This window comes from Budorcas taxicolor, chromosome 25 (genome assembly GCF_023091745.1).
Source record: "Budorcas taxicolor isolate Tak-1 chromosome 25, Takin1.1, whole genome shotgun sequence".
NCBI lineage: Eukaryota > Metazoa > Chordata > Mammalia > Artiodactyla > Bovidae > Budorcas > Budorcas taxicolor.
Window position 1 is genome coordinate 45,997,441 of NC_068934.1, and position 119,643 is coordinate 46,117,083.

The 119,643-nt window shown below is 57.9% G+C and overlaps 14 protein-coding genes across 19 annotated transcripts; 6 read left to right on the forward strand and 8 right to left on the reverse strand.

Moving 5' to 3' along the window:
• Positions 1-344: 344 nt before the first annotated feature.
• On the forward strand, positions 345-6,327 carry RAD9A (RAD9 checkpoint clamp component A). Of its 3 annotated transcripts, none has more exons than XM_052661607.1 (11): positions 345-483; positions 566-636; positions 1,109-1,237; positions 1,691-1,805; positions 1,893-1,992; positions 3,372-3,481; positions 3,598-3,707; positions 3,789-3,853; positions 3,945-4,085; positions 4,857-5,073; positions 5,375-6,327. In XM_052661607.1, exons 1-11 carry the CDS (start codon positions 450-452, stop codon positions 5,468-5,470), a joined length of 1,188 nt encoding a protein of 395 aa, XP_052517567.1. In that variant the 5' UTR covers positions 345-449; the 3' UTR covers positions 5,471-6,327. The 3 variants fall into 3 exon arrangements, with proteins under 3 accessions (XP_052517567.1, XP_052517566.1, XP_052517568.1); XM_052661608.1 differs by having other exon boundaries at positions 467-483; positions 566-649; XM_052661606.1 differs by having other exon boundaries at positions 3,598-3,853.
• Positions 6,091-9,563, reverse strand: PPP1CA (protein phosphatase 1 catalytic subunit alpha). Its single transcript, XM_052661609.1, has 7 exons — positions 9,421-9,563; positions 8,763-8,894; positions 8,386-8,616; positions 7,650-7,754; positions 6,842-7,065; positions 6,627-6,761; positions 6,091-6,546 (listed from the first exon to the last, which is right to left on the reverse strand). Exons 1-7 carry the CDS (start codon positions 9,473-9,475, stop codon positions 6,436-6,438), a joined length of 993 nt encoding a protein of 330 aa, XP_052517569.1. The 5' UTR covers positions 9,476-9,563; the 3' UTR covers positions 6,091-6,435.
• A 1,146-nt stretch (positions 9,564-10,709) lies between these two features.
• On the forward strand, positions 10,710-16,057 carry TBC1D10C (TBC1 domain family member 10C). The gene is made up of 9 exons (XM_052662284.1): positions 10,710-11,014; positions 11,730-11,829; positions 12,040-12,147; positions 12,234-12,340; positions 12,540-12,654; positions 13,359-13,424; positions 13,510-13,699; positions 15,234-15,388; positions 15,671-16,057. The coding sequence occupies exons 1-9, from the start codon at positions 10,710-10,712 to the stop codon at positions 16,016-16,018; spliced, it is 1,494 nt and encodes a 497-aa protein (XP_052518244.1). The 3' UTR covers positions 16,019-16,057.
• Positions 16,058-22,860: 6,803 nt separating this feature from the next.
• Positions 22,861-31,736, forward strand: CARNS1 (carnosine synthase 1). Of its 2 annotated transcripts, XM_052661880.1 has the most exons (10): positions 22,861-22,913; positions 23,353-23,390; positions 24,662-24,935; positions 25,715-25,804; positions 26,064-26,551; positions 26,784-26,958; positions 27,044-27,129; positions 27,843-28,074; positions 28,184-28,464; positions 29,507-31,736. In XM_052661880.1, exons 2-10 carry the CDS (start codon positions 23,388-23,390, stop codon positions 30,731-30,733), a joined length of 2,856 nt encoding a protein of 951 aa, XP_052517840.1. In that variant the 5' UTR covers positions 22,861-22,913; positions 23,353-23,387; the 3' UTR covers positions 30,734-31,736. The 2 variants fall into 2 exon arrangements, with proteins under 2 accessions (XP_052517840.1, XP_052517841.1); XM_052661881.1 differs by lacking the exon at positions 24,662-24,935 and having other exon boundaries at positions 22,873-22,913.
• A 1,447-nt stretch (positions 31,737-33,183) lies between these two features.
• On the forward strand, positions 33,184-39,344 carry RPS6KB2 (ribosomal protein S6 kinase B2). 2 transcript variants are annotated; one of them, XM_052661651.1, is made up of 15 exons: positions 33,184-33,323; positions 33,669-33,709; positions 33,813-33,933; positions 34,349-34,417; positions 35,348-35,495; positions 36,548-36,605; positions 36,700-36,800; positions 36,877-36,967; positions 37,052-37,142; positions 37,258-37,365; positions 38,028-38,090; positions 38,225-38,302; positions 38,395-38,502; positions 38,599-38,711; positions 38,945-39,344. In XM_052661651.1, the coding sequence occupies exons 1-15, from the start codon at positions 33,246-33,248 to the stop codon at positions 39,132-39,134; spliced, it is 1,458 nt and encodes a 485-aa protein (XP_052517611.1). In that variant the 5' UTR covers positions 33,184-33,245; the 3' UTR covers positions 39,135-39,344. The 2 variants fall into 2 exon arrangements, with proteins under 2 accessions (XP_052517611.1, XP_052517612.1); XM_052661652.1 differs by lacking the exons at positions 36,548-36,605; positions 36,700-36,800.
• Positions 39,345-39,499: 155 nt separating this feature from the next.
• PTPRCAP (protein tyrosine phosphatase receptor type C associated protein) lies at positions 39,500-41,697 on the reverse strand. The gene is made up of 2 exons (XM_052662380.1): positions 41,654-41,697; positions 39,500-40,294 (listed from the first exon to the last, which is right to left on the reverse strand). The coding sequence occupies exons 1-2, from the start codon at positions 41,654-41,656 to the stop codon at positions 39,689-39,691; spliced, it is 609 nt and encodes a 202-aa protein (XP_052518340.1). The 5' UTR covers positions 41,657-41,697; the 3' UTR covers positions 39,500-39,688.
• Positions 41,698-42,175: 478 nt separating this feature from the next.
• CORO1B (coronin 1B) lies at positions 42,176-47,514 on the reverse strand. Its single transcript, XM_052661849.1, has 11 exons — positions 47,459-47,514; positions 46,478-46,677; positions 45,950-46,072; positions 45,696-45,825; positions 45,371-45,552; positions 45,159-45,278; positions 44,377-44,481; positions 44,147-44,292; positions 43,833-43,890; positions 42,751-43,029; positions 42,176-42,595 (listed from the first exon to the last, which is right to left on the reverse strand). Exons 2-11 carry the CDS (start codon positions 46,673-46,675, stop codon positions 42,470-42,472), a joined length of 1,467 nt encoding a protein of 488 aa, XP_052517809.1. The 5' UTR covers positions 46,676-46,677; positions 47,459-47,514; the 3' UTR covers positions 42,176-42,469.
• A 4,834-nt stretch (positions 47,515-52,348) lies between these two features.
• Positions 52,349-53,797, reverse strand: GPR152 (G protein-coupled receptor 152). Its single transcript, XM_052662561.1, has one exon. It carries the CDS (start codon positions 53,795-53,797, stop codon positions 52,349-52,351), a length of 1,449 nt encoding a protein of 482 aa, XP_052518521.1.
• A 1,991-nt stretch (positions 53,798-55,788) lies between these two features.
• CABP4 (calcium binding protein 4) lies at positions 55,789-58,896 on the forward strand. The gene is made up of 6 exons (XM_052662351.1): positions 55,789-56,166; positions 56,550-56,580; positions 56,669-56,812; positions 58,179-58,288; positions 58,609-58,756; positions 58,868-58,896. Exons 1-6 carry the CDS (start codon positions 55,789-55,791, stop codon positions 58,894-58,896), a joined length of 840 nt encoding a protein of 279 aa, XP_052518311.1.
• Positions 58,897-64,879: 5,983 nt separating this feature from the next.
• TMEM134 (transmembrane protein 134) lies at positions 64,880-69,835 on the reverse strand. Of its 2 annotated transcripts, XM_052662187.1 has the most exons (7): positions 69,621-69,835; positions 68,638-68,702; positions 68,120-68,209; positions 67,885-67,961; positions 65,658-65,702; positions 65,398-65,451; positions 64,880-65,280 (listed from the first exon to the last, which is right to left on the reverse strand). In XM_052662187.1, exons 1-7 carry the CDS (start codon positions 69,792-69,794, stop codon positions 65,198-65,200), a joined length of 588 nt encoding a protein of 195 aa, XP_052518147.1. In that variant the 5' UTR covers positions 69,795-69,835; the 3' UTR covers positions 64,880-65,197. The 2 variants fall into 2 exon arrangements, with proteins under 2 accessions (XP_052518147.1, XP_052518148.1); XM_052662188.1 differs by lacking the exon at positions 68,120-68,209.
• A 9,316-nt stretch (positions 69,836-79,151) lies between these two features.
• Positions 79,152-85,317, forward strand: AIP (aryl hydrocarbon receptor interacting protein). The gene is made up of 6 exons (XM_052661960.1): positions 79,152-79,360; positions 82,219-82,398; positions 83,715-83,903; positions 84,277-84,453; positions 84,556-84,697; positions 85,001-85,317. The coding sequence occupies exons 1-6, from the start codon at positions 79,262-79,264 to the stop codon at positions 85,204-85,206; spliced, it is 993 nt and encodes a 330-aa protein (XP_052517920.1). The 5' UTR covers positions 79,152-79,261; the 3' UTR covers positions 85,207-85,317.
• Positions 85,318-85,939: 622 nt separating this feature from the next.
• Positions 85,940-99,433, reverse strand: PITPNM1 (phosphatidylinositol transfer protein membrane associated 1). Its single transcript, XM_052661726.1, has 25 exons — positions 99,285-99,433; positions 98,255-98,373; positions 96,592-96,806; positions 96,385-96,506; positions 95,958-96,182; positions 93,964-94,290; positions 93,778-93,873; positions 93,589-93,696; positions 93,059-93,160; positions 92,826-92,887; positions 92,475-92,731; positions 91,952-92,141; positions 91,742-91,849; positions 91,340-91,497; positions 91,050-91,255; positions 90,411-90,581; positions 89,606-89,770; positions 89,200-89,348; positions 88,933-89,043; positions 88,391-88,507; positions 87,997-88,145; positions 87,745-87,894; positions 87,469-87,652; positions 87,038-87,166; positions 85,940-86,411 (listed from the first exon to the last, which is right to left on the reverse strand). Exons 2-25 carry the CDS (start codon positions 98,330-98,332, stop codon positions 86,148-86,150), a joined length of 3,843 nt encoding a protein of 1,280 aa, XP_052517686.1. The 5' UTR covers positions 98,333-98,373; positions 99,285-99,433; the 3' UTR covers positions 85,940-86,147.
• Positions 99,434-100,793: 1,360 nt separating this feature from the next.
• On the reverse strand, positions 100,794-103,044 carry CDK2AP2 (cyclin dependent kinase 2 associated protein 2). The gene is made up of 4 exons (XM_052662047.1): positions 102,416-103,044; positions 102,003-102,103; positions 101,782-101,914; positions 100,794-101,279 (listed from the first exon to the last, which is right to left on the reverse strand). The coding sequence occupies exons 1-4, from the start codon at positions 102,495-102,497 to the stop codon at positions 101,212-101,214; spliced, it is 384 nt and encodes a 127-aa protein (XP_052518007.1). The 5' UTR covers positions 102,498-103,044; the 3' UTR covers positions 100,794-101,211.
• Positions 103,045-109,172: 6,128 nt separating this feature from the next.
• CABP2 (calcium binding protein 2) lies at positions 109,173-113,637 on the reverse strand. Its single transcript, XM_052662294.1, has 7 exons — positions 113,581-113,637; positions 112,911-113,099; positions 112,327-112,357; positions 111,361-111,495; positions 110,573-110,682; positions 110,325-110,472; positions 109,173-109,198 (listed from the first exon to the last, which is right to left on the reverse strand). The coding sequence occupies exons 1-7, from the start codon at positions 113,635-113,637 to the stop codon at positions 109,173-109,175; spliced, it is 696 nt and encodes a 231-aa protein (XP_052518254.1).
• Between the last annotated feature and the right edge of the window lie 6,006 nt (positions 113,638-119,643).

Genomic DNA, 119,643 nt, shown 5'->3' on the forward strand with positions numbered 1-119,643 from the left:
ATCCGTACTAAATTAGTGACCCGGGCCGGGCCCGCCCGCACATCTCCGGATTCCGAGCTCACTGTTCGCTCCCCAACACCCTCTGGGCGTCTCGCGTTCGGGTGAGGGGCCGCGGTGGGGCCGGCTGCCCGCCGTGCTTCCCAGGGGCACTCGAGGGCCGAGAGTGGGCCTGGACCGCACGGAGGAACCCGGCGCTCCCAGGTCACGTGACAGGGCCCGCCCAGGGCGCAGCCTCCGTCACGTGACGGCGCAGCCGGCGAGCGTCTTTCTCACGTGACGGAGCTGCCGGCTTGCGGCCCAATCAGGGGGCGGGGGCGGGGCTGCCGGGGGCGGTGCGCGGGAAGGGAACCCCAACCGCCCGGAGCCGCGGGAGAGACCCGGAGCGGATCGTTGAGCTGGGGTCCGGCCCAAAGCCCCCCGCCCGCCCCATCCCGGTCACTGGGGGCAGCATGAAGTGTCTTGTCACGGGCAGCAACGTGAAGGGTGAGTCGGGGCCGGCCGGGGGCTGGAACCAAGTGGGATGGCCCGAGGCGCCCGCAAACCGCTGTCTCTCTCCTCCCTGCAGTGCTCGGCAAGGCCGTCCACTCCCTGTCCCGCATCGGGGACGAACTCTACCTGGAGCCCCTGGAAGACGGGGTGAGGAGACCGGGTATGGGGGAATGGCGTGAAAGTCCCAACAGGGAGCCCCGATCGGGGCTCGAGTCTCGCCCCCATCAGGCAGGGTGCCCGGTGGGCACGTTTGCTGAGTTTAACAGGGGCCTCCCCTGTTGCTGGGGTGTCCCTTTGGGCCCTGTCATCTTCCCAGGCCGGTGTCTGAATCGAGAGCCCTTGCCCTCTCTAAAGTGCCCGGTGGTGAATGGGGGTGATTAGGTAAAAGGCGTGGGTGCTGAAGGCTGGGTCGCGCCCTTGCTGTGGAAACGGCGGCGCTGAGGCCCACTCGGGACTCGGGGAAGGCTTCATGGAGGACACCCCTGATGACTGAAAGGAAAGGGCGGGCTTCTGCAGGTGATTGGGGCAAGTGCCAAGTGCCTGGGCAAAAGCTGGCTTGAGGGCTAGGCCCAGCACTGCTGAGTGACCACATCTTTCTCCCCACTTTTCCTGGCCCCAGCTCTCCCTCCGGACCGTGAACTCCTCCCGCTCGGCCTACGCCTGCTTCCTCTTTGCCCCCCTCTTCTTCCAGCAGTACCAGGCTGCCACCCCTGGGCAGGACCAGCTGCGCTGTAAGATCCTGATGAAGGTGAGGTGGATCCCTCAGCAGTGGCAGGACACCCCCCCCCCCCCCAGGAACCCCTCCTGGCAGTGCAGTTTGCTCTGGAGCACAGAGCAGGTGCCTGCAGGAGGAGAGATGTATACTGGAGCAGTCCGGTGCAGAACGCAGAGCCTGGCCGAGTAGAGACATCCATGGGGGTAACGGGCCATATGGAGAGGGTAGCTGAATCTGCCAGGAACCTGCAGGGAGTAAATGACTCTCAGGTTGGTCCTTGAAAGATACGCAGGTCTTTTGAAGGCATTCCAGACCAGGATAAGAGCACGAATGAAGGCCTGGAAGGGTGCAGATATCTGCATGTGTGAGGGGTCCTTTCCTGGTGTGACAGTGCTGAGCCCATGATGGGCCAGAGCCCAAGGGGACTGGACATGAGAGCCAGTTGGCGGAGGCGCAGTGCTGAGCGGATGTGTTTCCCTCGCCTAGTCCTTCCTGTCTGTCTTCCGCTCGCTGGCAATGCTGGAAAAGACTGTGGAGAAATGCTGCATTTCCCTGAATGACAGGAGCAGCCGCCTGGTAGTTCAGCTGCACTGCAAATATGGTGAGTGAGCAGCTGGCTGATCCAGGGGTCCTTGCGGTGTGGGATTAGAGGTTGGTGAGCCCACTGAGACCCTGTCTGCCCATCCAGGGGTGAGGAAGACTCACAACCTGTCCTTCCAGGACTGCGAGTCCCTGCAGGCCATCTTCGACCCAGCCTTGTGTCCCCATGTGCTCCGTGCCCCAGCCAGGTGAGCACGCCCCTGGTTGCACGCTGAGCCCTAGGCTTTTCTCTTCCTTCTTTCAGCCTCAGGAGTCAGTTTAAGGAGGCACCTCCTCCGTTTTTCCTGCAGGGTATCTGTGAACCTCAAAGCGTTCATCCAACCCAGTTTGCTTTCAGGGCCTTGCCTGGCCCTTTAAGGGCAGAGGCTGGAGTGAGGAGGGGCCAGATGCTCCCTTATCCTATGTTCCTCTCTGTCTCCTGAGTCTGTATTCTCCACCTCAAAGTCTGACTTGGCTTTCTGACCACTCAGCCCCACTCTGACTCCTCTTTCAAAGAACAGGTCTCCGGCTTGCCCTCACGTCTCCTCTGGCCTTTGAAGGTCCATTAATTTTTGTGGCTCTGGGACTTGTGACCTTTCTCTGACCTGGTCATCCTTCTGGGATGAGTCCCATTCAAGGGCAGCCTCTCTTCCTACCTGGCTGGGTTCTATCCCTGAGGGGTTCTCAGGCCACGGCTGGACAGGGAGGTCACGGTCCTGGAGGGCTGCCTGAATAATCAGCTATAGAAGAGGAGCCATTCTGGGCAGTCACAGGGGCCGTGCGGGACCTGGGAGATGGGGAGCCCAGCAGACGCCAAGGTCCCTAGAGAAGACCAGAGAGGCTTGGGTCCCCTCCCACCTGCCCACGTGCAGGGTGCGCCTTGCACTCAAGTAACCCAAGGTCTCACGTTTCTTTGCTTTTGGTAGCCACAGGACCTGGTAACTTGAAGGTCCCTTTGAGCCCTGACTTTGTTTTTCTGAGTTTTGTTGAAATAGCACTACCCAGGATCCCTATGGGTAGAGAAAGAATCAATCCGTGGTCTGGGTTTTGAGAATTTTTCTTTCTTTTAAAACGAGTGATTGTTTCTCTTTATCTTATGGACAATTTCAAATTCATATAAAAGCAGATGATAACCAGCTTCTGTCCCAGTTGTCTTGAGGCAAATTCCAGGTATTATTTCACCTGAAACTAGTTACTAGCCTGTCTCTACTAGACAGGGACCTGAGGACTCTTTGTAAGGCGGTGTTCATGCGGACAATGTGGGTCTGGTCTCCCAATCCTGGATGGGCAGGTGCCACCTGCCTGGTTTGGTTCAGCACAAACCGCCTGAACTTCCTGCTGCCTTCTGTGGGCCTGTTCTTGTCTGCCTCCATCTCTTGCAAGAGGACTGCTCTCCTACAACATCCTGGGAACCTTGGGTGAGGCAGAGACTGTGTCCTGCTGCCCCCGTGCTCCACCCTGGGGCCATGCTAGGCCTGGCCTGGTTCTCTTTGGACGTTGGTGTGCCTCGCTGTCCCGCCTCCGGTTCTCTGAGAGCAAGCCACTGGGCGGGACCGAGCCTCGGGTGAGATACTATGCCCCCTCACAGGGTCCTGGTGGAGGCTGTTCTGCCTTTCCCCCCTGCGCTGGCTGAAGTGACGCTGGGCATCGGCCGTGGCCGCAGGGTCATCCTGCGTAGCTACCAAGAGGAGGAGGCAGGTGAGGGGACCGATGGGGCTTGGGGCAGAGAGCAGAGACTGGGTGGGGAGGGTGCAGAGAGCAGAGACAGGCTGGCTGGGGCAGAGCCCAGCTTCCTCCTGTCGCTGCCCCCCAAGACAGCGCCATCAAAGCCATGGTGACAGAGATGAGCATCGGAGAGGAGGATTTCCAGCAGTTGCAGGCCCAGGAAGGGGTGGCCATCACTTTCTGCCTCAAGGAATTCCGGGTGAGGTTCCTGCCGTGCGCTCACTGCCCCGTCCACCTCTCCTCCCTGCCCAGCCTCCATGCTCTGCTTCTCCCTTCCCAGGGGCTCCTGAGCTTTGCAGAGTCAGCCAACTTGTCCCTCAGCATTCACTTTGATGCCCCGGGAAGGTAAGGTCCAGCCTTGGGATAGGGAGGGGAGGGCTCTGGGGTGCCAAAAGCCAAAGGGCCTTGACCACGCCTTGACCTGTCACCTGCCCAGGCCAGCCATCTTTGCCATCGAGGACTCTCTGCTGGACGGCCACTTTGTCCTGGCCACACTCTCAGAGCTGGACTCGCACCCCCAGACCCTGCATGCCCAAGAGGAGCTCCAGCGGCCAGAGCCCCAGCTTCAGGCTCACAGGTGAGAGCTCCGCCCGCCCACCCCCCTTCTCACCCTGTGCACCCAGGCTGCAGCCCCCCGCTTCGAGTCTGCAGCCCCCCGCTTCTAGTCTGCAGCCCCCACCCCGTGCGCCTCCCATCTCCACTTCCTGTTGAGCCCCAGCCCCTACAGTGCTCACTGCTTCCAGTCCTGCAGGCTGAGCCTAACCAGTCAGCTGTACTCAGAGATCCCCCAACCCAGGGAAGTGTCCCCAAGGTCGGGCTGGCTTCCTTCTCTGGCTGAGGCCTCCTCCCAAGCCAAGGAGGGAAAAGGGCTGCCGAGAGGCAGGGGGCTGCCTGGGATGGGGAAAGCAGGTGGCTGAAAGGGCAGGTGGGTTGGGGAGGATGGGCCCAGCATAGTTTAAGTGGAGGAAGTTTGGCCTGGCCCTCTGCCCAGCATGTCCCTGGGCCCCAGCGCTCTCCAGTTCCTGTCCCCTGGGAATGTGGGGGCTTGGGCCCCAGGTGGCCCAGCTCACTGGACTTGCTGCTCCCCTCCCCCAGCCGAGCTGAAGCGGCCCCCAGTATGCCTCCCTCAGGCCTCTACCTGAACTCTGATGAAAGGATTCTCGGGTCGACCCCCTCCCGGAAGGGGCCACTTAAAACACCGCCCCCCATCCTTTCCCCTCCCACCAAATCAGGAAGTAATAAAACCAAGAGGTCACTAATGGTTACTAGGCTCCTGCAGGCCCTGGCTGAGCCCTCCAGGTGGGGGCCCTAACTGTGTCCCCACCGCTGATACCGTGTCTGCCTGTAGCACGCCCCACGTAGACCTGGATGACTTTGCTGTCGATGACATGGACTCTTACATGATCGCCATGGAAACCACCATGGGCAGTGAGGGCTCTCGGGCACTGCCCTCCATCTCCCTTTCACCTGGCCTCCAGCGCCCCTGTAGCTCCAGCCTCCACTCAGAGGAGGAAGATGATGACACGGAGCCCAGCACAGTGCCTGGGACTCCCCCACCTAAGAAGGTAGGGGCGAGAGGCGGAGGGGCTTCCCTGGTGGCTCCGATGGAAAGACTCTGTCAGCCACGTGGGAGACCTGGGTTTACTCCCTGGGTGGGGAAGATCCCCTGGAGGAGGGCATGGCAACCCACTCCAGGATTCTGGCCTGGAGAATCCCCATGGACAGAGAGAAGCCTGGTGGGCTACAGTCCATGCGGTTGCAAAGTCAGACACCACAAGCGACTAAGCAGGAGGCAGAGGCTGGGATGAGAGGCGGAGGGCGGGAGCAGCCTCCAAACTCACCAGGCTTCCTCTGTTCTCTCGCCAGTTCCGCTCGCTGTTCTTTGGCTCCATCCTGGCCCCTGCACACTCTCCCCAGGGCCCCAGCCCTGTGCTGGCTGAAGACAGTGAGGGCGAAGGCTAAGCCGAGCCGAGAAGGGGCCCAATGAAGCCCCACCCCACCCCTCTCCCAAGGCCAGCCAGGGCAGGTCCGCTCTCCTCCTTGGTGGGTGGTACAGGTGCGCCCTGCTGGAGCTTAGCTGACTGGTCCTGCCACCTCCCCCAGGGCCTTGACTGGCCTGGGTCTTGTTGTTTCCCTTCAACCCTCAAATCATTCATTCAACCCTCAATCTATCATGTCTGTTCCCAGTCTCGGTGCTGAGCTGCCCTCTGCAGGGAGTTCCCTCACCTCTTAATCCAGTTCTGTGGCCAGAACTGGAGGACTGCCTTCTCTAAGCCCACCTCCCTAAGAAAGAAAGAAATCATTGTAGGGCTTCTGCCCCTGCTGATCCACCTTCTGCCAATCATGAACTGTCCCTCCCTCAAATCCTGAGCGCACCACTGGGATCCCCTGTGACTGGCACACACTGTTTGCTTGCTTTCCCTGAACTCTCTGGCCCTGGCTTGGAAATTCCAAGAGCCCCTGTGGACCTGGGCACGTGGCTGGGGTTTTCCTGGCTGGGGCCCGAAGCCCAGCAAGCCTCCCAAGTGGCTCTGGGCGGAAGGGTTGCCAGACCCAGTGTTTGGGACAAGGGAGACAGGCTATGGCAAGAATCCAGCTTTGACCTTTATTCAAGAGACCAGATGGGTTGCCCCAGGATCCGGCTGCCAGCCCTGAGGCCAAGCAAGGCTGGAGATCCCCAATCTGGCCCTGCTTTGCCCTGAGCTGCAGCCTTAGCCCCAGGATCCTGCCTGCAGCCGCTGTAGGTACAAGCGGGAAGAGCCCTGGGGGACTGGATGCTGCTATTGATTCATAAAAAAAAAGAGAAAAATACACCAAGCCTCCACGTTCCCCGTGATGGGTGGGCCTGGGGGGCCAGCATGAGCCCCCTGTAGCCACGTGATTTCTGTACAATCCACCATCTGGGGCAGAGGGCGGGCACACGGAGGCTATTTCTTGGCTTTGGCGGAGTTGCGGGGTGGGGTAATGGGCCGGCCTCCAGGGTTCAGGCCACTGAACTGCCCGTATTTCCCCTTGTTCTTGTCAGCGGGCTTGAGGATCTAGAAGAGAAAAATTGGTCAGGCTCAAGGGGTCAAGCCATAAGCCCCTGGGGCCTGCCTGCCCCCGGCCCGACCCCCACCTGGAAGGAGCACATGAGCGTCTCGTCCACGCTCATCATGGCACCTGCATTGTCAAACTCGCCGCAGTAGTTGGGGGCTGAGAAAAGTGTCACCAGCTGCCGCTTGGCAAAGAACTCATAGCCGTCTTCTACTACCTGGACGAGGGTGGAGGCGGTTAGTTCAGCAGGAGCTGGCTGCCAGCCCTGCTCTAACCCAGATGGGGCTGCCAGCCCACCTGGTGTGCCCGGCAGATGAGGTCCAGGTCATGCTTGTGCAGGAACTTGGCCACCACCTCAGCTCCAAAGGTAAAGGAGACGCCGCGGTCATTCTCGCCCCAGCCCTGCACGTCCTTGTCAGGGTCAGACCACAGCAGGTCACAGAGCAGGCCCTGGTCAGGCACATCTGTGGGCCGCATGATGCGCCGGATCTGCTCCATGGACTGTAGGTCTGGGGACAGGCCTGGAGGGTACAGGGGGCAGGTCACCTCCAGGCAGCCTTTGCCAATCAGCCTCTGCCCCCCACCTCTCCAGGATTCCTGGGAGCCTACAAAGGCAGAACTCATCACCTTCTGCCTCTTCCAAGTCCCTGTCCCTTCAAGGAGCACAGAGCTCCCTGGAGGAAGTGTTATCGCTCAGTCGTGTCCGACTCTTTGCAACCCCATGGACTGTCCAGGCAAGAAAGCTGGAGTGAGTAGCCATTCCTTTCTTCAGGGGATCGTCCCAACCCAGGGATCAAACCTGGGTCTCCCGCATTGCAGGCAGATTCTTTACCATCTGAGCCACTAGGGAAGCCCTGGAGAAAGGGGACAAGCAAACTCCACGCAAGAAGGTGAGGCCATGACACAACAGTGGGTGCAGCCTAATGCTGCAGCGCAGGGGGACTTCATGGAAGAAGTACTACCCATACCAGGACTCCAGGGAGAGCTGTTCCTGGCGACTGGGAACACATCTTCCAGCTGACGCTTCTGTCCCAAGGTCCCCAGAGGTGCTCACCCTGGGAGGCTCATCCTGCTCAAGCATTCACACGCCCAGAGCTGTGCTCACCTCCATGGCAACAGAAGATCTTCTCGTCCACGATGGCAGCGATGGGCAGGCAGTTGAAGCAATCAGTGAAGGTCTTCCACAGTTTGATGTTGTAGCGTCTCTTGCCTGCCCAGGGGGAAGGAGACAGCTCACCAGAGGGCCTCTCTGCTCCACCCTCAGCCCAAGTCTCCAGGCCTTCCAGGACACATTGTGTGTTGTTCAGACACAGCTAGGAGAGAATGGAAGGCAAAAAAGGAAACCGAACCCCCGCCCCCTACCCCTACTACCCCACTGCCTCCCAGACAGAATTCTAAAGCAGCCGAGTCCACAGGAACCCCAGAGTTCCACTTCTGGCACGACCTCAAGGTTGGCATCCACCCCCAGCACAAGAGCAGGGCCAGGTCGAGACAGGGTCTGGTTCATCTTGGCTTCTGTCTAACAGAGTCCAGTCCCAACAGGCATCCTAAGTGCTTAAGTATCGGATGCGCTGGAGGGGAGTGTCGGCAGGTGAGGCCCTGCCTTAGAATCCTGGCAGCCCTTCAGTCAGCAGCCACTGGCTAGGTCCCTCCTGAGTGCCAGGATCTGCTCTAGGAGGGTAGGGGAGGGTGGCATGGGCTGGTGCTACCTTCACGGCACTCAGCTTAGCAGGTGTTTGTCAGACGCTGACACCCCAGCCACCAGGTCAACACGAGGGTCACACTGAATGGCAAGGAGAGCCCTTTAGGACCAGGGCAGCCCAGATGCTCTGCCCACTCACACTCATCATAGAAGCCGTAGATGCGGTTGATACTGGCACACTCGTGGTTCCCACGGAGCAGGAAGAAGTTCTCCGGGTACTTGATCTTATAGGCCAGCAGCAGGCAGATGGTCTCCAAAGACTGCTTGCCCCTGTCCACGTAGTCCCCCAGGAACAGGTAGTTACTCTCTGGAGGGAAGCCGCCGTACTCAAACAGCCGCAGAAGATCATAGTACTGGCCGTGAATGTCACCTGTGACCCAGGGAACCAGGTCAGCACTAGGGCCAGCCTAAACGTGAACCCAGGGTCAGGGTTGGGCCCAAGGGAGGAGGAACTTGGGAGGGGTGGGGGGCAAGGCCGCTTTCAGGAGGCCACAGGGACCTGGGCTGGGGGCTCACCGCAGATCTTGAGGGGTGCCTCCAGCTCCAGAAGAATGGGCTGGCTCAGGAAAATCTCCCGGGATTTGAGGCACAGACCACGGATCTCGTTCTCCGTCAGCTGTACATTCTTTCCAGGCCTGGAGCCCTGCACTGGGGGCGGAAAGAGGCGTCAGGACCCTGGTTCCTCAGGCAAGAAGAGGGTGAATGTCACTGGTGGCCCCAAAGGCACTTCTGGGTAGGGGCTCCTGGGCCTCCCGGCCCCGCCTTGCCCAGGGGCAGCTGTTGCTGCTGAGCCTCCTGGGACCCCCAACTGCCCTCAAGGCGCTCGCGAGGGGACTGCTGTGCGCAGAGGCCATCCAAAACCTCAGCACAGAACCCCTTCCTGGGGGACTAGGCTTCTCGGGTTTCTCCTTCAGCCAAGAGCCCAGGCCAATCCTTGCGCGCCCACCCCCCCGCCAACCCCGGTTCTGCTCTGGCAAGGGGAGCAACCCCAGACCTCCCAGCGCGCCACGACTGGGGTGGGGTGGGGGGACGATGTGGCCACGGGACCTCGCGGTCCGTCCCCGCCCAGTCAAAGCTGGCCCTGGGAGGGGCAGGTCCACCCGCGCGCCACTTCCGGGCCGGGCAGGGGACCAGGGCGCGGCGGGCGCCCACCTCCCTCGCCTCCCCGGCCAACCTTCCAGCAGGCGTCCGATTATAGAGTCCAGGTTGAGCTTCTCGCTGTCGGACATGGCGGCGCCGCCGCTCTGGCCCAGCACCTCCGGGCCCTATCCTGCCTCCCGCCCTCCCGCGGCCTCCTTCCGGCCTGGTGCTCCTTCCGCCCGCCCGGGCCCGCCCCGGCCCGCCGCCCCGCCTCGCCGCCCCGCCTCCTCTGCCGCCAGCCCCGCCCCGCCGCACCCGGCCCCGCCCCGGCCCGCCCGGTCGCCCGCCGCCCCTGCGCTCTAGCGCCTCCACTGGACGCCAGGCCCGGGGCCCGCGGCGGCTCGGGAGGCGGGGCTCGGGCTGACCTGGTTGCGGGGGCGGAGCCTACACTGGGGGCGGGGCTTCACGGGGCGAGGTCGACTCTAGTTCCGCCCTTGAGGAGTTACCCACCCTTGCACCGAGGATGTGCGGCCGGAAGTAGTGTGAAGTTGTTTTTCTCTTTCAAGGGCCCAATAGTCCTTCCCATTTCTGTCCCGGGCTGGAAGGTGGTGTGACCTCATTGATATCTCATTGGATCTCCCCAGAGAGTGCAGATTAAGTCCACGAAGTGCAGGAAAGGAAACAGGTTCAAAGATAGCAAGGGTTGGCTTCAGACTGACGGAGGAGCTCTCACCTCTAGGGTCCCTGTGGCCTGCGGGCGGCTGAGCAGACCCAGACCCCTGTCGCTGAACGCCGAGCTCATTTTGGTTCCCCTGTCCGTGGCGCATGCTACACCATTACTACTATTTTTTAATGTCTCGTCCTTGTGTTTTGAGTAGCGCAGTAATGACTTACTGTTTGACTTGTCGAAAGCATTAACAAAAGAAGTCACGTTAAATAAAGTGTAATACTCACTGGAACCCTGAATTGAGTATTTTATTTGCCAGTGACCTCACATCTGGAGGCAGCATGGCCTCTCTACCTCTGACAGGCCCTGGCCGCATCACACCCAGCACAAGAACCCAGGCCTGCACCCACCTAGCCCACCGGGGTGGTGGGAGGAGCCCATGGCCCAGGGCCACTGGGGCAGGCCGGAAGAGCGCTGGAGAGGAAGGGGTAACCCCCCCCACCACGCACTTGGGAGGGGCCCTCAGCGGGTTGCTGAAGCTGTGGCTGAGGAGGAAGTGAGAGGAGGAGGTGAGGTGCAGCAGGGAGGTAAGCTGGCCCCCTTGGGACAGGGGCTGGGCCTGGGTCTCCGGTAGGGGGCCTGGCCTTTCTGCCCCTCTGGGCCTGTGCCCCACCCCCACCCCACAAGAGGAGAGGGGACCAGAGGGGTGTGGTGCGATGCCCTGCAATCTGTCCTCTTTGACCAGGCGGGCAGGTCCTGGGGCTGAGGCCTGGCTGCAGAGGCGCCCCGGCCCCGGCTGGCCAGGAGCCCACGCTCACACTGGCTGTGCCCACATCTTGCAGCCTGCCGCACGGGGGGTCGGTGGCACCATGGCCCAGGCCCTGGGCGAGGACCTGGTGCAGCCCAGTGAGCTGCAGGATGACTCCAGCTCCTTGGGGTCCGACTCAGAGCTGAGTGGGCCTGGCCCGTATCGCCAGGCTGACCGCTACGGCTTCATTGGGGGCAGCGCAGCAGAGCCGGGGTAAGTGGAGAAGGGATGAGGGGGGTACGGGGTGCTGGGCCTAATGGTGGAGGCTGAGAGCTGAATTCTAGAGTGAGGCCCAACCTCGAGGGTCCTGGAAGGGTCTGGGGACTCAGCTAGCATCACCTGTTCTCGGGTTCTAGATGGAATCTTAAGGTTAGCAGGGCTGTGGGGAGTGGGTCCCTGTGTGTCTCTTCCTCCCAGTCTCTGAGGGTTCCCAGAGGGGCTGAACCTGCTTCTCTGTTCAATCTGGCCCAGGAATCCCAAGATCATAGAACCCACACTTCTTCCCCTACCAGTCCCCCTCTTCCCCAGGTGCTGACAGGAAGACGAGTTCGGAGATAGATAGGGAGGTCACACCGCCATCAGAGGCAGAATCAGGCTCAGAGAAGACTCCTGGTTTCTAGCTCTTGGGCTCTGTCTACTCAGCTTCCCCGAAGAGTTGTCTGTGTCCCCATCCTGGGGGACAGTCTACCAGCCCCTCCCCCAACACACACCTACACACCCTCTTCAGTATCTCCTGCTTCCGCCCACATCGGAGCCACATCCTTTCCTGTCCCCATGACAACCGCTGGCAACTCCTGGGTGACAGGTCACTCCCCACCCCAGAGATTCCCAGAGATCTCCAGGGCCAAGGGTTGGGCTCACCCAGGTGGTGGGAAAGGCCGTGGATGTGGCCATCCTATGTCTGGACATCTGTGCCGTGTGCCCCCAGGCCGGGTCACCCTCCTGCAGACCTCATCCGCCAGCGGGAGATGAAGTGGGTGGAGATGACTTCACACTGGGAGAAAACCATGTCTCGGCGGTACAAGAAGGTGAGGGGAGAGTGGCCCCACACGGGCCCCCTTGGCTTGCCCCCCTTTACCTGGCAAAATTCAGCCTCCTGTGTCCCAGCACCTCCTGGCTTCACTCCCTGCTCCTCGCTGAGACTCTTGCCCGATGGCAGATTGTGCCTGAGGCCTGCTGAGAGAGGCAGGGGTATCTGGCACAACTGGCCTAACGGGGTGCCCTGGCCTCACCCGCAGGTAAAGATGCAGTGCCGGAAAGGCATCCCCTCAGCCCTGCGGGCCCGGTGTTGGCCCCTTCTGTGCGGGGCTCACGTGTGTCAGAAGAACAGCCCCGGCACTTACCAGGTGAAGGGAACCTCAGGGGTCCCGGCCCCCTCCCCTAGCCCTTCACCCCTCTGGGCCTTCACCTCCACCTTCTTGCCCACATGCAGAACCTGGCTGAGGCCCCGGGAGACCCACAGTGGATGGAAACCATCGGCAGGGACCTGCACCGCCAGTTCCCTCTGCATGAGATGTTTGTGTCGCCCCAGGGTCACGGGTACGAGGGCGGGGATGCCCAGGAACCCCTAGCCCCCAAACCCCCAGGCACTTTGGCCGAGTCCTCGACCCTGGGTTTATGTCTTTGCATCTCAGAGGACCCAGCAAGGCCCCTGAGGGGCCGAGGCCTGGGCAGGGGCTGCCAGAGGGTGCGGGAGGGATGCCCGGAGGACTGGCCCTGATGGGGTCTTCTGGCACAGGCAGCAGGGCCTCCTGCAGGTCCTGAAGGCCTACACCCTGTACCGGCCGGAGCAGGGCTACTGCCAGGCCCAGGGCCCTGTGGCCGCCGTGCTGCTCATGCACCTGCCCCCGGAGGTGAGTGCCCGCAGCCCTGCGGCAGGGGCCCCAGACCCGGATGCCCACCCCCAGGAACTCTGACTTCAGTTACCTGAGACCCTGGACCCCCAACGCTAGTGACCTAAGGACCAAGGCATCCTGTGCCCTGGACCGTGACCGCCCTCCCATCCTCTGGAGCCCTGGCCTCCGGGACCTAGGATCCTCAAGTCCCACGCAAACCTGTCCTAGTGAGCCAGGGCCTCATGCCTGCCAATCTCAGTAACCGTCAAGCCCAATGACCTTGATTCCAGGAACATCGAACCCTGACCCCTGACCTTTGGCCCAATGATCTAAAAGTCTGGATGGTATCACCTTGACCTTATGACCCCTGATTCTGAACCCTGTGACCATGATCCCTGACCCCAATGACCCCAAGAACCGAAGACTTGAACTTTGGGACCTCCGCTGCCTTGACCAGTGAGCCCCCACCCTGCGACCCTCAAATTCAGCCCTCTGAGCCCTGTGATTGCCGACCCCTACACCCCTTGGTAGGCCTCTTTCTAGGCAACGGGAAGCTTTTAGGTAAGACCCACCCCCTGCCCCAACCCCACCGGCAGCACTGAGACCAGGCTCCTGGCTCTAGAGTCACCCCAGATGTTGTCTAGGCCCTCCCCTGTTGCCCCCCTTCCCCCACCCTGCGGTCCCCTCTGCGGCGGGCACTCAAGGCCTGTGCCCACCCCCAGGAGGCCTTCTGGTGCCTGGTCCAGATCTGCGAGGTTTACCTTCCCGGCTACTACGGGCCCCACATGGTGAGAGGCAGGGACGGGGGGAGGGCTGGGTGGGGGTGGGCGCCTGGGGACACCAGCCACCCGGTGCTGATGGGCGTGGCCACAGGAGGCTGTGCGGCTGGACGCTGAGGTGTTCACGGCCCTGCTGCGACGGCTGCTCCCGCGCGTGCACAAGCATCTGCAGAAGGTGGGCGTCGGGCCCCTGCTCTACCTGCCGGAGTGGTTCCTGTGCCTCTTTGCCCGCTCCCTGCCCTTCCCCACGGTGCTGCGTGTCTGGGACGCTTTTCTTAGCGAGGGTGAGTGAGGGGCCGACCAGGTGGGCGGGGGCAGGAGGGGGTGCCTGGTGGGCAGGGAAGGTGGAGGTGCCAGCTTCGCTCTGCCCCACCGCCACTGCCCACCCTGATCTGGGGCCTGGGTGCTGGGGTGTGCTGAGGGTAGTCGCTGTTAGCCACGTATCACCAGTGGGAGGAACAGCAGCCCCTGCCACAATCAGTGAGATCACCACAGGGAGGGCACAGCATCCACGTGGGGGGAGGGCTGGAGTCAGGGAGGCTTCCCCAAGGTGGATGGGGCAGGAGCTGGAGAGACCACAGCAGTGGCACAGCTTGGGGACTGGGCACGGTGGGGGCACGGCAGATGGAGCCCCCGGGCCCTCATTGCGAGCCCTCAGAGGCCAGGCGCAGCTCTGGGAGCCAAGGCCACTTGAGTAAGTGAGACCTACATTCTGGTGGGGGTGGGGATGGGAGGCGGTGGTACCAAATTAACAAGATATTTATAGATTGTTTTAAGTTCCATGAAGAAAATAAAACAAAGGACATACCAGAGTGTAGGGGAATGGCAGGAGAGGGCTGTTTAAGTACGCTGGCGGCCACTCCTTGGAAGAGGCAGATACGTGGAGCCGGGTGGACAAGGAGAGGCAGGCAGGGCCCTATCTGCAGGGTCCCAGCCACGGATGACTTGAGGGGTGCGGGCATGGGGAGAGGTGCCAGGCCAAGAGCGGGGGGCAGTCGGGGCAAAGCTGAGCTGGAGTCTGGATCTCTGGGGCCCTGCCTGGGTACCCCCATCAGTGGCACAGCTGCTTTCTGTTCTATGCGGATTGTCCAGCAGTTGCGTGGTAGAAATCCACCAGTACATCTACTGAGCACCCGCTGTATGCCCAGTTGGCTTCAGAGTGGGTTAGCATTCTAACCACGGATGTCCAAGTCACTGTCTGCTTGTCTTCCCCTGCACTCGGGCCTCGAGGGTGGGACAGGCAGGGCCCCGTGGAGGTGCCCTTGCCCGTTGATAACGGTGACGACCTTAGTAGTCCTGTTGTCTCTTTACGCGGCACAGTGGTCACCAGGCCTCACTGGTCCCCCGACTGCCTTTCTCAGCAGACCTGAGGCTGCCAGGGAGGGGCTCTGAGGCTGCAGGAGCAGGCCAAAGTCACGTGCGTGTGCGTGCCTGCATGTGTATGCACACGTGTGCCCTGTGCTCTTAGCTAAGGGGTGAGGAGTTCTGGCTTGAATCTTTCTAGAATCAGAAGCTCACAGATCTGAGCTAGAAAGGCTGTCTTGTCACCACCCAGCCCTTCACTGGATGGGGCGAGGAGCTGAGGCCCAGAATGAGAAGGCCCGTGTGAGGCTGTCAGTAGCCCTTGGCTCCTGGCAGGCTGTGCTGCCCATGAGCATCAGTGGCTGCTGGGACCCGCTGGCTGGTGCCCCTAGATGGCCGACCCGCTCTCAGTCCAGGCAGCAGAGCTGCAGGAGGGTGGAAGGAGTCTGGCCAAGGACAGGTTCGGGCCCGGGCTGAGAGCTGGCCCCACACTGAGTGAGCCCCACCGGCCTGCAGGTGTGAAGGTGCTGTTCCGCGTGGGGCTGACCCTGGTGCGCCTGGCGCTGGGCACCACTGAACAGCGCCTGGCCTGCCCGGGGCTCCTGGAGACGCTCGGCGCCCTTCGATCCATCCCCCCTGCCCAGTTGCAAGAAGAGGTCTTCATGCCCCAGGTGGGTGCCCCTTGCGCGCCCCCTGCAGTGGCCCAGCAGCCCCCTGCACAGCTGGGGAAACTGAGGCCTGGAGGAGTAGTCACAGTAAGCACGGGGCTCCATTCTTGTCCTCTGAGCAGCAGAGAAGGTGGAAACCCCAGGCCTCAAGTGCCTTTTAGTCTGCCTCTTTGTCTGTCAGGCCCTCAGCCCTCAGCCACTTCCTGGGGCTGTGTGCTGCCCGCCCTGCGGGGATCTCATCATTTCCTGCCCTCCCCCAGGCTCAGTATCAACTGCTCCCTGCAGGTGCATGGCGTGGCCCTGTCCGAACAGGACCTGCAGCGGGAGATCAAGGCCCAGCTGGCCCAGCTGCCCGCATCAGCATCCGAGCCACCCCCGAGGCCGCAGGCCCGCCTGCCGGGGGCCCCAGCCATCTTTGAGGCCCAGCAGCTGGCAGGAACCCGGGGGAGCCCCCGGCCCGAGGTGCCTCGCATCGTGGTACAGCCCCCAGAGGAGCCCCGGCCGCCCCGGCGCAAGCCCCAGACCCGAGGCAAGACTTTCCACGGGCTGCTGACCCGGTCCAGGGGCCCCCCTATCGAGAGCCCCGCCAGGTCCCATAGAAGCTCCACCTCCTTCCTGGACACCCGATTCTGAGGGTAGGTCCCACTTCTGAGGGTACCACGGACTCAGGGTCCCCCAATCCCAACTGCCTGAACAGTGGATGCCAGCCTTGAAGTGGGCACCGCACTTTACAGCTGGGGTTGGATGCCTCATTCCTTTCCCATGGACTGCCTCAGGCCTGAGGAGGACGGAAGGGTGCAGAGTGGGGTTTGGGGGACCCAGGCCATCCCCCACCCACAGGGCTGCCCCAGTGCCTGGGCCCTTGCATGCATCAAGCTTGCACTGGAGGAATGTGCAAGAAAGGGCATGGGCTGGGCCACAGGGACCCCAAAAGGCTCATGAGGGCCCTGGAATAAAGTCTGAACAGAAGCCTGCATGGGGTCAGATCAATGCCCTCTACCCGAAACCTTCCACCAGCTGCCCCCTCCTGTTACGGCCCCGCCCCTCCTAGTCCCGCCCCAGCTCCCCAGGGCACACGGAGGCTGCCCGTTGGGTGCTGGAAGGTGTTTACCAGCTACAGGGACCAATGGCAAGCTGCAGCACCCAGCCTCTTGGGGCCAGGTGAGGCTCCTGTGCCTGGGGGAGGGGGGCTCCCCCAGTGGACGCTGGGCCCACATGTGGGACTCTGTCTCCTCTTCTGCTCCCTCCCCTTGCTGATTTCAGGAGCACCCCCAGCAGTGGGAGCACTCTATCCCAAGTCTGCCCCCCCACCCCACCCCGGGTCCTAGTCCCGTCCTCAGAGAGAGCCGGCTGAGAACAAAGGCCTAGTGTGCCTGGACAAAGGAGAAAGGCCCCGCCGGCCCTTGCCCCCTCCTGAAACCCCAGCCGCACCCCCTGGGGACTGCCACCATGGAAACCCCCTCCCACGCTTGCTAATTGCCCCCGTGGGTGCCCGAGGTGCCTGGGACAGGAGCCATTGCCAGGACAACGGGGCTGTTTCCGAGGCAGGCTCATGTCCCTGCAGGGCCGTCTCAGTGCTCCGCCTCCTTGGGTGCCCTCCCCTGAGGGTGGAGGGTGGAGGGTGGGGGCATGGTCGGAGTTCCCGGAGAAAGTGACTGTAGTCTTGTTTAAATGGTGGAGTGTTCCATCCGCCCTTCTCAATGGCTGTGCTGGAACACGTTGGCACCCTCAGACCCCTGATTCCAAATGGGCTGGTGACAAGTCCACGGCCGCAGGAAGACACTCACTCTGTGTTGTTATTGTTGTTCAGTTGCTAAGTCGTGTCGGACTCTGCAACCCAACCCTGTGACTGCAGCACGCCAGGCCTCCCTGTCCTTCACCATCTCCCGGAGTTTGCTCAAGCTCATGTCCATTGAGTCAGTGATGCCATCCAACCATCTCATCCTCTGTCGTCCCCTTCTCCTCCTGCCTTCAGTTTTTTCCCAGCGTCAGGATCTATATATACTTTCCTCCTTTTAATATTTATTTATTTGGCGGGATCAGGTCTTACTTGCAGTACAAGGGATCTCTAGTTGCAACATGTGGGATCTAGTTTCCTGACCGGGGATCAAGCCTGGGCCCTCAGCATTGGGAGCGCAGGGCCTTAGCCGCTGGGCCCACAGGGAAGTCTCTGAGTATATACTCTTACGGCGCTTACTATGTGACTGGCCCAGTCCTGGGTCCAGGGGCTGACCATCCCACTTTCAAGGAGCCTTTGGTCTGGAGGAGGGACTCACGTGGAGGTCCAGACACAGAGCTAAAGTTTGCCTGTGGAAACTGAGTTTGCCAGGAGGAGAGGCAGTTGGGCCCGAGCTTTGCTGCCTATGGCAACCCACTCCAGTATTCTTGCCTGGAAAATCCCATGGACAGAGATGCCTGGTGGGTTACAGTCCAGGGGGTCACAAAGAGTCAGATACAACTGAGCAACTAACTTTCTTTCTTTTGCTGCCTATGGCAGACCCTAGGCTCACCCCGCTCCCGCAGTCAGCCACCATGAACCTGGCCGCCCTCCGGGGGTGCTCTCTCCCCTCCTGTTCCCGCCCACTCCCCCAGTTTCACTCCAGCCCTGATTCTGAGTGTGGGGCAGCAGCTGGGCCCCTGTGAGTTAAAGAAAAATTTCTGAGCCCCTCTTCCCTCCCAAGCCCCCACCAGGGTGCTCAGTCCCTCCAGTTGTGTCCGACTCTTTGGACCCTTTCTGACTTCATGGACTGTGGCCCACCAGACTCCTCCGTCCATGGGATTCTCCAGGCAGCGATACTGGAGTGGGTTGCCATGCCCTCCTCCAGGGGGTCTTCCTGACCCAGGGATCGAACCCGCATCTCCGATGTCTCCTGCAGTGGCAGGTGGGTTCTTTACCACTAGCGCCACCTGGGAAGCACCCCACCAGGGTACTTGAAGCTTAATAATAATGCCCTCCCCTGCAGTTCACAGACCACTTTCTCAGCCCCACCATCCACCCACACACCCTGTCTCTGCAGGTGGCACTGAGAGCCTCTGTAGAGAAAGGGGGACCCGGCCAGGTTGAGTGTCCAGCCCAGAATCACAGAGAGAGGCAGGGCCGGCTAGACCGTGCCTTAGGCTTAGAGCCAGAGTCTGATGGACTCTCAGGCAGGGAAGCAGGCAGGTGGGGGCCTGCAGGGAGTTTCTGGGGTCCGCCCTGAACTCCCTGCCTCCCGCCACTCAGCTCTTCTGCCGAGAGGTTAGGGGAGCAGGAATAGCAGCCTTGGTCCCGGGCTGAGAACCCACCCTGAGGCTGGAGGGGAGGCCACGAGGCATTCCCACAGATCCAGACCCTGGCAAGGCGGTCTCCAGCAGGGCCCCTCGAGCTGGGGCTGAGTCACGGCCTTATCTACTCAGAGAAGCATTTTCTGGGCAGTCCTTCTGCAGGTCCTGTTATCAACCTGGGAAGACTGGGCCAAGGGGTCAGGCCAGAAGAGGACCACTCCCTCCTTGTGTGAACACTTTACACACGCTGTTCCCACAGGGCTGCGTTACCCTTATGGCACCCGGGTGCCAGTTAGGAAAAGATGTCCCCCCTTCAGGTATATGCAGCCCTTCAGGACCGCAGGGAAGTGACCACTAAGCAGAGCAACTTTGTGCAGTGAGCCATCTGCACAACCGCATGCAGCCCCAGTTCCCTACACCCCTGCCCGGAAAGGGGCTCCAAGAAGGTCCCCTGCCTTCTCGGGACCCACCCGAGAGCACTCAGCCTGTGGGAAGCAAAGCTGGGCTGGCATCAGCCCAGGGGACAGGGACAGGAATGTGGGGGCAAGCAAAGAAGTGGAAAGGCAGACGGACCTCTCGTGGTTGGGGGGACATGGTCTCATCTCGACCGCCACCCACCCCAAACGTCCCCCTATTCCCACACTGTCCAGAGGTCAAGCTTGGACTTCCTGTAAAGTCCTGCTCAGTGTGGAGTCCTGTCCCCAGGCCACAGAAGCAGAGCCCAGAACAAAGGTCACCTCTGAAGCTGACTTGGGCCCCTTTGTAGCCATTCCCAAAAGCGCCCCTGATCATCGCTAAGAAGCTTCCTGACTCCTAATTTGGCAAAGATGCCCACTCCAGTAAACACCCTATGATGCCCCAACCTAACACCCACCTTCCGGCAGGAATTTTCTTTGTCTTGAGGCTATAAAAATTGGCTATTAACCCACAAAACCTGTCGGCGTTCTCTGCTCTGTCAGGAGGTCGGCCCACTGCGCTCAGAGTGCCCACTTTCTCTCTGCTCTTTGTTCTTAATAGACTCACTCCCTTCTGAAACGCTCTGTGTCTGGAAATTCTTTTCCAGCCCGCGTTCGGACTGTCTCAACATATAGGAAAGGCTCCCTCTCTCTGAGCCTCCGTTTCCTCCTACAAATAGTGGGATAACAGCAGCTCCCACCCCAGCCCCGAGAGTGCTCCGCCGGGGTCATCCTTACGGGGATTACTGCCTAGTGGAGCTGGGCAGTAGCTCAGCCATGGCCTCTCCTCACCTCGCCCCTACCTGGCTCTGCTCGGCCTCGGGTGACCTCCAGGCTCTCCTGGCGTAGACAGAGCAAGACTGCCCTGTCAGCCTGCTTGCCCCCACCCCCGCTGAGTCCCAGGGCTGCCACAGAGCCTGACAGCTCGACCCTGATTTTCCTCTCTGTGTCCAAAGGCAGATGCCATCGCAGCTGGTGCCCAGCCAGGGCAGTCTGGGGCTGGGTACAGAACCACGCTGCTCTGTGTGCACGTGCTCCGGCAGAGGGCAGACCCCAGCCCTGCCCCTCACCAACTGTGACCCTCGGCAAATCACATCACCTCTCTGAGCCTTGATTGCCTCATCTATAAAAGGCAGAGAATCACAACTGCTATGGGGTAGGGTTAAGTGAGATACGGAATATAAAGCACTCCGTAGTGCCTAGGACAAGTCACAAAACACTTGCTAACACTATTGCCTTCTGCCAGGCACCCCATGCCCAGCCAAGCCTGGGCTAAAGGAGGCATCATAATCCCCATTTAAGGATGAGAAAACGGATGCTGCGCTGCTCGTGTTCACAAGACATCAGGAACTTCCCAGGTGGTCCAGTGGCTAAGACTCTATGATCCCAGTGCAGGGGGCCCAGGTTTGATCCCTGGTCAGGGAACTAGATCCCACATGCCGCAACCAAGACCTGGTGGAGGCAAATAAAAAAATGTTAAAAAACAAGAACAAGACAGCAGGTGCAAGATGGAGTCACTGATACTAAGCCCTCCATCACCCAACTGAGACAACTTAGTTACTGGCTCTGTTGGTAAAGAACCCACCTGCAATGCGGGAGACCAGGGCTCAATCCCTGAGTCAGGAAGATCCCCTGGAGAAGGAAATGGCAACCCACTCCAGTATTCTTGCCTGGGAAATCCCTGTGGACAGAGGAGCCTGGCAGGTTACACAGTCCATGGGGTCGAAAGAGACGAACACGACTTATAGCAACTAAACCACCACCACCAATACAGTTCCAGCTCTCCTGGAAAGTCTCTCTTTTAAAGCAGTCAATCAGGAATCACCTGACCAGCCCTAGGGAGGTCATGTACCTGATACACTCCTGCTGACCCCCCCGAAACAAAGTGACTTTGCAGGGAATTCCTCGGCAGTCCAGTGGTTAGGACTCGGCACTCTCACTGCTGAGGGCAAGGACAAAAGAATGAGGAGAGAGTGACCTTGCAATAACCAACCCACTTTTTTGCCTAAGTATAACTTTTGTGTCTGCTCCCTTCTGCCTATAAAAGTTTTTCGTTTTGTACAACTCCTTGGAGCTCCTTTCTGTTAGTCCGATTCATGACCCGTTGGATAACGCTGACAAGATCTTTAAAATGTGCGCTGCTGAATTTTGGTTTTTAATATGTGTTGTGTCAACACTCATGCTCTTTGGTGATGTCCATGCCCTCATCCCTCATCCCTTCCGTGGATCTCCGTGGAGCTCAGGGTACTCATGCAGCAAGAGGATGGATCTTCTAGGGTGGCCGTGCCTCATTCCAGGAGCCTGGGCCAGCCACGGGGAGGAGCAGAGTGTAGATCTGGAGCAGGGGGGTCCAGAGCAGCCCTGGAAAGCTGGGTGGGGTGCTCCAGATAAGTCACTTCTCCCCCCAGTCCCTGCTTTGGTAGTTGGGGGTGGTCCTCACAGGCTGCTCTGCCTATAGCTGTAGAAAGGGCTCGAGGCAGCCATCTTTGCCCCCACAAGTGCCACGGGGTCATCAGTCCTTCCCCTCCAGTCCGGGAGGCTCTAGGGATCCACCAGGGGGTCTGTGGGGGAAGACCTGTAACAATGGCCTCCCTGTCCTGGGCGCCCAGCACAGGGAGCTGTGATCATTTCCACCCAGTCCTGGGAGGCGGAAACACACATCATAGGAGGAGGAGATGAAAGGGGAGATGCCGAGGTCCTGCAGCTGGATTGAGGGGGAGTTCACCTAGGCAGACACGCCTGAGGACAGTGTGAATCTCTGGGTGTGTTTTCTGGGGGTGAACATGTGAGTGTGAGCCACACTCTTGCAGTGTGCTTCTGTGGCTGTTTGGATGGGTGTGTCTAGGGGTAAGGATGTGTGTCTTGGGGAGATAGTGGGTATAACTGTGGGTGTCCAGCAGACCTGAGTGCTGATAGGCAGGGCAGATTGTGTAGACGCCCCCTTTCCTTTCCTGTGCTCAGACCCATGGGAACTCCCAGCCTGGCCACCCCCTTCCCTCCTGGCCCCCACTAGGGCAGAGGGCGTCCCAGGGAACTGCGACTGCCCTCATGGGGCCATCTTACGCAGTGGTCACTACTCTGGAGGGTCCAGAGAGGTGAGAAGGGACTCTGGGGATGTACAGGGACCCCTGTTCAAGAGAGCCTTTCTGGGCATGCCATCTGCTATGGGGCAGGGTGCTCCTTGGCAGACAGCTGTGGTTGGGGGTGCTTGGGGAGTTCAGGACTCCATCCAAGGGAGAGGCACCAGACTGTGAGCCCCACCAGCTCTCCTGGGCACTCCACCCCTGGGGGCAAGCCCTGGTACCAGTCTCTGCCAGCTTTCCCTCCCGTCCCCTCCCTCCCCCTCTATCTCTTCCACTGTGGGTCTCTATTTATCCCCCTCTGTCCTCTGTCTTTACTGTAGCCCCTAAACCTGTGACCGTCTCGGATGCTTGCTGTCCGTTAGAACCTGGCCCTCTCTTCGACTTACTGTGGCTCTAAATGTCTCCTGTCTGTCCCCCTGTCTGTCACTCTGTCTCTCCCTGGCCTGTCCGGCGCCCTACCTCTGACCAGGTCGGCCGCGCCCACCCCCGCCCCCCAGGACCCCAGGTTGGGATGGGAGGCGGAGGTTTTGGCGGGAGAGGTGGGGCGGGTTCCCTGGCCGGAGGCCGGCGGAGCCCGGCCCCTGCGCCCCGCGCCGCCCCCGCCCGGCACTGGGCATGCCCCGGTTGCTTCTATATAAAGCGGCGCCTCCTGGGCCGGGCGCTGTGCCGCCGCCGCCGAGTCCCGCCGGGTCCGCACCGCCCCGCAGAGCCGCTACTGCGCTCCAGGTACCACGGCTGCTGCCCGCGCCCCGGGGAGAGCCAGGGAGGGGGATGCAGGGCAGGGGCCGCGGGGACAGTACCTTGAGCGCTGGCGACCCCCGGGGGGACCCGCGACACTACCTGCACCCCGCCACCCCGCCTCTCCCAGACAGCGCGTGCACACACGGGGGACCCGGTGCGCCCTGCCGCTGGAAGGGCTGAGTGCCAGGACCCCCAGCGCTGCCGCGTGCGACTTGGGATGTGTGAGCTCTGGGTGCGCCCCCTTGGGGTCCTGGCGTCAGAAATCCCTCTGTTTCCTTGAAGTGGGGGTGGGGCAGCCTTGGAAGCCTCGGAGCTCAGGCAGGAGAGGCACGGTGGCTGCCACCTCTCCACCGGGAGTCTTACTGGCTGGAGGCCAGGTGGAGACCCTGGCTGCCCTGACTCCCCCTCTGTCTCTCTCCCTCAGCCTCTCCCATCAGTCTCAGCCTCTCCACTTGTACCATGGTGAGTCTCCTCTCCTCCCTCCCCACAAAGCCTGAGACCCTAACCAGAGGGAGGGCCCAGAGGGCAGCAGCTAGCCCTGGCACGGCCTGTGCAGGCAGCTCAGTCCCGAGATCAGCTGCGCCCACACCCCTTGACTCCCCACCATGCGCCATGGGACAAGCAGCTGCTGGGGTGCCAGGCACTCCGTCTCTCCCCCATCAGCCCCGGGAGGTGGGCACGCTCCGTGCCCTTTGGCATTCATTTATTCTGCCATGTTCATGATTGCCGTATGCCCTGCCCTATTCTAAGTTTGGGGACACAGCAGTGAACCCAGTGTGGGCTCTCAGGGAACACAACTTCCAAGAGGAGGCACCGAGGCTCAGAATTTGGCACCAGGAAACCGGGATTCGAGTCCAGGTTGGAGGCCCAGACCTCTGCCCTCCCGGCTGCCTGCAACAGACTGTCTCCCGATGACCGAGGGGATTCTCTGGGTCCAAGCCATATCAGGACCCTCGGGGTGGACAGGGAGGGCACCAAGCAACCCCAAGGCCCAAGGAAACCTCATGACTTATCCAGGGAGGCCCAGCCTTTTCCCAGAGGACAGGCCCACCTGTGCCCCCACCTGTTCACCCTGAGCCTCTGAGCAGGAGTCAGGAGTCAGCCAGCCTCAGAGGGGCAGGGTATAAGATTTCATGCAAAGAGCGCATTTCCATGACTCAGAACATCTGAAAAGAAGGACACCAGCTTTTTCCTTACTGGTGCCTGGCCCAAGACTGGCCGCATAGCAGATCCTCAGGCCTACTTGGGGGAAGATGCTGGGCCGGGTTCACCTACGTATTTCGGTCTCAGCAGAACTCCATAATGGTCTGTGGGTCACTGTGGCCAGAGAGAAGAAAACAGCCCAAGAGTGATCACTTGGTCTATTCGCTCATTTATTCTTCAGTCATCAAACACTCAGCAGCACGACAGTGTGCCAGGGCTGCCTTGATAAACAAAACAGGCAAAAACCTCTGCCCCTGTGAGCCACGCTGGGGTAGACCTGTGCGTGGGCTGACAGGGCAGCGCGTTGCCTTCTGCCCCCACCCCTTGGGGCACCGCACATACAGCTTGCAAAGTGCTTCCACCTGCATGTCCCTGCTGACAGGCCTTCACCCTCCAATCCAACTCCATCCTCTTTGCTTCCCGGGCCCAGGTCTGCCCAAGGTTAGGAGACTGGGGGGCTTAGACCCTTGGGTGACTTAATGTGGCCCTTGCCCACCCTGCCCAAGACCCACCACTTCTGCCCCCCTCAGCTCTCCCTGGATCCGCTGGGTCCCGAGTGGGACTGCCCCCTGGGCTCCAAGGACCTGGAGGAAGAGGAGGGCCCATGGGGCGGGGGCTCTGGCCTGCCGCCCCCGGGCTGCTTCCCTGGTTCCTGGCGCCACGACGTGGGCCTGGACTGCAAGGGCGCCCCCGAGGGGGCGGACGCCCAGGCCTGGACTGTGTACTACTACAGCCTCCTGCAGAGCTGTCTGCAGCAAGCGGGCCTCCCGGAGACCCAGGACCGCAGCCAGGTGCCCCGCACAGGTGCCCGAGGGCTCCAGGGAGGTGGGGGGCAACCTGGGGGGAGGGGGGCACCCTCAGGCCAGCCTGCTTTCCATCTCTGTCAAGGTCAGCCCCTTCCCCCCAGGCTCGGGCTCAGTCTGAAGCCAGGGAGGTGAGGTCAGTCAAACTCCGGCAGGCAGGCGTTTCAAAGGGCAATTGGCACCAGTCAAGTCAGAGATCAAGGCTTCCCTCCCACCCCCAGAAGATCCAGCCCTAGGATTTGCAATCCACGTTCAGTGGAGCCAGCGCTTCTGTCGAAGTGTCTCGGGAGTTGCCGTGGAGGCAGCTAGCAGTTGGGACCCAGGACTTCTCCCTTGTTTTATCTGTTTTCTGTATCAGGCAGCCACAGAAGAGTCTGTGGACAGAGACTTTATAGCTAGAATTGGTGAACATCACAGACTTGGTCTCAGTGTAACAGACTGGGAAACAGGTGCAGCGACTCCTCACCCTGCTGCACAGGGACCAAGGGCCGCACAGAAAGTGGTAGAGCTCAGGATAGAACCCAGGTCTCTAGGCACCCAACCTCCAGCGTCCTCTGGACCAGCTGCGGAGAGAAGGGCAACCTCACAGAGCAGGGGTGGGCAGGCAGCCTCCCCTTCCCTCTCCAGCCTCCTCTGTCCCCTTTACTGTTCTTATCCGATAACTGGGAAGGACCTGGGGGGCCCAAGGGTGAGGCCAGGGGCATGGGAGCAGGGAAAGGTGGGCAGAAAGACAGCAAGGGGAGCCCTGGTGAGCTGGGCGTCATTTTCTTCTCTCTCAAGGCTGCCCTGGGGCGGAGGTGACCTTGTGCATTCTGGGGTCCCCCAGCACCTTTCTGTCCGTGCTGCTGGAGGCTGGGGTCCAAAGCCCGGGTGAGTGCGTGCCCAAGTTCCCCCACCCCCTCCTACCGAAAGGGCAGCCCTGCCCTGGCCCGGCCACATCCCAAAATACCCGCCGACCCTGGCAACAGCCTGCATTCCACTGGACCAGCTGCCCTGCTCCGGAGGCGGGGTGGGGGGTGGGGGTTCTGAGAGCAGCTGCCCCCTACAACCCAGGGGCTCAGGTGGGAGGTGGAGGGCATGGGGGCATCAAGCCTTCCCTAGCCAGCAACCCTCCCCTCTCTGCCCACAGGAAACATGCTCCTTTGCCTGTCCCCTGCTTGGCTGACAAAGGTGCCAGCCCCAGGGCAGCCGGGTGAGGCGGCCCTGCTGGTCTCCAAGGCCGTGAGCTTCCACCCCGGGGGCCTGACATTCCTGGATGACTTTGTCCCCCCTCGTCGGGCCACCTACTTCCTGGCTGGCCTGGGGCTGGGGCCTGGCTGGGGTCGAGAGGCGGCTGAGCTCGCCCGCGACCTGACCTGCCCCACTGGAGCCTCAGCCGAGCTGGCCCGGCTGCTGGAGGACCGGCTGCTGACGAGGCGGCTGCTGGCTCAGCAGGGCAACGTGGCCGTGCCAGCTACCCTGGCTTTCACCTACAAGCCACCGGCACTGCTGCGGGGAGGGGATACCAGCCCGGGACTATGGATGGTGGAGCTGAATGGCAAAGAGGGCCAGGAGACACTGGTGAAGGAGGAAGTGGGGGCCTTTCTGCATTCCGAGGCCCTGGGTGATGCCCTGCAGGTAACCAGCTCTTGCCCCTGAGCCTGTGCAGATGCCAATGGGAGGGGACCCCCTGAATGGTTACAGGTCATGCCGGGAAGCCGTCCCCAGCTTTGAGCCCCCACCACTGCCCCATCTCTGTGATAACCGCCTGCCTTCTTACCTCTGTGTCCTCACTGGCTCTTATGGTATGAGTGTCCCACCCTGCAGAGGCCTGGGTAGTGAGGGAGCCGCCTTCCCCTCCCTGTTGCAGGTGGCCGTGAAGCTAAGTGGGTGGCGCTGGCGGGGGCGGCAGGCCTTGCGTCTGTATCCACGAGCTGAGCAGGGCCCAGTGGTGGACACAGTGCTGGCATTGCTGGAGAAACTGGAAGAGGAGGAGAGTGTCCTGGTGGAGGCTGTCTGCCCACCTGCCCGGCTCCCCTTCCCAGGTGAGGGCCGCCTGGGCCAGACCAGGGTGGAGCTTGGCTTTGCCTCCCGGCTGCTCTGTGCTCAGGCCTCACTGCCTCTCCCCAGGCAGCCCTCCCCCCGGCCCTGAGCTGGCCCTGCGGATCTGTGCGGTGGTGTGTCGGACACAGGGTGACAGGCCCCTGCTGAGCAAGGTGAGCCTGGCTTGGATTCAAGTCACGGTCCTGCTGCCGCACCCCAGTTTATTTCCACTGAGCTTCCGAGGACCCCTGGGCAGGGAGGACAAAATCTCGGGGGTGGGGACTTTGGTTGCCTCTGGAAGGCCTCCTGGTCTGACACCCTTCTCTCCTCTCCCACCCATTAGGTACCCCTCCCTCTACAGGAGCCCTACCTCATACCAGGGCCTAGGGCTGAATCCTCTTCCCCTGGAGCTCTTGCCCACAGAAGAGACAGACCCAGGGTCCCCGATATGCTTCAGGAGGGGTCTCCAAGCTGGGGATATCAGGGAGGCTTAGGGATCCTCCTAGGTACACAGCTCTGGGCCAAACTGAGAAGGAGAGATTCAGCCTTGCCCTCAGGGAGCTTTAGGATTGGGCCCACCAGGCTGGCACAGCACCCCCCTACCCCCCCAGCACAGGAGCTGAGGACCTAGGAGCAAGCATACTTGGCTCCCTTAGGGAACAGAGACCCCCAGCTGGGCCTGGACCCCTGGAGAGAATCCCCGCAGGTGGACCAGATGAGCAGTGACAGGGGAGGGTGGTTTGTGCAGTTTAAGTCACACTGGAGGACAGGACTTGTTGAATGTCCAGGGAGGAGTGTGGCCGGGATCGTGGCATGGGGGAGGTGTGCTGGGGGCCGGGGATGGTCCCCGGAGGGACCAGCCCCCTGAAGTCTCCTCCCTGCGCAGGTAGTATGCAGCGTGGGCCGTGGGGACCGGCCTCTGCGACACCAGAGCTCCTTGCCCCGGACCCTGGAGGCGGCGCTAGCCCAGTGCGGCCTGGGGGAGGCCTCGCAGGTGGCAATCGTGCGGCAGCGCGTCAAGGCGGCGGCCGAGGCCGCGCTAGCCGCCGTGCTGACCCTGGAGGCCGGCCTGAGCGCTGAACAGCGCGGCGGACGCCAGGTCCGCACTGACTTCCTCGGTGAGTGCGGGGCCTCCGGGGATGAAGACGGGCGGAGGTTGGGGGGGGACCTCCCCGGAGGCCCGAAGGCGGCCTGCACTGAGCCCGCGCGCCCTCCTGCCCGGCCCAGGGGTGGACTTCGCCCTGACGGTGGCCGGTCGTGCGCTGACCCCCGTGGCCCTGGCGCTGAACGGAGGCCTGTGTCTGGAAGCGTGCGGCGCTCTCGAGGGGCTGTGGGCCGCGCAGCGCCCAGGCCTGGCGGCCGAGGAGGCGGCGGCTGTGCCGCTGGTGGAAACGATGTTGCGGCGCTCGGCGCGCTGCCTCATGGAGGGAAAGCAGCTGCTGCTGCTCGGCGCCGGCGGCGTCAGCAAGAAGTTCGTGTGGGAGGCGGCGCGCGACTACGGGCTCAAGGTGGGCGGGGCTTTGAGTCCCGGTGGGCGTGGCGAAGACGGGGCCCGGGAGGTGTTGGCCTCGGGGCGGGGCCTATGCAGGGCGGTCCAGCTTGGGCTTCCCAGGTCGAGCTAGTGCTTAAAGAACCCGCCTGCCGATGCAAGAGATGTTAAGAAACCAGGGTTCCGATCCCCGGGTCGGGAAGGTCCCCTGGAGGAGGGCACGGTACCCACTCCAGTATTCTTGCCTGGACAACCCCCACAGACAGGGGAGCCTGGCAGGCTAGGGTCCATAGGGTCGCGAAGAGTCTGACACGGCTGAACCGACTTAGCACAGAGCCTCAGCGTAGGAGCACGGCCTATCGCCCCGCCCAGGTTAGAAGTCTCAACTTTTTTTTTTTTGGCCCCTACCTGAATTTTGTTCCCGCCGGGAGTAAAGGTCCCCCTCTCGGGCCACCAGGCCACCACTCCCAAGCCCTAACCCTGTTGGTTTCCCTACAAACCCAGGCCAGACTGTGCCTTGCCAGTAGGAGTTGACCAACCCTTTCTGACACCCTCTCCCACCTAGATCACTACCCCCAACCACCTCCCTCCTGCAACTATCTTTCCCCGGGCTAAATCTTATCGGGCTTCCCTGGAGGCTCAGACCGTAAAGAATCCATCTGCAATGCAGGAGGCCTAGATTCAATCCCTGGGTTGGGAAGATCCCCTGGAGGAGGGCATGGCAGCCCACTCCAGTGCTCTTGCCTGGAGAATCCCACGGACAGAGGAGCCTGGTGGGCTACAGTCCCTAGGGTCAGACACGACTGAGCGACTAAGCACACAGCAAATCTTATCCAGCTCCCAGTTTAAGCACTGCCTCCTCTAGGTTGCCTTCCCTCCCCTTTAGGCGTCTCACCTCTGCACTTTTCACTCAATCTCCATCAAACACGCTTGGAGCGCCTGGTGCTGGTGAACCCTTCTCCCTCAAGGGCTAGGACCATATTCCAGGCCCCATCCCCCTGCCCAGTGCCCCACACAAGCTGATCCCGGCCTGGCGCCGTCCTGTCCTGTGCTTTCTGCAGCTACACCTAGTGGAGTCAGACCCGAACCACTTTGCGTCCCAGCTGGTGCAGACCTTCATCCACTTCGACGTCACGGAGCACCGGCGGGATGAGGAGAATGCCCGGGCGCTGGCGGAGCTGGTGCGGGCACGCGGCCTGCAGCTCGATGGCTGCTTTTCCTACTGGGATGACTGCCTGGTGCTCACAGCCTTGCTCTGCCAGGAGCTGGGCCTGCCCTGCAGCCCGCCGGCCGCCATGCGCCTGGCCAAGCAGAAGAGCCGTACCCAGCTGCACTTGTTGTGCCGCCGTGGCCCACCCTGGCCCGCGCCCTCCCTCTATGCCGTGCCCTGCTGTCCACTGGAGAGTGAGGCCGATGTGGACAGGGCTGTCCGCCAGGTGCCCCTACCAGGCGTCATGAAGCTGGAGTTCGGGGCCGGCGCGGTGGGTGTGCGGCTGGTGAAGGATGCCTCACAGTGCCGCGAGCACTTTTCCCGGATCGCCCGAGACTTGCAGGGCGAGGCTGACCACCCGGGCATTGGGCTGGGCTGGGGTAATGCCATGCTGCTGATGGAGTTCATCGAGGGCACGGAACATGATGTGGATCTGGTGTTGTTTGGCGGGCGGCTGCTGGCTGCCTTCGTCTCTGACAATGGCCCCACGCGGCTGCCTGGCTTCACTGAGACCGCAGCCTGCATGCCCACTGGGCTGGCCCCGGAGCAGGAGGCGCAGCTGGTGCAGGCCGCCTTCCGCTGTTGCCTGGGCTGCGGGCTGCTGGACGGGGTCTTCAACGTGGAGCTCAAGCTGACCGGGGCTGGGCCGCGGCTCATAGAGATCAACCCCCGCATGGGCGGCTTCTACCTGCGAGACTGGATCCTGGAGCTTTACGGTGTGGACCTGCTGTTGGCTGCGGCTATGGTGGCCTGTGGCCTGCGACCTGCCCTGCCCGCCCACCCCCGTGCCCGGGGCCACCTGGTGGGTGTCATGTGCCTGGTGTCCCAGCACCTGAAGGCACTGAGTTCCACCGCCAGCCCCGAGACCCTGCAGGCTCTTCACGACCAGGGCCTGCTGCGCCTCAATCTGCTCGAGGAGGCCCTGGTGCCTGGTGAATACGAGGAGCCCTACTGCAGTGTGGCCTGTGCTGGGTCCAGCCCGGCCGAGGCCCGTCACCGCCTGCTGGGCCTCTGCCAGGGTCTGGGCATTGATGGGCCCCACTACCCCGTTGCCTACTTCTTGTCCCACTTCAAATAGCGCTGGGGCCAGAGGGCAGGGGCAAAGTGCTGGAGGGGGCGCTGTGGTACCCTCTGCTCCCTGGAGCTCTCCCTGCTTCTCTTCCTATGGCCCCGCCCCATCCTGGGCTGGTCCACTCCAAGGCCCCAGGTCTTTCCAGAGCCCAGGGCTCTTTCGACACCAAGGCCTCCTGGACTTGAGGGCCACAAAAGAAAGTATCTGGTGAGCCGCCGCGGGGCCTTCTTGCCCTCTCCAAGGCCTCCGTCCAGCCCCACGGCTGCCCAGGGCTCTAGCTGTGGAGAGCAGCACCTGCACACACAGACACACACACGCACCCTGCCCCAGGCTGGTGGGAGCAGGCCCAAACCAAGCCCATCCTTCCCACCCCGACAGGTCTGTTTCTCTTCCTGCTGCCTACAGAAGAGAACTTGGCTGGCCCCTTGCCTTGAACAAATCCCAAGAAAACCTGAGACTAAACCCCTCATCCTCCTACTCTCACCCCCTCATTTAATAAATTCTAGATAGTTCTAGAGCCTGCTGACAACTTTTGGCAGTGCCCCGTCTGCCTCATTTTGCCTGAGCAGTAGAAGCAGGTGACCTGGGGTCAGCAGTAACCAGCTCCCCTCCAGGCAGACACTATTGCACCATTCTACAGATAAGGAAACAGGCTCGGAGAGGAGCAGCCACTGCTTCAGTGTCTTGCCACTGTGATTGAAGGGTTGAGGACAAGATGCACCATCCAGATTTCCGCTTTTACTGAGCCATACACCCCCACTCAGCTTCTGGGGCCCACCCACCTCCTAACCCTCAGGTGATCCTGAGACAGGTGAACACCCCTCCCATGCACTCTGCACCTTATCCACCTAGCTCTGGTGCTTTGGCCTCAGGCACATCTAACTTGCATTGGCAGAGGAGACAGCACTCCTGTCCTCCTTCAGGGGAGGCTGCCCTAAGGACTCTCCGTGCAGCACAGGAGCTTGGACAGCTCCGCAAGCATCCCTTTCCGAATAAAGGGTTATGGACTAGCGACATGTGCAGAGTCTGGGCCAGGTTTTTGCCACTGGGACAACACTTCTCAAGCATAGGTAGACAGGGGATGTGGGAGGGGGAAGGAGAGGTAGTTAAGGGCTACCTGTAGCGTCTAAAAAGTGAAAGTGCTAGCCGCTCTGTAGCCCGCCAGGCTCCTCTGTCCATGGAATTCTCCAGGCAAGACTACTGGAGTGGGTTACCATTTCCTTCTCCAGGGGATCTTCCCAACCCAGAGGATTGAACCCGGGTCTCCTGGTTCGCAGGCAGATTCTTTACTGTCTGAGCCACCAGGGAAGGAGAAACTGCTACACTGTCAGGCCTCTGGGTTCACCACTGGCAAGGGGCGTGCCAAGGGCACCCACACCAGGACCCAAACCTGAGGGTTTCCTGAAGATGGAATTACAGCAAGGGCCAACCCCAACCAGATAACCCTCCTCCAGGCTGGAGACTCTGAATTCTGTCCATTTGAGTTCATATCTAGCCCCCACGGTCCAACTGGAATGCACATCCAGACAGCTTCCAAACTGTTGGAAATCATCCAAGGTCTGGTCTGGCCCAATTCCCACCCCCAAAACCCCATCCAACAAGAATCCGTGCCCACATCTAAACTGACAGGCCGGGTTTGGCATGTTCATTATTGTAGTGTTGCCAAATACAAGTTCTTGTGCCTGATGCACAGGCCAAGCCTGTATTTATGGGTGGGCTGATGAGACTTGAAGGAATGAACCCTTTTGGGGAGGAACCTGTGGCTCAGACAGTAAAGAATCTGCCTGCAGTGTGGGAGACTCAGGTTCAATCCCTGGATCGGGAAGATCCCCTGGAGGAGGGCATGGCAACCCACTCCAGTATCTTTGCCTGGAGAAGCCCATGCACAGAGGGCCCTGGTGGGCTACAGTCCCGTTGGCTTGCAAAGAGCTGGACAGAACTGTGCGACTAACACTTTCACTGGCAACAAAGCCCAGCAGTGAGTCGAATACGGAGCAGTAAATGCTTTGACTTTCAAGTCTTCCAGCCGAGAGGCACATTAGGGAAGCCGTGCTGCAGCCGCCGGCTCCCTTTCAGCGTCGAGCAGAGATACGGTACCTGCCTCTCGCCGCCACCCAGACAACCCGGCAGCGCCAGGGCTCCAACGGGGCTGGGAATTGTGTTTACGTTCAAACCTGCATGCACTTCCGACTATGTCCCATCCATGCTCAAACTCGCCCCAGAACCAAAACAGTCGCCTTCCAGGAGGCTCTGGTCCGGTGCCGCCCCCGGGGAGCTGTGTTGGGAAGACTGAGCGGCCGGCCGAAGCCTGGGTCCGGCTGGATTCGGCACCTCAGCACCCTGGAACTACCATTCCCGAGATGCCTTACTCCCGCCGCCTACTCGAGGGCGGGGCTGTCTCTTGTGTCATAGGTGCGCGAAGCTGTCGCGGAGTGATGACGCAAGGCCCCGGGCTCCCGGACTGTCAGTCAGAGCGCAGCTGTGTACTCGCCGGTGGGCCCGCTGGGCCGGCGCAGCCATGGCTGCGGTGTTTGACCTGGACCTGGAGACAGAGGAAGGCAGCGAAGGCGAGGGCGAGCCAGAGCTCAGCCCCGCGGTGAGTGGTCCGCCCGGGCGCCGCTTGATCCCGGCTCGATCCCGTCGTCCAGGTGGTGGGATCGCCCGGGCACCTCCTAGCAGTGAGGACTCGGGTCCCGCAGACGCTGGTTTGTCTCAGATCCCAGCCACTGTTAAGATCTGACCCTCCCCACACCCCGATCTATCCTGCACGCTCCCAGCCCTTCCCCTGCGTCTCCCCATCCTGCCCTCGCCTCTCCTCCCCAGTCCTGGTCCATCGCCTACCAGCTCCCATTCCTGACCCTCTCTTCTGGGCTAAGCAGTCCAGCTTTGGGGAGAGGGAGCCTGGCACCTCCCTTGGCTCTTACCCCTCGGTTTCTCGCAGGACGCGTGTCCCCTCGCGGAGTTGAGGGCGGCTGGCCTGGAGTGAGTGAGGGTCGTGTTGGGGGAGGGAGGAGGGAATGGGCTGGGGAAGGGGACCTGCGGAGCGCAGGAGCGCATTGCCCCCGTTAACCTCCTGTGCCTGCAGGCCTGTGGGACACTATGAGGAGGTGGAGCTGACTGAGAGCAGTGTGAACCCGGGCCCCGAGCGCATCGGTCCCCACTGCTTTGAGCTGCTGCGTGTGCTGGGCAAGGGGAATTATGGCAAGGTACTGGCTCTCCTCCTTCCTGACTGGCCTCCTAGCCTAAGTTTTGCTGCATCAAAGTGTTTCAGAACTAATTAGACTTGTAGGGACTACCCTGGTGGTCCAGTGGTTAAGACCCTGCATTTCCAGTACAGGGGTGCAGGTTCAGTCCCTAGCCGGGGAACTAAGATCCCACCTGTGGAGCTGCCAAAAAATTTAAAAAATAAAATAAAGTTAGACTTGTAAAGCAGCGGAGCCTCTGACTGAACTCAGAGGGAAGGAAGGAAAAGCAAATCCTCTCAGAATTAGACTTGAAATCTTTACTGCCCCACCCCTGGGTGGGCCTAGGCTTCTTGGTCCCAGTACCAGAGCTTCAGGGTGGAGCTTTTTGAAGATAGGTATGGAGAGGGAGGTTGATCCTGTCTCCCCTGCCCTACAGGTGTTCCAGGTGCGAAAGGTACAGGGCAGCAATCTGGGCAAAATATATGCCATGAAAGTCCTGAGGAAGGTGAGTCATTCATTTTGCCAACAGCTCATCACCGAGTGACTGCCATTGCCAGTGCACTGTGCCGGGCTTTTCTGGGACAGGAGTGAATGTGCGAGAGGAGATGGTCACTGTCTTGAACATTTGCTTGTTTATCGTCAATTTCGATTATCTTGTTTTGCTGCACCTCTCAGCTGTGGACCCTATTGCCTCCCAGGGATCATTCAGCAGTGTCTGTGTACATTTTTGAGTCATGACTAGAGGGGGGAATGCTACTGGTACCCAGTGGGTTGAGGCCAGGGATTCTGCTAAAGATCCTGCAGTGCAAAGATAGCCCCCCACCACAAAGAACCGTCTGCCCCAAACATCATGAGAGTGGAGGTTGAGAAACACCATGTTGTTCTTCAGTCGCTAAGTCGTGTCTGTATGGGTTCTGCTTCTGTGAAGAACTGACTCACTGGAAAAGACCCTGATGCTGGGAAAGATCGAAGGCAGGAGGAGAAGGGGACGACAGAGGATGAGATGGTTGGATGGCATCAGAGACTTGATGGACATGAGTTTGAGCAAGCTTCAGGAGTTGGTGATGGACTGGAAAGCCTGGTGTGCATGGGGTTGCAAAGAGTAGGACACGACTGAGCAACTGAACTGAACCGAAGTCATGTCTGACTCTGTGACCCCATGGACTGCAGCACACTGGGCTCCTCTGTCTTCCACTGTCTCCCAGAGTCTGCTCAAACTCTTTTGAGCATCAAGGTCTTTTCCAATGAGTTGGCTCTTCGCATCAGATAGCCATGCTACTAGGATAAACCAGTCCCTGGAAAGGCTGGTTGCTGATAGCGGTAGACTGTGGAGAAATGTAGCGGGGTGCTAGAGGCCGGCCAGGGAGGGTCATGACTGCAGGGGGGCTGAGGGAGTCCTGGGCACCCACCTTCTAACCCATCCCTGCCTCTGCAGGCCAAAATTGTGCGCAACGCCAAGGACACGGCACACACGCGGGCTGAGCGAAACATTCTGGAGTCGGTGAAGCACCCTTTCATTGTGGAACTGGCCTATGCCTTCCAGACTGGTGGCAAACTTTACCTCATCCTCGAGTGCCTCAGCGGTACAAACGGGGACGCAGCCGGGGGGTGGGCAAGGCCAGGGAACCAGCGCAGGGAGCTGTGGCGGGGGAGCCGGGAGAGATGTGGGGAGCAGAATGGCGGGGGGCCCCCACCTCACCCATCCCTCCATCCGTCCATTCATGCATGCATACATTCATTCATTCAGCAAACGTCTGTCCAGCGCCTCTTGTGTTCCTCCCCTGTGTTGGGGTGGATGGGAATGGTGGGAGTTGGTAGAGACGTCCAGAGGGTTGTTCTGTCTGTTTCCACTGCGACTTGGTCACATCCTGGTCCTCTCTCCTGCGTTTCCTGCATCCACTTAGACCCTAGTCCAGGTGGCTTATTCTCTATGGTGCCCTCCATCCTCTCTGCTCTCTGGGGAAGGGGAGGAGTCCCAGCGCTTTCTTCACTGGCCTCGAAGGCTCCAGCTTACTCCCTTCCTAGTGTCTCCTCCACGAACTCCCAGGGTCTCCCAGGGTTGGCATCTCAGAGCACGGGATTGTCCCCGCCCTCCTGCTCACAGCTCCATGCCTCCCCGTACCTGCCTGGATGGCCTCCTCGGGCCGGGAAGTGATCGGGGCCTGTTCTCGCTGACCCCAGCTGTACCCACGAACCCCGGGGGCTTCATTCCCTGCATGCCATCTCTTCATGCCCTTAAGTCTCACCACTGCCATGGACTTTCTCTGTCCGCTCATGTGGGGGTGGATTGTGTCCGCCTGTCCCCTCTGTGAGGGTTTTGGGGTTAGGCTCTTGGAGCTGTAGCCTCGGGCTGGCGTATCCGAGCGTCCGTATGCGTCCGTCTCCCCATTAGACTGAGCGTCCTGAGGGCCATGGCTGGGTCTCTTCATCTCTGTCCCCAGCTTCACCCCACACAGGGCCAGGCACCGAGTAGGCATCGGTAGATGTTTGCTGAATTGAATTGAATCCCCACGGCAGCTCTGGGAGGCAGGTAGGGCGGGAATTCCGAGCCCCACTCTCCCCGAGAACAAACCGAGACTCGGTGAGCAGAGGAGCTTGGTCCCAGCACGCAGCTGCTAACGTGTTTGTGTCACAGGTGGTGAGCTTTTCACGCACCTGGAGCGAGAAGGCATCTTCCTAGAAGACACGGCCTGGTGGGTGTTACCTCTTGCCTCCCTCCTGAGCGGGTCCAGGGCCTAGGCCTGGCTCCAGCCCCGCCCTGGCCTCCACTTTGTCCTGTCCCTGCAGTTTCTACCTGTCAGAGATCACACTGGCCCTGGGCCATCTCCACTCCCAAGGCATCATCTACCGGGACCTCAAACCTGAAAACATCATGCTCAACAGCCAGGGTGCGCCGGCATGGGGAGGGCTAAGCCCCGTGGAGGGCAGGGGGCTGGGCCCTGACCCTCTAACATTCTCCCTCAGGCCACATCAAACTGACGGACTTTGGCCTCTGCAAGGAGTCGATCCACGAGGGCGCTGTGACCCACACCTTCTGCGGCACCATCGAGTACATGTAAGTGGCAGCCGGCTGGGCCCAGGGGCGGGCAGCACCGTCAGGCAGGGCTTGGTTTGACTGGCGGTTCCACCTGGCCCCCAGGGCGCCTGAGATTCTGGTGCGCAGTGGCCACAACCGGGCGGTGGACTGGTGGAGCTTGGGGGCCCTGATGTACGACATGCTCACTGGATCGGCAAGTCCCGCCTCCTCGGGAGGGCGGGCGTCGGGGCGGGAGGGGGGGACCCCCCTGGGGCAGGGGCGGCCTGTGGGCAGCCTGCAAGGCGCCTCTCACCCTCTGCCTTCTCCAGCCGCCCTTCACTGCAGAGAACCGGAAGAAAACCATGGACAAGATCATCAGAGGGAAGCTGGAGCTGCCGCCCTACCTCACCCCGGATGCCCGGGATCTAGTCAAAAAGGTGGGTTCCCCCTTGCACTCGGTCCTGCCCTGTCTTCTCTCCCAGGCCCTGCATGTGTGCCTGAATCCCCCTGGGTCAGGGTTGCTGGACCCCCCACCCTGCTGACACACACATCACCGTATGTTTGGAAAGTGAGCACTTGCTGTGGGGTCTGAGACGTCAGCTGTGATGCAGACCAGCTGCCGATCCTGGGCAAGTCTCTGCGCCTGCGTGCTAAGTCGCTTTGGTCATGTCCGACTCTTTGCGACCCCATGGACTGTAGCCTGCCAGGCTCCTCTGTCCTCGGGATTCTCCAGGCAAGAACACTGGAGTGGGTTGCCATGCCCGAGTCCTAATCAGTGAGACGCGCTGCTCTCCTCAAAAAGGCAATCTTTGGGGATCGAGGTTGGGAGGGCAGGCGCCCTATCCAGATTGCAAGTTGTACCCCCATGAATTTGTCCTTGGGGCGATGCCAGCAACCAGACACCTTTGCAAAGGATTCGTGGAGAAGGGGGTGCCTTTGGACCAAACCTTGGAAATCTTGAGGGTGTCAGCAGGGGGAGACCACACTCCAGAGCCCCCACCACAACCCCCAACCCCCATGTCACTTTTCCCCACCCCCTTTCTGAACACTCGGTCTGTAACTCTGCCTGAGACTCTGACCCTCTGCCCTTGTCCTGCAGTTCTTGAAGCGGAATCCTAACCAGCGGATTGGAGGGGGCCCCGGGGATGCTGCTGATGTGCAGGTGAAACCATCGGGAGGGGGCAGGCTGAGCTCCCAGGGTGCCTGGATGCAGTGGGTGGGGCCTCAGGGCAGAGGGTGTTTCTAAGGGAGCCAGGGTTTGAAATGTTGGCATGTTGCTGGGCACTCTACTCACAGAGGCACCCCTTCTTCCGGCACGTTAATTGGGATGACCTCCTGGCCCGCCGTGTGGACCCCCCTTTCCGGCCTTCCCTGGTGAGTGGAGGCCCTGCTGGCCAAGGGGCAGGTGGGGGCAGGTGGGGCCCCCTTCCTGGATGCCTCTGACCCTCCCTCCCGGGCGCCCACAGCAATCGGAGGAGGACGTGAGCCAGTTTGACTCCCACTTCACGAGGCAGACACCAGTGGACAGTCCAGATGACACAACGCTCAGTGAGAGTGCCAACCAGGCCTTCCTGGTGAGGTCGGGGGACTGAGGGGTGGGGGCTGGGGCTGGGGCCAGGGCCGAGGAGCCACTGACCCCGACTGTCGCCCGGCCCGGCCTCTGCCCCCAGGGCTTCACGTACGTGGCGCCCTCCGTCCTGGACAGCATCAAGGAGGCCTTCTCCTTCCAGCCCAAGCTGCGCTCGCCCAGGCGCCTCAACAGCAGCCCCCGGACCCCTGTCAGGTACCGTGGGGGTGCGGCCGGCTCCAGCTGTGGCCCTGCTGCCAACCCCGGGGCTGCCTTGGCCGTCTCGTGACCAGCCTCAGCCTCCGCTTCTTCGTCTCCTGTGGGACTCCTGTGGGTGGGCACGTGACCACACGGCCTGAACCCCAGACGTGGGGACGGGGAGTGGGGAGAGTCGCCCCTCCTGGCCCCAGGCCAAGAATACGCTGATTTGGCTTTGATTTCCCCTGCAGCCCCCTGAAGTTCTCGCCCTTCGAGGGGTTCCGGCCCAGCCCCGGCCCACAGGAGCTCGTGGAGGCCCCGCTACCTCCTCTGCTGCCACCGCCGCCGCCGCCACCGCCCTCGAGCACCGCCCCCCTCCCCATCCGACCCCCCTCAGGGACCAAAAAGTCCAAGAGGGGCCGTGGGCGCCCTGGGCGCTAAGAGAACGGATGGGGATGTGGGCGGCGGGACCCTGGGCCAGTTCCAGAGAGCCGGGGCTGTGCCTAGGAGTGCAGGAGTGACTGGTGTGAGTCAGGCCATACCCCAGAATCATGACCACCAAGGGCTGTAGGCTATGGCTGCTGGTGGAGGGGGCGCCCACCTGGCCTCCTGCAGTTGAGCCGTGCCCTTGGAGAATTAAAAGGATCGAATCATGGCACCAACCTGGCTCTTCCTTGGCTTCCAGGGCAGAGGTGGTGCCATGGGTGGACGAATCCCAGCTCAGGGATGGGAAGGATTATGACAGGACCACAGATCCATGGAGTTGGACGGATTTTATTTCCGTTGATTCCCCAGAGCACCTGGGGACGGATGGCCTTGCTGGAGGGGCCGGAGATACGCAGACTTGGGGACAGAACTACTGGGGGGGACTGGGGCGAGTGTGACAGTCCAAGGCTCTCCAAGCGGGGGTGACCTGAGTCCAGGGCAGCTGTGTCCAGCTGCGGCAGCTCGGAAGCAGAGGGACGGTGGCTGGGGTGTGGCCACAGGGCCTGTGCCTACAGCGCGGTGACATGAAGGCCCTGGCCGCTGGCTGCCCGGGAGCTGTCGTCCCAGGCCGCGCTCCCAGCGAAGGCGTGCAGGTCACTCAGCAGGGCCTCAGCACTGCCCCCTGAGCCTGCCGGCCCCTGGCAGCTGAGGCCCAGGCCGCCCTCCGTGTCATCGTCGCGCGCTGCCCCGGCTAGCTCGGGGGCCTGCGGTGGGCTGGGCCCCTCTCCCCGCCGCTCTTCTTCCTGGGATCTGCGCTCCTCTTGGCCACTGAGCAGATCGTAGTCGTCTTCCACGTCCGGCTCGTCCTCCTGCCGCTCCGGGTCCTCATCTGGTGAGCCCAGCTCTGCCCGGAGCCATCGGCCTGGTGGGCTGGCCCAGAGCAGGCGACGAGTGCGGCCCCAGAGCGCAGCTCCCAGGCGGGCTGGGTGGTAGTAGCCCCCTGAGTCCCGGCTAAGGCGGCGCCAGGCCAGCGCCAGGCCAGCAACCAGCAGCAGGAGCAGCAGGAGCAGCAGGACAACAGTGACCGAGGAGCTGGAGCCGTTGCCCCTGTTGTCCGAGCCCAGGGCCCCGGGCAGAGCCAGCAGTGTCCAGAGCCCTAGGGCACAGGGCAGATCCTGTGGGGAGACAGGCAGAGGCTCACTGCTTGGGTTGGTTGTCTCTTGGCCAATTTGGGACAGTCCAGCAGAAAAGCCCAAGTGGTTACTCAGTCACGAAGGCCTGTCCTGGGTCTGTGATAGCCGGCCACCCATGCCCGCCCCTCCCTCCCCCCACTGCACCACAGAAGCCTGCTCCTGCCTGGGGCCTGTACCCTGGCTGCACCTTCTGTCTGGAATGCTCCGTCCCCAAGTGCTCCCCGGCTCCCTGCTCGCCCTGGCTCGGGGTGCCCTCAGTGAGGCCTCACCTGGGTGGATGCCTGCCTTGACATTCATCCCTGCGGCCAGCCCTGTTCTCCCACCCCTCCCCAACACAGGGATGGCTCTGCTTGTGTGCCATGCTTATCATTTTATCTTCCCACCAGGAAGATAAGGATCTTTTTGGCTTAAGCACCTAAACAACTCCTAGCCCAGAGTAGGGGCTCAAGAAATATTGGCTGAGTGTGTTAAGACTCTGCCCCCAGCCCCAGGAGGCGGGGGGATGGAAGGGAAAGAAGGCAAGGCTGGCTCTTCCTGAGGCTCAGGAGGGAGGCACCCAACCCCGAGGCGACTCTTTCCTTCCATTTGGCCAAGTCCCAGGACAGGGGTCACTGAGACCCCCTCTTCCTCCCAGCTGTGGGACCGCCCCAGCTGCAGCGTTTCCGTTCCACTGCGTCCCAGGGGGCCTCAGGCTTTCAGGGCCAGGGGCTGGGGAGGCGAGTGCAGCTGCCGGAGGAAGCCTGCGGTCGGAACAAGGCAGGTGGGGGGTGTGAGGGGGGAGGGGTGCCGAGGTGCTGGCAGGCCTTTCCCTACCCGGGCTGCCTGCCTGGCTCCAGGGACGCAAGCTAGTCGAGACGGTGCGCAGTGCGCGTGTTCCAGGCTCCGGAGCAGAGCAGGTGAAAGTCCCTCTGGGGGGGGAGGGGGGTCTTGGGGAGGGGCCGGGGACACAGAGTGGGGCGCTGAGGGCCACCCCCTGAATCCCAGGGAGGCCCAGGTCTAAGGTGAGGTGAGAGAAAGGCCCAATCTCTGCCCTGTGTTTGTCCCACCCGGGTCCCTCTGGGGGGTCTTGGGGAGGGGCCGGGGACACAGAGTGGGGCGCTGAGGGCCACCCCCTGAATCCCAGGGAGGCCCAGGTCTAAGGTGAGGTGAGAGAAAGGCCCAATCTCTGCCCGGTGTTTGTCCCACCCAGGTCTCCCACCTCTGCCCACGACCAACCCTACCTGACTGCTCAGTGTCCCCAGGCCTGTGGGGGGTCCTTCCCTAGCTCCCAGGGGGCCCAAACATTCCAGTCCTGGCCTCCTGCAGCCCCTGCCCCCAGGACCCAGTCGGCTCCGTGCTCACCATCGGTTCGTCGCCTCTCAGCGCTGGGTTCCCACCTCCAGCTCTGGCTGGGTCGAGTGCGAAATGAGAGCTCTCGCTCTCAACGGCAGCTGCTGTTCATCGGCACTTCCGCTTCCTGCCCAGAACACCCTGCCCAGCCCTCCCACCACGGGACCCTGGTGGGCCCCTAGGGTCTCTCAGGACCACCCTGATCCACAGCAGATCCTCAGCGGCCTCTTCCCCGGCCAGGCTGGGGCCATGGGGCCTGTGGCCTGGCCTCCGAGAGAAGGAACTGGGCAGCCGGCTCAAAGCAGGGCAGGCCCTGGAGGCGTCCACAGGGCTTCTGCCTCTGATCTCCTACCTGACAGAAGTCAGGGAAGACTGGGGGGCATGCTCAGGGCCCCCTCTCTCACATCTGTGAGCCTTGGGGGTGTCCCGTGTCCCCAGGTGCCCAGACTTCCTTTCCCAGCCCTACCCTTGCAGCAGAAGGGCCAGCCTGGCTTTTTAGAAAGAGCATTTTATTTGGAATGAAAATATAGAGCCCAACCCTCCTGCTTTGCTGGCGGGGGGGCGGGGGAGGTGGTCCCTCACAATATAAGTGCTCCTTGGTACAAAAATCCTCCAATAGTAACAAAGACCAAAGCCCAAAGCCTAGCGGTGGCTCCAGCCTGGGACCGAGGGAGGGCTCCCCCCGCCCCCCACCTCCCCTGAACCTGCCCCAGAAACCCTCAGCAGGGGGCAGGGGGGTAGCCAGCCTGCAGTCGGTGTGACAGAGGCTGAGTGAGAAAGGGGTGGGGGGAAGGAGGTGACAGGGAGCAGCGTTCGCGGGCCGGGGACCTAGGCATCTCCATTCTCCATGCGGCTGAGCTGCTCCTCCAGGCGGCCAATGCGCTCGCCCTGCTCCTGGACCAGCGCTCTCAGCGCCTGCAGCTCCTGCATCACCTCCTCCAGCTTCCCGGCCTCCTGCAGAGACACCAGCAAGGGGCCTAGCGTTGCGGAGCCACAGCCCTCCCCAAATCTACCATCGGGCAGGGGCCTGGGGTGAGGAGAGGGCAGGGAACTGTTCGGGCGGGCACAGCAGACCTGGGCAACACTACTCTGAGCTGTGAGGCACATACCCCAGCTCCGGCGAGGCTGCCACTGAACGCGGCGATGTTGGTGGAAGCCGCAGGCATGGAGGGTCCCAGGCGGGGGGCACCAGGGGCCGCGGCGGGCCGGCTGTCCGACAACACATTGCGCCGGCTGACCTTCAGATCCCGCTGTTTGCTGGGCACGTAGGCCTCCCGCAGGGAGATGAGGATGGGGCTGGCGTCCCGCCCGCTCACCCACTCCTCTGCCTCCAGGGCCGCCTCGGGCCCGGCCGTGTCGGGATACAGATCATCCTGGAAGAGGTCCGACTGGCCCGGGGGGCGGCGGAGGGAGGCCCAGGTCAGCTGGGGGCCCACCTGCAGGGTCCTCTCATCTGGACCCTGAGCAGCCACCTCCTCGCCACTCTTCTGACCTCCAGGCTGGCAGCCCGTCAACCGGTCGTCCAATGGCCTGACCCCTAGTGACCTTTCTAAAGCTCCAATCTGTCCTTTCACTTCCCTTCTGGACGCCACCAACAGCTCCCTCTGAAGACTCCTCCCACCTCCCCAAGCAGGGGCCAGCTATGTGCTTTGTGGGACTCCGGGAGCCACGTCTGTGCCCTGTGGATTGTGAACTGGGGCAGGCCCTGCTCCCTGGACGGGCTTGGCACGCTACATACATGGCACTCAGTTAATGCTGGCTGTAGAGAAACGGAGCTTGTTCAAGGCTCTCAGCTGGGGCCCTGAGGCCAAGCCACATATGGCTGAATCCTCGCCTCCTGGGAGCCTCCACTGCAGCCAGGCTCCCTGGCTCTCACCACTCCCACCTCCGTGCCTTCGCCTGGTTTATTACCCACCCCTCATGGAGATCCTACCCCAGCCGGGAGGTGGGTCTTGCCATGCCTCCTACAGGGCAGACCTCCAAAGGCTGCCCCGCGTCCATCCAGAGCAAGGCCTCAGCTCACCCTGTGTCTCATCGCTGCTTGCCCCAGCAGGGCACGCTGGCGTCCATGCGGCCCACTGATTATACTCGCACTTAGCCATGTCCCACTCACAGGCCTCACCTCGGTCACCCCTGTGTGGTCTGTCTGCTAGAGAAGGGAGCAGGAGGGCAGGGAACAAGGCGGCCTCACCTTTCTTGGCACAGTCATGACAATGGGCTCACACTTGCGCTCGTGCAGTTTGTAGAACCTGGGGAAGGGGGTGGAGGGAGGACCCATGGGTGGAACCTGCCCCTCGACCAGCTCTCCCGGCTCCCTCTGCTCTCCGTATCCAGTCCTTCCCCTGAGCCCTCCCATGGGCTGACCCCGACTCCAGAGCCTCAGTGGGCCAGTAACTGTTTCTGAGCAGCCTCTTGTGATCTGACCTTTCACCCTGGGTGTGTAGGGTCCAGCTCCCACCCCCACCCCACCCCACTACAGCCAGCCTCCTCAGCAGCCCTTCTTACCGGGCAATCTCACACTTGCTGACCTCCAAGCCCCTCTTGGGCATGCTCCCCATGCCCCTCTGGGGCTCTTTGCTGGTGAATGTATTCAGGAAGTGGATGTAGGGGGGCTCGTCTGTGATCTCAAAGTACCGGATGCTGGAGTCGCCCTAGAGGGTGGGAGGGGCAGGGGTCAGCACGAGGGCCCACCTCTGTCTTCTCTACTATCCCACCCCCACCCTGCCCAGCCCCACCTTGCCACAGACGTAGACCACGTTGGTATCAGGGTCGTAGAAGGGCAACAGAGCTCCATTGCTAGAGTCCAACTCCTGCAGGGCCATGGGCTCCCCGAAGTTTTCCTGGCATGTGGGTTGAGGGATAATTGGGCCAGGTCAGAATCTGCTTCCTCCCCTCATCATTCCAGCCCTGCTTCAAGACTGGCCCCGACCAGCCTCACATGCCAGCCGGCACTGCCCCTAACACTCTCACCCTCTAGCCACACGTTGTGCCCCATTGGGCCTCACTGGCTCCCCTCCACTCCACGGTCCCATTGTTCCCTGCCTATTCCAGGCCTTCAGATGACTCCCAGGCCACCAACCAGGTGCTGAGAAAGTCCCCACACTTTGGGAGCCAGGCTGCAGGGTAGCACTAGCCCCTTCCCTGAGGGGCCCCTGGAGGTCACTTACAGGATAAGGCTGGGGGACAGAGCACTTCAGAGGAAGGGCTGGGAGGCTTTCTGGAGGAGGAGGCCTCTGCACTGGGGCTCCAAGGACAGCCAGAGTGGAAACAGACAAGCAAAGGAGGCAGGGGCCTTTCAGGGGCCAAGAATGCTGCTGTGGGCAGATGTGTAGGCAGGTGGGGGAGGCCAGAGGGCAGGGACAGGGAGAGAAGAGGCCGGCAGGGCTGGGGTCCTGGGTGCCTCAGGGGCCAGGCTGACAACCTGGGAGAGACAAGCCTCTCTGGGTGACTTCCGCCCTGCTTGCCCAGGGTGGAGCCTGTCCTGCGTCCGCCCCTCAGGACGGCCACAGCCACTCACTGGATCCCAGAGCGCCAGCTGCCGCTCGCTCATGCGGCTGAAGCCCGTGGTGAACACCTTGCCATCGGCCAGGAAGATGGCCCTCATGGGCCGGGCTCCCTCGTGAGCCTTCTCCCGCTCCTGCGGAGGAGATGGAGGGATTGGTCTGTGCGGTGCACCCAGAGAGCCCCTTGGCGAGTCCGCGGTTGTCCTCACCCTCTGGGGCCGCATACCGCCACCAGGGTCCCCCGGCGGGGGTCGATGACGCGCACGCTCTTGTCCTTGCACGCGGTGCAGAAGAGGCTGCCATTGCGGTTCCAGCTGACGTTGTAGATGAGGTCGGGGTGCAGGCTGTCCAGGCGGTACAGCTCCTCCGCCGTGCCCACGTTCCAGATGAGCACCATGTTGTCGCAGCCTGCCGGGAGGGGGCGCTGTCAGCTCTGACCACCCTTTGGGGACCAGAACCCGCGTTTCAACCTCCGTAGGCCTCAGCTTTCAGGTGTGAGGGGGCTGGGAGAGGGTGTGGTGAGGGGCGGGGCCAGGGGCCACGGTGCAGACCTGCGCTAAGCAGCACGTTGCGGGCAGTTGGGTGCCAGGTGACGATGCCCACTCTCTTGGTGTGCCCCTCAAGCACCACCACCGGCTCTGTCAGCGGGGAGACCAGCCCGTTCTCTGGGATCTGCCACACCTGTCGGGGCGCGGGGGTGGGGTGGGGGAAGCGGGGAGGTCATCGGAAGCCCATGCTCGGCCCCACTGCCAGGAAGCTTGAATCATACACGAGACTCCCGGCCCGCCACCGTCCCACGCCTCACCATGACCGTGCAATCCTCTGAGCCGCTGGCGATGACTTCGTCATTGTGGGGGCACCAGTCGATGTCCAGGACAGGTCCTGTGTGTCCACACACTGTTGGGTAGGCCTTGTCAATGCGACCGGTCTGCAGGCATGAGGGGGGCCAGTCAAGGGGGCCCCAGGAAACTCAGGCTCCGTCCCTCCCAGAGCTGAGTCCTCCCCTCCGTGGATGGGGAATGACGGTGATGTGGTCCCGCCTGGCACACAGGTGCCCAGGTGTGACTCTCGCTCTGCCTGCTCCTGACCCACCTCCTCCTCACAGGTGTCACCGGGTGAGCAGGAAAAGTTGCCTCTGACCCTGATTCCTTGGCAATAAAAAAAAAACAACCACCTTCTCCATGTGTGTTAGCACCTCCTGGGCAGTAAATCTGGATTCTAACACCTGCCCAGCAGCGTGGGGATGGGCACTTTATGGGCTGTGAAGTGAGCGGAGACCTGGCAGATGTGACCAAGCTGCCTCCAGTCTCTCCCCAGCTGCGACAGGGCCCACCTTGCTTAGGGGGAGCACCAGGAAGGCACCGCCCCCGCTGGCCTCCACAATCACTGCCAGGAACTTGGGGTTGACGGCGCAGAAGGTGCTGTCCCAGGTGACACGGGACACTCGGATGTCCTCATAGCACTGGTCATTCTTGACAGGCTGCCCAAACACATGTCGGAATTTGCTCTGCCGGACCACTTTGCGAAACATGACTGCAGGGTGGAGAAGCATAAGTCAGTCTTTGCCGGTCCCGACAAACCCTAACCCTCCCAGGGCTGCACGAGGGGTGGTGGGGAGAATGCAGCCGGCGATTTGGTCCTTATAACCTGCCCGGCTCTCAGTTTCCCCAGTTACAAACAAAATAGGGTCACAGTGCAGGTCTGGCTGCTTCTCTTCAATGGGGATCTGAAGGTGGAAATGCATTGACCTCCAGCAAAGCCACTGCTGAGACCTGAGGGGTTTGGGGGGCCTCTCCCAGGCTCTGGTATGTGTGGGGGAGGTGGGAGGTGCCCAGCCAGTGCAAGCCTAGCTTCTTGGTGTCTCAGTCGCCAGCAGGGCCCTTTCCCCCCAGGATTTGGTAGCAGAGTGATGCGGAGGACAGAGAAGGCAGGAATGATCTCCGCTGGGGCGCTGCGTTAAGCCACAGTGCTGGGTCCCACGGAATGTGCAGTGCCTGCAGAAATGTGCAGGGAGCCCCAGGCCGGTCCAGGGGGTCTGGCAGGACTGGGCGGGGTCAGGGCGCCGCTCCCAGCCACCGAGCCTCGGAGCTCAGCTCGGAACGGGGTCCAAGGTGAAGCAGAAGTCTAACTTTAAGGATTCTGGCTCCTGGTGGGGAGACTGAGCAGCCAAGGGGAGTTGGGACTGACGGTGGGGCACCGCGGAGGGGGAGTGCTCCTTGGACTTGCGACCCCCATCGCAGCTCCGCGCGATCTGCCCCCGAAGTCCCGCCCAACCCCTACGCCCGCGCCCCCAGCCCCAATCCATCGTGCTCACCAGGGACGCCCAGAGGCTGCAGCACCGTCCTCGTCCTAGGGTGGCTCCGGATCCCAGTCTCTGGGAAGCAGGAAGCGGGAATCAGGAAGTGACAGAGAAGCAAGAGGCGGGGGACAGGGGGCGGGGCGGGGCTCAAGGGGGCGGGGCCGAGGTCACGCGTGGAAGGGCGGGGCTAGAGGCTGCAGGCAGGAGCCTGGTGGCCAGGAGCACGAGGAGCGCGGGGCCGAAGACTGCAGGGGCACGGGGGCGGGGCCTGGGCGGGGCCTGGGCGAGCCCCGCCCCTCGGACCCTCGGGTCCCTCTAGGGATGAAGATGGGGCCGGTGTGGTGCAGCCTGGCTGTAGACTCGAGCCGGTTTCCCGTCTTGCTCCCCTTGTCGGCCTCCTCAGGAGTCGTCAGGGTCGGGTGCAGCCCCGCCCTCCCAGTCCCCCACCTCAGTGAGTACTTCCCGATGGAGTCCACGTTGACTCCAGAATATACCCTGATGCTGGGAAAGATTGAGGGCAGGAGGAGGAGGGGCGACAGAGGATGAGACGATTGGATGGCATCACCGACTCAGTGGACATGAGTTTGAGCAAACGCGAAATGACTCGGGAGCTGGTGAAGGACAGGGAAGCCTGGCGTGCTGCAGGCCATGGGGTGGCAAAGCCAGAGACTTCTCGACTGAAGGACAACATATTCGTGTGCCTCTTAAGTTACAAAGGTACCTACTCTTGGTACAATGTAAATAAAACAGCGGTGTTTTATGAGGTGAGTGGAAGGCCCAGCCCTCCCATTCTTCCTGGTGCACACCTTTGGGTCCTGCCCAGCCTCCTTATTAAAAAGAGGAATAGTGCTATGACTTCCAGACCCCTCACACTTTCCTTGCTTTCCTCAACCACCTCCCTGCGAAGCCTGGAAGTTTAGGCACAGACACCTCCCTCCTCCTGGCCAGCTCTTGAGACTGGCCTCCCCGATCTACCCATCCCTCTCCCACCCTGGGAGGCTTCAGTTCAGTCGCTCAGTCGTGTCCAACTCTTTGTAAACTCGTGGACTGCAGCACGCCAGGCCTCCCTGTCCATCGCCAACTCCCGGAGTTTACTCAAACTCATATCCATCGAGTCGGTGATGCCATCCAACCATCTCATCCTCTGTCGTCCCCTTCTCCTCCTGCCTTCAATCTTTGCCAGCATCAGAATCGTTTCCAGTGGGAGGCTTAGGCGTCCCTGTAAGTCCCACAGGCAGGATCTGCACCCTCCAATCGGGTATTCAGTCTCTGATGCCAAAGCCCTTGCCTTTCCCACTGCTCCATAACTCCTAGGACAGGCCAGTCCTTCCAGCCCAGGACAGAGTGTGGGAGGCTTGGAAGAGGGAAGGCAGTCACGAAACTTCCTTCTCCATCATGTCCCCCCAGGCAATAGCCAGGGGTCTGACTAAAGCCTATACCAGATCCCCGGCCCCTCACCCTGCCCTTCCTCACCACCTGATGCAAACCCCACAGTCTTCGCCCCTCCTCCACCTGTTACCATCCTCCATCCTGCATGCGCACGTGGTCCAGTGACACTGACCCTCCTACCCCTGCAGTATACCACCTTCCTTCCCACTCCAGGGCCTTGGCACATCCTGTTCCTTCCATCTGGAAATTCTCCCCACCCTCCCAACTTGAAAAGGCTCCATCTCTCACTTCCTCCAGGTCTCAGCTCAAATGTCTTCTCCTCTGAGGGCCCTCCCTGACCATCCCCCTCACCCATCACTCTCTCGTCCTTACTTGTTCCCCCCGTATGTATGTTCTTAATCACTGCATTGTGTTATATTATATAACTATTGTATATTTGGTTTCATTTATTTTTTATTTTTGGCCACACTGAGAAGCTTGTGGGATCTTAGTTCCCTGATAAGGAATCAAATCCACACCGTCAGCAGTGAAAATGAGAGTCCTAGCCACTGGACTGCCAGGGAATTCCCTAATTAGCTGTGTATTTGCTGTTTGTCTGCCTCGTCCCACTAAGATGTCAGCAAATTGAGGACCACACTTGGCCTTCTTTCTCTCTGGATCCCCGGTACCTAGAACAAGAGCTAGCACACAGTCTGTTCACTTAATGTATATTGAATGAATGAATGAACAGCAGCTCTGAATGCATAATTGAAAAATGTTCATATTCACAGCTCTCAGAGTCCATGTCTGGCCCCTATGAAGGAGAGGGAAGTGTGTCTCTCACCTGTAGAAGGCATGAGTCTTCCAATGGGCCACAGGAGCCCAACCCCATCAAGTGTGTTAGGCGTGAGGTGGAGGGGCTGTGGAAAGTGGGGGATAGGCCTCCTTTCATCCCCTCTGGCCTTGGGGGTGCATGTTCCTCCAACACAAAGCCCTCCTTTGTGGGCTAGCAGGAGAACTCCTCTTTATCTCACAAAACCCTTCATAATGCTGCTCTTTCTCCTGGATAGCAAGTACCCATTATGAGTGGGGGGGGGGGGTCCCTCCTGGGACCTTGAAGGAGGGATTCTCCAAGAGGTGGGGTTAGGAGGATGGACCAGAGTTGAAGCCAGGTGGCTGGCACTGAGGATTTTTAATCCCTGATCTGCCTGTCATATGGAAAGGCTTTAGGATCCCTACCTGGGAGAAGGAGGAGGGGCACTCTGCAAGGGAGCCACACCACAGACTCTGCCCTCAGGAAGTGTACAAGTCCAGTGGGTGGGAGTGTGAAAACATTTGGAAAGTGGAGGAGGAGGCTGCGTGGTGGTGGGGGCAGTGCCTGGTGGGCAGGATGCCGCCACATGGGCTCTGGTGGGTCTGCACTGTCCTGGGCCTGAGTGAGGCCCAGTGATGCCCACTGGCATAATCAGACTAACGGCTAACAATTATGAAGCACTTACTCTGTGCCAGGCAAGGATCTTTGAACTTCACAGGGATTAACACTCAGAAAATGGAACCATTAGTATGATCCCCATTTTACAGATGAGGAAGCTGAGTCTCAAAGAGGCCAAGAGCCTTGCTGAGGATCACACCCCTGGTGAGTTGTGGAGAACCAGGATTCAAACAACCTCTGAGGGGCATTGGAGGCCATGCCCTAATCCCATTCAAAATGGAAGGCTGGCTGGAAAAGCACTTGACAAGTGCTTGATAAATATTTGCTGAATGAATGAGTTCAACAAATTTGTGCCTGTCCAGAAACCTCTCTCCCACCAGCTTCGGTGGCCAGAATTCCAGGAAGCACTATGGTTATGCTGCTCATATCACCACCACTAGCACCCAGCCTGCTTCCAGCCCTGGGTTTGGCTAATGATCACAACAGCCAAATTTGCGAAGGGAACATTATCACCCCATTTTACAGAGGAGAAAACTGAGGCAAAGACAGGCCTGGGAACCAGAACCCAGATCTCACTGAACCGCTTCAGCCTGCCTTTGTAGCAAGCTGGGAAGGGTAGCACTTAAAATGTCATTGTCCTTTACACCTACTGGTAAGGGCACCCCTCAGCTTCTAAAGGTCACAGTGCTGAGCTTAAGGGAAAGGGTTGTGGGGCGGGGGGGTGGGGGGTGGTGAAAGGAGAAAGAGTTCATGGTTTTAGAACCAGGGACTGAGAGAAAGCTGGGTGGAGTGAGCGCCAGAAGAGAGTGATGTGTATGAAGAGGAAGTGGGGTGGGGGAGTCTGAAAATAGACCTTCAGCACTTCCTAGTTTTTCTTGCAGGGTCTGCAGCTGGAGACGGAAGAAGGCTGGCTCTGCTTGGAGACACCGTGTGACCTCCAAGAGGCCTGTGCTGTCCCTGGAGCCACTGGTTCCCAGAGTTCTCTGCTGGGACATCTTCCCATCTCTGCATCTGGGCTGAGAGTATGGAAGGGGCTGAGGCAGAGGCAGGACCAGGGCACTCTGTGCCTCCTCCGTGGTGGGGGCTGGGCAGGTGAACACTCATTGAACCCTCAAATGTAGCAGACCTTGAAGTCCCCTGGAGCTGCCCAAGGCACAGAGGTGGCCCCAAGCTCTCTCAGGCTGCCTGGCCGTCTGCAGCCCAGAGCTGGTCATGGGCGCGCTGATCTGCCCGGAAGCTCACAGGATCCCAGGTGCTCCGGCCAGGTGTCCCCTCCTTCCATCATCCCCAGCCCCTGCATCCCTGGATGTCTACAAAGCATCTGTTCACTGAGCCCCTTCTGTGTGTCAGTTCCTGCCAGCACCTCACACACCTTCTCATTTAATCCTCACGATGCCAGATGCAACAGGAGCTCCGAGGGTGAAGCAGCTTGTCCAGAGTCACCCGGAGCCGGATTGGAATCCAGTCTTGCCCGCTCTCGCCTCTGTGCTCACCACCTTGCTGAAGGAAGTCCGGCCCCAGCCTCACTGCCTGTGGGGTAGGGGACTGGAGGAGAAGGCTGCCGAGTCCGCTTGTGGGCCGCTAAGGCCCCAGGCTCCCAATGGCTCCCGCATGCCTCCCTTCACTGTAGGAACTTCCTCCTGGGCTCCTTGTATCCAGGTGAGAGGTCGGGATAGGGAGGAGGGCAGGGAGGGAAGGATCGAGGGAAGGTCGGATCAAGCCTGGGGCAGTAGCCCTGCCCGTCTTTCTCCTGCAGGACCGAGGCTAAGGAGGAGGCTGTCCTTGGGGTCTGGGGGGCATTGGAGAGCCGAACCCACAGGACACCATCACCTGTGGTAGCTTGGGGGGCGGTGCTGGGCCACTGTGTGGGGGCCAAGTCTGCAAGAGCTTGCTGGGACCAGGGACATGACGTTCAACAAACCGTACAGGATTTTGGCTGCTTCATGTTCACGTCCCCCAAGCCTCGTCTGCCAGGCCCAAGGGACTCAATAGGGGTTTTCCACACGAACTTCCCCCACGGTACCCGTCCTCCTCTCTGACGGGCTGGTTCCTCCGTCTCCCCCGGCTCTTCTGCTGTCCTGGCAGGCCTGGACTTTCCTGAGCCCTCACGTGGGGCCCGTGCCCGGGGCCTCTTCTCGGGGAGCGCTGCTGGGGCCTCCTCCCTCAGAGGCAGCAGGTGTGGCCGGGTTCACGGGGGCCTCTAGGGTGGAATCCATGGCTGGGGTGGAGGAAGCTTCCTCACAGGCACTGGGGGCTGAGCTGGTAGTGGGCCCGGGGGGCTGGGCCTTGGGGCTTGCCTGTGACTGGGCCCCAGAATCCACCTGGGGTGAGCCCTCGTTGTCGTCCTGTGGCTGGGCCACGGGGTTCGTCTGCTGCTTGGCCTCGGGGTTCACCTGCTGCTTGGCCTCGGGGTTCACTTGTGGCTGGGCTGTGGGGTTCACTTGTGGCTGGGCCTCAGCCACTGGCCCTGGTACCGTCTGATCCTCAGAGTCCACTTGGGTCTGTGGCTCAGCTGGCATGAAGCTGCCCGGCCTCTCCTCACAGAGAGCGGCTGCAAAGGAGGCGAGCATGGTGTGCAGCAGGGCCTGGAGGTCGGCGCTGGCCAGGAGGCAGAGGAAGGGACTGAGGCAGCTGTTGAGCAGGATCAGGTAGTCAGAGTAGACCAGGGCCTCCCAGAGCAGGTAGCCGGGGTAGAAGTCCCACAGGAAGGCCAGGTACAGCAGCTGCGCCAGCTGGTAGGGCAGCCGCAGGACCACGTAGGCTGACAGAATGGTCTTGGCCACACGGGCGAAGCCGCGGCAGGCCGGGGCCCCAGGCTGGTGGCGGCGGCAGGGCCGGCAGGTGGCGGCCTGGGTGAGCAGGTGGCAGACGAGCAGCACAAGGAAAGGAAGGAAGCCCCCCAGGATCTCCAGCATCCGCAGCGGCAGCTCCTCGCTGTCCCAGAAGTCCAGGCAGATGACCAGGTCGTACCACCAGACGGCGGCCTCGGGGAAGACCAGCCAGGGCACACTGAAGAGGGTGGCCAGCACCCAGACCCCAGCACAGACCCAGAGGGGCAGGCGGGCTGGGCGGCGCCCAGGGTACCAGCGAGGGCACAGTGCCAGCAGGCAGCGGTCCAGGCTGAGGGTGGCCAGCAGGAAGAGGCCGGAGGAGTAGGACACCCCCCAGAGGAAATAGTAGAAGCGGCAGGCAGCCGTCCCCAGCGGCCAGTGCCCGCCGTGCTGGATCTCCATGATCTGGAAGGCCGCTGCTGCCAGGAACAGGAAGTCAGAGAGAGCCAGGCTGAGCAAGAGCAGAGCGAGCCGTGTGCCCGCGCCCTGCCGGGCCTGTGAGCCAGCCAGCCATGCCATGAGCCCATTGGCCGGCAGCCCCAGGAGCAGCAGGGCCACCAGGAAGACCGTGTCCCAGCCGCCCTGGGGGTAGTCCTCGTCGTCGAGCTCTGTGCGGGGCCAGTGGCCGGGGGCACCCAGGCTGGCTTCCATAGCAGTGTCTATCTGGGGTCCCCAGTGTCTGACTGGACATGGAGTGGGCACCTGGTGAATCAATGAAGGCATGAATGACTGAACAGGAGAGAGAGGATGCTGAGCATCTCTGTGAAAGTCGCTGTCCCTCTCTGGGCCATCATCATCAACTTTGGGGTGGTTAGCCTTTGCCAGAGACTTTAAAGAGATTACCTTACCTAGTTTTCTTGCAATCCATCCTACAGGTAAGCATAGAAAGGTGCAGAGGAAGGTGACTTATGCAAGGTCTGAGATAGGAACGTGGGCACCAGGACTCTAATTATGTTGCTGCCCAGAATCCCGCTGCGTCCACGCAGACCAAGCCAGAGGCTTTCAAATTCATTTCAATAAGATACTATAGCAGAACTCCTATGTGAACTAAAAGGGTGTGCTCAGGTTAAAGGAGGGAGAGCACCCTTAGAACTCCAGGGAACACAGTTTAAAAACCGCTTGGGAAATCCCTAGTGGTCCACTGGTTAGGACCTGGCCTTTCCCTGCTGTGGGCCTGGGTTCAGTCCCTGGTGGGGGGACTGAGATCCCTCCAGCTGCATGGTGCGGCCAAAACAAAACAACCCCAAATGGTCAAAGCATCGCAGGCTCCCTTTTTGTCAGTATCCTGGGTTCAAGAGTTTGAGATTCAGAGTTCCTTGGTGGTCCAGCGGTTAAAGATCCACGCTTTCATTGCAGGGGACAGGGGTTCAATACCTCGTAGGGGAACTAAGATTCTGCAAGCCATGTGGTGCAGCCGAAACAAAGATTCCAAAGGGAAAGGCTTAGGGTCCCCTGGGCCCAAGAGTGGACAGGGGGTCTGGGGCCGGGGCGGGGGGGCTCCCTTGCCCCCTGGGGTTACTCATTAGAAAAGGGGGTAAGGGGCTCAGCGGCACGATGAGGATGAGGGTGGCTGAGTCCCAAGAAGCCTGCTGCCCTCACCCTACCTCCTTAGTGCAGGGAGGCAGGCTCCCTCTGAGGCGGAAAAACCAGATGTCCCGGAAAGCCTGGGTCCTGCCTGTGGCTCATAGCTCAAGCCATTTGACCTTTAGCCTGTGGTCTCCCCACCCCCAGGGCCCTTACTCAGGCAGACCCCACTCTGCAAGCTCCAGTCCTTACTGAATCAGAGCCCAGGGCACCCTCTGAGGCTCCAACTGGCAAGGCCTGGCTTACCTGTGAGGTGCAGGCCACTGGCTGGAAGGAGCAGAGGTGTCTGCCTGCCCAGAGGTCCAGTCGTCCACACAGCCCCACGCTGAGGCCTGCTGCATGGTGCCCGGCGGCACTAAGGCTGCTGGCATGAAACCCAAGCTGAGAGGACATCAATCTTTCATGGGGCTGCTCGCTGGGGAAACCCTAACCCCAGCCCAGTGGGGCCAAGTGACCAGCCAGGGCCCCCTATCCTTGACAGGGCCAGATGGCCGAAAGCCCTCGGCCTGGGCCCCTCCAGCTCTGCGCAGGCTCTGGGTCCCCCAGGATGCGCCTCCTCTGATGTCACCCCTGTGACCCTCAATCACCAGTGATTCCAAGCCCCTATGATCTGGCCTCTCTTCCTTCCTTTCACACACCCCTGCTCCGGTGGGGATGTTGCCCTCTCGCCCCCCTCCCACCTTTGTACACACTTCCTCCTGCCTGAGGTGCTTCCCCATGTCCTGTGGTAGCTGAGTCCTGCTCATGTCAGAAAACTGGCTCTCTGACGCTTCAGCAGTACTGCTCCCATTTTACAGATGAGGCAGCTGAGACTTAGAGAGGTGAGTCTGCTGGGTCTCCCAGCTCGTGAGTGGCAGAGCTGGAGTCTGAAGCTCACTGCGGCCACTCGTCCTGGCACCCGTGTTGCTGAGGATGGTTCCCTTGACTGATCGGCTCTGCCTATCTGGACACCCGCAGGCAGAGGGCGGGATTAGGGCCTGGGCTGCCTGACTCACTTACCCTAATCCCCCTCAGGGCCCGATCCCTGGTCATCAGCCCTCGGGGTGGCAGAGTATAAGCAGCTTTATGGGTCCTGAGAAGCAGGGGTGCTCCCTGGTGCTGCTTCTCTGAGTCCTGTCACCCTCCTCCACATGGCCGAAGAGCAGGGGAGGGGGCGCCATGGCCCAGACCCGGCCCCCGGACCACAGAAGCCCCCCGTGGGGGTCCTGGCTTCCAGTAGCGGCGCTGAGGGGCCCCCCTTGATGAGGAAGAGAAGCAGCAAGAAGGAGAAGGGGCTCCGAGGGTCCCGGAAGGGCCCCAGCAGCTCTGGGGAGCAGACCCCCATGCAGGGCCCCGAGGCCCTGGGGAGCAGCAAGAACCCCTCCAGGACCAGAGAAGGGCAGGAGGGGCCCGTCCCCTCGGCCCCTGGGCCGGCCCCTCGTCGCCAGTCCCACCGGCACCGTCCTGGCCCCCAGCACGATGCTGCTCAGAAGACATACGGGCCCCTGCTCAACCGCATCTTCGGGAAGGTCAGGTGGGCCTGGGCCAGGGTTGGGGGGCCTGGGGGTGGGGTTGGGACTCATGGGCTCAGATTCAGCCCACCCTTCCCCTGATACTCAGGCCTCCTCCAGTTTCTGCTCCAGACTCAAGAGCTGGACTGTGGGGGCAGGGTTTCTGCAGTTGGGGGGCAGGCTGGGCAATGGGTGGAGCTAGACCACTAACCCAGGGGTCTGTGGCAGCTCAGGGCCCCCAGGAGCAGGAAGGGGGTCAACTCTTCTCCTGGGACTTCAGCTGCTTTCTCCTGCCCTTGTGGGACGGGCCCTGCCCAGGCCACCGTGGCCTGGGGCTGGAGGAGGAAGGCTGGCCAGAGCCCCGACTGGCCCCGGGGACATGCTGGTCTATGCCCCTGCAGGACCGAGAGTTGGGCCCCGAGGAGCTGGATGGTGAGTGGCCCCCGCTGGGAGCGGCGGGTGGGAGATGTCCCAGAGCCTGGCTGGCTGGCTGCCTGAGCCTGACCTCCCTCCCCTGCAGAGCTTCAGGCCGCCTTTGAGGAGTTTGACACGGACCACGACGGTTATATCGGCTACCGGAGCCTGGGCGAGTGCATGCGGACGCTGGGCTATATGCCCACTGAGATGGAGCTCATCGAGGTCTCCCAGCACGTCAAGATGCGGAGTCAGTGCTTGACCCCGTCTCCCCGGGGTGGGGCGGGGCTGGTGGGCGGAGCCACCTGGCTTTGCCGCCAGGGTCCTTTTCCAGCCTTAAGGTTCCCAGAATGGAAGGGTGTTGGGCGGTGGCTCTGGCAATCAGACAGGGGTGATGGTGGAGTGAGGGGGGTTGGGTGGCAGTTTCCAGGACAGTTTGATGACATTGGCCCCAGGACACGGAGGGTAGGGGGACTAGGAAGGCACCGGGCGATCCACAAGAGGCCCACGGGACTCGGGTTGGGGACCTCCATCTCTGAGATAAAATGGTCTGTGCTGGTACCAGCCACCTGGGCTGTCTCTGCCTCTCTTTGATCATCCTGAAAAGTCTCTTAAGGTTTGTTGGTGAGGCCAAGCGGGACAGAACCCTGGCCACTCTTTGCGATTAAATGTCTGACGGGCAGCCCTTGTGTATCAGTTCAATTCAGTTGCTCAGTCGTGTCCGACTCTTTGCAACCCCATGAACTGCAGCACGCCAGGCTTCCTTGTCCATCACTAACTCCTGGAGCTTATTCAAACTCATGTCCATCACGTCGGTGATGCCATCCAACCATCTCATCCTCTGTTGTCCCCTTCTCCTCCCACCTTTAATCTTTCCCAGCATCAGGGTCTTTTCCAATGAGTTAGCTCTTTGCATCAGGTGGCCAAAGTATTGGAGCTTCAGCTTCAGCATCAGTCCTTCCAACGAATATTCAGGACTGATTTCCTGACTGGTTGGATCTCCTTGCAGTCCAAAGGACTCTCATGAGTCTTCTCCAACACCACAGCTGATTTATCAAATATCAGGTTCCTTTCATCCCAGGACACCAGCAAATTTTTTTCCCTTACAGTTCCCAAAATGGGATGTGATTTACAGTTGATGTGAATATTTAGTGTCATGCCTCTTTCTTTCTCCCGAAGCTATTCATGGACCATTGGTGCTTTTTATAATTGATGGCCTCTTAGAATCCAGGGACTACCGGTGTATGCTTCTAAGGTGTTTTTACTGCTACCTGTGGGGTTCTGGCACTTTACAGTCATGAACTCCAACCGCAATAGCACCCTGTCCTTCAATGGGGAGGCAGGTCCAGTGAGTCATCCGAGGTCACAGCATTAGTGGGAGAGCCAGGCTTTGAACCCGGGGCTGTCTGGTTCCCCAGCCTGGTCTCAGTCCCCTACATCTGGTGCTTCACTGACAGCCCTTGAGCATCTTGCCCCGAGCAGAGCCCCGGGCTGCAGCCTCCTACCCCTGGGGACATGGAAGCTGGTATCCTTCCTGGACACGGAGCGGGTGAGGGGCTGGGGTCCCTCCTTGGGCCCCAGTCCTCACCACTGTGACCCTCTGCCTGGGTCTGCAGTGGGTGGCCGCGTGGACTTTGAGGAATTCGTGGAGATGATGGGCCCAAAGCTGAGGGAGGAGACGGCGCACATGCTGGGGCTGCGGGAGCTGCGAATTGCCTTCCGCGAGGTGCGGGGCCCCCCGGGGGGCTGGTGGGTGGGTGGGTGCCGGGTGGCATCCTTCCTGGCCTCAGGGGAGATTGGGAGCCTCTGCCTCTGGAGGCCCCGAGCCCTGCAGCCGGTGGGACTAGGACTGGGAACGGGGTCGGAGAGGGTTTAAGTCACTCCCGGCTGAGGGGTAACCTAGGAGGACTTTCCCGGGGGCAGGGGGTTCACAGCCTCAGTCTGGGAGGAGGAGGAGGGTTTGGATGGAGGAAGTGGGGGTGCCCAGGCAAGGTGGCAGCGGGCGCAGGAAGAGGGTAGGAGGGCTGAGTCCTGCCGGAATCGCAGTTTGACAGGGACAGGGATGGGCGGATCACGGTGGCAGAGCTGCGGGAGGCAGCACCGGCTCTCCTGGGGGAGCCACTGGTGGGTGCTGAGTTGGACGAGATGCTCCAAGAAGTGGATCTCAATGGGGACGGCACCGTGGACTTTGACGGTGAGCCTCTTCCCAGACCAAGCCCGATCCTTCTGGCTCCCAGGCCGAGCCCAGTGCCTCCTGGGATCGCTGACCTGGACCAGCTCAAACCCCGCCCCTTCTCTCCTGCAGAGTTCGTGATGATGCTGTCCCGCCACTAAGGCTCCTCTGGCCCCAGACACACCAGCAAGGTTCATGATGCACGTCCTCCCTAGGAGGCCCCAGGATGAAAGAAACCGAGCAGCCCCTGGGCTTCTGCTCTGATAACCTCTGGCTGGAGAGCTGGCTTGTGATGTCACCTGCCCACCCTCATCCTGGCCTCCCTTCCACCGGAGTGGCCTGGAGGAAACCTGCCCTCAACTGCCTGTCATTCCCTAGTGTGACAAGGTTTGACTCTCTCCAGCCCCTTGGGAGGTAGGGAGCTCCCTGCCCTCAGCAGCATTCAGAGATGGGGCAGTGTAGCGGGTGGTTCTGGTAAAATGGGGAACTGAGAAAGGTGGCTGGGCTCCTCTCACTCCTTATACGTGGGAAAAATTTTTTTAAGCTGAACTTGAAAGACAGGGATGATCCCAGGTACCAGAGACAAAGAGAAAATCCAAAGCTGAGTGATGGGAGGAATCAGAGGCTGTGGGGGCTTCAGGTGTTCGGGAGTCTGGGCTCAGACACCCAAGAGGGACCTGTAAGAGGCTGGGGAGCAGGACATGACCTCCGTACATTCCAGGGTCTCAACAGGCTGCCCTGTTCTTGAAAAGGGGGCCAAAATATACCGCTACCCACAAGCCTGAGAAAGTGACAAGATGCAGATGTTCAACCTTGAGTGGAAAAAGTTACCCCAGTGAACCTGAACCTGAAACTCAGGTCTGCATGTCAAGCAGGAGTGTGGTCTGTCTCTGTGGTGTGAAAAGCAGAAGAAATAGGAAAAAAAAAAAAAATTGCTGAGAAAGACACTCTTTCAACCCAGGGCACGTAAGCCTTTAAAAAAAAAACCCAAACACCCCTGTCACGTCTGAAGATGAACTCATGACAAAGGATGACAAATCACAAAAGGAAACAAGTCACCATGAGGGAGACACAGCAGGTGCAGTAAACAGGAGAGTCAGCGCTCCAAAGTGGAGATATAAAACACTCTAAAAGAGAGCACGAAGTAAATGCAAAAGCAAACAAAACTGGGGCAAAATCAACAAGAGAGACCCTTATCCGTAACAGCATGGTATGAAAACTGAATAGAAAGATTAAAACAAAAATAACCCAATAAAACGTCTAAAAATAGAGGATATGGCCATTGGAATGAAAAAAAAAAAATCAAGGGCTAAATCAAACAGATTGGACACAACTTAAGAAAAGATTAATGAACTGGAAGCTATATCTGAGAAATCTCCCATAGGTAACATTGAGGGATGAATGACAGAAAATATTAAAGAGCAGTTAAAAGTTAGGTGAAAGAGTAGAGTGAAAAAGCTGGCTTAAAACTCAACATTCAAAAAACAAAGATCATGGCATCCAGTCCCATCATTTCATGGCAAATAGATGGGGCAAAAATGGAAACAGTGGCAGATTTTATTTTCTTGGGCTCCAAAATCACTGTGGATGGTGATTGCAGTCATGAAATTAAAAGACACTTGCTCCTTGGAAGAAAAGCTATGACAAACCCAGACACTGTATTAAAAAGCAGAGACATCACTTTGCCGGCAAAAGTCTATGGTCAAAGCTATGGTCTTTCCAGTCGTCATGTACGAATGTGAGAGCTGGACCATAAAGAAGACTGAGCACCGAAGAATTGATGCTTTTGAACTGTGGGGCTGGAGAAGACTCTTGAGAGTCCCTTGGACAGCAAGGAGATCCAACCAGTTAATCCTAAAGGAAATCAACCTTGAATATTCACTGGAAGGACTGATGCTGAAGCTGAAGCTCCAATACTTTGGCCACCTGATGTGAAGAGTCGGCTCACTGGAAAAGACCCTGATGCTAGGGAAAATTGAGGGCAAGAGGAAAAGGGGGTAACAGAAGATGAGATGTTTGGATGGTGTCGCTGACTCAGTGGACATGAGTTTGAGCAGACCTCAGGAGACAGTGAAGGACAGGGAAGCCTGGGGTGAAGGACAGGAAGTGCAGTCCATGGGGTTGCAAAGAGTCAGACACGGCTTAGCTACCGAATAACAACCACCACAGTCATTAGGAGTCCCAGAAGAAGAAAATGTAGAAAACGGGCATGAGGCAATATTCAAAGAGATGATGGTTAAAAATTTTCCATAAAGACAAGGCCCCAGGCTGAAGGAGCACATTGGAGCCGGAGAAGGATACATAAAAAGAAATGTATATCTAGATGCATCCCAGTGAAACTGCAGAATACAAAAGGAAAATCTCGTAAACAACTCGAGAGAGAAGTCAGATTACTTACCAAGGATTAGCAACCAGACTCTCCAAAGACCTTTTTTTCATTGACAACAGTAGATGCAAGAGGAAAATGGAATAAATTGTTCAGTGTGCAGAAGAAAAAGAAGTGCCTGCTGAGAAGACTACACTTAGCTCATCTTATTCAAGAGTGAGATGAACTTTAAACTTTTTTCAACAACACAAGGCAGAAAGGCTTTCTCACCCACAAACTCTTGTTGAAGGGATGGCTTCAGTAAGAAGAAAATTCAAGGCAGAGTGTGTACTAAATAATAGTCAGGAAAGAAACCAGTAAACGTACTGGTAGCTCTAAAGAAGCATTAACTATAAAAAAAAATAATTTGGGGGATTTTAAAACAAGGAGGGACTAAAAATTAGACAAAAATAAAATGGAAGATAGGAAAGAATATTTTAGATATGCTGAAACCTTTTTCTTGTTTTTCCTAGAGTAGAAAGATTCATTGAGATTTTGTTAATGATGTAAGGGTAACGACCAGTATAACAGAAATAGAGGTAGAATGTTCCATTCTCAACAGTTTAATCAATAGAGGAGGAAAACGGAGAAAGTGAAGAATTCTTGACTAAGCTAGTAGAAGTCTGGGAAAGAGGAAGAAAAGCAAAGAAAAATCTACAGAAAACATTAAAACAGAAGGTAGAAATAATTCTTTAAAAAATTATAATAAGTTAAAGCAAGTTAAGTTTTTTTTGGTTAAAAGTTGGAGTTTCAGTCCCAGAAGAAAACATCAGTATTAGACTAGGGTCCCTGTCAGTGATGGAGACCCCAAATAGCAATACCTTATAGCAACCCACCCCAGTATTCTTGCCTGGAAAATCCCATGGATGGAGAAGCCTGGTAGGCTATAGTCCATGGGGTCGCAAAGAGTCAGACACGACTGAGTGACTTCACTTCACTTCAAACTGGATGGACATTTATCTCCCTCACAGGAGGAGTCTTAGTTGAAATCCAGCTGTATGGTCTTCAGGCACTTAGGCTTCTTCTGCTGGCTGCTCTGCCATTCTGAGGGTGTAGCCACATTTGTTGGTTTCCCACGGGACAGAATGGGAGCAGAAACAAAGAAGTAAGGGAGCAATCAACCTGAACCACTTATACCCCCAGGGCTCTGCATCTGGGACAGCTGGTTGCAAAGGATGCTGGGAAATGCAGTCTTTATTTTGGGGGACCTTGTGCCAAGCTAGAAACCAGAGGTTCTTCCTACAAGGGCAGAGAGCAGATCTCAAAAGGCAGATACCCAGGCTCTTCCCCACAGCTGAGTGCACATATAAGAGATAACATTCAAAGCGTAATGCCAACTGAAAGGGTGAAACTGACAGCTTGGAAAAAAGATTGACTAGTGTTCTTGCCTGGAGAATCCCAGGGATGGAGGAGCCTGGTGGGCTGCTGTCTATGGGGTCACACAGAGTTGGACACGACTGAAGTGACTTAGCAGCAGCAGCGGCAGGAGAGAATTAACCAAAAGAAAGCTAGTGTGACTACAAAGTGGACTATAGGGGGGAAAAAGTGTCAGGGGTAAATGGAGTTACAATTCACTAAGGAAATCTAATGTTCTTAAGCTGCGTGCAACTATTAATGCACTTTCCAACTAAAAAGAAATCATATTTAGAGTTTGGAGATTCATTATTTCCTGAGGATGGTGTTGCTGTCAGTCCAACTTGGACTACATAAACTAGCTAGCAAAGATCAAGCGCATTGGTCACATTAAAACTTTAAACCTTGCAATTCGGTGTTCTGTCGACACTTTCATAGGAACCAAGGGTTGGCATCCTTTTTCCGTGAAGGGCCAGATAGTCGAGTGTAGGCTTTGCGGACCAAGTGATTTCTGTTGCTCTTTATAGTAGTTTGTATGGCCGAGCAGCCAAAGTCAATATACAAGTGTGGCTGTGTAGGGAATTTGACAAATAATAATTAATTGAATGCAACTGACTGACACCAAAATTTGAATTTCATAAACTTGTGTCACAATAGCTTATTATCCCTTGGCTTTTTTCCCAGCCATTACAAAAATGTGAAAACCATTCTTAGTTGGGGGCTATATCGGGCCTGTGAGGTATAGCTTGCAGATCCCTGAAATAGTCTTTTTGAAAAAAAATTATTTTTGGCTGTGCCAGCACCGTGGCTCTTTCCTACATGGCATGGCCTTCTGTCTAGTTGTGGCGCACCAGCGCAGTTTTCCCGCAGCATGTGGGATCTTAGTTCCCTGATCAAATCCGCATCCCCTGCACTAGAAGGTGCGTTCTTAACCAGTGGACCACCAGGGAAATCTCTGAGGTAGTCTTATGGAGAATCACCATTTCTGGTTAGAGAAAAACTTCTAACAGAATCACTTAAGACTGTGAAGTGACAAAAAAATGATGGGCATGGCAACAACTCTATGTTAATTGCTAATTTGCCCACTTTCAATGAACGGTTTTTCGAACTATTCTTTTTTTTCCATGTTTGTTCTGATTGTATCTATTGAAATGTAATTTTCTGATTAGTCTGCTAATACAAACTGTGGGCTTTTATCTTACTAAAGCATTGGTCCACAATACATTAGAAATGAAAACTGGTCCTTTTCCTCCAGCTAACTTAAGAATCACTCATTTAGGAGTTCCTGCATCTAACTGGTGCCCCTCAAAGTGCCTTGATTGGTGGCTGAGAGTGGGAAGTCTGGGTTGGCCAGATCAGGTGTGAGAGCAGGGGCCTTGGTGTTCATTCAACAAAGTCACAGAAATCTAAAGGTACCGTCCTGGCTGCTGCAGACACAGTAGAGGCCACGTCAGACCAAATACCATCTTATGGCACTCATGTTTTACTGGGGGTGGAAGACTGTGAACACATAATACAAACAGGGTCTACTCGGCCCACACTCATTCGGCCAGTTGGTTAGCTGGGGACCATACCGGCTTGCTGACACCCCTCCTGCTCAAGTCACAGAAGCCCTGGGTTATGTTCCTAACTCTGCCCTTGGCTGACCCAGTCTCTTTGGGCCTCGGTTTTCTTGGAGGATGACCAGAAATAACCTATGTTAAGTGCTTAGCACACAACCTGGTGCCTTCTAAGAGTCTGATAAATGGCAGCTATTATGAGCTCAGATTTCAGGGTGCTCAGATTGTTTTCTGGTTATTGAGATCCGGAGATGCTTGGTCCTTCCAGAATTCTGCCATGGTCTGTTTCCAATGTTCTGTAATTCTAAGAGTCTTTGATCATTGAGGCTTTCTGTCATACGGGCCCTGCTTCCTATGTCCTCTGCCCCTGCTTTTCCCAACCCCTGGGCCTGGGAAGTAGGGCAGTGGGTGAAGGAGTCTGGGCGGCTCCTCCTGGTGGCCCACATTCAGAGCTGGCCGTGGCAGCCCAGGGCCCCAGAGCCAGGCTGGAACCAGGATACCAGCCTCCAGGCCCCAGGCCTGCGTCACCAGATTGCCCCTGGCCAGGGCCAGGGGGAGGGGGTGGGGGGATGAGGAAGGCACCAGTGCTGCCCCTCTGAGTGGAGACCCAGCAGGACCAACTCAGCTAAGGGCGGGGGGAGCCTTCACCAGGCTTGCGGGGCAGAAGAGCTCAGGCCCAGCTCTGCTGCTAATGAGCTGTGTGACCTTGGGCAAGTCTCGGAGCGTCAGAGCTGTATGTGTACCATAGGGAGGAACAGGCCCAGAGCCCTTCAAGCCCATGGTCCGTCCTTCTCTTGGCCTTTCTGGGAGGAGGCTGTGGCCAGCCCGGTGGGCCGGTGGCAAGGAAAAAGCCAACTGTGGGCTGAAATTAAGCACCGCTTTTATTAGCACAAAATATCACCAACCCAGCAACCCCAGGGCCCGAGAATAAGTTAAGGCACAGAGAGGGAAGGGGCGACTTTCCCAGGCTCAGGTAGTGGCCTGAGACCCACATGCCCCAAACTTCCTGAGCAAACTCCCGAGAGGACTAGGGGTCTTGAGGGTCCCGGCAGGGCTTTTCCCTCGAGATGAGGGAACCGAAGCCGGGCGCAGACCCCGGGAGTGCCCCTCTAGGGATGTGAGGAGGCCGCACACACTGGGGCCTCTCGGCGCTGACGCTGGATCCCGCCGTCTACCGCCGGTTGCTCACTTCTCGAAGTAGGGCAGGTAGAAGAACTGGAAGCCCCGATGACCCTTGACGGCGCAGTAGATGAAGATCACGTGGTAGACTGCAGGGCGGGGTCTGTCAGTGGCGGGCCCCGCCCACTGCCCGGCCCGTCCACAGTCTGCCCAGGGCCCCGCCCCACCCCGCCCATATCCCGCCCTTGCCCACCGCCCACTCGCACCTCCTGGGACCAGCAACAGGAAGCCCGGCACGAAGAAGATGGCGCTGGAGACACCTGCGGGAGGGGAGGAGGGGTCGGGTCTGGGCAGGGAGGCTCCCGGGCTGGCTCAGTGCTTGGGCAAGTCTCCCTCTCCGAGGTCACAGGGGCCGTTTCCTGCCAGGAGGGTGCTGACGGCTGGAGGAAGTGGAAGGGCTTGCCAAGGACCCCTGGGCACAAGAGGGGAGTGAGCGCTGCCTGCGGGGGTCGGAGGGGCCGCTCACCTGGCGAGGGGGCCACCTCCAGTCCCACGCCGGTCAGGATCAGCACTGCACACAAATGGAGGCGCGAGGGTGAGGGCAGGTGCCACAGGAGGCAGAAGCTGGTGGCAGGGTGGGGACCTCCACCCGCAATCTCCCACAAGGCTTAGGTCTGAGGAATGGTGTCCCCCACCTAAGCTGAAGGCCCCCTGGGTAGAGAACCTCCAGGGGAAGTTCACCAAGCTGTTTTCAGGGCAGGACACCTGGCAGGCCCTGGGAAATGTCCGTGAAAGGACATTTTCGTCTGCTTCTTGGTGTGGCTCCTTTAGTCAGTCAGCAAACACTTACGGAATTTAACTGCTGAGTGCCTGATACTGGGAATCCCACCGGGAATGGCAGATGAGGTCTCTGCCTCCAGGCCCTTCCAGAGTGGAGCAACCAACAAGAACCTCCAAGCTACAACCCCTGTGATCAGGCAGCTCAGGAGCCTGGGGAATCAGAGAGGGCTCCTTGGAGGCAGTGGCATCTAAGCTGAGCAGGGGTAGCAGTAGCAGTCACCATTTAGTCATCTTTTACCTGGTGCTACCAGGCACTGGGCTAAGGGTGTTACATGCAGTGCCTTATTTAATTGTCACCTTGATTGAATGAGATAGGTATTATCGTCCCCATTGCGAAGAAGAGGAAACTGAGGCACAGAGTTTGGGGGGGGTGGAGGAACTTGTCCCTGGCTGTATTGGGAAAGTGGAGGTAATCTGACTTCAGAGGCTTTGTTCTGGGCATCCCACACGCAGAAAGGGAGAGCAATGTTCCAGATGGGGGAATAGCCTGGCAAAGGCTCAGAGTCTGGAGGAACTTTCTAGGAACTTCCAGCTTTTGGGGAGACTGGAGAGGCAGGGTCCAGGTTTCATGAGTCTGGCAGGGCCTGTAGGCCCTGGAGAGGGATGTGGACTTTGGTTAATGACAGTGGGCACTGGGGAAGCTGAGATCACGGCTGGATCAATTTTTCAGATGCTGAGAGAGTCCGGGGTCCCCAGTTATAGGATGGGATAGGCATGGAGATGGGGAGCTGGGCTCTGCATCCCTGAAAATGGGGGGGGGGGTACAGCAGAGGCTTGAAGGACCACCATGGACTGCTGTGTGGTTTGTGCCCTGCACAGAACACCTCAAAAAGGACGAGATGCAGCTGAAACTCACTCTCAGTGTCCTGGCTCATGGCTGTGGGCTCTGCCCACTCAGAAGAGGCATCTTTTTCTAATTCCTCTTTCTAATTTATGGGTTCTGGCGGCCCACAGGCCTGGCAATGTCACTGATGTGGGTTTAAATCCCAGCTCATCTACCTCCCAGCTGTGACCTTTCACCTGTGTCCTTATTTTTGAACTGGAATAGTAATAATGTTTGCCCTGTTGGGTGATGAGGATAAAATGAGGTAAGGCAGGTAGCCAGTGTGACTTGCAAGTGTTGGGAAGGTGGCAGCTCCCTCCCCTGAACACTCACCCAGAGCTGAAACAAGGATGCTGCCCAGCCTTCCTGCTAGGGTGCTCTGACCTTCCTGGAGGACGGAGAGCGGCTGCCACACCTGGGCCCACGTTATGGGCTCCTCTTGATCCCAACCCTAGATTCTTTCACGGGGACCCTGATTGCTCAGCCCCACAGAATGAGGAGAAAAGGAGTCAAAACATCTGGCTCTGGTTTCTCCCTGCTCTGGGCCTCAGTGTCCCCATCTGAGTAATGGGTGCAGGGGAGAGGTCCTTGTCAGCTCTCAGACTCCAGAGGAAGGGAACTGACAGGTACCCTGTGGATCGGGCTGGCAGGGTAGTCCGCAGTCCTGGCCACTGGGCCAGGTGTATCCTTGCTCACCTGCCCCTACATTTAGGTTCTGAGTCGTGGCCCTACCTCTCACTTGCTGTGTGACCTCGGTAAGGAAGCCTGCCCTGTACCTGGTTCAAAGTAGACACAGAATAAATAGTAGCTGTTACTTTCTCTTCCCTAATGGATTACACAGACTGAAAAAAAAAAAAAGGAAAAGTTTGGAGCATGGAACTAGGTTCCATTTTCAACTATGTGTGATTTCTTGGCTGTGTGACCAGGAGGCTGCACCTGCCCCTCCCAAGGCCTCAGCTTCCTCATCTGTAAAATGGGGGTGGGGTCATGCCAGCCAGCTGCCTCCTCAGGGTGCTGGGTGGTTCACGAGTGGTGCAGAACCTGAGCAAAAGGAGGGTGGAGCCCTGATGGGGGTAGGCAGGGCACTCACCCAGCCCCAGCAGGAGAAGCAGGAAGGAGGCCAGCACTACCCGGTGGTTCTTCTGGATCAAAGGGTGCTGAGTCCAGCTGGATGGCAGCAGAGCAAGAAGAGTGTGGACATGGTGACAGGAGGCCCACCTCCTCCGGTGGGCACCCTCCCCTGCCCGGAGGACCGCGGGGGAGTAGCCGGGGCTGCCTGTGTGGGGGCAGGGGCCACTGGTGGTGGGATCAGGGCAGAGTCTCACCTGCAGCACGCATTGTAGGAGCGCTGAGTGCTGCTGCTGATACTGCTAAAGGACCACTGGGAGCTGCGGATGGATGTTCGGCCAGAATCCCTACAGGACGAGTGGGCCCAGTGAGGGGACAGGGGAGGTGAGGAAAGGGACCCTTTGGGACAGGAATCATGATGACGTTGTGGGGGATAGTGTGGAGACTGGGGCCGGGTGTTCCTCCAGAAGGGACACTGAGAGAGCACCAGGGTGAAGAGGAATTCAAGGGCTGGGGGTTTCTGCAAGACAAGTCACCTGTGAGAAGACAGGGGCAGCCCAGGCCGGGGGTTTCTGCAGGATAAAGAGCCTGGTGAAGTGGGCGGGCAAGGTTGGCACTAGGGTAGGGTGCAGGACAGGGACCCCACGCAGGGGTCTCTTTAGGACAGGATATGAGAGAGCTGAGCGAGGTGAGGTGCACGACTGAGCAGGGCCTGGGGATGGGAGCCAGAAGCATGGGGCTAGGAGTACGGGGTGGGTCCCCACCTGGCCCTGACCTGGTGCTGACTCCCCCATCTGGCTCCGGAGAGGCCTGGGCTCCATCCTCATCGTTCTCCAGATTCTATTCCAGAACACAGGGCTCAGAGGGGTTACTGGGCTCAGGCCCTTCCTCACTCCCCTCTGGTGGAGAGGAAGAAAGGGAGCCCACACAGCTGTTTGCCTGGCCGCTTGACAGCTGCTCCCTCCGCCCTCCCCGCAGAACGGGTTTGGTGATTCACAGAAACTGAAACCCAGGTAGGAGTATGTGCTGGGGGCTTTGGCAGGAGGAGCCAGCAGGGGCCAGGAGATCTCCCAAGCTTTGGGGGTCAGGGTGGAGGTGTCAGGATGGTATTTCGGGGGCCCAGTATGGAGGCCCTGGATTTGGGAGGCCAGGGAAGGACAGGCCAATCCTTTCTAGGTTTGGGGAACAGGAATCTTGTTCAGGTTCCCAAGACAAGGAGTCTAGAGATGGTGGAGGTCCTCTGGAAAAAGGGGGATTTCCAGTTTAGCGGGAGCCATGGCACAGGCAAGGACTCACTCATCGTGTGAGTCAGGGCCTTCAGCTCTGGAGGAAAGGATGGGGTGGGGACTTCCAGAACAGAACAGGGGGTGCTGGTTCCCGTTGGATTATCTGGCCTGGGGCTCTCGGGGCTGCTTCTGAGTACGGACAAAGTTTGGTTCAAGTACAGAAGAGTTCCCCATCCCTATGGGGTAAGGAGAGGGAGGGTCAGTAGCCAGGATGAATGGGGACTCAAGGTTGGGGTCTCCAGCTGGGGTGGGGCGAGCTCCTAGGTGTGAGCTCTCCAATAGTGGCTGGGGGCTGAAGTCAGAGCGGAGAGGGTCTGGGCAGGAATTTGAACCAGTGGCCACCTCCCGGGGGCGGTCTCCCGCTCTGGCCGAGGCCTCTAGGCAGATTCTCGAGTTGGGGGTTCTCCGGGGTCCGGCCTGGGGTCCGCCCAGACTCAGGCGAGGGCTGGGTGAGGTGGGCCGGGCGATTCACCTGGTAGCGCAGCCGGGACTGCTTGTCCTCGTCGGCCACCTCGAACCGGGCCCGGCGCTCGAAGTGCAGCGGCCCGAAGCGGGCGACCCCGCTGGGCTCGAGCCCAGGGCCCGCGTCCTCCAGGGACAGCTCGAAGGCGTCATCGATGCTGAACTGGGGCCGGGAGGCACTCATGGCCCCCGCCCGCTCAGGCGCGCTGCGCGGTCGCCTTCTGCGCCCGCAGGCCCCGCCCCCGCGCGCAGGCCCCGCCCCCGTGCCGTCGTCTAGGTTGCTCGACGGTCCGGGGCCATGGCCGAGGCCCCGCCCTCAAATGACGGCCCCGCCCCCGTCCGCCTTCAGCAGGCCAGAGCTGCCGAGCGCCGAGCAGACCAATGGACTGGGCCCTCGTCCGGAACGAGCTGGGCTCGCCGCGCCGCCTAGCGGCCGCCCCAAACACCACTCTCGGAAGCAATCCCTGGGTGTATACAAGGGTCTTGGAGGGGCTGCCACGCGCCAGCCTTCCAAGCCTGAGATAGAGCCGCCTGCATCCCAGCCCTCTTCTTGAGTGCCGAGGAGACTCCTGAGGACTGTTTTCCCACCCTTACTCACCACGGTTCTGCTCGGGAGAGGGATTGTCACCACCGTGCAGTTCAGTTCAGTCCAGTCGCTCAGTCGTGTCCGACTCTTTGTGATCCCATGGACTGCGGCACGCCAGGCCTCCCTGTCCATCACCAACTTCCGGATCTTACTAAAACTCATGTCCATCGTGTCGCTGATGCCTTCCAACCATTTCATCCTCTGTCGTCCCCTTCTCCTCCTGCCGTCAATCTCTCCCAGCATCAGGGTCCTTTCAAATGAATCAGTTCTTCGCATCAGGTGGCCAGAGTATTGGAGTTTCAACTTCAGCATCAGTCCTTCCAATGAATATTCAGGGCTGATTTCCTTTAGGATGGACTGGTTGGACCTCCTTGCAGTCCAAGGGACTCTCTCGAGAGTCTTCTCCAGCACCACAGTTCAAAAGCATCAATTCTTCAGCACTCAGCTTGCTTTATAGTCCAACTCTCACATCCATACATGACTACAGGAAAAACCATAGCTTTGACTAGATGGAGTTCTGTCGGCAAAGTAATGTCTCTGCTTTTTAATATGCTGTCTAGGTGCCGATGTGGGAAAAGAGAGCTTATGTGGCTTGCACTGGCTTCCACGCAGCAGGCAAAGTGGTCTTTTAAAACATATCTGGTCCTTTTCTGTGTTAGTCTTCAATAAAACTTTTTTGTTTTTTAAATATGCTGTCAAGTCACTCCTCTGCATAAAACCATCCCTTGGTTTTCCACTGTGATTAGAATAATACCTGAACTCTTGACTAAAGCCCACACAGAGCTCTGAACGGTTGCTGCCTATCTCTTCCAATCTCATCAAGTCCCCCTCTGCCCCTCTTTCACCCCATTCAGCCACACAGGCCAAGCTCCTTCCACCTCAGGGCTTTTGCACACGCTTTTTTCTATGCCAGGAAAGCACTTAACCTTGCTCTTTCACCAGGGTGGGGGTGGGGGGATTTTTTTCATCATGTGTGTCTCTGCTCTAATGTCGCCTCTCAGAGAAGCCATGGCTGACTATGCAATCTAAAGTCAGTTTCATATCACACAGCACTTACCTGAAATTATGTTGTTTTACACTGTCTTATTCAACACTGTGTCCACTGTGCCCAGAACAGTGTTTGGCACTGAACAGATCCTCAATAAATATTTGTGGACAACATGAACGAGTGCTTCACCCCCAGTTCCCACATGCTTGCGAGTAGTAGGAGTGGGACTCGAATGCAGGCTAGGGGGGCTCATACTCCTCCATCCACCCACCCTCCTTCATCCTGTGACTCTGTGTACAGAGCTGAGTCAATCCTGCACGGTTTGTGACACACCATCACTATGAACAAGGCCCGTCTTGCGTTATGAAGTATTGAGCTCGTCTTGGGTTATTTTCCTTCCTTCGCTCCTGTTTTTCCTCCTGCCTTCCGTGGGACCCCCACATCAGTGTGCTCAGTCCGCTGCTTTGAATCCTGCCTGGGCCTCTACTCCACGTGGCGTTGGCTCGTACGCAGGTGTGTTTGCAATTTACATAGTATTGTGTATAATACTCATTCTGTTGTTTACGTTTTTATACTCAGCACTAACGTTTTCCACCTTCCACCTTTTTGCTTCTACTAACTGCATTCAGCATACCGTGTTGAGCATCCAGCACTTTTATTATCCACCACAGCCTTCAATGGTATACGCGTAGCTTGGCCTCAATGCCCCCATCACATAAGTCGCTGTTGGGAACATCTTCACAATGTCCCCTTATGAAGAGTGGAAAAACCCCTCTTGAAATAGAACTCCCAGGCCATAGAGTACATGCGCACTGACTTCACGAAGTATCACAGATGGGCTCTTGAGCAGCTGTGCAAATTTACACTCTCACCATACAGGTTCCAGTTTTCTCTAGGCCCTCAGTATTCCAACTTTGTAATGGCTGATTAAGCTAGATTTTTTGAGGGAGCTGCACCCAGAGGCACGTGGGATCTTTGTACCCTGACCAGGCCCCCTGCAATGGAAGCATGGATTCTTAACCACTGGACCACTAGGAAAGTCCCATGGCTGATGAATCTAAAGTTGGGTTTCTTTTTCTTCTGGTGTCTCTGACAACAGGAGAATTGAACAGCTCTTCAGGCACATGTCAGTTCATGGTGGTTCCTCTTCTGCAAATTGTCTGTCCCTACCCTTCATCCATTTTTTCCTGTTGTGTTTCAAGCCTTTTTCCTGCTGCGTTGCATGTCTGTACATATCTAATTATTAATCCCTTGCTGGTTTTTGTTGCATATATATCTTTCCTGTTTGTCTTTGTCTCCTTACTTTGTCTAAGTTGCCCTTAAAGAACCATCCTCATTTTTGTATAGTCAAATCCATCAGGTTTGTCGCACTGGAATTCCAGCCTTCTCTGTGCTAGCTCTGGGATCTCGGAGGGTCAGGACTAGGTGGAGGGGAGTGAGGCACTCATCTTGGGTGACACCAAAAAACTCAGTAAGCAAGATCAACAATATTTTAATACATTATTTTTAAATGTTTGTTTGTTCAACTGTGTCATGTCTCAGTTGTGTGTACAGGGTCTTCACTGTGGGATGTGGAATCTTTTCACTGTGTGTGAGGTCCAGAGATCCAGGGCCAAATAGTCGTGAAGCTCGGGTTTAACTGCACGTAGGACCTTAGCTCCCTGACCAGGGATCAAACCTGTCCCCTGCATTGCAAGGCAGATTCTTCACCACTGGACCATGAGGGAAGTCCTTACTGCATTATTTTTTTAAAAAATAAAATTGGAGGTAAAAATATCAAAATTTTTGAACGATGAACAAATATCAAAATTTTGAATAAAAATGGGATTAGATCTTACATGACCCACTGTACCCTGGTCATGACCTTGCTTTGGGCAAGTTACATGACCTCTCTGTGCCTCAGTTTCCTCCTTTGTCAGATGGGGCTAATAACAGTGTGTTTCCTTCTCAGGACATTAATTTAAGATTAAATTAGTACACAACCAGCAGCATAACACAGTGTCTGGCATGTGTCAATACTTGATCAGTGTTAAGGATTAAAGCAATTCATGAGATCCTTAACCCTATAGTTTCTACCTTTGCACGGGGTAGAACAAGAAGACATCCAGATTTACTTCAGTGTAGAGTGAGTTTGTTTCCTCAGCACTATCTACCGAAACCATTAGTTCTTTCTCCTTCTGAAAGGTGCTATTTTTATCAGACATCAAGTATGTTGTTGCTAACATATATATCTATTTTAAGGTCTGATTTTGGTTCCTTTGGTTCGCTTGACTAATTCTCAGCCAGTACCATGTGCTTTTTATTACTATGGTTTGCCCTGAGGTTTAATATGGCAGGGAAAGTCCCCTGCTTTGGTCAGCTTTTTCAAATTTGATCTAGCTTTTCACAAACTTTTATTCTTCTACAAAAGTATTACAAAAATCTTCTATAAATGTCCTCCAAATTATCACTGGGATTTCACTTAATTTTTAGATTAATTTCAGAAGAAATCACAGCTTTAAATGTTAAACTGTTCTAGTCATTAACAAGGTATGCAATTTCAGTTATTTGTATTTTCTTTTATGCTCTTAAAAATTTTTTTCTCCAAAAAGCTCTGGGCTGTGTTATTTCCTAAATGCTTTCTGATTTGTATTGCTGTTTATTTTCTACTACATTTTTGGGTGGGTTATTGATAATCCCAAAGAAAGGCAATGCCAAAGAATGCTCAAACTACCGCACAACTGTACTCATCTCACACGCGAGTAAAGTAATGCTCAAAATTCTCCAAGCTAGGCTTCAGCAGTACGTGAACTGTGAACTTCCAGATGTTCAAGCTGGATTTAGAAAAGGCAGAGGAACCAGAGATCAAATTGCCAACATCCGCTGGATCATCGAAAAAGCAAGAGAGTTCCAGAAAAACATCTATTTCTGCTTTATTGACTATGCCAAAGCCTTTGACTGTGTGGATCACAATAAACTGTGGAAAATTCTAAAAGAGATGGGAATACCAGACCACCTGACCTGCCTCTTGAGAAATCTGTATGCAGGTCAGGAAGCAACAGTTAGAACTGGACATGGAACAACAGACTGGTTCCAAATAGGAAAAGGAGTATGTCAAGGCTGTATATTGTCACCCTGCTTAGTTAACTTATATGCAGAGTACATCACGAGAAATGCTGGACTGGAAGAAACACAAGCTGGAATCAAGATTGCTGGGAGAAATATCAATAACCTCAGATATGCAGATGACACCACCCTTATGGCAGAAAGTGAAGAGGAACTAAAAAGCCTCCTGATGAAAGTGAAAGAGGAGAGTGAAAAAGTTGGCTTAAAGCTCAACATTCAGAAAACTAAGATCATGGCATCTGGTCCCATCACTTCAGGGGAAATAGAAGGGGAAACAGTGGAAACAGTGTCAGACTTTATTTTGGGGGCTCCAAAATCACTGCAGATGGTGATTGCAGCCATGAAATTAAAAGACGCTTACTCCTTGGAAGGAAAGTTGTGACCAACCTAGATAGCATATTCAAAAGCAGAGACATTACTTTGCCAACAAAGGTCCGACTAGTCAAGGCTATGGTTTTTCCAGTGGTGATGTGTGGATGTGAGAGTTGGACTGTGAAGAAAGCTGAGCGCTGAAGAACTGATGCTTTTGAACTGTGGTGTTGGAGAAGACTCTTGAGAGTCCCTTGGACTGCAAGGAGGTCCAACCAGTCCATCCTAAAGGAGATCAGTCCTGGGTGTTCATTGGAAGGACTGATGCTGAGGCTGAAACTCCAATACTTTGGCCACCTCATGCGAAGAGTTGACTCATTGGAAAAGACCCTGATGCTGGGAGCGATTGGGGGCAGGAGGAGAAGGGGATGACAGAGGATGAGATGGCTGGATGGCATCACCGACTCGATGGACATGAGTTTGAGTGAACTCCGGGAGTTGGTGATGGATAGGGAGGCCTGGCGTGCTGTGATTCATGGGGTCGCAAAGAGTTGGACACGACTGAGTGACTGAACTGAACTGATTCATAATGTTAAGAGCGGTATTAATTTTGTAACATTGCTGACTCTAATTTATTAAAATTATCTGTAGATTCTGTTGGATATTCTATGTAGATATAATCACTCATTTCTTTTTCTTGGTTTATTGCTTTGGCCAGGACTTCCAATACTTTGCTAAACAACATCATTGATAGGGAGCATTCCTTACTTTGTTCCTGATCTTGAAGGGAATGTGAGTATTTATCCATCATATTAATTGCATATGGCTTGTGTCATTCTGATAAAGTTTCTCTTTTCCCCTATGAGTTTTTATCATAGTCATCAAAGCAAATTTAATCAAATACTTTTTCTGCATATTTTGAAATAATTATATGAGTTTTCTCCTTTAATTCACTGATCTGATGAATTATAATTTTTTTTTTTTTTTTTTGGCTAAAGGACGTGGTATGTGGGATCTTAGTTCCCTAACCAGGGAGGAACTGAGCCTCCTGCACTAGAAGTGTGGCTTTAATCAGTGGACCACCAGGGAAGTTCAGTGATGGATGTTTCTAATGTTAAACCATTCATACATTCTTGGAATAAGCCCTACTTGATCTTTTTTTTTTTTTCTGTTTTTAAAAAGTTATTTGGCTGTGTGGGATCTTAGCTGAGGTGGGCTCCAGAGCACACAGGCTCAATAGTTGTGGCGTTCGGGCTCAGTTTCCCGTGGCATGTGGGGTCTTAGTTGCCCAGCCAGGGATTGAATCCACTTCCCCTGCACTGAAAGGCAGATTCTTAACCACTGAACCACTGGGAAGTCCCCCCTCCCCCCTTTTTTCTTTTGAGAAAGCATTTAAAAATTTTAATTGTGGGTAATACACATGAAATTTATTATCTTAAACATTTTAAAGTGCAAAGTTCAGTAATGCTTTGTTGTTCGGTTGCTAAGTCATGTCCGACTCTTTGTGACCCCATGGACTGCAGCAGGCCAGGCTTCCCTTTCCTTCAATATCTCCAGGAGCTTCCTTCAATATCTCAAACTCATGTCCATTGAGTCAATGATGCCATCCAACCATCTCATTCTCTGTCACCCCCTTCTCCTTCTGCTCTCAATCTTTCCCAGCATCAGGGCCTTTTCCTGTGAGTCAGCTCTTCACATCAGGTGGCCAAAGCTTCAGCTTCAGCGTATTTTGAAGCTTCAGCTTCAGCATCAGTCCTTCTAGTGAATATTCAAGGTTGATTTCCTTTAGGATTAACTAGTTTGATCTCCTTGAAGTCCAAGGGACTCTCAAGAGTCTTCTCCAGCACCACAGTTAGGAAGCATCAATTCTTCAATACTCAGCCTTCTTTATGGTCCAATTCTCACATTCATACATGACTACTGGAAAGACCACAGCTTTGACTATAAGGACCTTGTCAGCAAAATGATGTCTCTGCTTTTAAATACACTGTTAAGGTTTGTCGTAGCTTTTCTTCCAAGCAGCAAGTATCTTAAATTTCATGGCTGCAGTCACTATCTACAGTGATTTTGGAGCCCAAGAAAGTAAAATCTGCCAGTTTCCATTGTTTCCCCATCTATTTGCCATGAAGTGATCGGACTGGATGCCATGATCTTCATTTTTTGAATGTTGAGCTTTAAGCCAGCTTTCTCACTCTTTTCTTTCACCTTCATCAAGAGGCTCTTTAGTTCCTCCTCACTTTCTGCCATTAGGGTGGTGTCATCTGTGTATCTGAGGTTGTTGATATTTCTGCTGGCAATCCTGATTCCAGCTTGAGCTTCATCTGGCCCAGTGTTTCTCATGATGTGCTCTGCATATAAGTTACATAAGCAGGGGGACAATATAGAGCCTTGATGTATATTGTAGTAGTGCTTGTAGTGGTGTGCTGGTGCTATTGAATATATTCACAGGAATTCCCTAGCAGCCTAGCGGTTAGGATTCTAGGTTTTTGTTGCCACGGCCTGGGTTCAAACCCAGTTTGGAGAACTGAAATCCTGAAAGCCATGTGGCAAAAAAGCAAAAACACAACAACAAAAAACTATGTTCACATTGCTGTATAACCAATCTCCAGGATCTTTTCATCTTGCAAAACTAAACCATACCCATTAAACAACTCCTTATTCCTTCCCTCCGCCCACTCAACTACCATTTAACTTTGTCTCCGTGAATCTGACTAGGTACCTCATATAAATGGAATAATGTTTTAATAGTATTTGTCTTTTTGTGAATGGCACTCATTTAGCACACTGAGGCGTTTTTATATATTCTGCTGCTGCTGCTGTCACTTCAGTCATGTCCGACTCTGCAACCCCATAGACGGCAGCCCACTCGGCTCCTCTGTCCCTGGGATTTGCCATTGCCTTCTCCAATGCATGAAAGTTATATATACTAGTGGATTCATTTCGGATTTTTCATATCTATGTATGTGTGGATGCATGCATAGTCACGTCAGACTCTTTGCCACCCCAAGAACTGTAGCCCTCCAGACTCCTCTGTCCATGGCATTTCCCAGGCAAGAATACTGGAGAGGGTTGTAATTTCCTACTCCTGGGGAGCTTCCCGACCCAGGGATCAAACCTGACTCACTTGTGTCTCCTGCACTGGCAGGCAGATTCTTTACCCCTGCGCCAACTGGGAATCCTTCATATCTATATTTATTAGTAAAATTGATGTAGACTTGTCTTGCCTTACGGTTTAAGTATCTTTTTCAGAATCAAGATTAAACTAGTCTCATAAAATATGTTGGTTGACTTTCCCTCTTCTTCCATTTTCTGGAACAATCTGTCTAAGAGTATAGACAACTCATTGCTTCAGAATTTGGCAGAACTTGCCTGTAAAACTTCCCGTGTGAGTAAAAAACAAAAGCTAAAAACAAAACATGTTTCCCTTTTGCTGCAGAGGTTCCACCTCTCTCAGGGGACTTCTTGGGGGAAATGAACCAACATAAATATCTGAAGCCCTCAGCACGTGGGGCAAAGGGGACAGACAGTAATTCTTCCCAGTTATGAAGATGCAGTGCGGACAGTGCACAGGCCTGAAGACATCCCTTTATTCAGTTACCTAAACCTTGGGCTGCAAGGAGATCCAACCAGTGCACCCTAAAGGAAATCAGTACTGAATAGCCTTTGGAAGGACTGATGCTGAAGCTGAAACCCCAACACTTTGGCTACCTGATGCAAAGAGCTGACACACTGGCAAAGACCCTGATGTGGGAAAGATTGAAGGCTAGAGGAGAAGAGGATGACCAAGGATGAGATGGTTGGATGGCATCACTGACTCCATGGACATGAGTTTGAGTAAGTTCTGGGAGTTGGTGATGGACAGGCAAGCCTGACGTGCTGCAGTCCATGGGGGTCGCAGAGTCGGACATGACTGAGCCCGTGAACTGAACTGAACTGAAACCTCCAAAGTGGGAGAAGACGCTTAGAACTATTCTTCACAACTAGTTTCCAGAGGCGGAGAGAAATGTTTTAGCCTCTGAAGTGCCTCATTTCTATCATTCCTGTATTCCTGAATATTCGCTGGGCACCTACTGGGCTGTCAGTCTCCTGGGGAGCTTAGAGTTTCCACGGGAATACAGAAACCCTCCTTCCCCTCCTTCTTACACCCAGATTGACTGATTAATGAGAAAAATTCAGGATGGAAAACTCACGAGTATTGCGCTAGGCAAGCTAAAAGAAAAAACAAAAAGGAATACACAAAAATAGTAGTTTTAGGAGGTGGCCTTACGGATGCCGACCTTCCCTCCCCCCACTTCTGCAGCGCTGTCGTGCTACTTTTACAACTTTAAAGAGCGTGGCACACGGCCACTTGGGAGGGCCCAAACCAAATCGGTTCAAGGACACAGTTCCTAGGGACGCCCCCGGCCCCGCCCCGGCCCGCCCCGCCTCTCTGGTCCCGCCCCTGGCCAGTCTCAGGCCCCGCCCCTGGCCTGACCCGCGCGCTCAGCCGCGGAGCGGAGAACCAATCACAGCCCGTTTCTATGTTCGGGCTCTTTTCGGCGTCTGCCCTTAGCCAAAATGGCGCCAGCTCGGAAGTTGCCGAAGTTCTAGAAGTTGCCGAAGCAGGTCCGGAAGCTGCCGAGCGAGTCCGGAAGTTGCCGAAAGAGAGCAGCGGGGAAGGAGGATGGCGGATATCATCGCAAGACTCCGGGAAGACGGGATCCAAAAGCGTGTGATACAGGAGGGCCGAGGAGCGCTCCCTGACTTTCAGGATGGAACCAAGGTTCGTGTCGACCCGCTTCCCCTTAATGCGTCGGAGGCGCGGTGCGCATGCGAGGCGGGAGGAGGCCTTAGGCGATAGATTGCGCATGCCCAGACAGCAGTGGTCGGTGGCCCTATGGCTCACATGCCGAGCTCGACGCTGATTGGCCTGGATTTAAGTAGAGGGTGAATTCGGATGCGTGAGCTCCGCCCCCTGCCTTGGCCGAGTGGCTACATAGGTCAGGGAGGCCGTCAGTCATCAGTAAACATTTTGCGGGAGGTGAGGGGGTTGACCCCATTGCTTGCCCAGACCCAGCGCTGGAGAGGACCCCAGATGAGAAAGCTGGGCTCTGGGAGGAGCCCCTGGATTGCAAGGTTCAAGGTCTTCTATGGATGGTAGGGCCTTGTGAAAACGTAGACCAGCTCCCATTGCTTAGATGGGAAAACTGAGGCCCTGGGACGCACAAACCCAGAGAACAGGTCAGGAGGTCGGGTCTACCAGACGAGAACCTTCTTGACAGCTTTCCTACTGCTCTTCGTGGCGTTGGGTCGGGACAGATAAGGGCTAAGAAATAAAGAGCCTCCCATCTTCCTCCTTTGCACATCCAGGCCCCTAGCTCCAGCCTCTTCCACCCCTCCCCACCCTAATAATGTACGTCTCCAGGCTTACCTCCTGCTCATGCAGTTCCTTCTTCTGGAGGGCCTTTCCCAGTTGCCACTTGTTTGTAGAGTAAGGGCTTCCTGGGGGCAGCCCCTGTGCCCAGCAGAGCAGTCACACAGGACGTGCATATTGAGCAAATGAGTAAAGATCCTGGCCCTGAAAATGAAGCGACACAATGAAGCGACTAGAACAGCTGAACATGTGAGACATGCTGGGGACACCCAAAGTAACAGCTACTGTGCTGACAAGAGCTGTGCAGAGATGGCCAGGGTGAAGCTCCTAGCCTGGCTCGCAGGAGGGCCCTGAGGCAGAGCTGTGTACCCCTAGTGACCAGTGATACATAGAGGGATGCTTCTGGAGATGAGGGAAGGAATGTGGATGAAGTTCCCCATGGGCTGGGGCGGGGGTAGAGGGGTGGTGGTGGCCTTGAAGGTCTTGGCAAGGGAGATCTTGGATGGAACAGACACCAGTTGGAGAAAACACCAAAAATAGTAATGATCTGTGAACAATGACACTGAAAGAATAGGGACAAATAAACAAAAATAAACAATCACCGGCATTGATTGAGGGTTCACAAGAGCATGGTGCTCAATGCTTCACAGGTTTATTTGCTTTCATTCTCATGTGGTAAGGTGAGTACTGTTGCTAACTCCATTTTACTGATGCGGAAACAGAGTTCAGAGGGCTGGCTAGGGGTGGGAAAGAAAGTGGGTTCCTCTAACCATGTCCTGTGGAGGGTTCAGTCTCGAGACTTCTCTTCACTCACCCTGAGATGATCTCATCCAGGCTTGTGTCTTTTAAGAAACTCTCCCCGCATGCCTGGACCACTCCCAAATGTCTGTGTCTAGCCTTCCCTCCCCCTTAAAGTTGATATCCAGTTCCCTACTCACCGTTTCCACCTGGACGTCTCATTGGCAACTTAACCTGCTCCCTTCGACCCTCTCATCTCAGGGTAGGGCCCCTCCAGCCTTTTGGTTGCTCAGGCCAAAAACCTCCCAGTCTCCATGCCTCCTCTCATACACCCCCCCAGAAGATCCTCAAGATACACTCAGGCTCTGACCATTTCTACCACTCCCACCGTGGTCCAGGCCACCTTCGTCTCTCCCCTGGGTTATTCCAGTAACGTCTTAACTCGCCTCCTGCTTCTGTCTTCCCGGCTCTCCCACCTGTCTCATCCCTGCAGCAACAGAACCAGCATCAGATAATGTCCCTCCTCTGCTTGGAGCCAACCGGTGGCTTCCATTTGAGAGTGAAAAACCAAAGTCCTCACCACGGGCTTTAGGCTCTGTGGGGTCCCTCCCTGCTGCCCTGATGACCCCGTGAGGTACCACGCCATCCCCTGGTTCAGTCTGCTGCTGCTGCTGCACTGGCCTTCTGCTTCGTGAACACACCACGCACTGCCCCTCTGCAAGGCCTTTGCACCTGCTGTTCTTTGGCCAAGAAATTTCCCAGCCCTTCCTACCTCAGCATCTGTCTGGCTTGCTTCTCCTTCAAGTCTTTGCTTTCTCTCTCTCTCTGTGTTTTTGGAGGGGGGGCGGGGCCACACAGTGCTGCTTGCAGGATCCTAGTTCCCTGACCAGGGATTGAACCTGAGCCCCAGTAGTGAAACTGTCAGCTCCTAACCACTGAACTGCCAGGGAGTTCCTTCAGTGACTCCGGCTCCCTGAACTCGCTGTGCCTTACCCTGCTGCGTTTAGATGTCTGATCCATAGCACTTCGCTCCACCTCACAGAGCGTGTTTTGTTTGAGGCCCGTCTCTTTCCTGTAGAAGTTCCCTGTGAGCTCCACGGGGGCAGGGGCTTTTGTCTGTTTTGTCAACTGCCAGGCCTAGCACAGAGCTCAGGCATGTAGTTGTTGTTCAGTGGCTAAGTCATGTCCAACTCTTTGCGACCCCATAGACTGCAGCACGCCAGGCTTCCCTGTCCTTTACCATCTCCTGGAGCTTGTGCAAACTCATGTCCATTGAGTCGGTGATGCCATCCAACCATCTCGTCCTCTGTCAATATTTGTTGAAAGAATGACTAAAGCTAGACCCCTTGGGCTCTTGTCCCAGCCCATCCACGCACTCGTCATGTGACTTGGACCTCTTCCCTCCTGGGGGTGCGGTAAAGGTCAGGTGGTGACCCCTGTCCCTGTGCCACCTGCAGGCTGTGAGCTGGCCTTGTCCTTGTGGTTGTGGGAAGGCCGTGCCTTTGTCTGATCCCATTTGCGGCCCGCAGGCCACGTTCCATTACCGCACTCTGCGCAGTGACGAGGAGGGTGCCGTGCTGGACGACAGCCGGGTGCGCAGCAAGCCCATGGAGCTCATCATTGGCAAGAAGTTCAAGCTGCCCGTGTGGGAGACCATCGTGCGCACCATGCGGGAGGGGGAGATCGCCCAGTTCTGCTGCGATGTCAAGGTACCCCATGGCCCACGCCTGCCTGCGTCTGTCTGGCCACACCTGATTCCCAATCCTCTGCCCTGGCCAGGCCACCACCGACTCCCTCCAGGGCACTGCACCGTCAGGACACTGGCCTCCTGGCCCCTAGTCTCCCTTTTCCTCTCCTTTAGCCAGACTGCAGCCAGGAACTGGCTCTCAAGTGCAATAACCGCTACAGCTCCTTGCTTCAATCCCCTCTGCTCCTGGTCACTGTCGAGCTGAAGCACAAGCCATAGATGCCCACGTGGCCCCTGCAGGGTCTCCCTCCCACTCACCTCCCTGTGTTCCTATCTCCTCCTTAGCCAACATCCTGCTTCCTACTTCAAACTAATTCCTGGGTCACCACCCCCATGAAGCCTTCCCTGACTACTGGTGCTTGCCTTGAACCCCTCCTCTGGGTTCTCCACCTCTCATACTCTGCATGGCCAGGATATGGTCCTTTGTCTGCATTTAGGCTACTTCAGGGCAGGGATTAGGCCTGTTTACCTTGAAAGTGCCTAGTGTGGGCCAGCCCAGAGCCAGGACTCAGAACATATCTGCTGACTGGATGAACATTAGCTGAGCAGTCAGCCCCGAGTCACAGGGTCAGTGAGAAGAGCTGGTTAGGCATGAGGATTGTCTGGCTTCCGCCATCCCAGCAAGTGTCCCTAGTGAAAGGTCAAAAGCTAGGTCCCTGGGACTTCCCTGGTGATCAGTGGTTAATACTCTGCACTTCCAATGCAGGGGGCATGGGTTGGATCCCTGGTCGGGGAACTATGATCCTACATGCCACGTGGCCAAAAAGTAAAAAAAATTAAAGTAGGCCAACACTAAAAAAAAAAAAAAACCATAAGAAAGCTAGGTCTCCAATGCCTGAGGGTCCCCCGTGAGGATTTTGAAGTTGCTGCCCTAATCCCAACTCAGAGATGGGCCCCGAAAGGGGTGGGGGTGGGGCCAGAGAGAAGAGATGCTGGGAACAGAGTATGGAAGGGCCCCCGGAATGATGAGGAGCCCAGCTTGTGGGCTGCAAGCCTGGGAGGAAGACAGGTAAGAGGTAAGAATTCCCCTGGGTTTGTCAGGTCTTGGGAGACAGGTTGGCAGTGGGAGTGTGTGTTTGTGTGTTGGCGGGTGGGAAGCGTGGGCGTTTGGCCTGAAAGTGATGAAAGGCTGGGAGGCCGGAGGAGTCCGGAAGGAAAAGTCCTCCTGGGCCTCAGTGCCCTTTCTCAGATAGTGATGGGGCAAGGCGTGGGGCCTCTTGAGCCCATGACCAGCCAGCACGTGCTGACAGAGCCCCCCTGCCCACTCACCCTCTGCAGCACGTGGTGCTATACCCACTGGTGGCCAAGAGTCTACGCAACATCGCAGCCGGCAAGGACCCCCTGGAGGGCCAGCGGCACTGCTGTGGCATCGCCCAGATGCACGAGCACAACTCCCTGGGCCACGCCGACCTGGACGCCCTGCAGCAGAACCCCCAGCCTCTCATCTTCGACATCGAGATGCTGAAGGTGAGGGACCACCAGGCCAACCCCTTACTGCCCAGCTTCAGAGAGGGTGCCGGCTCTGCCCACCTGCCCAGAGCTGGTGGCCTCCCTGACTGTTCAGGGGCTGGGGTGGGACAGGCATAAGGACACCTGGCAGTGCCCTCCCTCCTGGGGTCCCTCCCTGCTCCCTCAGGTCTCTGCCAAGACAGGGCTTTTCGCCATCTTGCTCACTGCTCTGTTTCTGGACCCCAGCACAGTGCTGGGCATGCAGGAGATGCTGCACACGTTTGCTGAATGGTCAGTGGATGAAGAAGTGACTGCTTCTGGTACCCGGTGTCCCAGGCCCAGCCAGCCCAGGGGCTGACCCCGGGCCCTGACCTGGCCTATGCCCCGGCAGGTGGAGAACCCTGGCACGTACCAGCAGGACCCGTGGGCAATGACGGATGAGGAGAAGGCAAAGGCAGTGCCGGTTATCCACCAGGAGGGCAACCGGTTATACCGTGAGGGCCACGTGAAGGAGGCCGCTGCCAAGTACTACGATGCCATCGCCTGCCTCAAGAACCTTCAGATGAAGGTGCTGCCTGGAGGCTGCAGTGGGTGAGGGGAGGGGTCAGGAGGGCCCCAGGGGCCCCAGGTTTCAGCATCTTTTGCCCCCTCCCTGCCTCCGTGCCCCCAGGAACAGCCTGGGTCCCCCGACTGGATCCAGCTAGATCAGCAGATCACCCCACTGCTGCTCAACTACTGTCAGTGCAAGCTGGTGGCCGAAGAGTATTATGAAGTGCTGGATCACTGCTCCTCCATCCTCAATAAGTATGATGGTGAGCACTGGGTGCTGGGTCGCCAGGGCAGGGCGGCGGCCTCCTCCATCACCTCTGGGCCTTCAATATCACCCCCATTCTGAACTCCCATGGGAGCCTGACCCAGTAGCTCCCACCCAGTGGGGCCGTGGGCTGTGCTGTGCCAGTGAGATAGGAATGGGGCTTGGGGGCGGGGTTGGCATCCTCAGGGCAGGAGGGCTCCGTCCACGCCGGGCCCCTGGTGCCGGCAGTCAAGGTGGGGTGCTGGCTGGCGCCCCTTTCTCATGCCCTTCTGTGCTTGCCGCCCACTGGTGCCCCCTGCAGACAATGTCAAGGCCTACTTCAAGCGCGGCAAGGCCCACGCGGCAGTGTGGAACGCCCAGGAGGCCCAGGCTGACTTCGCCAAGGTGTTGCAGCTGGACCCAGCCCTGGCGCCTGTGGTGAGCCGTGAGCTGCGGGCCCTGGAGGCACGGATCCGCCAGAAGGACGAGGAGGACAAGGCCCGCTTCCGGGGCATCTTCTCCCACTGATGGGGCCCCGCTGGCCCGGCTGCCCCGCCCGCTGCTGCCACCGCCTACGCTGCCACCCCACCCACCCCCTCCACCCCCCACTATATAATGCTTCTCTGTATATAAAGGCCTTATTTATCTGTCTCTCTCTGGGCCTGCTGAGCTGATCCACTGGGAAAGCTGGGGTCATTGCCCCTCATTTCCTGGTACTTGGGTGGTTTGGGGAGGCAAACAATTGGGTTCTAATCCCAGCTCCCCGTTTGTCAGCTCTGAGACCTCTTTGGGCCTCCGTGTGCCTGACAGAGAAACGAAGATGGTCTCTGTCACAAGGGGAGTGTTTCTTGCCGGCCAGGGCCGAGGTGCCTGGGAGCCTTCAGTCTTAAGGGGGAGATGAAGCAACTGCAAGCCAGGAGGCTTAGTGCCCGGGTGAGGTGGGCTCCCAGCGCAGCCCTCCCCATTGCCCCCCTCCCAACCCCCAATCTCACGGTCTCAGCTCAGGCAGGCAGTGGTTCCAGTGAGAAGCCAAGTCTGGGCCCCTGGGAACTGAAAGGCTGGCTCAGGTGGGGAGGGGAAGGAGGGTGGGGGAGGCTGGTTCTCCAGGTCCCAATCTTGGCCCTGCCCTCTGACTTGCTGCCTGACCCTGGGCACATCCCGGCTCCTCTTTGCCCTTCAGCGTCTCTGCTGAACTAGAAACCGTGAGCTGGGCTGCCCTGTGATGCCATGCCGGTGGGCAGTCAGGCGGGATGCAGGCGGTGTTTATTTCCGTGGAGTTACACACGCTGGAAAAGCCTCTGGACCTTTGCTGCTCCCTCCTCCAGCCCCCAGGGCTGGGTCCCCCAGCATGAAAGGGAACTAACCCTGAGGGCAAACGGATGCAGGCGTGGGCCCAGCCTTCCACAGGCGGCCCCTGGGGCTCCACAAGTATATGAATAAATAACCCAAGCCCAGCCACAGTTGGGGCCTCACTCTTCGCTGTCCAGCTTGAGGCTGATGCTCCGCGCCTTGCCCCGCGCCAGGGTGGTGGGTGGAGTCCCTGGGCCCTCCCGTTCCACCTGGCTGGGGCCCCTCGAGCGGAGCAGCTGGCTCTGCTTCCGGAGAAAGTCCACAGGGGCAGCCCCACCATAGCTGCTCTTGGCCAGGGCGGCCCTTGAGGGTCCCGTGGTGGCATGAGGGTGGGAGCCGGCCTCCAGCTGGCCCAGGTGGGCCACGTAGCCATCGGACAGGAACTGCGGGCAGAGGTGGGCAGGGTGAGAGGATGGCTGGTCTCAGGCTCACACACTGCCCTCACCTGTCCTTCCCAGGCTCTGGGCAGTGCTGGCTACAGTTACCAGGCTGGCACAGCCTGACCAAACCCTGCCGGGGAGCCTGCACCTCTCTGGGCCTCGTCCTGAGTTTCCTCATCTGTACAATGGGGTTTTGGAAGGAAGTAACAGCAGCTAACATTTAGCAGGCACTTGCTCTGTGCCCAGCCCAGTGCTCAGCTGACATGCAGTAAATCACGGGCTCTTCGTGACAGCTGCGGAGATCTGCGCCGGTTTATCCTTTCCATTTTACAGACAGGAAAGTGAGGCTCAGAAAGGTCAAGGCTTGTGCCCAGAACCATGCCAGCGTGGAACGAGCACCCAAGGTCTTGCTCATACTCCAGCTTGAGTTACCCTTTCTGGCCTGTCCGGCAGCTTCCAGCTGCTCGTGACCTCCCCAATCCTAGGAGAAGCCCAAGTTCCCCGAAGCTGGCCAGCCTGTTCACAGCCTCCCTCCTAGGTTCTTCTTAACACACGAGTGGTCCTCAGGGCCCAGCCTCAGGCTCCCATGCTCCAGCTGGCTCGCAGCCCCACCTTCACTCGGCCCTCACCTGACACTGCGCCTGCAGCTTCCGCACCGCGCGGCCCACGATGTAGGTCTGGCTGGGGGGCAGGCCCAGCGCCGCATACACGGCCACGTCTTTGGGGGACCCGTAGCCGGCCACGAAGTTCAGTTCCACCTGTGGCCGGAGAGGCCAATCAGCAGCCCCCCCCCCCGGGGTGGGGGAGGCGGGAGACAGAGGGTGGGGTCTGGTGGGCGATCTGCACCGAAGGGTTAGGGGCGGGGCCGCTTAGTCTCCATCACCAGGTCTGGCTGGGGGGTGGGACCAGCCGGATCTCCCTAGTTGGCTCCAAGGACTCTAGAAACCCTTGCGGGGATGTGCAGTCTGTTAGGCTAGGAGCCGGGGCCATGTAGGTGGTAACAAATGGGCCTCCTCCCGGGGCAATCGCGGGGTTCGGGGGCTCTCCCCAGCCACCACACCTCCTGCACCAGGCTCTGGAGGAACATCGCCTTCTGGCGCAGCGGGTCGTGAGTAAGGCCATCGCAGAAGGAGACGACGCCGTGGGGGAAGTTGTGCTGCGACAGCCAGGCTACCACGCGGTGCTTCTGCATATCAGGACGGCCCGTCACGTACACGATCAGGTAGCCCGCGTCCTGCCAGTGCCTGCAGGGAGCGGCGGCGGTCAGCCCCGAGAGCCAGGGGTGGGGACCAGTCCTCACAGCGAGCCGGTAAAGGGAAGCGGCAGCCGCTCCTACCTGACCACGTCCACGGCGCCGGCGCGCACCTTGGGGTCGCTGCCCATGATGGACACACTGGCGGTGAAGGAGCCGTCGATACTGAAGACCACGGCCTCAGTGCCGCGGGCCACCACCGTTAGGCAGCATTCGGCGTAGGTGTGGTCGCCCCTACGGCCGGGGCGGGGGTGGGGGGGGTTGCTGTGTGAGGGGCGTGGGGGCGGGGCCCACGGGAGCCCCGCCCCGCAGAGGCCGGGCCCGCCCGGCGCTCACCTGACCACCATGCGCACGGGGTAAACGCCGACGCCCAGCGCACGCTCTAGGGGCACCGGGAAGGTGAGACGGCCCGAGCTGTTGGTGACCTCGGTGCCAAAGTGGATCCACTTGCCCGACAGCGGCTGCGTCATGATGTAGATGTCCACCTAGCAGGGAGAGAGGGCCAGAGGGTCCCCCTGAGCGGAGCGGAGGAACGGGGGAGCCCTGAGCGTTGTGGAGCTGCGCGGAAGAGGGCTGAGGCGGGGGAAGGAGGACGGGGTTGGGGGCTCAACCTGGCAGGACCCGGAGCTGTCCAGGGAACAGGAGGCGGGACCAGGGAGCTCCCGCTTGGGGCCAGGTCAGCCCGAGGAGGGGGCTGGTCTACCTGGGACTGAGGCCTCTGTGTCCTAACCTTCTCTCCCGTGAGCGTGACCACATCCAAGGGTCCGTACATGAAGCGCCCGTTCAGCACCTGGGGGCGGCCCTCGCACACCACCGTGTCGCTCGCCCGGTGGTTGGAGGTGACGTTCTGGCGGGAGGAGACAGTGTGAGCCCGCGGCCAGGAGATGACAGGGAGGCGGGAAGAGCTGGTGAGGGGGACCCGTGCCCAGACGTGTGCGCGCTGCCTGGAGGAGGCGGGCCAGCTCGCTCCGAGAGAGGGGCGAGGCCCGAGGAATGGGCGCTTCTGCTGACCCCGATCAGAGGTCCTGGGGGTCCTCTGTGCGGACTGTGGATCCAAGGGGCGGAGGCAATATAGACCCGGTGCAGAGGCTGAGAGGGGCTAGGCGAGCGCCAATCTGAGACCGGACTTGGCGGAGGGGGCGGGGAAGAGGGAGGGGAGGAGACTTGGTGGTACTCGGGGGCGGGGCCAAGGCAGGAGGAGGTGGGACCTGGGAGGGGCTTAGGGGCGGGGATTCCAGGGAGACTTGAGGTCGCTAGGGGCAGGGCACGTACCCGAATCTTGACTTGGGTGCGTTTGCGCTGCCACTTCTCCCTGGGGAAGGCCGGGCTGTAGATGGACGGCTCCTCGCACTCGGTCAGGTGTGGCCGCTCCTTCTCGATCACCTGCGCGGGATGGTCCCAGCGAGGCCACATGAAGCTGGGGTGGGGTGGGGGAAGGGTCCTTGGGGCTGCCCCTCCCCCAGCTCCGGCTCCTCCTTATCCTTGGCCTCTTCCACCCCCCTACCCCCACCCCCACCCCCGCCGCATCCCTGGGCCCACCTGTCGCAGGATGAAGGCCACCACGTCGGCCGATTCCCAGTAGCTGGCGTGGAAGAGGTGGGGCAGCGTGACGGTGGGGAAGGCGGTGAGCGCCTCCGGGCAGTACAGCGAGTAGTCAATCCGCTTGGTCCCCCACCAGCGCTCCAAGACTGCTCGACCGCGGTGGGCAGTGAGTCAGGGGTGGCCTCTCACCCCAGGCCCAACTGTCTGGCCTCTAGGGCTCTTCCCTCCCTCTCTTCCACCAGCCCTGCTCTTTGCCGAGTCCAGAGTTGGGTGCTGGGGCCCTCTCCTTCCAGAGCAAAGGCTCTGGGGCAAGGGTGTTTCTGCTGGGCTTCAGCGGTGGAACAAGTATCCGCACCACCACTACCACCCCCCACCCCCAGGTGGGGCGGCTGGCCAGACTTACTCTTAACCACCTCACTAGTGGTGCTGGGGGCAGTTGGCTGGGCTGGTGGGTCACCACCCAACTCACTGCCCTTCCAGAAAGCACCACTGGCAGACGTGGGTGTTGAGGGCACCAACATCTCCAGCTCCTCCAGAAAGAGGCCTGAGTGGGTCTGCAGAGTATCGGCTGTGGGTGGAGGGCAGCCTCAGTGGTGGGCTGGGCCAGGCCATCCTCCTGTCTTCCCACTGGGGTTCCAGGACTGCTCCGCCCCACACCTCCCCCATCTCTGCTGCCAGCCTTCCCTAGTCAGGTCTTGGCTGAGGCTGAACTGCCCCAACATGTGGGTGGACGCGAAGGGTGGGGGCATTCTCCCCTGTTAGCAGCATTCATGCCAGAATGCCTGCCACCATCACCCCAATCCAGGCCCGCTTGTCTCATGGGGCCAGATGGGTACTCACTTACATGCATGTGTACACAACCCACACCAGGACATGAACTCAAGTGTCCATGGAGACACAGTGCATCCCTAGACACAGATACAGCACCCCTTCACCCCCCGTCCCAGTGGCGAGTTGCTGCTTTCTATGTCACTGCCTCCCTTCTTTAGCCCAGTCACCACCACTGCCCCCAGCTTCTGGGCAGAGGGTCTTGGGGATCCAGACTGCCCAAGGGGCCAGGCGACGGCTCCTGATCCTGGGAGTGGTGACCTGAGAGAGTACCAATGATGCGGGAACTGCCTCTTGGTTGGGGGAGGGGGGGTCTATCTCCATCCCTCACTGTTGGGGCCCTTCTCCTCCTCTTCCCTGTATTTTGGTTGGGTGCGTACCCAGCAGCAGAGACGAGCCATCTCCCAGAGGGAACTTCTGGTAGCGGGGCACCGCCAGGGGAGCGATGGCCTGGAACTTGGGGGCCAGCAGGGGCTCAAGGCGGGAGGCGCAGGGGTCGGCCGCGTGGAAGAGGTTGTAGATCTGCTCGCAGGCTGGCTGCATCTGGGCCACTGGTACCCAGAAGATAAAGGAGAGAGGGGGTTCAGCTGGGCATCCTGGGAGGTAGGGGTGGTGTGGAGCAGCTCCCTGACCTGCTGGGTGACCCTGAAACAGCGCTTCCCAGACTGTACTCCCTGGGAGGTCCCCGGGGTCCTGCTTAAAAGTGAGACAGGTCTCTTGGCTAACAAGGGATCAGAGCCTTCGATTTGCTGATGCTCGGGATGAAGCGTTCCCTAGGCCTGTTGGACCCTGGGCATCTGAGCGTACGAGTTCCTCCTGGTGCATGCTGGGAAACGTGGCCTTGGCAAGTCCCTTCTTTCTGGGCCTCAGGTTCCCCTTCTCTAGCCAAGAAACTTAATTTTTACAGTGGGGAATGGCATAAATGCTCGAATTTCCAGTGAGAGGGAGAGGTTGGAGGAGCTAAGGGGAGGGGCAGATGGAGGAGGAGGCATGCCCCGACTTGCACCCCAAGGGCTCACCCTCCAACGTGGGCATCACAGTTTTGCGCAGAGCCAGCACCAGGCCGAGCGGGGAGCCGAAGAGGAAGAAGCCGGAGACCTTGAAGTCAAGGCGGGCGGCACAGGGGGCACCGTCAGGAGCCTCAGAGGTGGCAGTGGGTGGGCAGGAGGCTGTGCTCGCCCGCCGGGGCTCCCCGGAGGAGGTGGCTGGGGGGGCTGCCTGCAGGCTGCGTGCGGAGGTGGCCGTCAGTGCTGCTGCCTCCGCAGCCCAGCACAAGCCCAGTTTGGGGTTGATGGGGTGGGAATGTCACCTGTTTTGAGAGCCCTTGGGCTCGGGACCAGCCATGTCACTGGGGGTGCGCTGGGTGGGCAGGGTAGAGGTTTCTGGGCTGGCCCGGCCCAGGCCCTCAGGCCCCTCTGCCAGGGGATCCCGCGTTGGGCCCGCCTCAGGGGAGAGCAGCTCATTGTTCTAGAAGAAGCAAGAGACAGAAACATCCTTAGGACTGGAGACAATCGATTTCTACTTATTTGGAAGTGAGGAAGGAGGAATGGGGGTTGGGCAGGGACTTAGAGCCAGCCAGCAGAGCCCCAGAGGGGACGGACAGAGGCAGCAGGGAACAGGCTGGAGAGAGGTCAGATTCCTGGGGCCGAGAACTAGAGCAGGGGAGTCTCCCCGCCCCTCCTCCGGTGGAGGCGGGTCCAGCCACACTGACCATACTTCCACGGCGGCTGCTGCTCCGGCTCCCGGTGCCCACGCTGGCACTGTGGCAGAGTGCATCAAAGCCCAGGATTCCGCCGACGCCGTCTCCGATCAGCACCACCTGGGGGAGAGGGCAGCGTGGTCAGGAGGGGCTGCAGCAGGGGCAGGAGGGTGGGGGAGGCTCGGCCGGCAAGTTCCCCCCGGACAACCCCTAACCCCTGACCTGCCCGCAGAAGCCGGCACCCTCAGAGGAGCGCAGGAAGGCCGCATAGGCCTGGTTGGTGCGGGCGATGACTGTGGCCACGGCGCCCTGGTATCGGGAGGATGAGGTGGCCAGCAGCGGCAAGGCGGCCAGGGGAATGTGGTCCTGGGAGCGGGACAGGCCGTCACCATCATGGCTGTAGGGGCTCAGGCTGCAGGAGGCGGGGCGGAATGGATGAGTGGGCGCCTCCAGGCCTGCCTCTGCCCCCTCTAAGTCCCCCTGACCTGTTGGCAAGTCCCAGCACCACGGGGGCTTTGTGGGGACCACCAGTATCCCAGAGGGCTCTGTGATGGAGCCATAGACTAGAAACAGGCCAGCCGGGCGGGTGACTGGCCCAGGTGTCTAGCTTCCTGGCCTCTTCCCTCTCCGCCCCCCCACCCCATGGGGGCCTCTCTGGTTCCAGGAGCCTCCAGGTGGCTGTCCCCACCTCGGGGACCCTGTGTGTCCACCCCCCCACCCCCACTTCCACCCCCCAGACCAGTACTTGGAGACGAGGGCATAGGCAGCCGCACAGATGGGTGGGCAGGGCACCAGGCGCAGCGCCACGTGGCCCAGGGCCTCGGGAAAGTGGACGCGGGTGACGGCCTCGAAGGCTAGGCTCAGCGTCTGCACATCTGCCCGCTTGGAGTCGGCATCTCCCGGGCCTGAGTCTAGGATGCTGCCACTGTGCAGGACGAGGAAGAGGGCGTGGACCGCGCACGCCTCTGCCCCCAGCTCCCCGGCACTGTCTCCATCTTGACCCTGCGGGGGGCACAGTGCGACGCCAGCGACATCAGACCGGTGGCTGGTGGGTGGCCAGGCAGAACTGAGGCGCAGGGTGGCCGGCCATACTCACTTCCGAGTCCCTGGGTGCCCGGGCCCCGTCCCCTGGGTCTTTGGTGCCCTCGGTTCCAGGGTCTATGGGAGGGGGAGAGCCAGGAAGAGAAACTGAGGGCTCTGTGGGGATGCCCTCACCTGGCAGTTCAGATGCCCCCGCTCGCTGTCTGCCTGAGCACTCCCCCCTGCCCCCATCTCCTTTGGACCTGCCCCTCTCACCCAACTCCCCCAGGTCGTTTCACACTTCTAGACCTTTGCACAGGCCAGCCAGTCCCTGCTGTTCCCAGAGACGCCTCTCCCCACAATGCCCGTTTGCCTGGAAGATTCCTTCTGATCCTGTCCTGTCCCATGTGCCTGTTTAAGTTGAAGTGAATTAAATTACTGTGCAAAATTCAGGTCCCCAGTCACACTCACCACATTTCAAGAACTTGAGAGTCACATGTGGCTAGTGACGAGTACCTTTCCATCATCTCAGAAAGTTCTTTTGGACAGAGCTGGTCTAATCCTTCAAAATCTGGTTTAGACCTCACCTCCTGCATGAAGACTTCCCGGCCTCCAAATGAATTCCTCCATTCTTCGTTCTATGTCTTTTTACATTCCAACCATCCATCCATCCATCCATCCACCCATTATCCACTCATCATTCATCTGTGTATTTAAAGAGCACCCTTTCTGGGTTGCCATTCATCTTAGGACCCCATTACATTTAGGAATGAGTAGTTCTCTGAGTCCCCACCACTTAGGGGGTGCGGGTGGCCGGTGACGGGATAGGGGACACTTACCTGGTGTCCCCTCAGCCTCCATGGGGGAGGCAAAGGCGTCGATGAAGTCATTGGAGTTCCACTTGGTCATCTCCTTGGGGAAGACTTCGTCACTGTCCGAGAAGCCTTCTGAAGGGACCAGGGACTGTGTCATGGGGGGGTAGGCACTGCTCAGGGCCCCCCCGCCCCCGGCAGGGCTGGGGTGCTGACCGTGGGCATCAAAGAACTCCTCCTCGGAGCTGTTCTCAGAGTCCCGGGCAATGTTCTGCATGCGCCACTCAGACAAAGTCTGGGGAGACACACCCCCTGCAGGGCCACACGGGCCTCAGCCTGGGCGTCCAGCCAAGGCCCGCGCTCCCCGACACCCCACCACCGGTCCCCAGGCCCCAGCCTCACCCCCATGCTGGGACGAATAGGAGGAACGGGAGGATGAAGACCACTGCTTGCTGAAGCTGGCATCGGGCGAGGCATCGGGGCCTGGCGGGGGCTCGGGCCCACCGGGGGTGCCGGCGTGGCTGGCCCCGGCGCGGGCCTCGGAGCTCGGCTTCCCCGGGGGCTGGGCCTCGGGGCTCTCGCTGCCTGTGTTGCACTTGGCCATGCGCTGTGCCAGCATGCGGGCAGTCTCCTCCTCCAGTGCCCGGATGTCAGCCATGCTCAGCTCTGTCCACTCGTCCTGCCAGCACCAGGCCTGTCGGTGGGCCCGCAGCATCACCCGGCGCAGACCTGTAGGTGCCCAGACATCAAAGCTGTGCCCTCCCCACCCCCAGTTTCCCTGCCCTGCATATCAAGACTTTGAATTCCCTTGAACTAGGGTAATGGCTCCCTTGGGCACACCACCCACCCAGAGCCACAAAGTAGGGAAGGCTGAGTGTGGTCCAGGAGATGGCAGTGGGAAGTGGGGCATTTTTCTTCCTGTCCTACCTACCTTCCTGCCCACAGCCTCTTTTATCCCTCCAGACACCCCAACTCTTAGCTCCGAGCTCACCCCGACACCTCAGGAAGCTGGGAGCAATGTTTGTTCTTGCTCTTTCAGCTGGCTTCCTGCTGACTTCATCAGAGGAGTCAACAATTAAGGCGTTAACAGTTAATGAAATTGTTGATGGTTAATGAAGGTGTTAATAGTTAATGGAAGTGTTGGCACTTAATGAAGCAAAAACACGATACCCATTCTGGGATATTTTCATCTTAAGCAGAGGAATAAAGTTAGAAACCTCAGTATCTAGGAAATAAAGTAATAATGATTGAATAATAAACTTCTAGAAGGAAATGCATTAGAATCTTAATAATGGTTATATGTGGGTGATTTTCATTTTCTTTTTTTGGCTGTCTCACATAGTGAAAGTGAGTTAGTCACTCAGTCGTGTCCGACTTTTTGTGACCCCGTGGACTGTAGCCCATCAGGCTCCTCTGTCCATGGAATTCTCCAGGCAGGAATTCTGGAGTAGGTTGCCATTTCCTTCTTCAGTGTATGTGGGATCTTAGTTCCCTGATCAGGGATCAAACCCACACCTCCTGCATAGGAAGTGCAGAGTCTTAACCACTGGACCTCCAGGGAGGTCCCCAATCTTATTTGTGCTTTTTGGACTTTTTCCAAATTTAGGATAAAGAGCCTGTATTTACTACTCTCTGAGCTAAATTTCCTCATCTGGAATCATAGTAGTCTTTACCTTGAGGGGTGTGGGGGATGTGAAAGATATCTTGTACGGGAAGTGATTAGCAGAGGATTTGGCTCTTGTGATCAATATCAGCTTTTGCTATCAGGCCCAACCTTTTCCTCATTTACAAAAGGGACAATTAAGGAAGCAGCTCCCTGGAGGGGAGATTCCAGGAGAGCTGTGGCGGAAGTGGATCCCAGGCCCCTGAGGGCCCCCATCCTTCTTCCTTCGGGGAGCCCAGCGTCAGACCTGGGAGGTGCGGCAGGGCTAAGCCACAGGAGTATGACCTAGGGCTTGCTGGAGACCAAAGCAGGAGGATGGAACTCAGAGCTGGGGTGGGAGGGACTCTGACAGAACCCAGCTTTGGCCTGCACTCCACAGCATGTTGCCAGTTACAGCTGGTGACCCTCCTGAGAGTCTCTAAGCCTCGCTTGACCCACAGAACATTGGCGTCTTAGAATTTTAATGGGCGAGCAGCTGCATCTCTGAGTGAACTGGCATGAACCTCAGAGATCATGTTGCCAGCTTCTTGCCCTTCTGACTCTTCCCTGTACCTCAAGGCAGGCTTCCCCAACCCCAGCTAGGCTGCGATGCTCCCCTCTGCCCCAGCACCCACCCTATCAAATGGAAAGGATGGCTTTATGTTTCTGTGTCCCCGGCAGACTGGGAGCATCCCTGGCTCAAACATGTGGCCTAGTGCATGCTAAGTGGAACCTCCCAGGACAGGGTGCTCACCGACATCGTGGATGAACTGCTCGATCTTGGCCTGCATGCCCCAGTAGCGGAACTCGACCTTGCACAGCTTGTAGGCGCACATGAGGGGCCCGGTCTGGGCTGCTGTGCGCGCCCAGTCATCACCCAGCGGTCCTCGGCCTGTCTTGGCCGAGCGGTACAGCCGGGGGTCCTCTTCTGCTTTGTACTCGCCTGGGGCCACAGCATCCCGCACAATATCGATGGTATCTGGGGGGTTCCGGCAGCCCTGAGCAACAGCAGCCCCCTCCAGCCCCTGCTACTCCTCCCCCACCTTGGGATTGGGAGGGCAGCTTTTCACGCACAGAAAGCCGAGGCCAGGAACTGAGCCTGGGACTTGTCAGAGGCCACCTGTCCAGGTGGCAGGTGGCCTGAGAGGGGCTTTGGGGTCATTACTGGCTGTAGGTCTCACCCAAGATGCGCTGTCTCCGCTCAGCCCCACTCAGGTTGAAGACATTGGGCTGCTGCCCCCCATCAGGCAGGTAATAGGTCTCAATTTCAATGGAGAATTTCTCCACAAAGGGGCAGGTGTACCTGGGCAGAGGGCAGGGGTAAGGGTCACTGCTGGGCCCACCAGGGCCCTTCCCCTTCTGGCCCCTGACCTGCCCCACCCACTCACCGGGTTCGGGTGTAGGGATAAGCATTCCAGGATTCCTCCTCCACCTGCAGGGCGGCCTTGGGCAGCAGTGCCCGGAACCAGCCTGGGATGTGGGAGCCCACGTGGTATACCTTGTGCGTGTACTGTCCACTGCCACCCGGCCCATCCGTGTAGGGCCGGTTGGCCAGGATCTCCACGCCACTGCCCTCGCCACTCGACTCCTCTCGGCTCTTTTTCTGCAGCCCAGGGCAAGAGGAGGATAGGCACCTCAGTCCTAACTCCATTCCTGGGACGGGCTCCCCAGTTAGGCCTCGTCCCCAGCGCAGCTCTGAGGCCTGAGTCCCAGCCTTTCTAGCTCTCTGAAATTCCACCTGCTCCCCTATAGCTACTGGGGTCAGGATTATAGCCTCTAACCAGTCCCCTCTGGGGTTCTGCAAGCCGGGACTTGTTCAGTCTGCTCTATTCCAGGCACTGTCCGGGCTTATATTCATTGGGATCTGGTGATGTACAGAGTAAAGACCCCTGCCTGCCCTTGTGGAACTGTACACTCTAGCGGAAGGAGACACAGTAGACAGAAAACAGAAAAAAAGCATCTTAGAGGGTCCTAAGTGCTGTGGTAAAAAGAAAGCATAGACTAGGGTTAGGTGGATAGAGTTGGGGGTTGCAGTATTGATAGGATGGTCAGGAAAGGCCTCACTGGAAAGATAACATGACCATGATTTGAAGATGACTTGGGGGGAAAAGGAGGGTGCGGGGCAGATATGGGGTGGGGGGTGTGTTTCAAGCAGAGAGAGAGCCCGTGTAAGCTCCTGAGGGGGACAAGCTGCATGCCCTGCCAGCAAGGGGCCAGGGTGGGCAGGCTGGAAGAATCAGGAGAGTAAAAGGGATACCCGCCTTTCTAGGACCCCAATACCAGCTCCTGCCACACCCCTCCTAGTTGGAGAGCACTCAGATCCTGTCCTTATGTATCTCAGGAGTTTGAACATGGCCCACTCAACCCTCTGAGGCCAGATCCCAGCCCTCTTGCCTGTTCAGATTCTGGTCCCACATTTCAGGGGACGCCTCTGAAATGGGCACCGGCCTCCTCCCGTCCCTGGGCACCTGCCCTGGCTCAAGCTTCTCCTCCCAAGCCTGACTCCCGGCATGCTTCCTCTCAGCCCAGATCTCACCCTCTGGGGTCCCTGCCTGCTCCTCTGACAGCCTCCGGCCCTGAGCCTCAGCTCATCTTCCTGACCGTTGGGGGTGGCCAGGTTCCTTCACCCTCTGGGAAACCTCTCCTAGTCTTTCTCTACCCCCTGGGACCCCTCCTTACTTTCTGCCCCCCACTCGTCTCCTCATGCGCTCCTCTCCCTACCCCCTGAGGATTACGGATTCTAAGGAGGATTAAAGGAGATCAGATAGGGGCTGAGCGTTCAGCAGGGGCTGGGCACTCGGGGAGGCACCACCAGGCCCTTCCGTCCCTCTTCGCACGGTCCTTAATCACCCCACCCCTCCCCCACATCCGACTGGGTACGCGCTCTCTTCTGCTCTGGCCTGAGCCCTCCTAAGCCCCGGGGCTGGACTGGCAGGGGATTGAGCTGAGCCCGGCCCCTTATCCCAGGTGTGGCCTGCGCGCTCCTGCGGATACCCAACATGAAGCATGTTCCCATCCCCTCCTCGGCCTCCTACTTGCCACCGCCCTCACCTGGATCATGTAGAGCTGGGCCACCTGGTATTCGTCCAGGCTCATGGGCAGCAGGATGTGGTATTCCTTGATGAGCATCCTGAAAGCGCTCGGCCGGCCGCGCGCGGCCTCCGCGGCTCCTGGCGCAGGGCACCGCGCGGCCGTCAGTGCGGGGCGGCGGCGCGCGGCCCCGAGCCCTGCGCGCGGGCCGAGGGGCTCAGGCGCGGGGACCCCATGCCCGGGCTCGCCACAGGGCAGGCAGCGGCGAGCCCAGCTCTGCAGCCAGCACCGCGGGGGGCCGGGAGCCACCGAGAGGCTGAGCGCTGACCTCTTTTCCGCGCAGCCCCCGCCCCCCGCCCGCCCATCGCCATGGCAACCGCGCGCTGACGCGGGCCCCCAGGAGCCGCGGGAGGTGGCCGGCGGGCTGGCGGGCCAGCCTCGCCTCTCCGGCCGCGGCGGCGTCCTAAGCCCCTCGGAACGGCATCCTTTCGGGACCCGCCCCTGGGAACCCCGGGGCCCCTCCTTCCGGGCCGCCTTCCACCACCGGCCCCTCGGGGCCCGCCCCCTGCATCCCTTTCCCCGAGTTGGTCCGTGTCCCCACTCCTGGACGTCCACTTAGAACCTTGTCCCCCGCGTGTCTCTCCGCGGAGCAGCCCCGGGCGCCCCCCTCCCCCTGCACCCGAAACTACCTTCAAAGACTAGATAACACTTTCGCCCCGAGACCTGTCTTCCCCACCCTGGCGGGCAGCCCAGTCCCCAACTCCCCCTTCCCCGCATCGTTCCTGGACCCCCGGCACTCGTCTATGCAGCTGCCTCATCCTCCTTCTCCAGGGCTGACCACTCTTCAGGCTCAGGCTAGAAGTACCCTACGGGCCCCCGCCCTGCAAGCCCTGCTCCGTCCACCTGCGCCCCGACTTCGCTGCCGCCGTACCCCCACCTCGCACCCACTGAGCAAGCGAGAGGCCCCGTTGCCCCCACTTCCCTCTGCTCCCCGGCGTCCCCGTCCCCCGCCGTGCTCTCGATCGGCCCGCCCGCCAACGTCCCGGCTCACCTCTAGTCTAGGGTGGACGCCCCTCACCCGGTACGGGCGGGGGCCGACGGGCCGCGGGTCGGAGCCCCGAGCGACCCCAGCCCAGGCCGCGGATTCCAGCAGTGGCCGGACCCTCTGGAGGCGCAGCGCGGGCCCATGGCCCCGACCTTCCTCCCGGTCTGCCCGCCGGCACCCCTCCGGTCCCTCCCCGCCGCCCGCCGCGTCACCGCGGCCGCCCCGCCCCCTTCCTGGGCGCGCGGCCCTACCCACCCCGGCGGGGTCCGGGCAGCCCCGCCCGCGGCGGCGGAGGGCGGCCTCAACCTTCCTTCCTTCCCCACGGTGGCGGGGGAAGAGGCCCTTCTCCAAATGCTGGCGCTGCGTAGTCCGGCCGTGTTCTTTGGGATCCCGACACTCTGGGATCCTTCCTCCACCCTGGCCCGGCCCTCCAGTGTGCTATGGAAATATGACAAGAGTCCCAGCCCCAACTTCCCGGGCCCTGGGAATCCGGGGCCCAGGGTGGGGGAAACGCCTTCCCGTCCCAAGTCTAGCCAGCGGCTGGTCTCTGACATCACTGGCCTAGCCGGTGGGGTTCCGGTGTCCCAGACCGCCAGGTCATTCAGAGGGCTGCAGTCACTTTCACTTCCAGTCTTGGGGCTCCTCCCGGAACGGGGCCCCAGAGCTTTCCCCACCTGTATCTTCCGGGTTCACAAGTCTGGCCAATAGCGCCCAGACCGTGGGCAAAGGCTGCCAGGGCCTAGGGCTGGGCTCTTGGGACCGCACCCAGTTGGCTAGAGGGCACTGGGACGGTGCAAGGTGGCACCGCGCAGGGTCTCACCCACACTGGGGAAACCAGTTCTCTCTCGACTGTTTCTCAGGTCCCGGGGGTCGGGAAGCGGCTCGGCTCCTTTTCCTTCCTCTTAGGACTCAGAGATAGGGTGTATTCCGAGCCCCAGGGCTGATTCCAAGCTTAGGATGTTAGGGTGTTAAGGGTGGGGCTTAAGTGAACTGGCATTTCCACCCTCCAGGCACCTTTAGTCCAGAGAAAGAACCCTCTAGGCTCAGGCTGGAGACAGAGCCCTCCAGCTGCGGAAGCAACCCAGGCCTTGTGCTGCCCCCTGGTGGCATCTTGTGAAGGAGGGCAGGGCACTCAGCTATTGGAGTTCAACTCTTTCTACAAACAGCTGGCAGGCCGAGGGCCAGGGAAGGGCAGGGTCCCACTCGAGGTCAATGGGCTGTGGAGGCAAGGCAAAGCTAGGCTTGGTGGGCCTCCCTCCCACTCACTGTACCCAACCATCTCCCTCCGAGTCTCCTCTTTCCCTATCTTCGTGGCCCACCTGGGCTTAGCAGAGGCACCAGGCTCAGAGAAACTATGAACTGTGTGGGCTTCTCTGGTGGGCCAGTGGTTAAGATGCCATGCTTCCAGTGCAGGGGCATGGGTCCGCAGTGCATGGATAAAAATAAATAAAATAAAAAAGACTACTAGCTGAGAGAACAACTCCAAATTATATTTTATTTATATAAAAAGGGCGTATTTAGCAAAAGACACACTGAGAAAAGAGTTGTTATGGCCCAGGAGAAAAGGCAGGGAGGCCATGGGCCTTCTGAGGCCCTGCTGGGGGAGAAGGGGTCTGGGCAAAGTGGATAAAAGTCCTGGGTAAGTGCTGAGCGGTGGGGGCCACAGAAAGGAGGCAGCTCCAGTCGGATCAACACTGTTGGCAGGTCATGGGTGAGACTCACAGTGACCTCGCTGCTAACTCTTTCGGGGTTTCCAGTTAGTGCTGCCGACTGGAGTTAAGAGCCACCTCACTGGTTCCTGGAGGGGACCCACCAAAGGACACAGGACAGGAAGCCCAGGACAGGAAGTGCAACTTGGGGTGAAGGCCAGGGAGAAGCAGGTGCTCTGCAGTGGCCAGGAAAGGTCCAGAAGCTGAGGTGGAGTCGAGTCCTGTTACGTGCGGGCGTTCCGCTCTGTCTCTGCCAGGCACTCTCTGACGAGGGCCCGGGCATGGATGATGCCTGGGGTGGGCATGGGCAAGTAACATACAGGATCTCAGCGACCCTCCACAGTCCCAGGTCTGCCCTCCAGAGGAAGACCCCTCCCTCACACCCCCTTTCCTTTCAGTGAAAGGGACTATAATCTAATGAGGGACTCGATGACATTAGAGGTTTAGACATTAACCAGCAAATTTACCCCGCTGAAATACAGCATTGGATGGCATCACCAACTCAATGGACATGAGTTTGAGTAAACTCTGGGAGTTGGTGATGGACAGGGAGGCCTGGTGTGCTGCAGTCCATGGGGTCGCAAAGAGTTGGACACAACTGAGTGGCTGAACTGACTGACTGAAATACAAATTCCCTGTTCTTCCTTAGAAACTGACTCAATTTCAGTTCAGTTCCAACGCCTCTCTGGATAGTGATCCTGGCCCTCGTCTAGGCTTGGCTCAGGCGGCCTCCAAGTCTTTCCTTCCCTACCTTGTGAAGGGTTGTTCAGTGTTTGTCTCCTGGCCTCACTCACCTCTCTTCAGGCGCTCCATGGCGCTCTTGCTGCCAGCATAGGTGGGCCGGATCTCTTTGCCCATCTCTTCTATGACAGATAGCAGGTCGGTGTAAGTGCTCTGGGAGCCCTGGGCGCCAGGTGGTTTCATTGCCTAAGTCAAAAGAGAACAGGGCAGTGAGTTCAGGCCAACAGGGCACCTCCAGTCCTTATCCCACAGGCAATCCCTCAGCTCCACTCACCTGCACATAGCCCATGGAGGGAGGTCCAAAGTCATTAAACAGTGGTCTGAAAGGGGCAGCGGCTCCCGGCACAGAGCCCGATGGTGATGGGACACTTCCAGCTGCAAGAGGAGCGAGTAAGCGGTCAGCGCGGGTCAGGAGCGCCTCCTCCCGGCGCTCCAAGCCTCGGACTAGATTCGCCCCGATTCCCTCCAAAGGCACGCTCCATTCCAGGCCGCTAAACTTCAGGACAAGCCCCCTCCCGCTGCGCTCAGCCAACAACCCTTACGCGACCACGCCCACTTTACAGGCCAGCAAACTGAGGCTCGGCGAGGACAGGCGGCGGGCCTAGCACACTGCAGAACTCGGGCCGTCTTCTCTTCGGAGACCTTGACTGCCCGGGCAGGCAAGCAGGGATGGAGCTGGGTCCTCACCTGTCGGGACCGGGGTGCCGGGCCCAGGCGTGCTGGAGCCGGGGGTGCTGCTGGGGGCGGGGGCGATGGGCTTGTAGGACATCCCCAACTCCTGGGTGCGGCGGACGCCGGCCGGCCGCTCCTCCCGGGTTGGCTGCCTGGCCTCTGAGCCGCGTTCTGATTGGCAGGCCGGCAGCACGCCCCTAGTAAATAGAGCTCGGGCCGGAAGGGCGGGCGGGCACGAACGATCCTTCACTCCCGATTGGCGCGCGGAGATGTCACTCGGCCCTCCTCATTGGCAGAGACCGGCCCCAACAGGCCGCAACCGCTGCTGATTGGCCTCCGCCTTCCGGACCTCGCACCTGTCTGCTTCGGATTGGGCGGTGGCCGACACCCTCCACAATTGGAGAGTTCGCGGCCCGGGGCCGGCGCGCTTTCAATCCGATTAGTCCTCAAGCCTAAGGGGCGGGGCTTCGGCAGCCTGAGAGCTGGGTCTGGTCCGCCGCGGTTCGCGCCGAGCTGGGCTTCCCCGGCGCGGGTGCCGCCCTCGCACCTCACTCACGTTGCTTTGTACGTCAGCGTCCCGCTGCCCCGTCCCGGTTCGGCTGGGCTGTGGCCGCCGCTGCCGTCACCACCGCGGCGCGCGCGCGCGCGCCTGTCCTCCGCTCTGGGTGCCGGAGGACGCAGGGCTTTGACGTTCCCAGCCCCGCGCCCCACCCCGTGCGCTTTTACGTCACCTTTCACCGGTTCCACAACCTGTCCCCGATTCGCGCATGCGCCCTCCCCGAGGCCTCCCCATATGTTCCCATGGCAACGGGTCCTGCACCTACGCGGGTGATGCGCCTCTCCTTTCCAATTGCCTGGACCTCGGGTCTAGGTTGGTGTAAGGTCCAAGGGCGACTTCAAAGACTCCTCAACCTGCCCCACCCCCCCGTCTCAACCCCACCAAATCCCCATGCCAGTGACTCATAATGACAATCGCAGGAACAGCTCACCTTGAACACTTAAACTGTCCTCTTGCCCTCAATTTTTCCCAGCATCAGGGTCTTTTCCAATGAGTCAGTTCTTCAAATCAGGTGGCCAAAGTATTGGAGTTTCAGCTTCAGCATCAGTCCTGCCAATGAATATTCAGGACTGATTTCCTTTAGGATGGACTGGTTGGATTTCCTTGCAGTCCAAGGGACTCATAGGGTTGTGGGGATTAAATGAATATTCATAAAGTGTCTACTGTTTCATTTTCCTTTTTCCTATCCATATCTCCATTCAGATCCCTCCCCTCAAATCTCATTCCTCACAACCCTGGATCTTAGACTGTCCTCCAAACATTAACCTTTTTCCTGAGACTCCTCCTCCTCAAAATCTCGTCCCCCCCCACCCCCCCACCACCCTGCCAGCTCTGTAGATTTTTTTCATGCCCAGGACATTGTTTATTCATTCAACAAACATTTTCTCACTCCTTCCTCCATCTCAGGCCTTGTGCTGGACACTGATGGAAATGAACTAGTCATGGTTTCTGTCCTCAAGGAGATCCTAGTCTCAAAGAGAGACAGGGAAGTAAAGCCACACAATAGAGTAAAACAGTGTGGATTCCTGGGACAAGGAATTCCAGAGGGACAATTCCTCTGGAATTCAGAATAAGGGTCCAGCCTTGTGACATCACAGAAGGCTTCCAGTAGAGGGGGCTTTCAATAGGTGAGTCAACAAAGAAACAGATGTTTTTATACAATGGACTCTTATTCAGCAATAAAAGGAAATTATCTACCCACAAAAAGACACAGACATATTGCTAGGTGAAAGAAGTCAGTCTGAAAAAAGACACATGCAGTATGATTCCAATGATATGGCATTCTGGAAAAGGAAGACTTATACAGAAGGTAAACAAAGTAATGGTTGCCAGGAGTTGGTGAGGGGTAAAAATGAATAGGTAAAGCATAATCTGGAAATTGGAAATGAGTGGTGCCCATAAGAACAAAGACAAAAAGCACTCCACCCTAGCTGATGATGTGGTTTCCCATGGGAGTATGGGCTAACAATTCTCGATGTTGGAATGAGAAGTTACAGGTAAGTAAGGAGGAGGAGGAGGATGCTAGAATGATCCATGTGGTAATGGACTAGAGTTGGAGATACCAACAGGAACTCATGTTTAGCTTGATATAAATACAGTTGGTTATATGCAGAAATACTTAAAATTTTTTATATCCACGTTAGTGTACATATATATATCCTCATTCTATTAGCTTAGAGTGTCTAGAAGCAACTTAACATCTGGATCTTGGTTTCAAATACCATTCTCCAATAAAATGAAGCAGAGTTCCTTGGAGAAATGGCTGACTCTAGGACTGGGACCAGAAATATGCAAGATAATTCTGGAACAGCTAGTAATGCTAGAAAGTAAGAAAATGCTAAAACAAAACTTAAAACTCCCAAACTCAAGCCCCTACAGTGATGGGGGCATGTCAGAGGGGCACAGGAGCCAAATGAAAGAGCTCTCAATGGCCAAAGATAGAGCACTTTGAGCAAGAAAATTAATAAAATCGTCCTGGATTATAACTTGTATAAAATAAATATGAGTCCATATTGATATAAAAGAAGAGTGAGCAAATAAATCAATGGAGAAAAGACAAATGGACCTTTAATAGGATTGATGTAATAGGAGAAAGAAAATGAAATGAGTAATTTTACAGCACAGAAACCTGACAGAAATGCTACTTTCAGCCAAATGATCAATGTCAAAATCAATAATGATGTCATGTTGATAACATTAATAGTATATGTTGGGATGAGAACGCCATTCTTTTTTAAATATTTATTTGGCTGTGCTGTCTTAGTTGCACCATGTGGAACCTAGTTCCCTGACCAGGGCAATTGAATCCCAGCCCCCTGCACTGGGAGCCCAGAGTCTTAGCCACTGGACCACCAGGGAAGTCCCAAGAACCCCATTCTAACTGTGGTAAAAACAAACAAATCCCAATTTAGGAACATTCTATAAAATACCTGACTGGTATTCCTTAAAACTGACAAGATAATTAAAAAAGAAAATTCTATAAAACCATCACAACCAAGAGAACCCTAAAAAGACATTATTTCTAATATAAATGGTGTCCTGGAAGGCACTCTGCAACAGAACAAGGGAAGAAGAGATGAAATCTGCATAAAATATGGTCTTTAATAATAAGGCGTCACTATTAGTTCTTTTGGAGAAGGCAATGGCAACCCACTCCAGTATTCTTGCCTGGAAAATCCCAGGGATGGCGGAGCCTGGTAGACTGCAGTCCATGGGGTCGCAAAGAGTCAGATATGACTGAGCGACTTCACTTTCATGCGTTGGAGAAGGAAATGGCAACCCACTCCAGTGTTCTTGCCTGGAGAATCCCAGCGATGGCGGAGCCTGGTGGGCTGCCGTCTGTGGGGTCGCACAGAGGCGGACACGACTGACGCGACTTAGCAGCAGCAGCAGCATTAGTTCATTGGGCTTCTCTGTTGGCTCAGACTGTAAAGAATCTACCTGTAATGTGGGAGATACAGGTTCAATCCCTGGGTTGGGAAGATCCCCTGGAGAAGGAAATAGCTACCCACCTCAGTATCCTGGCCTGGAGAATTCCATGGGCTGTATAGTCAGTGGAGTCTCAAAGAGTCGAACATGACTGAGCAACTTTCCCTTTCACAGGTGTTCTTGCCTTGAGAATTCCCTGGACAGAGGAGCCTGGTGGGCTGTGTAGTCCATGGGCTCGCAAAGAATCAGACACGCCTGAGTGACTTTCACTTCACTTCATTAGTTCATGAGCAGTGTCAGAGGTACCATTCTAATGTAAGATGTTACTAGAGTGTCGTTCATTCTGTGTGTTGATCTGACTGGGTCATGGGGTGCCCAAGCCAAAGGTCCAACATTATTTTGGAGGGTCTTGAGGGAGCGTCTGGACGAGATGCATTGCATCTGAGTACTAAGTAAAGCGAATGGGTCTTCCCAGTGTGGGCTGAGTGAGATCTGAATGGAACAAAAAGGCTGAGTGAGGGGGGAGTTTTGCCTGCCTGACCTTTGAGCAGGGTCACCAGGCTTCTTTCCCTCTCAGACTGGAACTTCCAACATCAACTTTTCTGGTTTTTGGGCCTTTGGGCTCGGACTGGAACTATATCACCAGGTCTCCATATCACTAGCTTGCTGACTACAGATCTGAGGATGGCTCAGTGCCCATAACTGCCTGAGCCGATTCCTTAATAATAAATACCTTTTTCACTGACACATCTCCTATTGCTTCTGTTTCTCTGGAGAGCCTTGACTAATACATGCGAGAAACCGGATGTGAGGTATTCAGGAGCTCCCTGTCCTGTCTTCAATATAATTCTGTAAACCGGGAACTATTCTTAAATAAGTGGATTAATATCTTTATTGGGATGATGGTTACCTGGCTGCATATGCATGCAAAAACTCACTGAACTGTACATTCATCCATGTTACTGCATATACATTATACTCCAACTATTTAAAGTGAAACTGAGACTTCTCTGGTGGCTCAGAGGTTAAGAATCTGCCTTCCAGTTCAAGGGACATAGGCTTGATCCCTGGTCGGGAACAAAGATCCCACACACTGCAGGGCAACTAAGCCTGAGCACTGCGTTCCTGAACCTGCAAGCTCTAGAGCCCGTGCTCTGCAATGAGAGATGCCCCCATATGCTGCTGCAAAGACCCAGTGCAGCCAAAATTAAAAATAAATAAATATATATAGTGGACTTAACGTAAAAATCTCAACTGACAGCTTCTCTTGGAAAACCAGGAGAACCTGTAGCTCTAGCCTACACTGGCAGCAGTCAGTGGAGCTGGAGGGCAGGTGCCCCCTTTAGACGGAGGACGGGTTCTTGGCTCCACATAGTTGTCGTCTGCTTATTGATCCTTCTAGCCCTGGTCCCTGCTTCAGCTGTGCCTGCTTGGAACTTCTGGGCTAACAGCCTTTTTGGGGTGGGAGGGTATGTGGTGGATTTGGGGGAGCTGTGGGCACTGCTGATGCCAGCAGATACAAGGCTGCCAATTAAAACCTCCCCACCAACCGTCCCCTCTCCCCGGTTCCAACCATAGCGCCTACCAAGCTGGGGCCAGTGGGAGGCTGACCTTGAGCAGGGTCTGCTCTTCCCCTGGCCCATGTCCATCATTCTCCCCAGCCCCTGCAGAGGGGACAGATTTCTTTTTGGGCAGCAATGCCATCTCTGCTTGCCAGTGGAGGATAGGGGGAGGGAGGGAGGACCATGGCTCCCAGACAAGCTGCAACTCCCCCCTCATCCCCAAGCCTGCCAGACTGGCAGGAGAGATCATCTAATTGGGGATTAAGGACTAATTGTGATCTGCCAGGCAAGTGGTGCTGAGGCTGCTGCAGCCAGCCCTGGCACCTCGGTGTCCAAGCTCCAGACTGAGCAAGGTGCTGGTGGCAGCCTGCCTGCTCTGTCTCAAGGCCATCTTGTTGGCACAATCACTGAAAGCTCCTTCCCTTTCTGGGCCTAGAGGTCAAGTTCATCCTTCCTCCCAGCAGGTGGGAATGTCGCCTAATCATACAAGGCTAGAAGAGGCCTCAGCCTGTCCGGGGTCCACTCCGACCTGAAGGCGCCCTTTCTGGTTGGCACTGTGACTCTATAGTCCCCAGGCCTGGCTGAAGTCTCCCTGATGCTTCTTCCTAACGTGCGTGACTGTGTGCCAGTTCCTCATCCTCATGGAGCCTTCCAGTGCCAGGCACAGGGACTAGTTCAGCCCAGGGGGCAATGGGGGACCCAGTGGCCAGTTTCTGGATAGAAGTGTGACAAAACACAAACGGCATTTTAGAAAGAAAAATCTGGCAGCACCTGCTGCACGGCCGGGAGCAGGGAGAGGGCAGTGGAGCTGGGAGGACTCCCGCACATTGCTGAGACCTGGCCTCCCGGGTCCCTCAATATGGAAAATGGGGTTATGAAGACCATGGCAGGGCTGGACTGAGGAGCTGTGTTATTTGGTTTCCCTGGGAGGCAAACACCAAGATGAAGTTTGGAATGTGAAAAAGAGGAAGTGTGATGAAGAAGGATTGGGCAGAGAGTCGCTGATTCGGGGCTGACCTGACCACACCTCGGCTAACCTAGAGGGGAGCTCGGAACAGAGCCCATCTGTGTGCTCGGTCAGTGGCTGCAGGCTCCAGGGAAGAGTGAGGCGTGTGCCCAAAGGCTGAGATATATCCTGAAGGGGCCTGTCAGCTCCCTCACCCCCTGCAGCCCACCAGCAAGTTCTTTCTTGCAGGGAGCTCTGAGCTGCGCCCCTCTAAGAGGAAATGGGAAGGAGCTTGGGAGAAGCCCTTAGGCACGTGGTCTTCGGTTGTAACCTTGGATCCAGCAGGAGCCCTTCACAGGGTGAGGGGCCACCATGCACCCAGCTCTGGGAGAAGCAGGTTGGGTTTACTCATCTGGGAACATTTCCCAGTACTTGCTCTGGGCTGGCTGCAGGATCCAGGGAGGGCCCCTTACCCACCTAAAGTTCACAATCGAGAGGACCTCACTTTGGGGGCCAAATACCTGGAGGATGAACAAGTGAGCAGTGGAAGCTGTGTCCCTAGCTCGAAGATGCTTTATTGTCAGAGAAGCAGAGCTGGGCAAGGGGGCTTGGTGGAGGAGTGGGGTGGGGGTGTTGCAGGCAAGGGCTGTGCTCACAGGCCAGGGAGGGAGGAGAGGGGGAGGGGTCCCAGCTGGAGGTGAGGGGCTCCAAGAACACACTGGCAGGCAGTGGCTCTGGTCCCAAGTCCTGTCTGCTGCTTCCAGCTTCTGTGCAGGCTCAGCGAGACATCATTCGCACAAACTCTGCCAGGACAAAGCCAACATTTCAGTCTGCTCTCTGGACCTCGACCCCCTGGAGTGAGGCAAAGATACTGACTTCGAGGTGGGAGGGAGTGTGGTCAAGGGCAGGGCCTACGACGGAGTCCCCTGGATTTGGTGGAGAATAGACCAGGAAGAGGGGCTTTGTCTTATGGGGGGGAAAAATCTTGTAACTGAACCTACTTTCCTCTTTGCTTTGGCTGCTATGAAGCTCGGGAACACTTTTGGGCCTACCTTGGAGAATTTCTACACACTGACTTTCCTTGTGTGTGTTTAGTCGCTCAGCCATGTCTGACTTGTTGTGACCCTATGAACTGTAACCCGCCAGACTCCTCTGTCCATGGAATTCTCCAAACAAGAATACTGGAGTGGGTAGCCATTGCCTTCTCCAGGGGATCTTCCTGACCCAGGGATTGAACCCTGGTCTCCTGCATTGCACGCAGACTCTTTACCATTTGAGCCACCAGGGAAGCCCTGACTTTCCGTGAAAGTGAAAGTCGCTCAGTTGCGTTCTGCTCTTTTGGACCCCATGGACTATACCGTCCATGGAATTCTCTAGGCCAGAATACTGGAGTGGGTAGCCTTTCCCTTCTCCAGGGGATCTTCCCAACCCAGGGATCGAACCTAGGTCTCCTGTATTGTAGGCGGATTCTTTACCAGCTGAGCCACGACGGAAGCCCAAGAATACTGGAGTGGGTAATCTTTCCCTTCTCCAGCAGATCTTCCCGACCCCAGGAATTAAACTGGGGTCTCCTGCATTGCAGGTGGATTCTTTACCAGCTGAGCTATGAGGGAAGACTTTACTTTCCTTGGCTTCCTTTTATTATTTGATCCTTGTTTTCCCTCTGATGGGAAGGGGTAGGCTTCCTGGATCTAGATGCTGGCTCCATCCATTTCTTTTGCTAAGCACCCTCGCTTCCCTAAGAACCGACTTTTTCCTCCTTATGGGGTTAAGCCTGGCTTCCTCCCAGGTTCTCCTGATGGTTAGTCGGGAGAGGAGGTAGGTGTGCTTAGCACAGAGCCTGGCACACACACAGCGCTTGAGGCTCTTCCTCTGTGAAAACTCGCGCAGGGTCCGCGGTGCTGAGCGTGGGGGAACGGTGGGCGGTACCTTCGAAGTCCACCAGGCCGTCCCCGTTGAGGTCAATGTCGCGGAGGATCTCGTCCACCTCCCGCTGGCTGAGCCGCTCTCCCAGCAGGGCCTTCAGGGCCGCCCGGAGCTCACCCAAGCTAATGCAGCCGTCCCCGTTGGTGTCGAACTGCGGCGACACCGGGTCACGGACCGAGTCATTCATTCGCGCGGCCCCTCCCTCGCCGCCGACACGCAGGCCCCGCCCGCGCCGTCCCCGAGGACCCCACCTCCCGGAAGGCGTTCCGCAGCTCCCGGACGCCGATCATGTCCGCGGTCTCCGCCAGCAGCTTGGGGCCCATCAGCTCCACAAAGTCGTCAAAGTCCACCTTCCCGCCACCTGGGGGCCACGCCCATAGAGACCCGGAACCATCAGAGACCACTGCCCAGCCCTGGCCTCCTCCGCCCTCTCCTTCTGGCCTGTGTCCCTCTCCCCGCCCCACTGAATGGGCCTTTCCCTCCTGTGTCTCCTAGGCTGTGTCTCCTGCCGGCTTCCCTTCGTTTCCCTGAAGAGCTCAGTTGGGCTCAAGTTCCTGGCTCCAGTGACCTGGCTGTGCGACCTTAGGCAAGTCACCGGGAGACTGTGGCTGTGTGCTAAGTTGCTTCAGTTGTGTCCAGCTCTTTGTGACCCCATGGACTACAGCCCGCCAGTCTCCTCTGTCCACGGGACTTCCCAGACAAGAGTACTGGAGTGGGGTTGCTATGTTCTCCAGAGGATCTTCCCAACCTAGGGTTTGAACCCGTCTCTTAAGTCTGCTCCATTGGTAGGCAGTTTCTTTACCACTAGTGGAGACTGTTGCCTCATCTAAAAAGTGGGCATGCTAGCCCCTTGACCCACCCACCTCACGGGGGATGGTGAGATTCTCTGGAGGCAGAGAGCTTGCTGTGAGAATGACCAAAGTCCCAGGTTCTGGGAGCCAACCTGTGTAGACACCTCGGTTCCCTGGGCTGCCCAGCTGCCCTGACCGTGGTCATGGCCTCTGGAGAACTGGGGGTGGGACAGGTCTCAGGCACATACTGATTTGCTGGGAGATCTCGATGAGCTCCATCTCAGTGGGCATGTAGCCCAGCGTCCGCATGCAGGCCCCCAGCTCCCTGTAGCCGATGTAGCCATCTCGGTCTCGGTCAAACTCCTGGAAGGCGGCCTGCAGCTCTGCCAGGCAGGGCGGGGTCAGTCCTTTCTGCACGTCCCCTGGGACCCCAGCCTGGATTAGACCTTCTCACCTTGGTCCTGTCATGTCCATGCTTTCTAAACAGTTGTTTCTCTTTGTTACCCCAGGGCCTTTGCATATGCTGTTCCTTTCATTCCCTCTGCAAATATTTAAGGGACATCTGCTCTGTGCCAAGCACTGCTCTAGGTACTGGGGATGTGGCAGTGAAGAAAGAAAAAGATAAGGGAGAGAAAGAGAGAGGGAGGGGAAGAAGGAGAGAGAGAAAGAAAAGAAGGAAGGGAGGAAGGAGAGAAAGAAAGGAGAGAGTGAAGGAGGTGAGAAAGAAAGAGAGAGGGAAAAACAATCCTTGGCCTCATGGAGCTCACATTCTGGAACATTCTTGGTCTTTATGCCGCCTATTCAAAGAGGTCTTCCCTCTCAATTTAGTCCTCTGGCTCTTTTGATCACCTCCTTGAGCGCACATAGCACCATTTGTACTGGCAGTTGACCTGTTGACATCTCTCTCCACAGGACACAGGCCAGATCTATCTGGTTGGCCACGTTTGTCAGTACTCAGAACTGGGCCAGGCCCACAGTGGGCACCCAGGAAGTGTTCGCTGGATGAATAAAAGGGGACCACGTCCCGCAGGGCAAAGAGAACCAGGAAACTGACAGCTGGGGGTTCTCTCAACCCCGCCCTGCTCAGCCTGGCCCCAGTCTTCCCACTCGGATCCCCTCCAGCCCGCTTGCTCCCAGTTCTTCCTGGAGACTGCTCAGACCCCCACCCAGTGCCCCCCACCCTGGAAACTCTAGCTCTTTCCCCAACCCTTTACCTTCAATCTCCTCTGGCCGCAGCTCCCGGTCCTGAGGGAAGACAGAAGGGTTACGAATTCCCTGCACAACCCCCCAGGTACCTGCACCTCCTCTTTCTGGTTCTCTTGGGGCCCCCACTCAGCCCACAACATGCAGGCACTCCTCTTCTCCCACCATTCATGCTGATGGGCTGGGCATCTGTCCCCTGTGCCCCGCTCCTGGAGCTCCATTAGCCAGAGGTGGAGCTGGGGTTGGGCAGACCCTCCGGCTTGGCCATGGGGGCATCAGTGTCACCGTGTCGCTCTTGTTCTCTCTATTCCTCTTTGGGGGCCCTGTCCCCTCCCTGCCCGTCCCCTTGGTGGCTTCTGTCTCTGCCGTTTCTCTGAGTCACTCCCTGCCCCCCTCTTCTCTCTTTCCTGGCCTGTTTCCCCAGGTCCCCCTCATTTTGATCTTCTGTCTCTCCACGCTTCTCTGTCCCCCACGTCCCTAGATCTGTGAGCCTTTGCTCTGACATCCCCACTCAGTCCTCTCCCCCCCGCTCAAGGAGAGGCAAAACGTGGGGACGGGTAGGGACCGGAGGCAGGCAGGTGGTGGCCGTACATACGAGCTGGGTGGCGGCGATGCTGGGCCGCAGAAAGATGCAGGCAGGCCCCACCACGCTGCTGAGCACGGAGTAGCCCTGGACGCCCGGCCAAGGGGCCCCCGGCTCCTCGGGACTGGGGCTGGGGCTGGGGCTGGGGCCTAGGCCATGGCGGGACCCCCCTGGGGGGGAGCCAGGCCACTGCCAGCGGTCCTGCAGCAGAGCCAGCCATGAGCAGGGGCAGTGACCCCTCTCCACCCTCACTTGCCAGCCTCTCCCGTCATTAGAACCCAGCACAGGACAGTGGAACCTCACCATCAACACTCTCGACTAGAAGGGTCCACTCCCTTACTGTTCAGGGGGGCAAACTGAGGCCGGGAAAAGGGGCAAGGCACAGGGCCATGGTCACTCCAGAGGGCAAGGGCAGCAGCAGGAAGGGGGCAGTTGGATGGGCAGTTGGGGGGCCTGACGAGCTTGGCAGCAGAAGGCCCAGAGGTCTGCAGGAACCAAGACTATGATGGGTCAGAGTCTGGGGTCTGCCAGGGAAGATCTTGGTCAACAGTGGTGGGCGCCAACCCCTTCAACCCCTGCTGTGCCCACCTGTGACCCCAGTCAGGCTCTGTCCACCCCATCAGACCCTTTCAGGGTCCAGCCCAGCCTCCCGGCCTTGGCTTCTCCCCCTTAACCCTCCTACCTTAGGCGCCCGGTGCCGGGGCCGCTTGGCACAGTTTCCCATGGGCCCTTGAACCATGCCAGGCCTGGAGTCCCAGGGGCAGCCCAAGGCTGGGCCTCAGAGGATGCTGTGGGCTCCCACCGGCTCCCAGTGAGAGTCTGAGATCACTGCAGGGGATTTTCCGAGGGTTTTGTGGGGAAGATCGCTGGCGGGTGGGCAGGCGGGGAGCCCGGGGCACAGGGGCTTGGGTCCTAATCTGGGATTATCTCTGAGCATCTCTGCTGGTGAGGGTGGCCACTTGGGGCGCAAGGCCCACCCCTGCCCGGAAGGCACAGCTTCCCTGTGCTCACTCCTGAGGGTCTTGCAGACACGCCCTCTCCAACATTCTCTCCCCCCAGCCCAATCTGGAGAGATTTAATGTCTTCAGAAGCAGGGCCTAGACCTGGGAGGAGGAAGCCAGGTGCCTTGATTGCCAGGGTGGGCTGGGTCATCTCTCCAGGGAAGGGCAGACCCAGGAAGCACCTGCCCCTCCCTGCTGGACCCCTGCTGTCACCTCAGAGCATCCGCCCAGCCTGCCTGCCCTCAGCACCCCTGCCTGGACCTGCCCTGGCCCCACTATTTAAGCAAGGACCCAAGGACAGCTGACTCTGGGCTCTGCTGGCTGGGAACAGGGCTCAGTGATGGCAGAGGTTGGGGGGGATGCCAGCCTCCCTCTGGGCAGCTGAGTGGCTGCTGGCCCCTCCATCAGAGTGCATGTCTGAGCTCCCCTTCCTGGGCTCAGCCCTGGGTTTGTCCTGTGGGGCCCCAGCTAAGGCGTGGGGTCCCCACTGTTCCCTCACGGTGCCCTCAGCTGAGGATGACCCCACACCCCGGCCCCCTTTACCTGCCCGTAGGCGGCCTGCACCTGAGCCTCCAGTTCCTGGAGAAGCGCCCGCCGCTTGGTGGCTGCTGGGCTGGCAGGGGCCCGGCTAGGCCCTGGCGTGACTTCAGAGGGGGTGGGGTCCCCCGTGGGGAGGCTGCCATCTGCTGGGCCCCGGGGAAGAGCCATGGAGACGAGTGCTTGGCACCTCCTGCCGTCTGAGGGGCACTTTCCCAGGGCCTGCGGGAGGGTGGCCTTGTGGGCAGCTGTGGGGGTGGTCCCCGCAGGGTCCCTGCTATTCTTCCTGTTCCCGGCTCCAGGGGCTGGTGGGCCCAGGCCCTCCAAGAACCCCATCTTCCTAGCTCCCTGGACCCCTCACACAGCCCCTCCCTGAAACCCTGCCTTGCCACCCATTGCATTCAGGCTGCCACAGACCGTGCCCGGGGCTCCTCGCATCCCGGCGGCCTCTCTGCCCATCTCCCCATATGCCCTGCTGCCTCTGAGTCTGTGTTGCTCTCTGCTCCTCCCTGGCCCCTCTGCTCCGGGGGGTCTCTTTGTGTCTGTCTGACGTGCTATTCTCGCTCCACCCCCTGCCCCCTGCTGACATCTGCCCAGCTGTGTCCCTGTGGGTCCCTCTGCCTGCTCATGCCCATCTCTTTGTCAGTTTCCTCCCTCTGTTGGGTGAGACTCTTTCCCACATCAGTCTGTCCCTCTTTCTGTCTGTGCATTCTTGCTCTTCCTGTTCTCCGTAGGATGCCCTCTCCCAGGATGGCTCCTGGACTCTGGAAAGACCATCCCCCTAAGCCCCATCCCAGATCTGCCCCCTTTCCCCGACCCAGAGCCCTGGGGTATCTCTGCACTTGTCCACCACCTCACTTCCGCCCACACCGCCCACCTAACCTGTGCCGACCTCCAACTTCCTGCTTCTCGGGGAGAAGGGTGGGGGTGGGCCAGGCAGCCTGCAGTGGCCTCTTGTGCGCCCCTCCCCCCAGGTTCTGCCCCCAAGCCCACTTACCACCCAGCTGCAGGCACTTCACCTCCCAGAATGAGGTCAGTTGTCCTGCCCCGGCCCTGCTCCGGGCCCCTCATGATTTATTCACCTGCCCCCGCACCGGCCTTTGTCCAAGGGAACCAGATCCCACCAAGCACCTGCCACCTGAGCTGGTGGCGCTGGCCTCTCTTGCCACAGCATGGCCATCCATTCATGTCTTTCTTTTGCAAACACCAAAGGTCTGCTGGGACCCAGCCCCGGGCCAACACGACAGAGCCCGTCTGCTCTGAGGGACCTGCTTTCAGGTACATCTAATTCAGAAAAGGGCCAAGAGACAGTCTCCAAGTGCTTTGGGCCAGGGACCTAGGCATCAGGAAGGCTTCATGGGGGAGATGGGCGGATAGGCAGCATTCTAGGCGTTGCCCACTGATGTTTACCTGGGTGAGTCCCAGGGTCCCTAGCAGGGACCAGCTGTGAACATGGGGTGTTCCAAGGCACTAGAATCCAGCAGGGTCTGTGGGTGGAGGCCCTCAGGAGGGAGGAAGGGCTTGTAATCCCTGCAAAGGCCTCAAGAGGTAGGAGAAAACTCCCAGGAGACTCGATTTCACCAAATGTTTGTGGACCCCCTGCTGTGCGCATTCCTGGGACTTCCCACCTGGTTTCCACCTTCAGCAAACCCAGAGCCGCTGTGGAGGGGTGAGTGCAGGGAAGGCCCTGACCCGCTGTCAGAGGAGGAACCTGGGGACCTTGATGCGATAGGGGCTGGGGAAGTGACCTGTGAGCCGAGACCAGAGGGATGTTGACAGTGACCGCATGAAGTGGGGTAGGTGGACTTGCAGGCAGAGGGAACAGCCTCCACAAAGCCCTGAGTGAATCTGAGCAAAGGGCAGGGTTGAGAGGCCAGTGGATGCCGGCCAGTGGTCAAGGGTGGCTCACTGTGACCATTCATGTTGAGCATTTGAAGGCTCAGCTTCAGCACCCTTCAGTCCCTCTGCACTCTGGGTCACAGTTCCTCCCAGAGGCCAGGTGTGCACAGCATCCCCAGCGGGACTGCAAACATCCCTTAGAGAATTCTCCTGTTTTCTGCATGGTCTTAGAATGGACCTGCAGGCCTGGGGTCTCCCCTGCATTTGCTGTGTGACCCTACACAAGGTATTTCACCTCTCTGAGTCTGACTTTCCTTACGGAAAGTGGGTAAGAAAGTTTCCTTATCTGGAAAATAGGTGTTGACCTAGTATTTGCCTCATGGTGCCTTTGTGAAAATTAAATGATAAAAGACCAATCAGGTTCCTGGCATGTTGGAAGGGCTCAAAAAACTGTGGATGTCACATGAGATGAAAGAATCCATATCCAAATAACCTCCTAAGAAGGTGGGGAAGTGTTGAGAAATGTGTCCCAAAGTATAAGCCAAAGAAGCGGGGACTATCACTGGTCAGTGTATGTGGGCTGGAAGCATTTTCAGTGAAGAGGCAAAGCCTTCATGTCTGGCTCCAGGGTCCAAGATGACCAGGTGGATCAGTGGTGGACAAATGAATGGATGGACGGTTTGGTAGATAAGTGAGTGGTTGGATTGGTTGCCAGATGATTTGATGGGTTTGAATGGTTGGTAGTGGGAAGGATGAATAATTGAGAAGCTGGATGGATAGACAAACATGGATGGAAGGATGAATGAATGGACAGGGGGATGTATAGTTGAGTAGACAGATGGGAAGTTGGATGAATGAATGGATGGACAGTTGGGTGACTGCATGGAAGGATGGGTAGATGATTTGATCAGCTAATGGTTTCACAGACAGATGGTTGGTTGGATGGATAGATGGGTGAATGAAAAGATGGAGGGACAGGCAAGTAGAGGATGATTGTACAGGTAAATGAGTAGTGGCTGGGTAAATGAGATGGTGGGTAAATGGACAGGTAGATGTTTTGATGGACTACTGGTCTAATGTTTGGTTGTTGAATGGCTGAATAACTGGGTGAAACTGAAAGTTGCTCAGTTGTGTCTGACTCTGTGACCCCGTGGACTATACAGTCCATGGAATTCTCCAGGCCAGAATACTGGAGTGGGATCCTTTCCCTTCTCCAGGGGATCTTCCCAACCCAGGGATCGAACCCAGGTCTCCTACATTGTGGGCGGATTCTTTACCAGCTGGGCCACAAGGGAAGCCCAAGAAATACTGGAGTGGGTAGCCTATCCCTTCTCCAGAGGATCTTCCTGATCCAGGAATCAAACCAGGGTTTCCTGCATTGCAGGTGGATTCTTTACCAACTGAATAACTGGGTAGATGGGTATATAGATGGACAGACAGATAAGTGGAGACAGAGAGATGGCTGGGTGGATGGACTTGCTGTTGAAGGTCTTACATTCTTTAGTCAAAGAGTTCATTAGGGTAAAGACCATATTTTACTTGTTTCAGTGTCTTCCCTTATGTCCAGTCCAATCATTGCTGAGATACACTAATCAATGTGTGAATAAAGACCTGTGCTTGGGGACTTCCCTGGTGGTCCAATGGTTAAGACTCTGCACTACCAATGCAAGGGGCGTGAGTTTGATCCCTGGTTGGGGAAATGAGGTCCCACATGCTTCACAGCACAGCCAGAAAAAAAACAAAAAAAGAATCTCTTTAAAAAAAAAAAGACTTGTGTCTATCTCCTCCTACTCTGAGTTGAGTTGTGATTCCCCTAAAGGCAAAGATGATGGTTCCTTCTCTACCCTGTTCCCCACAAGCCAAACCCAGGCATGGCCAGTGGTAAGATATCACTTAAGACATACACACACTCACTAGGATAGCTACAGTGAAACAGACAGACAGTTACAATCATTGGTGAGAATGTGGAGAAGTTGGAACCTTCATAGGCCACTGCTGGGCTTATACAATGGTGCAGCCACTTTGGAAGAGAGTTTGGCAGTTCCTCAAAATGAGTTACCACATGACTCAGCAATTTCACACTTAGGTATATACCCCAGGGAATTGATAAGTTCACACAAAAACTTGTGTGTAGCACTGTTACAAGTGAAAGTTGCTCAGATGTGTCTGACTCTTTGTGACCCCTGGAATTCTCCAGGCCAGAATACTGGAGTGGATAGCCTTTCCCTTCTCCAGAGGATCTTCCCAACCCAGGGATCAAACCCAGGTCTCCCGCATCGCAGGCGGATTCTTTACCAGCTGAGCCACCAGGGAAGCCCAAGAATACTGGAGTAGGTAGCCTATACCTTCTCCAGCAGATCGTCCCACCCAGGAATTGAACCAGGGTCTCCAGTATTGCAGGCAGATTCTTTACCAACTGAGCTATCAGGGAAGGTGTTACTCATAATAGTAAAAAAAATGAAGCAACCCACATGTCCATTAATACATTAATGGGTAAACAAAATGTGTATGTTCAGACAATGGAATATTATTTGGCCATAGATAGAAATGATGTCCTGAACCATCCTGCAACATAGATGAAGCTTGAAGACATTATACTAAGAGAAAGCAGCCAGACGTGAAAGGCCACATCGTGTATGATTCCATTTATATAAAATATCCTGAAGAGGCAAATCCACAGTGACAAAATAGATTGTGTGTGTGCGTGTTAGTCGTTTAGTCGTGTCTGACTCTTTGCGACTGTAGCCCACCATGATCCTCCATCCATGGGATTCTCCAGGCAGGGATGGCAGGAGGGGGAATGAGGTGTGATGGCTAATGGGTCCAGGGTTTCTTTTTGGAGTGATGAAAATGCTCTGGAATTAGTGGTGATGATCACACGACACTGAATATACCAAACCCCACAGAACATACACTTTGCAAGGGTGAATTTTGTGTACCAATAAAGCTCTTACATATACTTTAAACCCCACCAAAGACAGGAGCTGACATATACATGGACTGGAGGTGGGGGATGGACACAGGAAGCTGCCGGCCCCATGCAACTGGAAAAGCTGTGCTCTGGGCCTCAGAGGAAGAGGCCCCAGGGTGGCCACAAAGCTAGACCACAGGCTGGGCTGGGGGAGCCAGAGGACTGTGGGTAAAAGCAGTCAACAGAACACTGCAGCATGGTGCTAAGGCTTGCCCAGTGGGCCCGTCATGATGGCTAGGGTGTGAGCTAGCAGCAGGCCTGCTGGCTGGCAGGGTGTCTCCAAGCTCCCAGGTGTGTGATGCTTGTGCACAGAAGGAGCACAGGTGTGGCAGGCCAGAGCGGGTAACTGAGTCTTTCTGAGCCTTGGTGTCCTCTTCTGCGTAATGGGAACATGACC

Excerpts from the sequence above, each read along its gene's own strand:
- RAD9A (XM_052661606.1), top strand. The coding sequence starts at position 450 with ATGAAGTGTCTTGTCACGGGCAGCAACGTGAAGG. Across the intron at positions 484-565 it reads CACGGGCAGCAACGTGAAGG|TGCTCGGCAAGGCCGTCCAC; the intron begins GTGAGTCGGGGC and ends TCCTCCCTGCAG. Across the intron at positions 1,993-3,371 it reads GTGCTCCGTGCCCCAGCCAG|GGTCCTGGTGGAGGCTGTTC; the intron begins GTGAGCACGCCC and ends GCCCCCTCACAG.
- PPP1CA (XM_052661609.1), bottom strand. The coding sequence starts at position 9,475 with ATGTCCGACAGCGAGAAGCTCAACCTGGACTCTATAATCGGACGCCTG. Across the intron at positions 8,617-8,762 it reads GGCACCCCTCAAGATCTGCG|GTGACATTCACGGCCAGTAC; the intron begins GTGAGCCCCCAG and ends CCTGGGTCACAG. Across the intron at positions 7,066-7,649 it reads GATCTTCTGTTGCCATGGAG|GCCTGTCCCCAGACCTACAG; the intron begins GTGAGCACAGCT and ends TGTACCCTCCAG.
- TBC1D10C (XM_052662284.1), top strand. The coding sequence starts at position 10,710 with ATGCCCTGCAATCTGTCCTCTTTGACCAGGCGGGCAGGTCCTGGGGCT. Across the intron at positions 12,655-13,358 it reads TCATGCACCTGCCCCCGGAG|GAGGCCTTCTGGTGCCTGGT; the intron begins GTGAGTGCCCGC and ends GCCCACCCCCAG. Across the intron at positions 15,389-15,670 it reads AAGAGGTCTTCATGCCCCAG|GTGCATGGCGTGGCCCTGTC; the intron begins GTGGGTGCCCCT and ends TGCTCCCTGCAG.
- CARNS1 (XM_052661880.1), top strand. Across the intron at positions 26,959-27,043 it reads TGCCCGGCTCCCCTTCCCAG|GCAGCCCTCCCCCCGGCCCT; the intron begins GTGAGGGCCGCC and ends GCCTCTCCCCAG. Across the intron at positions 28,075-28,183 it reads GGTCCGCACTGACTTCCTCG|GGGTGGACTTCGCCCTGACG; the intron begins GTGAGTGCGGGG and ends TGCCCGGCCCAG.
- RPS6KB2 (XM_052661651.1), top strand. The coding sequence starts at position 33,246 with ATGGCTGCGGTGTTTGACCTGGACCTGGAGACAGAGGAAGGCAGCGAA. Across the intron at positions 38,091-38,224 it reads GGGATGCTGCTGATGTGCAG|AGGCACCCCTTCTTCCGGCA; the intron begins GTGAAACCATCG and ends CTCTACTCACAG. Across the intron at positions 38,303-38,394 it reads CCCCTTTCCGGCCTTCCCTG|CAATCGGAGGAGGACGTGAG; the intron begins GTGAGTGGAGGC and ends GGGCGCCCACAG.
- CORO1B (XM_052661849.1), bottom strand. The coding sequence starts at position 46,675 with ATGTTTCGCAAAGTGGTCCGGCAGAGCAAATTCCGACATGTGTTTGGG. Across the intron at positions 45,826-45,949 it reads CAGAGGATTGCACGGTCATG|GTGTGGCAGATCCCAGAGAA; the intron begins GTGAGGCGTGGG and ends GCGCCCCGACAG. Across the intron at positions 44,293-44,376 it reads TGGTCTACGTCTGTGGCAAG|GGCGACTCCAGCATCCGGTA; the intron begins GTGGGGCTGGGC and ends CCCACCCTCTAG.
- GPR152 (XM_052662561.1), bottom strand. The coding sequence starts at position 53,797 with ATGCCTTCATTGATTCACCAGGTGCCCACTCCATGTCCAGTCAGACAC.
- CABP4 (XM_052662351.1), top strand. The coding sequence starts at position 55,789 with ATGGCCGAAGAGCAGGGGAGGGGGCGCCATGGCCCAGACCCGGCCCCC. Across the intron at positions 56,167-56,549 it reads TCAACCGCATCTTCGGGAAG|GACCGAGAGTTGGGCCCCGA; the intron begins GTCAGGTGGGCC and ends ATGCCCCTGCAG. Across the intron at positions 56,581-56,668 it reads GGGCCCCGAGGAGCTGGATG|AGCTTCAGGCCGCCTTTGAG; the intron begins GTGAGTGGCCCC and ends CCTCCCCTGCAG.
- TMEM134 (XM_052662187.1), bottom strand. The coding sequence starts at position 69,794 with ATGAGTGCCTCCCGGCCCCAGTTCAGCATCGATGACGCCTTCGAGCTG. Across the intron at positions 68,210-68,637 it reads GATGGGGGAGTCAGCACCAG|GGATTCTGGCCGAACATCCA; the intron begins GTCAGGGCCAGG and ends CTCGTCCTGTAG. Across the intron at positions 65,703-67,884 it reads GCTTCTCCTGCTGGGGCTGG|TGCTGATCCTGACCGGCGTG; the intron begins GTGAGTGCCCTG and ends ATTTGTGTGCAG.
- AIP (XM_052661960.1), top strand. The coding sequence starts at position 79,262 with ATGGCGGATATCATCGCAAGACTCCGGGAAGACGGGATCCAAAAGCGT. Across the intron at positions 79,361-82,218 it reads ACTTTCAGGATGGAACCAAG|GCCACGTTCCATTACCGCAC; the intron begins GTTCGTGTCGAC and ends TGCGGCCCGCAG. Across the intron at positions 82,399-83,714 it reads AGTTCTGCTGCGATGTCAAG|CACGTGGTGCTATACCCACT; the intron begins GTACCCCATGGC and ends CACCCTCTGCAG.
- PITPNM1 (XM_052661726.1), bottom strand. The coding sequence starts at position 98,332 with ATGCTCATCAAGGAATACCACATCCTGCTGCCCATGAGCCTGGACGAA. Across the intron at positions 93,697-93,777 it reads GGAGTTCTTTGATGCCCACG|AAGGCTTCTCGGACAGTGAC; the intron begins GTCAGCACCCCA and ends TGGTCCCTTCAG. Across the intron at positions 87,653-87,744 it reads GGCGCCGTGGACGTGGTCAG|GCACTGGCAGGACGCGGGCT; the intron begins GTAGGAGCGGCT and ends CGCTCCCTGCAG.
- CDK2AP2 (XM_052662047.1), bottom strand. The coding sequence starts at position 102,497 with ATGTCCTACAAGCCCATCGCCCCCGCCCCCAGCAGCACCCCCGGCTCC. Across the intron at positions 101,915-102,002 it reads CCTCCATGGGCTATGTGCAG|GCAATGAAACCACCTGGCGC; the intron begins GTGAGTGGAGCT and ends CTTTTGACTTAG. Across the intron at positions 101,280-101,781 it reads CATGGAGCGCCTGAAGAGAG|GCATCATCCATGCCCGGGCC; the intron begins GTGAGTGAGGCC and ends TGCCCACCCCAG.
- CABP2 (XM_052662294.1), bottom strand. The coding sequence starts at position 113,637 with ATGGTTCAAGGGCCCATGGGAAACTGTGCCAAGCGGCCCCGGCACCGG. Across the intron at positions 112,358-112,910 it reads GCATCGCCGCCACCCAGCTC|GACCGGGAGCTGCGGCCAGA; the intron begins GTATGTACGGCC and ends GTCTTCCCTCAG. Across the intron at positions 110,683-111,360 it reads CGAGATCTCCCAGCAAATCA|GTGGCGGGAAGGTGGACTTT; the intron begins GTATGTGCCTGA and ends CGTGGCCCCCAG.